The sequence below is a fragment of the Sciurus vulgaris genome (assembly GCF_902686455.1).
Source record: "Sciurus vulgaris genome assembly, chromosome: 6".
In the NCBI taxonomy this organism is placed as follows: domain Eukaryota; kingdom Metazoa; phylum Chordata; class Mammalia; order Rodentia; family Sciuridae; genus Sciurus; species Sciurus vulgaris.
This window is the reverse complement of record NC_136466.1, coordinates 14,000,162-14,144,340: the sequence shown is the minus strand read 5'-3', so window position 1 is coordinate 14,144,340 and position 144,179 is coordinate 14,000,162.

The window sequence follows — 144,179 nt, the reverse complement described above, 5'->3', positions numbered from 1 at the left end:
AATGAAAATACCTAACATACAAAATAAAGACAGAATTTTAAAGGCTGTGAGAGAAAAGAACCAAATTACATTCAGGGGGAAACCAATACGGATATCAGCAGACTTTTCAATCCAGACCCTAAAAGCTAGAAGGGCCTGGAACAACATTTTTCAAGCCCTGAAAGAAAATGGATGCCAACCAAGAATCTTATACCCAGCAAAACTTACCTTCAAATTTGACGATGAAATAAAATCCTTCCATGATAAACAAAAGCTAAAAGAATTTACAAAAAGAAAGCCAGCATTACAGAACAATCTCAGCAAAATATTCCATGAGGAAGAGATGAAAAACAAAGAAGCAAATCAGCAAAGGGAGGAATTATCCTAAAGGAATTGTCAAATAAAGGAGGAAACAAGTTGTGTCAAACAAATAAATAAATTAAATTTTAAAAATGAACCAAATGACCGGGAAACCAAATCATATCTCTATAATAACCCAAATATTAATGGCCTGAATTCATCAATCAAAAGACATAGACTGGCAGACTGGATTAAAAAGAAAGATCCAACAATATGTTGCCTGCAAGAGACTCACCTCATAGAAAAAGAAACCCATAGACTAAAGGTGAAAGGATGGGGAAAAACATACCATGCGCATGGACTCAGCAAAAAAACTGGAGTATCCATCCTCATTTCTGATAATGTGGACCTCAAGCCAAAGTTAGTCAGAAGGGATAAAGAAGGTCATTTCATACTGCTTAAGGGAAGCTTAAATCAGCAAGATATAACAATCATAAACATCTATGCCCCAAACAGTGGCTCATCCATGTATGTCAAACAAATCCTTCTCAATTTCAGAAACCAAATAGACCATAACACAATAATACTAGGTGATAGGTGATTTTAACACGCCTCTCTCACCACTGGACAGATCTTCCAGACAAAAATTGAACAAAGAAACCATAGATCTCAATAACACAATCAATAATTTAGACTTAACGGACATTTATAGAATATACCATCCAACCAAGAGCGAATACACTTTCTTCTCAGCAGCACATGGATCCTTCTCTAAAATAGACCATATATTATGCCACAAAGCTAATGTTAGCAAATACAAGAAGATAGAGACACTACCATGTATTCTATCAGATCATAATGGATTGAAGTTAGAAATAAATGAAAGAGTGAAACACAGAAACTATTCCAACATCTGGAGATTAAACAATATGCTATTATATGATGAATGGATAACAGAAGATATTAGGAAGGAAATTTAAAAATTCTTAGAGGTAAATGAGAACAATGAAACATCATATCAAAATCTCTGGGACACTATGAAAGCAGTACTTAGAGGGAAATTTATTTCATGGAGTGCATTTAATAAAAGAAGTAAAACTCAACAAATAAACGACCTAACACTACAGCTCAAAGCCCTAGAAAAAGAAGAACAGAACAGCACCAAAAGTAGTAGAAGACAGGAAATAGTTAAACTCAGAGCTGAAATAAATGAAATTGAAACAAAAGAAACAATACAAAAAATTGACAAAATAAATAGTTGGTTCTTCGAAAAAATAAACAAAATTGATAACCCTTTAGCCACACTAACAAAGAGAAGACGAGAGAAAACCCAAATCACTAAAATTCGGAATGAACAAGGAAATATCACAACAGACAGGATTGAAATACAAAACATAATTAGAAGCTATTTTGAAAATCTATACTCCAACAAAATAGAAAATTTCGAAGACATCAACAGGTTTCTAGAGACATATGAATTGCCTAAACTGAACGAGGAGGACATAAACAATTTAAATAGACCAATTTCAAGTACTGAAATAGAAGAAGTCATCAAAAGCCTACCAACAAAGAAAAGTCCGGGACCAGATGGGTTCTCAGCCGAGTTCTACAAAACCTTTAAAGAAGAGCTCATTCCAATACTTCTCAAAGTATTCCATAAAACAGAACAGGAGGGAACCCTCCCAAACTCATTCTATGAAGCCAATATCACACTGATACCTAAACCAGACAGAGACTCATCAAGGAAAGAAAATTTCAGACCAATATCCTTAATGAACATCGACGCAAAAATTCTCAACAAAATTTTAGCAAATCACATACAAAAACATATTAAAAAGATAGTGCACCATGATCAAGTTGGTTTCATCCCAGGGATGCAAGGTTGGTTCAACATCAGGAAATCAATAAACGTAATTCACCATATTAATAGACTTAAAGTCAAGAATCACATGATTATTTCAATAGATGCAGAAAAAGCATTTGATAAAATACAGCACCCCTTCATGCTCAAAACACTAGAAAAAATAGGGATAGTGGGAACATTCCTTAACATTGTAAAGGCCATTTATGCTAAGCCCATGGCTAATATCATTCTAAATGGTGAAAAACTGAAAGCATTCCCCCTAAAAACTGGAACAAGGCAGGGATGCCCTCTTTCACCACTTCTATTCAACATCGTTCTTGAGACTCTAGCCAGAGCAATTAGACAAACCAAGGAAATTAAAGGGATACGAATTGGAAAAGAAGAACTCAAACTATCCCTGTTCGCTGATGACATGATTATATATTTAGAGGAACCTGGAAATTCCACCAGAAAACTCTTAGAACTCATAAGTGAATTCAGTAAAGTAGCAGGTTACAAGATCAATGCCCATAAATCCAACGCATTTGTATACATAAGTGATGAATCTTCAGAAAGAGAAATTAGGAAAACTACCCCATTCAAAATAGCCTCGAAAAAAATAAAATACTTGGGAATCAATCTCACAAAAGAGGTGAAAGACCTCTACAATGAGAACTATACAACACTAAAGAAAGAAATTAAAGAACACCTTAGAAGATGGAAAGATCTTCCATGTTCTTGGATAGGAAGAATTAATATTGTCAAAATGGCCATACTACCTAAAGTGCTATACAAATTCAATGCAATTCCAATTAAAATCCCAATGATGTACCCTACAGAAATAGAGCAAGCAATTATGAAATTCATCTGGAAGAATAAGAAACCCAGAATAGCTAAAGCAATCCTTAGCAGGAAGAGTGAAGCAGGGGGTATCGCAATACCAGATCTTCAACTGTACTACAAAGCAATAGTCACAAAATAGAAAGGTAGATCAATGGTACAGAATAGAAGACACGGACACAAACCCAAATAAATACAATTTTCTCATACTAGACAAAGGGGCCAAAAATATGCAATGGAGAAAAGATAGCCTCTTCAACAAATGGTGCTGGGAGAATTGGAAATCCATATGCAACAGAATGAAACTAAACCCATATCTCTCACCATGCACAAAACTAAACTCAAAATGGATTAAGGACCTCGGAATCAGACCAGAGACCCTGCAGATTATAGAAGAAAAAGTAGGTCCAAATCTTCACCTTGTTGGTCTAGGATTAGACTTCCTTAACAGGACTCCCATAGCACAAGAAATAAAAGCTAGAATCAACCACTGGGATAGATTCAAACTAAAAAGCTTTCTCTCAGCAAAGGAAACTATCAGCAATGCGAAGAAAGAGCCTACAGAGTGGGAGAATATCTTTGCCAATCATACCTCAGATAGAGCGCTAATCTCCAGAATCTATAAAGAACTCAAAAAACTCTACTCCAAGAATTCAAATAATCCAGTCCACAAATAGGCTAAGGAAATGAATAGACACTTCACAGAAGAAGATCTACAAGCAATCAACAAACATATGGAAAAATGTTCAACATCTCTAGTAATAAGAGAAATGCAAATCAAAACCACCCTAAGATTCCATCTCACCCCAATTAGAATGGCGATTATCAAGAATACGAGCAACAACAGGTGTTAGCGAGGATGTGGGGAGAAAGGTACACTCATACATTGCTGGTGGGGCTGCAAATTAGTGCAGCCACTCTGGAAAGCAGTGTGGAGATTCCTTAGAAAACTTGGAATGGACCCTCCATTTGACCCAGCTATCCCACTCCTTGGCCTATACCCAAAGGACTTAAAATCAGCATACTACAGAGATACAGCCACATCATTGTTCATAGCTGCTCAATTTACAATAGCCAGACTGTGGAACCAACCTAGATGCCCTGCAATTGATGAGTGGATAAAGAAACTGTGGTATATATATACAATGGAATATTACTCAGCCATAAAGAATGATAAAATTATGACATTTATAGGCAGATGGATGAAATTGGAGAATATCATGCTAAGTGAGATAAGCCAATCTCAAAAAGCCAAAGGATGAATGATATCGCTAATAAGTGGAGGATGACACATAATGGGGGGGAGGGAAGTGTTAGTGTTAGGATTAGAGTTAGGGTTAGGGAGGGGGGCAAGTATGGAGGAAGGAAGTACTGTATAGAGAGTAAAGAGGGGTGGGAGGGGTGGGGGGAAGGGAAAAAATAACAGAATGAATCAAACAACATTACTCTATGTAAATTTATGATTACACAAATGGAATGCCTCTATGCCATGTACAAACAGAGAAACAACATGTATCCCATTTGTTTACAATAAAAAAATAAATAAATAAATAAATAAAAACCCATGTTGTGAAAACATGGTTTCTCTCTCTCTCTCTCTCTCTCTCTCTCTCTCTCTCTCTCTCTCTCTCTCTCTCTCTCTCTCTCTCTCTCTCTCTCTTTTAACAGTTAACTCCCCTGGTGCCTTTAAAATTTTATTACAAACACTTAACCACTTTCCAAGAAGGACAGGGACCTGCGGTCCTGAAGAAAAAGCTGAAAGCTGTTGCCAGTAGTCATTCAAGCATCAGTGAAGATCAATCTTCTCAGGGACAGTATTGTGAGTCAACAGTTCAACAGAATTCTATTTAGCCAGACAGTAATTTAAAACCACCAAAATAAGAAAGAAAAGAAAGAAAGAAAGGAAGAAAGAAAGAGAGAAAGAAAGAAAGAAAGAAAGAAAGAAAGAAAGAAAGAAAGAAAGAAATAAAGAAAGAAAGAAAAGAAATGAGTGTGGTACTTTATGCCAGTGCTTTTGTCCCCTAGATTCAAATGATGTAACCAAAATAAGGTAGTAGTCCTCTCCACAACAAAGAAAATGATGTAGAAAACTAAGAAATTCTGGACACTTTAGGATCAGATGAAGTGATTGATGTCACTGCCCTGTTTTCCTCCTCCTTGGACTGTTTTCCACATGGACAGCCTCATAGCCTATGCTCCATCTTCCCTAGAGAAAGAAGAAGAAAGCAAAGTAAATGAAGACAGCCAGCCAGTGTCAGTGACTGGCATCTTCTGTGGCTGCCTCATTAGGGCAACTCAAAGGTGGAGAGGAGGAACTGTATCTAGAATTGTGGGGAAGACATTTGACATGAGCCAGGACTCCTCTTAGCAAATTGTGTTAAAGAAGATACCTTAAGAGGTCATTTAAGTAGCGGTCAAGACTTCTCCAAGAATTGGTTAGTGAGACACAAACTAGCAAAGCACAAACTACACGCTGTGCTTGTCTAAGTGCCAAAGGAAAGGTGAGGTGGGGAAAGGGCATGGCTGAGAGATACAACTGAAGACAGGATGAAAAATCGGTGGTCTACCTCCAGTTGTTGCTTTTGCTAAATGGGAAATCCCTCTGCCCCTCTTCTCAGACAATAAAGCTGCTATATGGAGAAGCCTGTGTAAGGATTGGTATATAGAGAGCATTTCATCAGGCAGGTGATGTTCACACCTGTCAGCGTTATAAGACAAAGGTGACATGGACTTGGCATTGGGTTGACTCAAACCACAACTGGGGGAAGCAGGAACTGTTGAAAAATAGCAGGTTGTGAATGTGTGGATTGGGGTTGGGGCTCTCTATTCTGATCCATTGGTCCATGCATCTGTTTTTTGACATTACTGTACTGTTTTAATGACTACAGCTTTGTAAATGTATTTCAGAATCAGATGGTATGATGTCTTTATCTTTTTTCTTTTTGTTTAAAATTTTTTCATTGTATTGGGTCTTCTGTGGTTCCATAAAATATTTAGGATTATGTTTCATATTTTCTTTTAATTGTTATTTATTTTTCCATATTTTTGGGGTGCATTATTGTTGTACATAATGGTGGGATTTGTTGGTGCATATTTATACATGCACATACCACAGCAATACAGTTTGGCCAATAGCATTGCCCAGTTGTTCCCCTCTCCTCCTCCTCCTCCTCCACAGTCTCTTTATTCTACTCTACTGATCTCTATTTGATGTTCATGAGATCTCCCACCACCTACCTTTCTTTTCCTTTTTCTTCTTTAGCTTTCACATATGAGAGAAAACATATGACCCTTGACTTTCTGAATCTGACATTTTTTGCTTAATATAATGTTGTCAGGTTCCATCCACTTTCCTGAATATGCCGTAGGTCCATTCTTCTTTATAAAACTCCTTTGTGGATATATACCACATTTTCTTTATACTTTCGCCTACTGCCAGATGCCTAGGTTGGTTCCAGTTTGGCTTTTGGGAATTATGCTGCTATAAACAGGGCTATGCCTGCGTTGCTGTAGTATGCGGACTTCAGCTTTTAAGGAGAAATATGAAGGAGTGGTATAGCTGGGCATTGTGGTGATTCCAAGCCTCGTCTTCAGAAGAACTCCAAGTTAGAATGGCAGCCATCAAGAATACAAACAATAATAAATGCTAGTGAGGATGTAGAAAAAGGATCACTCTCACTCTATTGTAGGGACTATTTTGTATTTCAATGAAGAATGTCATCGGTAGTTTGAAAAGGATTGCACTGAATCTGAAGTATGGGTAGTTTACCCTTAATTCTTGTTGTCTATAAACAAAGGATAGTTTTCCAATTATTTATGCTTTCAGTTCTTTCCCCAGTGTTTCATAGTTTTATTGTAAAGATGTTTGATCTCATTGCTTGAATTCAATCCTATTTTATCTTTATTCTTTGAAGATAGTGTATATGAGATTATTTTCTTGATTTCTTTTTTCAGAGCACTGTTCAATGTATTGGGTTGCTTCAACTTCAAAATGAAAGTTCTGGGCTTCTTTTTCCTTAATGACTTATTAATCACAAGGTTTGTGTTCAATTACTTAAATATGTTATTTTATATTATTAGGACCCTGTGCCCCATTAGATGAATCTGATAAATAAAACTATCATGGAACTATATATAGAGAGAAAAATTCAATTTAAATTGAAGAGCTTAGGGAATAAAAGAAGACAAATTTCAAAATTAACAACCAAATAAGCAAACAAACCAAACAAAATCAGTGAAGCAAGTATATGTTGGATTTCACTCCCTCAGGGGTGACAAGTTTTTCTCAAAACACAGAGCTGCATTTGAGTGTCTAAGGACAGTCACAAACTCTTCAAGCTCTGGAGGGATGTGCATTGAGATGAATGTATGAGCAATGGAAACCAACAGAGGCTCTGAATCAGAGCCAAAGTCAGTGACTAGAGCTCTGTCATGTTTCAGAGAACTTGAGACCCCTCATCATCCTAGAGCAGAAGAGGGTGCCTGAAAAACTATTTTATTCAGAAGTGTAAATTAAATTATTATTTTTAAATGCATATATATATATATATATATATACATATACATATATATATATTCTTTTTGTGTATTGGAATGGCAGCCAGGACTCCAGTTGCAGGAAATGTCATACAGTATAAACTGCAACTTACATTAGGGAAAGTAGCTATGTTCTGTAAAGTTGGTGATTAGTAAACATTATCATTTTACATGCACTTTCTCTTTTAATCATCATCTCTTGTGGGACCATGGATGCTCCGTAAGGACAGAAATTTCACTCAAAACAAAGAGATTGGGTAAGGATACAATAGGCATTTGACAGCACTGGGCTGACTGGACAATGTCTCCGTCATTATATACTTCTCAAAGATTCTGAGCTGCACCAAGGGAAAGTGGGCATTTGGCAGAGAAAGTTTTCGGGCCCCCCTTTTCCTCACACTCTCTCTGAATTGGAGGTCATTAGGTTACAGGCAAGAATAAGAAAGAATGCTTTGGAACTAGATAGCAACACACATTTGGGAGATCCAGACTTTGGCAACCGGTGGTGGTAATGGTTAGGAATTGTGGGGAACTCGGAGGTTGTAAAATTGCCTAAGGTTACCTTGCTGGGAACACTTGGACATTGTGGAGCAGGAAGCCAGGGATGCCACTCCAGGGTCTTTCTCCTATATTCTACAGCCAAGGTGTCATGAAATATTTCAATGCAGCCCTACCAGGGCTCCAGGATGTGACCCTCATCTTTCTCTTCCCTCTGTATCTTGTGTACGGAGCAGGTAGAGAGAATGGTATTTGGAATCAATTGTTGCTAGTCTTAAGAAAAACCAATTCTAAAAATAGGAATAAACATTTTTTCTACTGTAAAATTTTGAAAGCAATAGTGCTTATCACACTCTGTTTGATAAGCAATGCAAATTCAAGTGGCTCTCATTTTATCCACTTTTTCCCTGCAATTTAGAGAGTCTCAATATCGAATATGTGAGAGCTATATTGTATATTTAAGAGAACGTGATATTTAAATTGACTTGAATACATTTTTAAAATCCATTATCATCACTATGTATTTTAGTTTGGAATATTGAAAATCTCTCTCCTTTCCCTTTATTTCTCAGTGAGCGTTTTTTTTTTTTCAGCTCACTCTAGCAAGGGTAATGCAGTTCTGTTGAGTGCCACCAAAATCACACATGGCAACTGGGGACTACCCTGTTGTCTAGATTGCACAGTGAAAGCAGATACTGAGTTCAGGCAGCAGCACATTATCTTTGGAAATCTTCACAGAACCTGACCATGCTACATATAGTTTGGCATTTAGACATGAATTTTGATGGAATGATAGAGTAGTACAAAGCAAAGCTGGACATATGGAACAATGAGCTTTCTCCCTTTTCCCAACTGAGTTCCTTTTATCCTCTGTGAATATTAAAATTTTCTTTGGATTATCAGGAAAATTCTCTCCATGCAACTATGCATCCTAAATCAGTGGAGATATGAGCATGTCTGATGTTTTGAGCAAGGTCATGGGATCATCAAATACTCTGATCCCATTTTACTTGCTCCATTTGCCTAGATTTCTCTGGCTCACTAAATAATTGAGACAGGTCCTGGACCAGGTTCCTTGATGGAATATGCATTTCCCACCTGTAGATTTGGGATTTGGCCTTTTCACCCAACTTTAAGGAAAGTATAAGCATTTACCAGGATGATCCTTTGAAGGGTATTTTTCCTTGGGGTACTTTTTATATTTTAACTACATGTATTATTCTTTTCTGGTTTTCCTCACAAGGAAAAAAAAAAAAAAAAAACAGTGTGTTAGCATTTTTAAAAGCTGTCTCTTTGCATTTTATTGTATAAATCAGTTTTCTTGCTGGAGTCAAAGGTCACACCTTCTGCTGCATTACAATACTCTTCAGACTAATATGAAAAGCTGGCCTCATTTTACTTTGTAATATAGAGCTTCACTTTGGCATTAATATCATTCAAAAGGCAGCTGCCCACATAATAAGTTCCTTTTAAGCAAAATGGGAAAACACACATTTATCAAATAATTTTCAGTTGTGGAGGCTGCAGTTTCGATTGCATCAAAAAACCCCAGCCAATCAGGGTATCATTCCTGAGAGATGATAGATCCATGAGCTGGACAGGATATTGAATAGCCAATGAGTTTATTTCTGCATATCATATTTATAGAATCTTTTATAATGTGGAGAAGAGGGAAGGAATGTGGCTTTTAAAAATGTTTTCTAAGTCAATGTTAAAGAGACCATGTCAACATTGAGAAATGCCTTTGTAAAGAAAATACAGCACTTTCCTGGATATTCCAACATGATGAATGGCAAAGGCAAAATAGAATTTATGTCTCCCTGTTTGTGCCACTTTCCTGCTTGGACTCTGTGTCTGTGGTGACACTAGAAATGGCAGCTTCCTGTTTTTTCCTTTTGTGAAATTGTGTAAAATCCATGTCACTTGTACACAGCTCAACTTTCGTCCAGCCAGGACGCGAAATATCCCACCAGAGCTGACATGATATTTAGGCATCAAAATACAGATCTTTCCGGAGTTTTGTGTGTCCCTTTGTGCGAAAAAGTGTTAGAGTGCAGTTTGACTTACCAAGCTATAAGAAGCTTTATTTGAGTATCTGTACCAGAATGTTTTTTTCCTTTGCAATTCTGAGGCATTTCTGAGGTATACACTACATTCTCTTATCTATCATTCTGGAGAGCATCCTTATCAAATAATTTCTAAGAGCACAAAATTAATATGGTGATAGATCTAACTACATGCCCGATTGCAATTTCTTTTTCCTATTGTATGTGAGGTTTAATTGCAAATACCAAGATGAAATTGACCTGGGGAAATCTTGCCAAACAAGCCAATCAACAAAAGCCATGGTCAATTCTATCTGTCACTGTGATGGATAAGGAAACCAGTGCTTTAATATCTCAGGTGATTTTCCTCTCATCCTGATGACCCTGCCAGTCAAGCTCAGGAGACAGGGAAGAGAAGACACAGTGCAAACAGAGGAGCCACAGGTGATGGCCTTGAGTCTTCGTGCTTTTCTTTCTCCTGTTTTTTTTTTTTTTTTGCATTTATTCTTCTCTCTTCCTTTTCTTATTCTCCTTCCCTTCTTCTCCCTTTTCCCATGTCTTCACTTCCTGTGAATTTCCAATATGTGGCCAAACAACATCTGTCATTTACAAGCCACAGCTCTCATATGGTTAGGTATCAATATGGTTCCTGTAACTTTCTTATGCAGGACCCTCTTAGGCACACATCCTGTCATGACCCACGGGCTGCTGAAGTTGTGGGACCTCTCAAGCCTCACATCCCAGAATGGTGCTCCAGAAACATCTGCCTTGTTGCATCACAAGCACAGAGGAAGCTCAAACATGACATGCATTCATAGAGAGCCTTATCACTCGTGATTTTTTTCTCTTAAGACCTATCCACGTGTACATGCAAACCCACATATGCACATGCACAAAAAAATTGTAGATGGAATTCAGTAGACATCGCAGTGGGAACAGCTTGTTTCTCAGAAATTTCTAAGAGCTAGGACTGTGTCCTCCCCTACAATCCAACTCTTAATCATCCTCCAATGGAGAAAAAAAAAAAAAAGAAAAAAAAACAAAGTGGTGGCCATTGTCAGAGACAGGCTGATCTAATTGATCCCAGCCCCTCAGGGAGGATCTGCCTCACTTAATTAAGAGCATAACCACCTGCTTGGTGTATTGGCGTCTAGCAACTCATTTGAACAGGTCCACCCGAGGATTAGGGCACCAGCTTTTACTGATGCATGGTACTGAAACACTAGCACATTAAGCTCTAAAGCTGGTTTTAAACTGTCATAATGCTGGCCGAATTATAGCTGATTGGAATACTGAGCTTGAGAATGCTGATTGGCTGAAAGCAAATCAAATATGAGCAGAACCACACTATACTAATAGAATACTAAGACCAAATGTTTGAGAGAAATTATTTATACATTGCTTCATAAAGGTTCTGATCATTCATTTAGTTTATGTTCTCTAAGCACCGATCCCCTCTAAGATATTTAATCAAAACCAACTTTAGCAGTTTTATTTACTGTGAAGAGATATTAGGATGCTCAAGGGCAACAAAAAATTCACATTGGAAGAATAATAACTTTTTCACAACATACGTGCTAATTCGTGCAGGTGCAGCTGTTTATGAGAGCAGGTAAAATTTGGCAGATGCAGATTTCTAGAGATCTATAAAGTAGTCAACTTCTAACCAAAATTTTAAGGATTCATTGAATATTTGGTTCAGGTGAACAGTTGATCATTTTTAATTTCTTTTAAAAACTAAATTTTCTAACCATTGTTACAGTGAAGTTCAGAATTCAGTAGCATACTAATTATAACGGCTTTTCATATTGAGTGAGAGGGTACCAACCAACAGGTGTAAACCAATCTTGTATTTGTTTTGCATGATTCAACAGTTTCTTCCCTTGCTGTTTATTTCTGCTTTGCTTTATAAAGCAATGCCAGTAGGTTATAAATCCAGCAGTTAATAGTCTGCTAAAGGTAGATAAAGATGTATGACTCTCTTTAGATGTTTAAAAACATAAATTTTGATCAAATGTGTGAAGTACACTTTAAATTCTAAAAGATAGTCTATGTAATTGCTCATTACCTCCAAAAGTATCACACTTTCTCAAATTAAAGGGACTATAGTCCTGGTTACTTAATCACCCATATTTGTGTAGCAATATTGATATAGTAAATATTTTCTAAATAGTCCTTGTGTTAAATAGAATGGTCCAATACAAAGAAGGTCACTGGTTTCATATTTTCAGATAGGGTCATTTTTCATTATTTTAATGAAAATTAATACATAGATTTTTATACTACATTTTAAATTTCGAGAAATTTAAAAAAGTAAAAGTCTGCCCTTGTTCCCCCACTCAGTCCTATCTATAGAAATGATCATTTCTATCAATTTTTATAAACATCCAGAACTTTGTCTAAATTATTACATAGAGAGGAAAAACAGAGTTTGTGTGTTTTGTAAATGCTTAACATGAATAAAATCAACTCCTGGGTACTTTCCTTTTTTTTTTTTTTTTTTCTTTTTGGTTTTTTTTTTTTTGGTACTTTTCTGTAATGCATCTTTTCACAAAGATTTTTGTATTTTTGAAGATCTTCAGGTCAGTGCATATAGACATGTATTTAAGTGTTGCAGGTTTTCATAGGGTGGACAAATGGAATTGGACTTTGTTTAAACCCTCTTGTGTAGATGGAAATTGTTTTCAACATTGATTCTTTAATTGCTCCAATGACACTTAAGGCAGGTGCAAGTATTTTCCCATATCAGATCTCAATGTAGAACAGCAGTGTCCCAAGGGTAGCACATCATTCATTGTTTGGAGGTGTTGATCCTAAAATGGAGGTAAAGCCACACATTCGTCCAGCAAGATTTCCACTTCCTGGTGACCTCTGACCCCCAAATATTTCTGTAGCTTCTTTCTCCCTCCATTAAAATTTCTGGAACTTTCTCTCACCTAACATTTATTTTCTTTTTTCTCTGAAGACCTACCTGATCTGTAATGTATTTTTCTTTAATCATTCATTGTCTAGATTTATCTGTTTGGTTCCTGCTCTGTCTTAGATGCTTCGATAAGCACTGAGAGGTTTGTAATATCTGTTATATAAGTAGAAAAAATAAATAGATGAACTCTTATTTCACCTCTACCAACTACCAGTCTTGGTATTTGACTTTTCTTCTTGAAAGTAGATACCTGGAAAATCAACATGTAAAAATAAAATGTGATATTTTAATCATGGTTAAAGTTTTTAGTAAAGTTTTTATTAAAAAAAAAAAAATTGACTTGTGGGCTGGGGTTGTAGCTCAGTGGTAGAGCACTTGCCTAGCATGTGTGAGGCACTGAGTTCAACCCTCAGCACCATATAAAAATAAATAAATAAAATAAATGTATAAAAAAGAACATATTTTTAGAAAATGTACTATTTTTTGGCTGGGAATGTCAAGGAAAAAAGCATGTAAGAAGAAAGTAGTAACTTATGAACCTCACCAAGTGAAAAAGAAATAGGGACAGAGGTTTTGTGATCATTTGAAATATTATGCACATTAGGCATTGGAGATTGTTAAGACAAAATCAAACATTTTTACTTTAAAGATTCTAATTGACTTTTACTTGGGTTGCTGGAATCAGGTAACACTGTCCCAATGGGTTGAACAGAGGAGGTTGGTCTTATAGATAGGAAGAATTGAAGAAAACAGGAATATCCCACAAAAAGATGACCAGTTAATTGCCTCATTGGTATTTTCCTTATAAAATTTAAAGCCCAGGGGACTTCCTTATCATGCTGGCTAAAACTGGCTTGTCTGAGAATTTGGCCAGTGTCCCTCATGCTCCTGATATCTCAGTTGAGATCAACAGCATGATTTTGGCTTGATGACACAGGACTTCATAGGAGGCATCCCATTTTGTTTGGTCTGTTGATCTTGGGAGAAGAGATCAGTCCAAACTTCCTATGATTTTATTCAAAAATGATTTACTACAGGATAGCTTCTTTATTTTATTGATTGATTGATTGATTGCTCTTGGTGCAGACTGGACTAATCCTTGAGCACCCTTAGAATTTGCTGGGTGAACACCAGGAGGTACTGACAGTAATCAGGTTTGAGCTATCAGGACCTACTCCCTACCTCTCCCCTTCAGCCTTGAGATACTTACTTGTGTTCAACACTGCACCCTCTTTTTGTCTTTTTCCCTTGTTTTTCTGAGTCTTCAAGTATGATGCTTATACAACTGTACTATACCTTACCCTTATGACCAAATAGAAAATAGGAATTTATAGTTGTCAAGCTCTCCCCCCTCTTTTAATTAAATTCTATGCCGTTCGTACCTCAGATCAGAAGGTTTGCAGGATTTAATTCTCTAAAGGTAATATTCTTTTTTGGATCATTTTTAATACCTTAAGTCCCTGACCAGAATTTCACAGACTGAACAATTAATCGACTCAAAGATGCTTCAAATAAAAGTGATTTAAAAATTTCAATATATAACCCAAAGGATATAAAATTAGATAGTAACATCTAGCTTAGGAAAAGCAAAAGCAAATTCGGGTTTCATTTCATTTATTATCTTATATCATGAACCTGCAGGACAATTGAAATTTTCACAGAAAAATTAAAAAAATAATATTCCAGTTAAATACTTCTTTGTTCATCCTCTGCATCTGAAAGAAGCTGGATAAAAACCAACGGAAGCTACAGCTAGAGCAGCTGATGATAGATTAAATGTTTTGTTCTTTCTTTTTCTCCTTTCTAATAGAATATGATTTTCATTGGTATCACTGTTGATAGCAAAATATAAGTGAAAAATTTCAGGCAAGGATCATTGTGGCTACAGGTAACTAGGGTTAAATAAAGCTTCAATCTCCATGGTTAGAAAACATTCTAAAAAATTAAAAGAGTAATAAATCATCATACCTTAGAATGCAGAAAATGCTGTGCATTCCAAATGCTTAGGTTGTCACTAGCGAGTAGGGGAAAAAACATTTTTGCCAACTTCATGAATATTAAACAGGCACATGCCATGTGGCCAAATTTTTTTTTTTTTTAAAGAAAAAAATGGTTGGAATGTAAAAGTAACTTTTTTAAAGGCTTCTCCTGTATGTCTACTTTTCCTTTTAATCTCTTTGGCATTTTATAGTTGGCATCACTCACTGGGCTTTAAAAAATCAATGCTTTCCTCTGAATAAGAATGAATCACCAAGTATTTCCATGTTTACCAAGGGTAGCTCAGAAGTCCATGTCACTTTTCTTGGTGGCTGTAGCTTCAAAGGACACTCTCCCATTAAAGTCATTATGCTGTAATATGCGAATTAGTTTAGTTAGGTTCAGTCAAAGAAGTTAATTGGTTGCTCAGTCCACTCTGCAAAAGAATCTTATCTATATTATAACTGCTTGATTCTGTATTTTTGAGTTAGGGGAAAAAAGGAAATTTATGATTGAGTTCAGGGGGAAAATGAAAAGACTCAAGCCAGAGAAACATCTTTCTAAACTCTGAATTTGAGTCATTTTTCTTGACTCAAACGTCCAGTCTATTTTGAGGATTACTTTTAAATTTGACCCTGAGACAAATTTGCCTCTAATTGCTATGTGGATAATACTAATGTCAGAACTTGCAAATCTTACAGGTCTTGTATCTTTTTTAAAAGTACTATTGCTATCTTTTAAATATTTTAAAAATTTTATTCATTCCCATTTGTTCATTCACATATTCAGCAGATATTTACTGAGTGACTACTGTGTGCTCAGCCTCGGGCCACATCCCTGGGGACATAATTGTAGAAAAACCTTTTTTCCTGAGCTTCAAACATCCTGTATCATTGCTTTGGGCAGAGAGGGGATGATTCCATGAGAAGGGTATTTTCTCATCTGTAGTCCTAGAGGAAACTATGAAGCAGTCTGTAGAGATACTGGAAAGTTAATTACAGGAGCTGTTCCTTAATCCCATCCAGGTATGCCCAAGAAGTAGAGAAGGCGCAATTGTATATGAGGTGATAGGATGCTGTCAGTCACAGATGAGACCAGAATTCCCAGTAAAGTCTGAAACAAAATTCCAGTTTAAGAACAAGGAGCTGGCAGAAGTTCACAGCAGAAATTCTGCCCATTAAAACCTCAGTTTTGCTACTAGAAGAATTTGACCATAAGGACTGCCAGTTATTTCATAAAGGGAAATATATAGAAAAGTAAGGGGGGGGTGAAATATCAAGGTATACCCAACGTCATATTAACAATCAAGTGACCACAAGGTGAAATCAGGTCATCCTTTTAATTATGAGAGTCTGAGAATGTTGACATGATACGAAGAGGGGAACTTTCACATGAAAACAGAATTCCAGCTCAGACATGGTTGAAAGAAGAACATTCTTTCAATTAAAAAAGGGTGTGGATATTTTGGGTAGTAAATATGTAATCAAGTTATTTTATAACATGCAAAATAATCTGAGATGAAACAGATCTGTATCTTTCTATTTTTTCTTTTCCTGCTCAGCTTCATATTTAAAGTTTAAATGAACCAAAGCATCAAAGCACCCAAATAAATTGCTGAATCCACCACAATCATCCAAGGTTACTGTTTTCTCCTTTGAGGTAGGCACAAGTGGCCTATCCAAATAGGGGAGAAAAATCAGGGTTGATAAAAAGGTTAGAGAGGAATTGTTTAATCCTCTCTGCTCTTGGCTTTCCCAGGAACGATTATGCACTCCTTATGAATGTGACATTGAAAATCTGTACTTTTTATAGTACGCAGTGGGAAAAAATGTAAGCTGTAAAATGTTGCTTTAAAAACGTGTTTAAAAACAGTGTTCTGACACTTTATTGCACAATGAGCGCTTACATTAAGCATTTATGGCAGCTACAAATTCACAGCATGGTTTTGATGCAGTAATAAAAAGCACCAAAATGGGTCCAACTGACATTTTACAGCCAGGACAAAGGGTTGAAAGTTTACAGCTTATCTATGGCTGCTACATGTTACATATTAACTACATTATCTATAATAGGATTACATGTTACTCTCCCAAAAATATTTTTAGCAGTAAACAATTAGTAAATTGAGTATTTCAGATCTTTTCAAGGTAAAATAACATTAAATGATATGAGCAAACAAACTTAAGGTAATTAGGAGCAACTCCAATGTTTGTGACCACTGAGTGCATACAGAGTCCATCCAAAATTCATCCTTGCCCAAAGGAATGGACCAGTCTCAGTGTCACTCTATCCAGGAGTTCTAGCCAATCCTTAGTCTTTCTGCAACCATTAATGACATTGGGTCAAAAATGTTTTGAGAGGTCTTGAACATTTCCTTCTTGGATCTTGGCAAAATGTTGAGGATGTCTTTCAATGCTCTCAAGTAGCCAACACAATCACAAACATATAGTTGGGTTCCATATTCCTCTGCTCACATTCCCCCCTACCACACCGCAACTATGGCTGATTATTGATATCAGATTGGTGCAGTGGCCAAGAGAGATTTTTCCTGGAGCTTATTCAAGATACATGACAATCTTTGAGCTGATACTTTGTCATCTTAAGAGACTGGGTATTTGAAAACAGGTTCTGAATAATTCTGGCAGTTCATGTGAACTGCTAGGTTATTTCAGAGTTAAAAAACACATAGTTAAAGAGAGAGAGCATTTTCAAAGGGAGCAAATAATATGAAGCTTAATTTGGTTCATGAATTTGTCGATGGAAAAGAACTGGTATTATTTTCCTAAGCCAATTTTTAATTTTTTGTACAATTGTCACTGCCAAAAAGCTCAGGACTTGGACATAGCATAGTCCAGTTTCTCAGCACTTCAACAGGAGCCAAGGTTTGTTCTTCCCCCAGGGCTGGTTACATTTGTCTGAATGACAAGTGCATCATTTTTAATGTTGGACAGATATTTGGGGATTTTCAGTTGTACAAAGATACCTACCAGCCAATCTATTCTCAATAACCCAGACAAATCAATTGTATGCCATCAGTAATCAAACTATTTAAAGTGATTTAATTCGATGGATCAAAAAAGTAATCATAGTAATTGGTAAATATTTTATCAGGTGTTATTCTTTTTTATGAAATGTTAACATACAGCATTTCATTTGACTTATGTTTATTCTCTTTGAGAGTACAGGTATTCACATGTGAGCATATTTCTAGAATTTCTTGGGGAAAAAGCCTTCAATTGACACAGTAATGTCAGTGCAACTACAGTTCCTTAATTTGAAATCTTGGGGGAAATTCTCAAGTTTCTTTTGTGTCTTCGTGAGCAAGTTTGGAATCCTTTAATCGCATATGATCTGTAACTCTAACTTGGACATGTAGTATTGTTGAGGAGTCTGTATAGTTGGCAAACTAGAAGACGTGGCTTTCCTCTGGCTTAAAAGTATCTCAGTATTCTCAATTAATCATATTATTCCTCTCATGATCTCATGATGACAAGGCATGCTTCTCATCCTCATGTGCAGCATTGTATTGAGAGCTAAAATATACCTTGCAATCTTTCATTCCTTTGTATAATGAAAAAAAAAGTGTAGCTATGATGTAAAAATCTGATAACTTCTACTCATTGATTAGGAGTAGAAGTTATCAGATTTTTCAAATGGCAAGTGTTATTTTTGCTATTACAAAAAAATTAGACCATGTAAGAGTGTGTGTCATATTTTAAATGTCTACCCAACTCCTTTGTCAGGCCCTGTCTTTTTAAATATTTTTTTGGCAAGGTTGTTGATTGAACTTGGGGCCTTGTACATGTAAGGCAAGTGCTCTACCATAGAGCTATACCCCAAGCAGGCCATATCTCATCCTTAGTAAATCATTACTTTTTCCATATGCCTTTCTAATATTTCTTGAACACATGTATATATTTGAGTTTCACATGAGACTATACAACTTGCTTTTCACCATTACCAATATAAATTAGATTCCAAGTTGGGAAAGATCTTTCTCTGGTTTCCTCCATCTCAAGGACTATTTAAAACCCTTTTATTTTATGGTTTTTATTTTCAGTTTAGATTTTTAAGTCCTCTGCACTTTGGGATAGCTATGTTGTGATGTCATAACAAATTTATTTCTATATCAGCATGCTTAGTAGTCACAGTGGCATATCATGTTACTATAAATTTTTAACCCTGAGTTCCAAATAATAGGAGAATGCCGTAAGAAAGATAGGGACAGAGGTTTATGAAAGGAATCTTTGCCAAAAACTAGTCTTAGGCAGGTTGTTTGTTTTAAACAGGAATATAATAGAAGTAGTAATGTACAAATGTTTACTAAAATTCTTAGTGAATTTCCCAAATTCCATTTTAAAAAGCTATCAAAACACTTATTTCATCAATATAGCATGTGTCTGAGCCCAGTAATGCTTTAAGAAATCAGTTATTGGGAGGACAAGCAGCATATCAGAGCAGCACCTGTAGGGCCATTTGATCCCACTCCTTGGCCTATACCCAAAGGACTTAAAATCAGCATACTACAGAGATACAGCCACATCAATGTTCATAGCTGCTCAATTCACTATAGCCAGATTGTGGAACCAACCTAGATGCCCTTCAGTTGAGGAATGGATAAAGAAACTGTGGCATATATGTACAATGGAATATTACTCCGCCATAAAGAATGATAAAATTATGGCATTTGCAGGCAAATGGATGAAATTGGAGGATATCATGCTAAGTGAGATAAGCCAATCTCAAAAAACTAAAGGATGAATGATCTCGCTGAGAAGCGGATGAGGACATATAAGGGGGGGTAGGAGGGGTAGCGTTAGGGTTAGGTTTAGGATTAGGGATAAGGAGGGTGGTAAGAATGGAGGAAGGAAGGACTGTATAGAGGGAAAAGAGGGGTGGGAGGGGTGGGGGGAAGGGGAAAAAATAACAGAATGAATCAAACAACTTGCCCTATGTAAATTTATGATTTTTAATTAAAATAAATAAATAAATAAAAAGAAACACGGGAACAGAAACAAAGATATTTTAGTGTACACTCTGACACTCAAGTTTTATTGTGGTAATCACCAAAAAGAAGTATTATCCAGGTATGTAATCATAGATAAGAATGGAAAATACAGTTTGAATTATTACATTGTTAAATCAACTAATTCTAGTTAGTTCTAACTTGAGAAATTTATTTTAAAATGCTCACAGATTACAGTCATGGTGTTGATGATGATAACAGTTTTAAAAAAGTTTTATCCATGTCAGGAAGTTCATATAGAAATATGAAATAAATATTGACATTAAACATTGACAGTCTAAACTTAAATTTGGTAATTTAGATGCAGCGAATTTTAAAAATCGCATCATTTGAATTGAAGGAATAATAAAAAGGGAAAATAAAATTGGCACATCATCAGTTACCTGAGATAGAAGAGGGGGGTAATGAGTTATGACCCATGTTTGCCTGTCTGAGATTCTCCTAAAAATGACAATAAGAATTCCTTATATTATAGTTATCCCAGAGTTCTTAAATTAGGGTCTTTGGAATCCCTGGCTATTTGGAGGGGTCCACAAGTCCACTGAAATTCTATACAATGTTCTGTGGCTGCTTATGGTGGCCATATGTACTTCTGTGCATACTTTTGTTGTAAATAAACCCTGATTTTCATCACTGTCACCAGGGAACTCCTGCCCCCGGGATTAACAATCAGTGATATAGACCTCTGAGGGTATGGGGTGCTTTCACAGTTATTAACCAGTTCTCTCTTTACAGTATAGTAGAAAACCTGGCACCAAGCCCAGGACACTTCTGTTTCCATGTCTGTGTGATCCAAAGAAGAGTCATCTGGAAGAATTCATCCTTAAAGCATGGTTAATACATAGGGAGGCCTCTCTTATATTATTTGCCTTTGAGACTGAAGGAAAAAGATGTACAGATATTCTAGATTTGGGGTAAGGATCAATATTTTCTATGGAGAAGAATGATGGAAGCCTTCAGTTTTTCTTACCCTGTACCAGTTAGCAAAGTTCCTCAGCGTGAGTGAGGAATGTGTAAACCCTGCATTGGCGGACACTCCATTTTCATGGAGTTATTTAAGAGAAAATAAAATCTTCCATTATATAGTGGAAGTGACAGCATTGTTTTGAATCCCAACAGTTGAATGCCAAGATAGTTGAGTCTAGAAACGCATTACTATGAAATTCTAGTTCAACTACTGTTTCTTCAAATTATTTTTCTTTTTTTTTTTTAATTGGTTTACAGAGTAGTTGGGTTTATCCTGACATACTCAGACATGAATGGAAACTGATTTCAGTTCCTGATCTCACCTTTTCCCAAACCCTTTTTCCTCGGGTCCTTGCTCTCATCCCTTTATCAGTCACATAGGAAGAAAGACTCAAGATTTCTTTGTTGTTGTTTTGTTTTGTTTTGTTTTGTTTTTAAAGGAAGTAGAACATATGAAGTTGTATCTTTCTAACTATTCACTCTTAGATGTGTGTTTTAATTCAATTGCCCATTCTGCAGCTAGATATCCCATTTTCTGAACATTAGTCAAGCTACAGAAAGATAAATAGAAGTCAGTGTATCACAAATGTCTGAATTGTAGCTCTTCAGAATCTTGATTCTCTCATTATCCAGATCTACTGGTTGCTAGGACCACCTAAAAGAACTCCTTCATTATGCTGCTTGTAACAAGGTAGGCTTCATTAGCCTTCATTAACTTCATGGAAGAGACACCAAATCAATTCAGTAAATGTGCACTGCTTATGTCTGATTTTATTTATATTTTACTATAATTTACTAATTTTAGTAAATTTAATTTTATAATTTATTTCACTATAGTAAAGTATAATTTTATTATAATTTTATTTTATTTGCATAAATATATGGCATTATTAAAGTTTCTTTTACACAGGAAATAAATGTCATCTTATGGTATTGTAATTGAGTGAGTATACCATTGAACCAGACAGACTGATTTGATTTCCATCACTGCCACTTAGAATGTAATTTTTCAGGAAGCTGCCTAAATCTTCTTGAAGTTGTTTTCTCATCTGTAAAATGGGATACTGAATACCCACGTAACTGGGAATACTTGTGATGATAAATCAATACACAAAAACTTAGACCAGTGAATGACACTTACATATAAGAATATATTAGCTATTTTCATTGTCATTATTATTACTGTCATTATTGTTAACATTATTATATACACATATGTTGTGGCAATTCAGGAAGTATTTATAAATGGATGAATCTTAGTTTCTATATCCTATAATATTTTAACCAAAGGAGACCTTGCAGTTACTGATTTTTATGAACCTAAATCTTATTGTCATTGTTGTTGTTCTATTTATTCAGTGAATATTTTAAGAACATAATTTCCCAAACAAAAACAGAACAAAATTTTAATAGTTTCTGAGCTTTTAATCATAAAGTATTGAGGTAGTATAGATGAGAAAATTAAGTCACTGAGATCTTCATTTATACATAGCAAAAATTTCTCTCTCTCTCTCTCTCTCTCTTTCTCATACACACACCCACATACAAATACACATGGATCTAATTTCCATTGCAGTTCATTTTTCTTCAGAACTTAATGCTTCACTCCCTAGGTAAACTGTGTATAATTCTTGATGTGCTTCTTATCTATTTGCTCCAGTAAGTCATATGAAATGCCAAATCATTAGCTCACTCTCTATATTGCCTTAGCTAAACTATAAGACAGTCCTTGACTTCTTACTCTTGGTTACCACATGAGCTATCAATGCTATATTAAGAAGAACACCCATCTTTAATTATGTCCATGGACCTATATCCAAATGCCCCTTCCTCATGATGGGTAGCTCTGAGACCTTACCTAAATTTTTGAACCTCTTTGAGCACTGAGAGTGGCAGGCACTCACAAATTCAACACATAGCTCCATAATTCCTTTTTGTCTTTCCATGTTAGGAGAAGTCACACTGACAGGATCTCAAGTCTCAAGAAAAATGAAAAAGAACTTATTTCCTCATAGAAATTACTTTTCCTCCTAAGCAAAATTAGTGCCATAGTGCCTGACATGCTGCACATAGGACATTATTAAGCATAAGCAATTTAGCTTAGTTGCTTATATTTTATATTAGCTATTCTGCACTCATGGATGTGCAAATTAAAAAGATCAAAGAGTTCAGTTTAAAAAATGTCAATTCTTTCTCCTTCTCTTCCTCTATAAATTATATTATAAATATGTACACACATATACACACACACGCAGCTGATGGGATAATACACCTGAATGTATGATGGAGGGACAGATAGACAGACAGACAGATAGGTATTGTCCATAGTTGCTTTACTTTTGGAAGTTCTTTTTTACTAAACCCAGGTTTTACAAACTCCCTAGTAGTTAGCTTATATTATTCTATGATCTTTTTAGATTGTGGATGAGTTATATCTTAATTTTTTTTGTATTTTGAAAATACAAGATATTTTCAGTGACCATAGAAATATTTGTTTTCTACCTCTTATTTCAGTTGTGGCAAGTTGTGTTTTGTGAGAAACTTGTCTATTTTATTAGGTTATCACATTAGTTGGCATAAAGAAATCATCCTTTTGATATCTATAGGACATGTATGATATCATTTTTTTAATTCCTAATATGACTAATTTTTGTTTTTTCCTTTTTTCTTGATCAATAGTGCTAGGTATTATCAATGTTATTAAATATTTGAAAGAACTAAATTTTGCTTTCTTTGTTCTCTCTATTTTTTTTTTGATTTATTTTATAAATTTGCCTTCAAGGACTGCTTTACCTTCATGCTACTTGGTATTTTATTGTCAGTCAGTTTGGTTTTTGTTTAAACAATGCTTTGTGTTTTCTCCTTTGACCCATGGATAATTTCAAAGTATATTCCTTAATTTGCAAATTATTCCTAAAACATCATAAGATAACTTTTTATCATGTCTCATTTAGCACTATTGTTCTCAGCAAAATAATTCTGTATGTTTGTGCTCCTTCAATAGATACTAAGCTTTTTTTAAGGCCCAGAATATAGTCTATGTTAGTAAATGTTCTGTGTGTAACCCAGAGGATTCATGTGCTGTTGATGGTAGGTAGAGTGATGATGTAATAATATTTTGTTAAAATTGTATTCCTGCTGATATTTTTGTCCTTTGATTCTTCATTTAAAGGGAAAGTAGTGTTAAATTTTAAAACCCTGAGTAGGTTTCTCTTGACCATCTTTCAGTTTTATATATGTGTGCTTCTTGTGTTTGGAAGCGGTGGCATTTGACACACACACATTTAAGATTCTTTGTTGCTACAAAGATTTTGTTGCTACGCATTTAAGATTTTTTGTTGCTTTGTTAAGTCTTCTTGCTTATGTGACTATCATGATTGGAAATACTGCTTCTTACCTGGTAATACTCTTCTCCCTGAAGTTGAGTTTTTAATATGACCCCAACAGTTTTCTTTTTATTAAATAAATTTGCATGATATAACGTTTCCCTCTCTTTTAGTTTCAACATTATCTGTATCTTTATAGTGAAATTGGATTTCCTTTAAATACAGGCTGTTTGGACTTGCTTCTTCATCCAGAAACATAAAGTTTCTTTATATTTATTGATGTAATTCCTGTTGTCCTTGATTTTTTCTGCCAGTTTGCATTTCTATCTCATGATCTGATCTTATATTCCTTCATACTAAAAAATGTTTTTGTCAATGTTGTTATTTTTATAAAAAATTCTTAAAAGATAGGTCTTTTGGAGACAAACAATCCCATAGTTTGCTTGGATGAGACACCTTTATTTCTCCTCATCTTTAAAATAACATTTTTGATGGGTAAGGGATACTATATTTGCACTCTTTTTGAAGGTTTGCTGTTTGTGATGAGGAGACAGCTGCCAGTCTCCCTATTTTCCTATATTTATCTTCTTCCAGTTGCTTTCAGGATTTTATATTCATGTTAGTCTTTAGCAGTTTTACTGTGGCACACTTTGTTTTTTTTTTTTTTTGTTTTGTTTTGTTTTTTTAATCCTGTTGGTATTTGATTGAACTTCTTCAATCCGGAGTATGATTTCTTTCAAAAGCATCAGAGAAATTCATAGTCATCTTTTTGAAAATTTCTTCTATCCTGCGTCCCTGCCTGTGTCTGTCTATCGCACCAATTGCACACATTGTACATCTTTTTGTGGTGTCCTTCAGACATGTACACTCTGTTCTGCTGGTCATTTTTGTTTTTATTCATCTGTCTTCACATTAACTGATCCTAATCAATGCTTACTTTTGTCTGCTATTAAACCCATCAAAGAAAATTTTGTTTTACAATGATCAATTTCCTCTTTCATTTCTAGTGTTGCTGTTCAGATCTAATTTATAGTTTCTCTCCCTCTGCTGAATTTCCTATCCATTCATGCATGTTGTGAGGTTTTTTTGGCTATACTATCACATATTTATCATACTTACTTTAAAGAAGCCCTGTAAAAATTTCAACATCTGGGCTACATCTTGTCAAATCCTATTGACAATTCCCTCTTTTGTTGCAGGCTCACCTTCTCTTGCTTCTTTGTTATGTCCCATGATTTTTCACTGAAGTTCCAACATAAAGACTAAAGTAAATAAGGTTTAGGTTTTCCCTCTTCTGTCTGACCATTAATGTTTGTGTTGTATCAATTTATGTCAGTTTAACCTATATTTGAAATGAGTCTGTGCTTTTTTCTGGCTTCAGTTAGATTGATTTGACCATAATCAAAATTATTTGGCCTGGAACCTGAATGTCTGGAGTGTTTGTCTCTCTTCTGTGTAGTGGGTAGGACATTGCAGACAGTGAGGCCCAACTTCCTATAGGATTTCTCTGGAACTTCTTGCTTCCTACTTTGCTGTCAGGCTTCTCCATGTCCCGGTGTCTTGGGATTATCTTTATCTTTTTTATCATATTTTTTTATTTAGTTTTTAATTTCTTACAGACTGCATTTTGAGTTACTACAAATGGGGTACACAATGTAGATTTATACCATCTTTGTAATCATACATGTACATAGGGTGAAGCTGTCTGTCTCATTCCACCATTTTTCATATCCCCCTCCCTCTCATTTCCTTCTACATAATCTGAAGTTCCCCCATTCTTCTCTCATTCCTCACCCCCCCCACCCCATTATACATAATTCTCCACTTAGCAGGGAAAACATTTGGCCTTTTGTTATTTGGGCTTGGCTTATTTCACTTAGCATGATATTCTCCAATTCCATCCATTTATTTGCAAATGCCATAATATTATTCTTCTTTATGGCTGAATAATATTCGATATATATATATATTCCATTATATATTATATAGTAATATAATATACACACACACACACACACCAGAGTTTCTTTAGTTTCTTTCCCTTCTCAGAAAACTTGGAATGGACCCACCATTTGACCCAGTTATCCCACACCTCAGTTTATACCCAAAGGGATTATCTTTTCTTATTCTTCTGTTCCACCTCCAGCTCCAGACTGGCCACTGCTCCATGTTCATTCAGTGGGTGGAAATAGAGTGTCCATGAGGTTACCTGATTCCTAAGTGTATACCATCAGATCCTGTGAGTCTGTTCCATGGGTGACTGGGCAGTCAGAGGGACAGTCTCAGCAATCCTACCCGTCTCCAGTGGAGGGCTACAACCTGCATTCTCAGAGCTCAGTGCAAACAGAATTTTCTGAGTTCTTCCTTAAGTTCCTCCTGCACCCTGATACAGTAGGAAGCTGCATATGTTACCACTGCCCCCCAAAAGCAGCTCACTCAGCTGTCCTGGGTTGTCACCCGTCTTTCTCAAAAACTAGTTATTTATTTATTTATTTAGGGGTTGGGTACTGGAGATTGAACTCAGAGGCACTCAACCACCAAGTCAATCCCAGCCCTATTTTGTATTTTATTAGTCCAGCTGGGATTACAGGCATGCATGCCCATGCCTAGCTCAAAAGCATTTATTTTTAGTTTATTATTGCATTTAATTCTTTGTAACTTCTGCTTTATTAAGATTATTTAGTCTAAACATATTGTTTGGGTGGGAGTGATATTTCCTCTGACTTTCTATATCCTACATGGAAAGATGACACTGTCATATAAGAATTTCCATAAAACTTCACTTTAGCTACTGTTTTCTTACTATGTATGTCTTGCAAAATACAATTATAACTGGCATGTTTAGTGATAATACAAATTAGCTCTTAATGTATGCCACACACTGTCTTAAGCACTTAAAATCTATTAACTCATATATTCTTCATGCAAACGCCATCAAATCCTAATACTCTTTTAATTTTAATGAAAGAGACCAAGCTTCTAGAAGTTTGAGTACATTATCTAATACATAAAGAACTCAAATGATTCAATAAGTTGAAGAGAAGCAGCCCAATAGAAAAATGGGGACAGTAGGACAATAATGGAAAGAAAGAAAGAAATACAAATGATTCTTAAAAATCTAAAAAGATGTTTAGTTATATTATTAGCATTATATTAAAACTGTGATACTGTCATTCTTGCAAATGAGCACATGTAATTGTCAGTCAATGCAAAGTCAAGAGTTGTCTAAAATCCAGGACAATGGGTGTCTCATGCAATGGTGGTTTGCATGTCTACCAATATGACCACCTTGGAAGCTAGTGTAATAGCTTCCGTCAGTCAAGCTGAACCTTGCTTCAGCTGAGAAGTGCTCCTATTTGGTGTCTACTTTTCATGCTTCAGTGCCACAGGAGTTTGCATAGAAAGACATTTTCAGAAGCAGGATTCAGACCTAGACACATTAATATCCCGAATACTTGCCCATAGTTATTACCTTATGCCAAAATAACCAAAAGCTTGCTCATAAGTAAAATTCCATGCACAAATAAGACAGCTACAATGCACTGCACAGAATCAAGTCCCGGAGGGGCTTTGGGAGGGCAGAATGTAGAGTACAGATGGTGGCCCTGGAGGCACTGAGGCGTCTAAGTGGACAACTGTCTCCAGGTTATACAAGTCACTGCCCAGGTGGGTATGGTGTGAATTCCAGTGGCAGAGCACTCCTGTTAAGAAATGAATACCTGTAATGATCATGAATGGATTTATATAAGGTTCTAATTGGACCAAAATGGCCCCCTCTTTGCATAAAGAGCTACTTTTAAATGGTAACAGACTCTTTCTCCCTTAAAGGTATATGCTGCATCTAGGAATTGGAGAGTAATTTTAGTGTTTCATCTAGCTAAACTATACACCAATGCAATTCTCATTACTTAAGCATGGAAATCATTCCTGTTTGCCTAGACTTACAACCAGCAGTCTTCACATCTGCAGTTAATGGATTATTCAGTGAGAAATACTTTCTTATAACTTATTAAACTCAAAATATTTGAATATTCAAACATTCCAAACAATGAACTATTCAAAATATTACCTCAAAACAATTCAAATACAGTTATTAAGCTTATTAATTGGTTCTATAACTCATTTGGGAAAGTTCTAGTACTATTTTCCATCTGAAGATTTCTTTAAAAAGTATTTCCCAGTAATGTTCCAGGACACTAAAGTTCCTTTCAAATATTTTGTTTAATTATAAGAACTGTATGGCCTACGAAATAAAACAATGTTGTTACAAAATTTCAAAAACAAAGAATATGGTTTTCTTTTCCTAAAATGTTGATAAACTCGCCGAAAATAAATGGCAATAAAGTAATTTTTAACACCAGAGAAAACACTGTAAGCTGAATTTTGGATAAAGAATTTTGTTGAAATATATTTAGATATATATAGCATGGCACCAGCATTTATAGAAACCAGTCATTGTAATTAAGAACAGCTCTGATACAGTGCTTATCTGTGTTGCAAAACTAAGTGTGTTAAAGTGAAACAGGTGATTGTGTCTTGTCAGAACCACCATCTTCAATGTTAGCACTAATCATCAAAACTCCTTCATTAGGAGCCAACTGAAGTACAGGTGGGAAAACCTTTAGTTGTGTTCTGCTCTGCTGGGCCCATTCAAAATGGCTTTTCTGTCTCACTCCAATGGTCTCATGGAGATGGGAATTGATCTGAGAATCTCTTGCATGAAATGTTTGAAATTTCTTCATGAGTGCGAAGTGTCAGATGATGTCAAACTCTCTCATTACCAAGCAGCAGAGGGAGGCTCAGTTGACAAGGAGTTATTTTCAGACAATATGGCTCTCTTTTGATTTTTATGGACAGAATGTTCTGTGCTTTGTTGCATAGTCAAGTCAAAGAAGCCATTGTTGAGAACTTGATTTAAATACTCTGAATAGTAAATAAAAGCTAACTCTATTACCTACCAATGCTGCTAAAAGCACTCAGTTCATTGAACCTTCCTTGATTTCTTTCCTTTTTCAAGTTTTCTACTCAACCTTTCAGAATCCACTCTCCTTGGTGAAACATAAAGGCAGCAGCTATCCAATTGTCTTTTTAACGTGCTTCATCCTTTTCTCACCACTAGCAAAGTCATTCTGTTCTACTCCAGCACTCAAGTACACACTCCAAGCAGTGGTAATCCATGAGCCAGGAGTAAAAGCAGTGCCCTACCAGACCTGCATGCATGGGGATACATTTATAAGTCTCTTTCTCTTAACTTTACTAATGCCACCAATTACTTAGCAGAAAATAGAGCACCAAGTGAAATCAGACACATCGATTTTCAAGACTTTTCTCTATTTACACTTGCCATTGTCACAGTCCATTTGGTGAGAGTCTACACTGATGCTGCTAAGCACATGGATTTCCATATTTTGTTAAACTGGAGCTTGATGGAGACATTTTTCTATTGCAGAATCTCCTCTGCTTTGTGCTTCTTAAATGTTTTCATTGTCTGAAGCTCACATCTTGTAACTATGGAAATAGGAATGTTATCTTTAGGTCAAATTACTGTGTGGTGAAGCGTGGACCAATTCTTGGTTTAATGCAAATTCTATTTTTGGGTTCTGCATGAAGTACCCATAGCTTTGAGGTGATTATTTCCATTTTATTAAAGAAATGCTGATTGTGAGTTATGACATGTTATGAAATTGAAACAGCTTTATTGAAAAGCATTTCCACTCGTATAATGATACGCTGTAGTTGGAGTTCCAATTGTGGGGTTTGATAGAGGTAATATGAAATATTCTCATATTACAACTTCCTTACCTTGTCCAACGTAAAATGTACTGTTACTTTATGTTAAAATTATTTTTAATTTTCTATAGTATCATAAAATAAGTAACTATAGCATCATAAAAACATTATTCCTATTTGTCAAATATCATCTAAGAATTCTTGCCTCCATTATGGTAATATAAATTATCATCTGAGGATGAGTTTGGAAAGTATCTTTCCACTGATTCATGATTTTAATTTGTCGACTTAATCAAACAATAGGTAGCTTATATTCCCTCCATAACCTCCAAGTTCATTTGGAGTTATTATCTCCGACGACACTTTACTAACTTTTCAAAAGTTACTGTAGATAAAACCAGACAGGTTATAATTAAAAATCTGATCCAGAGATTCATAGGGAAGTTGTCTAAATCTGTTGAATAATATTTCCATCCAGAGTGGCAAAAAACTCATCTTGGTGTTGGGGAAACCACCTCATATTTTATTACTGATCTTTCTTTTATTGCAAAAATGGCTAATTTCTTTTCTATGAAAAATTAGTGTTTATCTTTTTTACTTGTTCCCAAAGCATACGGATCTCTCCCCCGGTTTTGCTCTGTTATATTATACATATTGAATGATATTTTAGGACTATTTCCCAAATCCATATATTTAGATGCCCACAAAAACAGAAAAAAAAAAATTGAAAAAGGTTTGAAGAAAAATTTGTCTTTAAACAGTAATCTTTCTCCTACAATATTAGTGTGAATAAAAAGTATAAATCAGAAAGCAGTGGAGTGCTTGGAGCATTTAAGAGAATATTCATTTTTAAGCTCCTTAAAGCACTTCAGGAGCACCTACTTACATACGAATAATTGATGTGCTAATTACAAATTGTTTCTGTCTAGTTTCTTTCCTCCTTTTTCAACCCCTAAGCCTCATTAGTGAAGTTCTACCACAGATTGTGATGTTATTACAGCTTCAGAAAACCCCAACCAAATGTCATGTGTCTTTTTCAAAAGAAACGCAGCATGCATCATAGTGAATTGGACTCCTTCTGATTTCCTATGATTTCTGTGGTGGAATTTTTATTTATGTCAAGATCAAGGTCAGCAACAAATGATTTTGCTGCATAATCACACTTGTGTGCAAAGAAAAGTTTACCAGCTTATTTATGTTTGATCTATCCTGCAAAAAGTGAACTTAAAATTATAAAAAGGTGGCATTTTAAAATTGGAAAGGTCCTTAGAGATTCTCAAGCCCATCTCCTTTGTTTTTAAAAAGATTTAATCTAGAAGAAATAGAACCCTGTAGAAATTAAGTAACCTATGGAAGCAACACATATTATTAAATGTTGGTTATAGATAGTCACTGAATTTTCTGTAACTATCAGTCTGGGTCTGTGGCCACTGAGATTTAAGTCTATTCCTTTTCTCTCTTCTGACTTTGCTTTGATTTTATTTCTATTAGCTTAATATTTCAACCAATTGGTTATGCTCTCTAATAGGAAATGTATGTCCATCTCTGTGTAAAATGTTCTAAAAATTAGGCAAAGGAAAATACAATGTTGTAACAGGGAATCCAGGGTAAATATGCATACATATTTGTGTGGATAGATTTTATAAAACAGGGTACTAGGGTAAAATGCATATACGTGTATGTATTTTACCTTAGATTTTCTGTATATATGTAGTATAAACACACGTACATACAGGCATACACACATGATATAAGCAATAAAAATGTATGCATATGCAATAAAATGCTTAACTGGACTAGTTTAAAAAATTATAATCAGTTAATTACTATCAGTATTTGTAGTAGATCAAATTTATGTAGATAACACCTTTTTAAATTTGTAGATACTCAGTTGCATTCTAAAATTGTCTCATATCTTTGCATTGTTTTTTTTTTTCTATTTTATTTTGCAAAAATATCATTTATCATTATTCTTCTTTAGATTGTAATGTTGATCCCTGAATTCTGGGTTGGAAAATGTCTCACACTTATTTCCTGCTGCTGTGTGTCAGACACCCTAACCCTAACTCCAAATATTCTCATTTAAATCACTCCAGATCACAATGAAGTAGGTTTTGCTATAACCATTTGTCAGAAGAGAAACTTGAGACTTTGAAATGTTAAGTTTTTCGTCCAGGGTGACAAAAAGAGTTAAAACAGAGTTGCAAACTTAGACAGTCTAGCAATAGAACCTTTGATATCATGTTTAAAATATGATCTTCTATATGAACTCAAAAGTCAATTTCTCTCTCAAGGAAAGTTATTTCAGTAAATGATGCTCTCTTATGTGTTCCTCCATATTCTTACATTGGAGAACCTACCAGTAATCACCAGGTCACTGGAGGGGTTTAAAGAGAGATGAAAGTCATCATTCAAAGAGTTATGCAAGTGCTAAATATTATGGATATAGCTCCTCAGATTCTATGGATTTTAAGTTCTTTGTGAAATGAATTTCACTGCGATAGAGTGTTGAGAATAATTCTTGTAGGGTTTTTAGTTTGAACCAAGACTATAATGCCAATAAATACAGTTTTTAAACTGTGGTGGGTCTTCTTGCTTTTCAAATAGTGCTTCAAATACACATATTTCTTCTATGATTTTTTACCTCTTTTGTTTAGTTTTAATCACAGGAGGACAGAGTACTTATAAGAATGTTGTCATTTGAAAACTGGATATCAGAACATCAGGATATTGATATGATTTCTAAAGAAAAAAAAATTACTGGTAATACTCTTTAGCCTGTGTTCTCCCTGCCTTCCAAGGCAGAAAACAAAGCAAAAGTTTATATGTAGGAAGGTTATTTGGAAGAACAAAGGAGTGATAGACAAGGTGGAAGAACACAGAAGAACCAAACAAAATAAAAAATAACAACAAAGACAACAACATCAACAGCACTAGGGTGATCATCAAACTGACCACCAAGCTTCATATCCATGAAGATAGAATTTCACATTCTTGTTGGCTTTCTGCAGAGCCCTGAGAAATGCCTCCCAGAAATATTAACCTGGGGCAAGATGGGTGCTTTTGTCTACAAACCTTTATCTCCTTTATGTTTTCTGAGCCACAAGACCTTCCAATCAGGGAGATTAATGAGACCACTAGAGGATGAGAGGCCAATCAGTGCACCTGCTGCAGAGGAGGGTCATTGGAAAAGGGAGATATTACTGATGCTTCCAAGGGAAGCCACCTCATCAAGGAGACCCTACCTGATGGTTCTAAAGGAGCTAAGAAGCTGCTCTCAAGTTCCCCATGAGTGACCCCTGTGGGAACTCAGCTGACTCTTAACACCAGATAGGAACAAGGTCAATTTGACCAGCTTGCTCTTGAACACCTAGCAAAACAGCTAAAACTAAAACATAGCCATTCCTGGGCATGTAAAAGAAGAAACAATAGTTAAATGTAACTTAGGATGTACACTTGTGTTAGCCCCAAGAATAAGACAGATTGGAGGCTACCAAAGAGATTCCTATGCAGGAGTGCCTGGTAACCATCAAGAGAAACTGCCAGAGTCAGAAATTTTTGGTCATTTTAAGGTCTACAGATCTTCCTAAACAGGACCATGCCTGCTAAATTGCCTACAGAAGTTCCTACAAGATCAGATACACAAGTTCCAGAGCTAGTGGACACACACAAGTTCACCAACCAATTGGCCAATCAACCACTTCTCCTTCAAGACTACCAGCCCTTGACACCCAAAGCCGAGTCCTGCAACTCACTATTGACACCTCTGGCTCCAAAAACTCTGCTCCCACCCAAAGCCCTCCCTAATTCCCTTTTTCTATAGGAATGAGACTCTTCACCCCTAACTAGAAGGAAGAAGCTACAGAAGAAAGACCATCATTCCACCCCCAGTATCTATAAAAACAAAAGGGAGGAATGTTGGCATCAGATCTGCCATTTTGCTGTTGCAAGTATTCAGCAGACCCCCATTTTACTACCCAGATCGTTAGTCTGCGAACCTCCCAGTCAGTCATTGGTCCAATTGTTATTAGCCTACGAAATTCCACTTCTTAGAATGGCTCCTCCACCATCCTTTCTCTCCCTCTCTCTCTCTTTCTCGCTCTCTCTCTCCCTCTCATTTTCGCTCCCTCTCACTCTGCAGCAGACACTCTGCTTGTCTGCTTAATAAAATCTCTTGCATGAAAAAAAAAAAAAAGACAATGAGACAGTGCCCTCAGACTCCACACTTTGCAAAGAAGAAGCCCCCAAACAACATGGATACCAATGTGAGCTCAGAGCAAAGTCCTCTTACACTGGACACAGGGTGCTTAGAACTGGCCACTATGGAGCAAGATGGGGTCAAGAAGATATGCAGTAGAATATGAGAGAAGTCCACATCAAGGACTGACTATCCCTTACAATTTTATTCCTCATATCATATTTCTGAAAAGATAGAACAGCCCATGCCACAGGAAGAGACTACATTGCGAGAACACCAGGTTCCTCCAATTTAGAGAATGAATTGCTTACCTAAATTCAGAACTTAGTAGTTAAATTAGATGAAAATATCAGAGAGAAAGAAGACAGCCTTATAGACTCAAAGGATCATAGAAATAGAAGGGATCATGAAATGTCATTGAGTCCATATGCTGCCCCGAAGCATTAATTCACAACATATTTTATTATCTTGACATTTAAATATAGTCAATTGGCACAATTGCTTTTCAGAGAAAAGTTTTACTTACTTTCTTGGATAGGCTATCAGTTCTGGCTGCTGGAGCCACAGAAGGAATTCAGAAAGTTGTTCTTATTCCTATAAAGGTAATTGAGTAGCTCTGGGCCCACCAAGCTCTTACAGAGAAGGTTACTATGTGACTAAGACTCAGAGAATAAGAAGCAGGTGGAAAAACAGAAACATACTTATTTTCCAACAAAAAAATTCTGTAATCTTTTGTTTAAATGTAAGCTCATGAGAAAATTGGTTCTTTGAATTTTTTAAATCTCCGACTTCTAGACACAAATGAACCAAACACCTTCACTTGTCCTTTCTGTGGGTTATGATCATTTCAGCTAAAACCTCTTCCAGAAAAATGTTTCTGCCTTCAATTTGGGCTCATGTACTTGAATTGTTGTTTGTGTTTCATGAGTACCAATCCAAACATCTCCACATACTTTTATGTATACTTGTGTTTTGTTTGATGTTGGCTTCCCTAACTAGCAAAACCTGCAGAATTTCTGACTTTAATTATCTAGAATGACATGTTCAAGAGATATTCCTAGGTTTCTCTCCAACTCTGGACTCTTTTATCTCCAGAGTGGTTTAATTTCCAAACGTGAGCACCAAGAATTTCTCCTTTATGTTCCATCAGCTGAAGAGACTTGGCAAGCTATAGGAAAAAATCCCAGGAAGCATTCTGATTGGTTATTAAGAAGCTTCATCATTCTCTGTGCCATTCTGTTCTGTGACTCTATTGGCCAGGACACATGCTGATTTTTGGCACAAGTGCATAGAGTCATTTCCTCCCAAACTATCTAGATGGACATTGGAAGAGCCAGTGAATTCTTGGAAGAAAATCCATGTGTTATTACCACAAAAAAAAAAAAAAAAAAAAAAAAAAAAAAATTGAGACTGCAGAAATAGCAAGTGTCCTAATGACATTTGTGTGTTCGTAAAATCTTTCATTATGGGTCCAGAAGTTTCCCAAGGGAAGATGATGTTTTTTGTTCATTTTCTTAAAACTATTTTCTATCAGAGTGCCTGGTACTCTATATTGATTAAAAATTGAACTAGTCTTAGGTCTTCTCTTTAAGGATGTTACAACAGTTCCCCTCAGAACTGTTTGTTTATAGAAAGAAACCAAACATATATATATGAAAAAATATATATGAAATATATAAATATATATATATGAAATATATAAAAATATATATATATGAAAAATAGTATCATCTCATTCATATTGCACCATGGAGGATAGATGTCTTCCCAGTAGAGAACAAATAAATGTCTTAAGATAAATAGTAGTAGTATTAGTATTGAAAACTGCTTCCATTTTTATCCTCATAGCATTTGGTTATCCATAGTACTTCTGCATATTTTTGTGCATGTAAATAAAGTAAATGTGCAAATTAATAAAATTCTATTGTGCTTCATCATGAATAATGAATAGCTATGAGGTCTTCAATGGGAAAACTAGAGTTGCTGCACTGTAAGCATTCCAGCAAAAACAGAAGTGGAGATCCATTAATATGTAGTCTACGTGTTTTTCCTTTATGTTTGATCTGTTCTAGAAAACAAACTGTAATATTATTAAATAAAATGAATGCAATTGAGTGCATGCAAGTTTGGACATTTTCTTACCATCACATCTTATCTGTCATTCACATGGGGATAAAATAATATCTCTTGCTTTAAAAGAAAAATTTCCAAAGTGCTGAAACAATTTTACACAATTCTTGGTGAATGTAAAAATAACCTACAATAGGGTCTTATGCCAAATTAGGCAGCACTTTAGAGAAGCAGGGAATAAAGGCTCAAAGTGAGAGGGAGCCAGGAAAGGAGCTTTCTCCTCCTTGTCAGAATAATTGGTTCATTAAATGGAAGGAGAGAAGGGGAAGAGATAAAATGGGAGGAGAGTTCCCACTATTAAATATGTATTGCACAAGGTCTTTCTCAACTTGCTTTGCAGCATCACGGCTGATGTACACAGACCCTAATAAGCAGCACAGTGAATAGGAAGCTGAACTCCCAATTGTTCGATTCTGGTTTTCTCCCCCTAGTGATAAAGAGGAGGGTGCACTGGTTCTCCTAATCCCAGAGATCAGGCCCTGAGCTCAGCAAAAGGAAGACAGGGCTGATTAAAGCCACAGCATTCAAGGTCTTTGTGCAGTTGCGGTATGTGGGTGTATATAGACACATGCCCGAATAAAGAGCACGTATGTGGTCAGTGGAGTGCTGCGAGCGAGCTTCTGGGATGAATAGTGCCATTATAAACATAAGTCATTATTAGCAGCCAGCATAAATAGGTTGGCCTGTCATGGGGTTAAGATCTGTGATCTGCTGGGACTTGCTACTCTTCAGAGCAAGGGGATGCAGCCACTGTATAACAGCAAAATCTGTCTTGAGAATACATCCAAGGGCCCATGGAAAAGTGGTTGCTATAGACATGCTCTTTAATTAAAGTGGTTGTTGTAGAGAGAAGGTCATCAATTGGAGGTGACCCTTGGATCGAGTTTTGATCTCCAACTAACTGTTCAGTTTTATTCAAGGGACAAAGAGTCAGGAGGGGACCGGTGGGAATAATATCAAGGCAGGAGACACATATACTTGTGATGTGCAAAACCATAAAAGGTTCAAAGTTTGGGTTTTGGTTCAAATAAAATCCTAAGAGTTCAGATGGTTTTGTAAACCCTCTGAACCTCCTGAACGTAAAGAACCTGCTAAAAGAAATCTCACAAGAGCACAGAATGTTTGGCCAATTCACTAACAAACGTCGCCAGAAAAATGGCCATCAGCTATATAGACAGGTTCCACCAGTTGACAAAGAAAATGTCGTATAGACCCCACAGGCATTTCCCCCAAATTTAGTTACTAAACACAAAAAACAAGACTAGAAACATACATGGTGAAGACAACATTAAAAATAAGTCTGGTCAAAAAATGAAACACAAGAAGTCCTTAAAGACGAATGGTTGGTTGAGATTAAAAACAAACCATGGAATCCCAGTACAATCGCAATCTCATGTAATGACATCGTCCCCCACAGCATACTTATTATCTTCCATGTGTTTCCAGACTTTTCCACTAGTGTGGAAGCTTGGAAAGAGTGATGCTAGAAACGCCCTGTTATAAAGGGAAGTCTGATTACTCCTGTTACAAACCTGCGCCTCATTCCCATTCCCTCTAAGAGTAGCACTGGCCAAGGACAGATATGAGAAGCTTGAGTTTCTGCTCTGCTTCAGCATCCTCTAGTCATGATTGGCTCTTTTAGAGGGCTGGCACCTTTCTCCTCTATGATGACCAGCCGGGCTTCTCAACCAGAGATTTCTTTCACCATGTCCTGGCTTTCCTCCTTATTCACCCATAATAGTCTCAGCCTTATGACTGAATTTCACCTTGTCATTGAAATGGATATGATAAAGTAATTCATATTCTGGCTTAAATTTTAGGGAAGACTTCATGTGTTTTCTGAGGTAAAGACCTTTCAGTGAGAATAATGTATTAATACAACAGAAGTAATATGTCAAACTGGTAAAGGGGGATTCCTGAGGGATGGCATGTCCTTAAATTCCATCCTATATGCAAGTGAACTGGACAGTGTTGTACTCCACCTGGGGCCTCTCCCCTATTCCCTGGCTGCTGGGACTGTGCATGTGCTAAGGTCTCATAGCTGCATGTCTGTTTTAATCAGCTTTTTCATCACTAACTAAAAGATCTGACCAGAACAATTGTAGAGGAGCAAAAGTTTATTTGGAGGCTTATGGTTTCAGAGGTCTCAGACCGTAGAAGGCCAGCTCCATTTTTCTCAGGGCTTGAGGTGAAGCAGTACATCATGGCCAAAGAGTATGGCAGAGGGAAACAGCTCACATGGTGATCAGGATGCAGAGAGAGAGAGAGAGAGAGAGAGAGACTCCCCTCTCCAGATACAATCTCCCATAGCCACACCCCTAATTAATCACTTCCTTCATCCACACCCCACCTGCTTCCAGTTACCACTCAGTTAATCCCATCAGGGATAAATTCACTAATTAAGTTAAGGATATAACCCAATAATTTCTCCTCCAGCTTTCTTGTCTCACACATGAGTTGGGGGACACCACATCTAAGCCATAGCAGTGTCTCACTGGAGATACCCTTGACCTCAGAGATCCCACTCCATCCAAGAACGACCTTTCAGGGGCAGTTGTTACCTAAGACTGGCAGACACAGCAAACACACGCAAACTTCTGCACCCCTGCCCCTCCTACATACAGACATAGGTGTCAGATTATGACACCTATAAAGAGCCACCACAACATCAAACTGACCCCTTCTTTGTTTAAGGATCAACTGAGGATTCAGAAAGGAGAATGCTGTCTTGTTTGCTGCCCATCCCTGCCTCCCTTGAGGGTTTGTAAATGTAAGTTCTGAGATGCTCCCCAGTAGACCTTTGGCCCAGACCTCTGTGTCTACAATAAACTCAGAGTAACACAAGATTTCTTCTTGCACCCTCTAGAAGTCCACTTGGCTTCTCCTTTTTGGCAGGACTCTGGTGCAGAGAGCAGAGTAGCTGACACTTTGCATGTAGAAAAGGAGGGCGTTGCAGGGGGGCTGGAATTCAGAATTCAAGAGTGAATAGAGGTCAGTGAAGGCCCCGGCAATTATGGGTGCATAATAATGGGTCTTAGCATACCAGAGGAACATCCTCACCTCTGTCAGACAAGCTATCATTCCATTTTCACCTCCAACCTGCAAATTTCAAAATCGATCCTTATTTTATGTATCTGCCCTCCATGTTGCAGGTACAAAAACATTTCAGAACAAATGTGATCTGATCATTTCCCTATAAATAGAGATCTTAATTATCACATTTATCCATTTTATTTCCTTTGAAAGGTTTTTAGAGGTTATATATCAATGACATCTCTTCCGAAGGATTTGCATTTGAAAGGCTGTTGTTCAAATTTAATTCACATTTGACACAATGTTTTCTCTTGGAGAGCATTACCAGGCATGTGAAAATCAGTTTTCAGCAGTCTCTATTCTACATCCCTCTGATCATTTCTCTTTTTATTACGGGGATATTCTAAGTGAATTTCATGTGTGTTGTGGAAATGAAAAAAATATCAGAAAACGTTCACATCCTTTATTCAGTCCCATTTTGATTTTTAAACTGCACTTCCTGTATTGTCTTCCCCGTGGGGAGTGCTGCCAACAGGGGCCTGCAGGACAGTGTCTCTGGGCTTCCTGGGGCTTCAGGGGCCAGAGCAAGCATTAACCTGAAGGGAACACAGTGCCTGGTTGATGGAGAGTCACGATTAATTTCTGTCTCTGATTCTCTGCTCTTCTCCTGTGAGAGCAAGTCTGTATGAAATCGCTCCACATGCCCTGATGGTTTGTTTTGCACGTCAAGCTCCAACAGTTCTCAGTGAAAACTAAGGTTACATCCTTCAAACCCGGGCTGGAGAGAAGCCTCTCTTTAAGTGTGGCAGAATGTACAGATTTGCTCCTGGCTAATCCTGTTATCTTAGAGGGGAAAAAGAAAATTAATGTTGGGTGTTGATAGAAGAGGCCCCTTCTTAAGGAGTACTGTCCAGCAAAGAGATGAGAGGCAGGGGGAATTAGTGGCTGCTTGTTTTGTATGCTCTTCTGATATTAGGAAATCTTTTGTCTACACAGTTCGATTGTTCACCTCTATGAGAGAAACAACCAATCAGATGCAAATTTGCAGGATACAAACTAAACTGCAGAATGGTGCGCTGTCATCTTATCATTGCTCGTTTTATAGGTTTTGTCAGTTTCTGAAAAACGGTGGAGGATAATTGGCCTGAGATGTAAAGCCACATTCTCCTGTTCCAAGGAACAAAGAAAGACAGCTTTAGCCCACAAGGCCATATTTTGTGAAACATACCCTTCCTTTTTTAATAATGAGCCCATACACAGTGCTTCTTCTCAGCCCTGAAAAATCTGTAGATTTCCCCTGCAATGTCGTACAAGGCATTTAAACGGGTGCCATTTGTAAGGCTGTGGTCGGGCTCGTTGAACAAGGGGCCTCCACTTATCTGAAGGAAAGGCGCATCAGGGCTCTGCTCGCTCGGCTGTGGGAGAGCCGCAATATCCTTGCCGCACGTTTGACCTGCACACGATAGCATCGCCCCAGTGATAGCGCATCATCAGGACCCAGAAGCGACCATCCCAGCCTCGGTCCGGATCTGCCGGGTGTATTCAAAGTTTCCGGTTTAGAAGTGTGCAAATATTTGTCAAGAAATAGAAATATTAAAAACTGAATCAGGAATTCAGGTCCTGCAGAGAAGGCAGAATAAGTAGCCTGTACTCCCCAGGGGACTCGTGAGCATGTTGTAAAGGAAACATATCGCCGTTCAAACTTGGTTGTCTCCCAGGCTGTAGGCACTGTGGCACTGCCGCAGGCTGCTCTCTGAATGCCTTGGTCTTTTGCACTGATCACTATTTTAACTTTTCTTTAAATCCCACCACTGCTACTTGTCATTTTCTTTGTAATTTACATGCCCCACCGCCAGTCTGCTCTAGATACAGCAGTCAGACTGATCTTCTTGAAAGGAAATTTGATTAAGTTATCTTTGTTGAAATGCTGTGATGCCTCTTTAAGAACTTACAATAATATCAAAACTCATCACCATAACCCCAGGACTCAGCATGAGGTATGCCTGCCTCTGTGTGGCCCAGATCCCCTCCTACTTCTCTTCTCCTGGTTCTCTCTGCTCCAGGAACACCAACTTGACTTACCGTTCTTCTCCTTGTGCATGTCAACTCCTCTGCACCTGGCCCTTCCAAGTTAGCGCCTCCTGACTTTTACCTTAAATGAATCTATCCCAGACTGCTTCTCAGCCTTCAGGGCTCACTTTAAATGTCCCTGCACAGTTGGAGTCTTAAGTAACCACTTTATCAATCATGGTTACCTCTCAGTGGCTTTTTCTATATCTAACCTTTGCGATCATTTCTTAGATGCCAGATACAAGCATTAATAATTATTTCCTATATTCATCTTTCTACCTCCTCTAAATTATAAGCTTCCCAAAGTCAAAGATGAATCCTTTTTTTCTCCCATTCCCTTTTTTCATCTCGTCTCCAGAGCTGACCGCAGTATTTGGCACACATCAAGAATTTAGTAAATGTTTACTGAATAACAAATGAGTTTCTATGTGGCTTTTGCATTTTAGACCTTGTTGATTCCCCCCACGCCCCCACATTTGGTTTCCTAAAGAGTGAACTGGGTCAGCAGCCCTGTATAGTCTTATCCTCAACACTTCTGTGGACTCCTAAAGTCCCTTACCCCTCCCTTTCCATTATCTGGTGCATTTCAGTAGAGAAGGGCAAAGTCACAGCAATATCATTGAGCATAGGAGAGGGCACTGCAGACTGGAAAGGAAGATAGCACGTGACGGAGGGCACCGGCATGGCTCAGTGTCTTCTCAAAAGGCTCCTGGCAAAAGGAGAGCAGAAACGAGCCGAGCAGATGGTGGGAGTCATTTGCTTTTGCAGTACACTTCTTTATGTGTTTCCTGCTAGCCTGTCAATTTCAGCTCTTGAGCCCTTATAGATAGGGTCTTGTCCCCACTTCTTACTGAGATGTCATCCAAGGAAGGTTGGCTATTTTGTCAACACTGACTGCTTCGTACTAAATTTCATTGGTGCCAGGACCTTCAGGAATGACATACAATGAACTCGACTTGAACCAACGTTTCAAATTAGTTAGATGACCTTGAATAGAATTGGCCAGAGTTTCCTATGTACATTTTCTCAAACAGATTTTCAGTGCTAATTACCCTTGTGATATCAGGTAGACTCACCATCTGAATGTGAAAACCCAAGCCATTTTTTTTGTATGTGTTGTTGTAATTGAATAGTAGTACATGGCAACAGTAGGTATTTTTAACATGTGCTGTCCATCACTTCAATGAACAAGTGTTACAGTGGACACTGCTTTATTGGTAGTACAGAACACAAGGAGGAATTGACCTTGCTTCTCATTTATTCTATTGAAACTAAAAAGATGAACAAAAAGGAGAAAACATTAGACATCTACAAGAGCTTCTCGCTACCATAGCACAACGACATCTGCTTATTAGAAAGTATGTCTGATCCCACCTTGGCATTGTCGGTGGTTTTATTAAGACCGCAGCATCTATTGGAATAGGGCACAAGCTGCTGATAAAAGTGTGTTACTCTTGTATTTTGGCCAACAGAAAAGAAAAACTTCAAATCTGATAATAGGAAGGACAACAAATCTGGCAAGATGCTATTGGTAAAGCATTCGTGCCTTAAACACAGTTTGGGGGTTTTCCTGTGTTCTTATTTTTTGTTTTCTGTAATAAAATATGAGAGTGTACCTTTAAACTGCAGTTTTTAATATGCTAAAATTAAATCCTTTTTAAAGAAATGGAAAACATATTAGAAAACACCATGATTTATAAATGAACGTGTAAAATAGTGACAGAGACTAGAATGTACATTAAATTATACGGATCTATCATTATAATTATCATAGAAGTTAGGTATGTTGATTTGGCAATGTATTTTTATCAATATTTGCATATTATGTTAACTATCCACATTGTGTAAGTCTATGTTTAGAATCCTGTATCTGTCGAGAACCAAGAAGAGGCTGAGATTCTACCCTACTTTCAAAGTAGCAAGGTATCTTATCGCAGATTCATAAATGCTCAGGGAGTCACGAATCTTAGGGTCAGGGACACAGGGACACAGCACCACAGGTAGCAGAATATCCAGCTTGCATTGGTGCTATTGTTCCCAAAGCCTTCTGGGATGATGAGAAAAGGGACCCAGGTGGATGCTATATGTACACAGTAGGTCTGTACCATTTTGCAAAACAGCTACAGGAATTCCTCTATTAAAGCAGTTGCTAACTAACCTACCCAGTCTTTGTCCCAGGAGTACACATTTAGTTTTTTATGTTGTTCAGGAAAATTCTGCCCTTTGCCCCAAAAAGAGAACAATTTCTGTCTTCGAGAGTTTTTCGGCTGAACGTTCTCGAAAGGATATTCCAGGAACGCAGGTCCCAGGACAGACAAATACTGGGAACAACAGCCCTGCAACATTTTACTTTTATTTGTTCCTTCATATAAAAAATATATGTTGTGGTTCTGGTATCAAACCCAAGGCCTCGTACGTGCTAGGCAAGTCCTCTGATCTCTCAGCTATTCCCCCAGCCCTATCACTTACTTTAGAATGGTGATACTAAAAACATTTTCAATTTTAAATAAAATATTTTAACCAATGACTAAAAGACAAACAGGAAGGGTTTATTTTACAATTTGAATGAAGATTTTGCATGAAAAATTAATATTATTTAAACTTCAAGGATGAGAAATCACATTCTGACATTCTTTAAAAGAATGTAATCTCAGTTTTTCCATACAAAATGTGATCATTCTTGTGCTACAAAGAGAATAAAACTGTGATTAGAATGTTTATTTTTGAAATTCTGTAATAAAATATTTAATTTTTGAGAAAGACAAAAATTACTCCTGTTAGCAAAAATGTTAAGATTTAAGAATGTTAAAAACTTAAGATTCTTCTTGAAATTTTGTCATGTCAGAATTTTTGTCCCATTATTTAGCAGGATTTGACTTAAACATCCCTCATGTACTACATAGTTATTTTTAATTTCAACACACAGATTCTGCCCCAAAGAAGATTCAAAACCACAGTCCATGTGTTGCTATGGCCTATGGTGTTGCAATGTTCTATTCAAAGTGGTGAATGTGGAGAAAATAAGCATTGCCAACAAGCTTCAATAACTGAAAAATACCCATGTGACATTTCAGTCTTCATTCCTCACATTTCTATCAAATATCCACTCTTACAATAGCATTAAAGGAGTTGAGAAATGAGCACATATAAGAAATTGCCTATGCTCTCTGGAAATGCACATCCTTGGAGAGATGTATAAGAGAAAGGACATTGGTCTCGCCTCAGTTCCCATTTCCTAGATTGTAATAAGTCATTAGTGTATACTTAAGATTAACTAGGAGGAAGAAAAATAGCAGGATGCTTTCAGCACCCAAGCAGAATTTCCTTATCCTTAGAAACACCAAAGTCAAATTCCTTAATAAAAAATGAGTGGATACAAATGTATGATAAGTTCAATTCAGTCTTTTCTAGCTTTTATCTGTCAAACTGACCAAGCTGTTAACCTCTGTCTGCCTCAAATTTTTCATCTCAGAATGAAGATGACATCTACAAAATTGTACAAAATAATAATAATAATAATAATAATAATAATGAAGAAGGATAGCAAGTACTTCCAGCAGTACCAGTCACAAAGCCAGCATTCAAGAAAATGTAGATACCATGTTGTGTTGGCTCATTCTAAGAACTAGTGAGTCTACCTGGAAGTTTTGAAAATGATACACCTGACCGTATTACGGCAATTTATACACTGGAGTTCATTTTCATTATACATATATTAAACAAACTGTTTTAGTTAAATATTTTCTACTTTTTCTTTTCATCTGCTTTATTGAAATGTAATTCATATACCAGAAATCCACCCCTACAGTGTGAATATTGATGTAAAGTTGTATAAAAACACCTCGATGGCTGTAACCCAAACACATTGATTTGCGTAGCCATACCACAACAATTTCAAAACACTTTATCATTCCCCAAAGAAACTGTGCCAGTTGTTGGTGACTTTCCATTTTCCCTATTTTCCTTTCTTTCTACCACTCCACAGCCAGTCAGTTTTTTGTCTCTATAAATTTGCCTAATCTGGATAGTTCCTATAAGTGGAGGCATAGGATCTGAAGTTTTGTGACTGCCTTTTTATAGTTAGTTAATATTTCCAAGTTTGATCCTGGTAACAGCATTTTTACAATATACTGTTTTACTGAAAATGATAATTCATTATATGATATATCACATTTTTTCATCTGTACCTCAGTTAGTGGGCATTGGGGCTGTTGTTGCTTTTTGTCTGTGACAAATAATATCACTATGCAGGTCTCTGCCCAGGTTGCTTTTTGTGTGTGTGTGTGTGTGTGTGTGTGTGTGTGTGTGTGTTTATGTGCATAACCAGGAACAGATTGCTGGGTTCCAATGTTACTCTGTTTATCCTCCTGAAGAACTTCCAGGCTGTTTCCCAAAGTGACTGGTTTCTCACTAGCAACATGTGAAGATAGCAATTTCTCCACATGCTCACCAACACTCTTTATTTACCCCTCTTTTTTATTAGTTATCCCAGTGGGTATAATGCTTTATCTCCTTGTTGTTTAATTTGTGGATAGTGGATAATAAAAAATGAGTGGATACAAATGTATCAGTCTTTTCTAGCTTTTATCTGTCAAACTGAATAAATTTTTGTGTCTTTATTCATCATTTATACATGCTCTCTTGAATAAATGTCTGTTCAGGTCCTTGACCCATGTTTCAATTGTTTATATATATTTTTTTTATTGTAAACAAATGGGATACATGTTGTTTCTCTGCTTCTACATGGCGTAAAGGCATACCATTTGTGCAATCATAAATTTACACAGAGTAATGTTGTTTGATTCATTCTGTTATTTTTCCCTTCCCCCCACCCCTCCCACCCCTCTTTACCCTCTATACAGTACTTCCTTCCTCCATACTTGCCCCCCTCCCTAACCCTAACTCTAACCCTAACACTAACCCTTCCCACCCCCACATTATGTGTCATCCTCCACTTATTAGCGATATCATTCATCCTTTGGCTTTTTGAGATTGGCTTATCTCACTTAGCATGATATTCTCCAATTTCATCCATTTGCCTGCAAATGCCATAATTTTATCATTCTTTATGGCTGAGTAATATTCCATTGTATATATATACCACAGTTTCTTTATCCACTCATCAATTGCAGGGCATCTAGGTTGGTTCCACAGTCTGGCTATTGTGAATTGAGCAGCTATGAACATTGATGTGGCTGTATCTCTGTAGTATGCTGATTTTAAGTCCTTTGGGTATAGGCCAAGGAGTGGGATAGCTGGGTCAAATGGAGGGTCCATTCCGAGTTTTCTAAGGAATCTCCACACTGCTTTCCAGAGTGGCTGCACTAATTTGCAGCCCCACCAGCAGTGTATGAGTGTACCTTTCTCCCCACATCCTCTCCAACACCTGTTGTTGCTTGTATTCTTGATAATCACTATTCTAATTGGGGTGAGATGGAATCTTAGGGTGGTTTTGATTTGCATTTCTCTTATTACTGGAGATGTTGAACATTTTTCCATATGTTTGTTGATTGCTTGTAGATCTTCTTCTGTGAAGTGTCTATTCATTTCCTTAGCCCATTTGTCGACTGGATTATTTGAATTCTTGGAGTAGAGTTTCTTGACTTCTTTATAGATTCTGGAGATTAGTGCTCTATCTGAGGTATGATTGGCAAAGATATTCTCCCACTCTGTAGGCTCTTTCTTCGCATTGCTGATAGTTTCCTTTGCTGAGAGAAAGCTTTTTAGTTTGAATTTATCCCAGTGGTTGATTCTAGCTTTTATTTCTTGTGCTATGGGAGTCCTGTTAAGGAAGTCTGATCCTAGACCAACAAGGTGAAGATTTGGACCTACTTTTTCTTCTATAATCTGCAGGGTCTCTGGTCTGATTCCGAGGTCCTTAATCCATTTTGAGTTTAGTTTTGTGCATGGTGAGAGATATGGGTTTAGTTTCATTCTGTTGCATATGGATTTCCAATTCTCCCAGCACCATTTGTTGAAGAGGCTATCTTTTCCCCATTGCATATTTTTGGCACCTTTGTCTAGTATGAGAAAATTGTATTTATTTGGGTTTGTGTCCGTGTCCTCTATTCTGTACCATTGATCTACCTTTCTATTTTGGTACCAATACCATGCCGTTTTTGTTACTATTGCTTTGTAGTAGAGTTGAAGATCTGATATTGCAATACCCCCTGTTTCACTCTTCCTGCTAAGGATTGCTTAGCTATTCTGGGTTTCTTATTCTTCCAGATGAATTTCATAATTGCCTGCTCTATTTCTGTAAGGTATGTCATTGGGATTTTAATTGGAATTGCATTGAATTTGTATAGCACTTTAGGTAGTATGGCCATTTTGACAATATTAATTCTTCCTATCCAAGAACATGGAAGATCTTTCCATCTTCTAAGGTGTTCTTTAATTTCTTTCTTTAGTGTTGTATAGTTCTCATTGTAGAGGTCTTTCACCTCTTTTGTGAGATTGATTCCCAAGTATTTTATTTTTTTCGAGGCTATTGTGAATGGGGTAGTTTTCCTAATTTCGCTTTCTGAAGACTCATCACTTATGTATACAAATGCATTGGAATTATGGGCATTGATCTTGTAACCTGCTACTTTACTGAATTCACTTATGAGTTCTAAGAGTTTTCTGGTGGAATTTCCAGGTTCCTCTAAATATATAATCATGTCATCAGCGAACAGGTATAGTTTGAGTTCTTCTTTTCCAATTCGTATCCCTTTAATTTCTTTGGTTTGTCTAATTGCTCTGGCTAGAGTCTCAAGAACGATGTTGAATAGAAGTGGTGAAAGAGGGCATCCCTGCCTTGTTCCAGTTTTTAGGGGGAATGCTTTCAGTTTTTCACCATTTAGAATGATATTAGCCATGGGCTTAGCATAAATGGCCTTTACAATGTTAAGGAATGTTCCCACTATCCCTATTTTTACTAGTGTTTTGAGCATGAAGGGGTGCTGTATTTTATCAAATGCTTTTTCTGCATCTATTGAAATAATCATGTGATTCTTGACTTTAAGTCTATTGATATGGTGAATTACGTTTATTGATTTCCTGATGTTGAACCAACCTTGCATTCCTGGGATGAAACCCACTTGATCATGGTGCACTATCTTTTTAATATGTTTTTGTATGTGATTTGCTAAAATTTTGTTGAGAATTTTTGCGTCGATGTTCATTAAGGATATTGGTCTGAAATTTTCTTTCCTTGATGAGTCTCTGTCTGGTTTAGGTATCAGTGTGATATTGGCTTCATAGAATGAGTTTGGGAGGGTTCCCTCCTCTTCTATTTTATGGAATACTTTGAGAAGTATTGGAATGAGCTCTTCTTTAAAGGTTTTGTAGAACTCGGCTGAGAACCCATCTGGTCCCGGACTTTTCTTTGTTGGTAGGCTTTTGATGACTTCTTCTATTTCAGTACTTGAAATTGGTCTATTTAAATTGTTTATGTCCTCCTCGTTCAGTTTAGGCAATTCATATGTCTCTAGAAACCTGTTGATGTCTTCGAAATTTTCTATTTTGTTGGAGTATAGATTTTCAAAATAGCTTCTAATTATGTTTTGTATTTCAATCCTGTCTGTTGTGATATTTCCTTGTTCATTCCGAATTTTAGTGATTTGGGTTTTCTCTCGTCTTCTCTTTGTTAGTGTGGCTAAAGGGTTATCAATTTTGTTTATTTTTTCGAAGAACCAACTATTTATTTTGTCAATTTTTTGTATTGTTTCTTTTGTGTCAATTTCATTGATTTCAGCTCTGAGTTTAACTATTTCCTGTCTTCTACTACTTTTGGTGCTGTTCTGTTCTTCTTTTTCTAGGGCTTTGAGCTGTAGTGTTAGGTCGTTTATTTGTTGAGTTTTACTTCTTTTATGAAATGCGCTCCATGAAATAAATTTCCCTCTAAGTACTGCTTTCATAGTGTCCCAGAGATTTTGGTATGATGTTTCTTTGTTCTCATTTACCTCTAAGAATTTTTAAATTTCCTTCCTAATATCTTCTGTTATCCATTCATCATATAATAGCATATTGTTTAATCTCCAGATGTTGGAATAGTTTCTGTGTTTTACTCTTTCATTTATTTCTAACTTCAATCCATTATGATCTGATAGAATACATGCTAGTGTCTCTATCTTCTTGTATTTGCTAACATTACCTTTGTGGCATAATATATGGTCTATTTTAGAGAAGGATCCATGTGCTGTTGAGAAGAAAGTGTATTCACTCTTGGTTGGATGGTATATTCTATAAATGTCCGTTAGTCTAAATTATTGATTGTGTTATTGAGATCTATGGTTTCTTTGTTCAATTTTTGTCTGGAAGATCTGTCCAGTGGTGAGAGAGGCGTGTTAAAATCACCTATCACCTAGTATTATTGTGTTATGGTCTATTTGGTTTCTGAAATTGAGAAGGATTTGTTTGACATACATAGATGAGCCACTGTTTGGGGCATAGATGTTTATGATTGTTATATCTTGCTGATTTATGCTTCCCTTAAGCAGTATGAAATGACCTTCTTTATCCCTTCTGACTAACTTTGGCTTGAAGTCCACATTATCGGAAATGAGGATGGATACTCCAGTTTTTTTGCTGAGTCCATGTGCATGGTATGTTTTTCCCCATCCTTTCACCTTTAGTCTATGGGTATCTTTTTCTATGAGGTGAGTCTCTTGCAGGCAACATATTGTTGGATCTTTCTTTTTAATCCAGTCTTCCAGTCTATGTCTTTTGATTGATGAATTCAGGCCATTAACATTCAGGGTTCTTATAGAGAAATGATTTGGTTTCCCGGTCATTTGGTTCATTTTTTAAATTTTATTTATTTATTTGTTTGACACAACTTGTTTCCTCCTTTATTTGACAATTCCTTTAGGATAATTCCTCCCTTTGCTGATTTGCTTCTTTGTTTTTCATCTCTTCCTCATGGAATATTTTGCTGAGAATGTTCTGTAATGCTGGCTTTCTTTTTGTAAATTCTTTTAGCTTTTGTTTATCATGGAAGGACTTTATTTCATCGTCAAATTTGAAGGTAAGTTTTGCTGGGTATAAGATTCTTGGTTGGCATTCATTTTCTTTCAGGGCTTGAAAAATGTTGTTCCAGGCCCTTCTAGCTTTTAGGGTCTGGATTGAAAAATCTGCTGATATCCATATTGGTTTCCCCCTGAATGTAATTTGGTTCTTTTTTCTCACAGCCTTTAAAATTCTGTCTTTATTTTGTATGTTAGGTATTTTCATTATAATGTGCATTGGTGTGGGTCTGTGGTAATTTTGTGTATTTGGAGTCCTATAAGCCTCTTGAACTTGATTTTCGATTTCATTCTTCAGATTTGGGAAATTTTCTGATATTATTTCATTGAATAAATTGTTCATTCCTTTGGCTTGTTTCTCTAGGCCTTTCTCAATCCCAATAATTCTTAAATTTGGCCTTTTCATGATATCCCATAGTTCTTGTAGATTCTGTTCATTATTTCTTACCATCTTCTCTGTTTGTTCAACTTTGTTTTCAAGGTTAAATATTTTGTCTTCAATGTCTGAGGTTCTGTCTTCAAGGTGTTCTATCCTATTGGATATGCTTTCTATGGAGTTCTTAATTTGGTTTATTGTTTCCTTCATGTCAAGGATTTCTGTTTGGTTTTTTTTCAATATCTCTAACTCTTTATTGAAATGATCTTTTGCTTCCTGTATTTGCTCTTTTAACTGTCGATTGGTGCGATCAATCAATGCTTGCATTTGCTCTTTCATCTCATCATTCAGTGCGTGCATTTGCTCTTTCATCTCATCGTTTGCTTCTCTGATCATTTTAATTATGTACATTCTGAACTACTTTTCTGTCATTTCTTCTGCCATGCTGTCATTGGGTTTTATTGATGTAACATCTAGATTTGCTTGCAGCATTTTCTTTCCTTGTTTTCTTATATTGTTCAGGTATCAGTGGACCGCTGAGATAGTGCAGATTTCCTCTACTGACTTACAATGTCCCTGAAGATTTCTATATATATCCCCCTTTAGCCTTCAGTAGGCTGAAGTCTTGGAGGAAGTTGATAATGCGGTGCTCCACAAGGAAGCTGCCTCTCTAGGAGTGGTGGCCTTCAGGTGGGGTATAATCCCTGCTAGTGGGCAGAGGTGTCTCCACTTGTTGACCAATGGTCATCCAAAGGGGACCTAGGCTGCGGGCTGAGGCAAGGCCTGTTTGGGCCTGAGTCTCTGGTTTTACCGTCCTTGTGGTGAAACCTCCCCCAGCAGGGAAGACTCACCCGGTGGGGAGGTCTCACTGGTCAGTTGCCTCCTGGAAGTTCCCCTCAATTTACAGCTACCACCTGGGCTGGGCTGCCTTCCTCTGCAAAGTTCCCAGGGGCCCGGCCCTACCTCCTGGGCCTGGGAGCCTCACCCTTCGCAGATGAATCTCCTTAGGCTGCCCCTCCTCAGAGAATCTGCCCACAGTCCTGGAACCTTCGCTCCACCCTAAGCCATTCTCTGTGCAGCTCTTCCACCCAGAAGCCTCCTAGATCCTGGGACCCTGCTCTGCACCTAATTGCCTGGCTATGCGGCCCCTCCACTGAGCAGCCACCTGGGGCCCTGTACAATCGCTCTGAGTCCCAGAGACCCGCCACATGCCTCTTCCTCCAGACAGCCGCCCAGTATTCCGGTGCGGTCACTAGGAGTCCAAGAAACTCACTGCGTGCCTCCACCTCCCACCAGCCACCCGTAGCCCTGGGCAATCAATCACTCCGAGTCGAAGTGACCCTCCCCGTTCTTCCTCCTTCTCTAGATAACCCCCCGGGTGTTCAGGAGTGGTCGCTCTGAGTGGCTCTGAATCCACGTGACCCGCTGCACGGGTCCTCTGGGCAACCGCCCAGAGCTCTGGTGCGGCCACTCAAGACCAAGCGACCCACCGCACTTCTCCTCCAGGCAGCCCCCCTGTGTTCAGGAGCTGTCACTTTAAGTCCAAACAACTCACCACTCGCCTTCTCCCCTGAGCAGCCGCCTGGAGCGCTAATGCAGTCACTGCGAGTCCACATGACCCGCCGCGCTCCTCCTTCTCCTCCTCCTCCTCCTCCTCCGGGCAGGCCCCGGGGTTCAGAAGTGGTCTGAGTCCAAACAGCTCGCCACGCAGCCCCTCCTCTGGCAACCGCCTGTAGCTCTGGTGTAGTCACTCTGAATCCAAGTGGCCGCGCTCCTCTTCCTCCTCCTCGTCCTCAGGGCAGGCCCCGGGGTTCAGAAGCGTCGTTCTGAGTCCAAACAGCTCGCCGCGCGGCTTGTCCTCTGGCAACCGCCTGTAGCTCTGGTGCAGTCACTCCGAATCCAAGCGGCCACGCTCCTCCTCCTCCTCCTCAGGGCAGGCCCCGGTGTCCTGAGTCCACACAGCTCTCCTCGCCACTCCTCCCCTGGGCAGCCGCCGGAGCCCCAGTGGTTGCTCCATGTCCCAGCGCTGTGCCCAGCGGCCTCCTTTACGGCGTTCCCAGTTGTCCGAGTTCACTGCTCTAGCGGGGGGAGGGACGTCTCGCCGGCAGCTCTACTTCACAAAGTTCCCTGCATTCCGGGACCACCGTCCCATCCGGGACGCCTTCCCAACGGCTGCTTTGAGTTGGTCCCAAGTGTCTCAATATCTCCTCTTTTGAATCCTGAGTCCTGGAGCAACATGAAATGCAGCCACCCTCTAGGCCGCCATCTTGAAACTCCTCTGTTTATATTATTAAGGTGTAAAATTCTTTATATAATCTGTTGTGAAGTCTCTTATACATGATTTAAAAATATTTTTTCCCATTTTGTGGGTCTTCAATTTCTTCATGATATCCTTTGAAGCACAGAAGATTTTAATTTTAATGAAATATATTTTATTTCTTTTTAATTTCGTGCTTCTGGTTTTTGGTGTCATTTCTAGAGACTTGGCCCATCCTAAGATAATTAAACTATATTCCAATATTTCCTTCTAAGAAAGTTTTAGGAATTACATTCACGTCTTTGATCCATTTTGAGTTAACTCTCTGTTTAGAGTATGAAAGTTCCCAATGAATGTATGTTTTGCATGTGACTATCCAATTATAACATCATCATTTGAAAAAACTTTATTTTCCCCATTGTACTTTCTTGGCGAAAATTAATCGGCCATGAATATGATTTTGTCTGGATTCCCAATTCTATTCCATTGATCTATACATGTCATTTCTACTACAATATCACATCCTCTTGACCCCTTTAGCTTTACACTAAGTTTTAAAGTTTTTCATTATTGTTTTGACTGCTCTTGGTTCCTCATATTTTGATAAGAATTCTAAGATCAGTCTTGCAACATCTTTAGACAATGCCACCTGAGATTTTGACATGGATTGCTCTGAAATTGTAGTTCAATTTAAAGAATCTTGCTTGCTAAAAATATAATTTTCTCATTCACCCACGAGATGACTTCTAATATTTTAATAAATATATGCACACATATACTATACATGCCTTGATTTCTTTATATATTATCTTGTACTTTTCACTTATTTAAATTTATTCTTAGTCACTTCATTAATTCTGATGCGACTATAAATGGAATTGCATAAAATTGCAGCAAAAAAGCTAACTAAAACAGGTGTACAGCATGTTGTCAAATGTGCTTTTGAATCTATTGTGGTCACCATGTATTTTATATCATTGATTTTATTGGTGTATTAGGTTGTACTCACTGATTTTCAGAAATCAGACTGTCATCCTTGGCTTCATGGAGTAAACTCACGTGGTCATGTCATGCTGTATACTTATTTTTATATGTTGTTAGATTGCGAGAGTTTTGTTGAAGAGTTTTGAAACTATATTCTCATGATATTGGATTGGTCTATATATTTTTTTGTGCCGTGTAGATCATTTTGGCGTGAAGATAATAGTAGTTTTATAAAGTAAGCTTGGGAGTGTTACTTGTCATGTTTTGTGGAAGTTTACAAAAACTGGTGTCAAATCTTTTGAGTATTTGTTAGAATTCACCAGTAAAGCCATTTAGGGCTTGCTTTACATTTTGTGGAAATGTTTAATTACTTAACTAATGTGTTTACTTTTCATTTATTTATTTGAACTTCCTACCCTCCCTTCAGTTCAATTTCAGTGGTTTTCATCTTTCTATAGGAAGGTGTACATTTTGATCCCTTTTACTTCTGGAAGTCCAGTAGTGATGTCCCTCATTTTATTCTTGATTTCATTAATTTCAGCATTCTTTTGCTTGCTCCTTGCTTTATTCTTTTTTTTTTTTTTTTTTTTTTTTTTGAGTGTGGTTAAAAGCTTTTTGATTTGTTGACATTTTCAAAGAAATCAGATTTGTTTTCTTGATCTTCTTTTTTCCGATTTGTTTCCTAGTTCATTTCTTTATACTTAATCTTCATTTCCTCAGTTGTCTTCTTGATTTGTATGTAGTATCCTTGCCATTTTCCAATGCCTTAAGGTTGAAGGTAGAGTTCCACCTTGAAATCTTACTTCTTTTATGAATACAGGTATTCATAGCTGCACGTTCCACTCTGAACACTGCCGTAGCTCCATTGTGAAAGTTTTTGGTATATTGTGTCCTTGTTTTAAATCATGGCAAAGTATTTTCTAACTTCCATTTTATGTCTTCTTTGGCCTATTGACTCTGTTGGTTTGTATTGTAAAATTTCAAAATATTTGTGAATTTTCCGATTTTATTCCTGTTATTGATGTCCTGTTTCATTCCAGGTGGTTGGAAATATACTTTGAATTATTTAATGTATTTGATTGTTTTTTGTTTCTGGTTTTGTTTTGAGATGGAGTCTCACTAATTTGCCCAGGCTGGCCCAAGCAACCTTGGATTCTCAAGTGCTGGGATTACAGATGAGTATCACTATGCTGGCCTTAAATTATTTTAAATATATTGAGGCTTGTTTTATAGTGTAGCATTTGTTATATCCCAGAAAATTTTTCATGTGTATTTGGGAGAATATTTACTCTGCTGTAGGAGGGAGAGTGTTCTGTAGATGTTGGTTAGGGTTAACTTGTTTACAGTGTTGTTCAAGCCTCTGCTCTTGTTATATTCTGCTCAATTGTCCTAGCCATTATGAAAATGGGGTATCAATGTATCCAGGTATTATTGCTGAGTTCCTATTCCCCCCTTAAGTTCTCTCATTTTGTTTTCATGTAATTTGGGACTCAGTGTGCTTCTGTACTTAGAGTATATGTTTACAATTACAATATCATTCTGGTGAATTGGTCCACTTACATAATACAATGCCCTTCTTTATCTTTTGTAACTTTAAAAATGTATTTTAAGGTCTTTTTTGGCCAATATGATTGCAGCCACTACACTGTTCTTCTTGTTACTGTTTGCATATTTTCTTTCAACTTATTTTTATCTTTGAAAGTACATTATGGGTTACATATATTTAGATATGTCTAACTTAAGAGATTATACTTTGGGTTTATACTGTTAATTCTACTGAGAAATAGAAATGTTATTTCTACATAGTCCCCATCCCATTTTTGCTATTATTACATACATATCTATGTATTACAACAGCAATAGCAAATTATTGTCATTTTGACTTCATATAATTAGAAGTCTCAGATGCACAGGGAAGGAAAGAGATTAATTTAATATCAACAGAGTCTGTTCTATTTATTTTCCTATTCAGCATATCTAGTTATCTTCCTTTGTTCCCATGAATTGAAGTATCCATCTGGTATCATTTCCGGCTTTCATGAACTTAAACTGTCTTTTATAATTACATGATAGTCATTGGAGCTATCAGGTAGACTTGCATCACTTCCTTAGTAATGCCTAAATTTCATTTCAGTCTAAAGAAGTTCTTTTAGTTCTTGCTGTGAATCAGATGTGCTGTTCACAAACTTAATTTTTGTTCTTTGGAGAGTATCTTTATTTCATTTTCATTTTTAAAAGATCATTTTTCTGTGTGTATTTCACTTGACTGACAGTTCATCTCTTTCAGTGATTAAAATACCTCATCCCATTTCCTTTTGGTCTTCATTGCCTCTGGTGCAAAGTCAACTGTAAATCTTATTCAGATTTTCTTACATAAGAGTCATTTTCCTCTAAGAGATAAAAGATTTACTCTTTGAGTTTCATCTTGACTATTTTGATTATGACATGTCTTAGTTTAAATCCCTTAACAGTTATTCATTTGGAATTTTGGAAGCTTTTTGGGTGTGTGGATACGTGGATAACTATTTTTCCTTAAATTTGGGAAGTTATCAGCTATTATTTCTTCAGCTTCTTTTCTGCCTCTGTGTATATCTCATCTCCTTTTGGTATTGTTTTTAAACATAGTTGGTGTGTTTAATAGTGTCTTAAAAGTCTCTGCTGTTCTATTCATTTTTCTTCATGTTTTTCCTCTTTGACCTTCAAGTTGCATAATCTTTATCTTCCAGTTTATGATCCTTTTTTCTGCCAACTCAAATATAGCATTGAGACTTGCTAATCATAAGTTCTTTTTAGTTTCTGTATTTAAAGATTTAAGATTCCAAAATTCTGTTTTGCTCCTTTGTAGAATTTCTTTAACTTTATTGATATTTTACATTTAAGGAGGATTGCTCTCATAGCTTCATTTACTAACTCAGGACTGGCTTTCCTTGGTTATAAGTCCACAGTTTGAGGTGCACTGATGGCATTTCTATAGTCTTGGATTTTCATTTATTTATCACATGTATAAATCACACTTTCCCATTTCTTTGTGTATACAGCAATATTTTGTTAAAAACTGTACATTTTAGAAAATATACTGTAGAAATGTGACATACTAATTTCACCTTTGGATTATTGAATTTGTTGTTTATTTTTTAACTTCCTTAGTGACTTGGTCAAAACATTTTTGCAAAGTGTGTTTCCCCTTTGGCATGCATCCTGCAATGACACTCCTCAGAGTTCAGTCTTGGCATGGATACAGTCTCTAGGATGGTGTTGGTTTTACCAGGACTCTTTTTGATTGCTTCTTCCCTGATCTCTCTATTAAGATTTCTGATTTTGTTGACATCACATCCAGCTGTGAATCTCCATTAATTGCCAACTGATTGCTCTAGTGTTTTCAAGCTCCCTCATGGAGTAAATTGCTTCAGTGTCTAATCCAATTAAAGGAGATCACAATCTTTGGGTCAGTTTTTGAGGCTAATTTCAACCCTAGGAGGACTCTTCTTAGAATCCTGTCCCTAATTTTTCCTGGTAAATTTCTAGTTCATCTGCTATTTAACTTGTTACTATCTGGAGTTACCAGCCTCCTATTAAACACCACCACCAAAATCTTGGCTATTTTCAAGTGTGTTCTTAGGTTTGAACTTCACAAGACATTTTTCCAAATAAAGTAAATTTCTCTGGTGAATGTTTTGAAGCTGTCTGGTTTTATAACCTACTCTCTCTGCAGGCAAAATCCCAGCACCATTGCCCCATAGCAGTGGAATTAATATCTTTGTTATGCCTTGTACAAATAAGATCAATTATACATTCATGTTGGCTACTGAATTTTTCTTTGGGGGGATAATCTTTTTTCTTAAATAGTGAAACCCAAGCATTAGGAACAGCAGTCACTGGTACTCTTAGCTAACTACTCCTGCCATAGCATCTCCACTCTGCTAGTGAGCTGTTCTTTGAGTACCTGTTTCCTAGTATTCACAATCTTCCGTTTTTTTCCAATAGAGCATCTCTCCTATAAATGGGAACTGGTTGATGGGCTTTTGAGCTGCTACTGATTGAAGTAGAATTTCTGCAGCACAGAACTGGGGAGGATGAAAAATGCTCATGACATGATTCTCCCACAGGGAAACCTTAGTCCTAGACTGGGAGCAGAGAGTAAGGGATACTCTGTGTTCTTGGCTGTAACTATCCTGAGTAGGGCTAGGGAGTAGAATAATTGATTCAAATGACACAGGCACTTACTTTTTTTAGAAAGATTGAATAGGTATTTAATTAGATATTTTATCATTTGTCACATACTGTTAGACCAATTTTGAAGATTTTATACTGTAGTAGTTGTTGTTTTTAATAGTTTTCACTAGTTATGGCTATTTTGCTTTGGAAAGAATCCATAGAGCTCCTTGATCTTCCATTCTTGAAGTTATTCTATACTTTGCACAAAAAAATGGTTCAAAATAACCTTTGTGCTATACATTTTGGAAGAAATCAACCAGCTATTGTCCAATCTGCCTCACTCACTATTGCAGAAAAGAATATCACTGTTATGCCTTCTACAAATAAGAGCAATGAGATATCCTTACTGGTTTTTGAAGTTTCAGTAAAGCAGCAAGCATTTCAACTTGACCTAGAATGAACATTGGACTTTCATGGAAACAACAGTAAGACATGGATTGTTCTTTAAGGTCATTTTTTATAAAAGACACTTGAATGTTCTTGTAACTATTCCCTAAATACTATTTCTAGGAAAAGTTCTTTAGTTATGGGATGTCTATTCTGTCCTATCCTGCAATTTCATGTTTACTTTCAGTTCAATAGGAAGGGCAATCAGAAAGTGCCTTTTTTGATCCAAGTAGCCAAAAATATTAGAAGGCTTAGAGAGCAGGCATTCAATTTTTGAAGTCTGGCCTCACATAACATTTTGTTTTCATTTTCATCTTAATGAGTTCCTTACTCTGTATTTTCAATTGAATTAGAGAAAATTACTTTTTTTTTAACAAGTACTGACTTTTGAGCATATGGGTTAATTACAAGATTTCACCCTAGCCAAATTTTAATTTGGCAAATCCCTAACCAAAAGTTTTAAAGAAAAGTCTAGACAAAAATGTTTAGAGCAGTAGTTCTTGACCAGAATTGATATTTCCTCTTCTCCCTCTCTCCACTTTTTTCCACCATGGGGACATTTTGTAATTCAGGGTCATGTTTGCTTGTATCAGTGGGAGAAAGGTGCTAATGAAATCTAGAAGGTAGAGACAAGGGATAGTGTTCTACAAAACACAGCAGATCCCCTCAGTGACAATAACAACAAAATTATGCAGCCCAAATTTCAGTAACACCAAGGTTAAGGAACCTTGGTTTTGAGAAAATCAAGGAGTTGTATCACACAACTTTGTTCTCCTAGCCAATTCTCAATTCCTACAACTTCAGTGTGCCTTAGAAATACACATATTCTAGGGTCATTAATCTGTTGAAACAGTTGATTTTATAACTGTCCCTTGGATGCTTTCCCTTACCTTTTCCAAGAGATGGTATAAATTAACAATCTCAATGTGATCTAACAAGTTGTGCCAGTGACTTGCCCTGGAGAAATAGTAGTTGTCATGTATACATGTTAACCAATACCCAGCAGGAAAGTGCAAATGCAAACCTCTTCTAAGCAAAGGAAATGATACTGTCAAAAACCAGACTCTTGAGTTTCATGCTTGATTTTCTCATTCTTTCTTATATCTTATAAATAAATGTTTTTGCTTTTTCCTCTACTGTATCCGCCTACTCTATAGCACCCCAATGAGTTGGCACTCTGGTGTGCATACCTCTATGTAGTCTGCTCTGTTATTGAATACGGTAGCTTCAATGACTCCTTGGATATTATAGAAATGATGGTTTGTGACTTCCACAAGGTTCCCTTTTCTGTCTTGGATTACTTGCTCTGGGGGAAGTAAATACAGTCTACTGAATATATTCAAATAACATATAATTGAGAACCGAGGCCTCCTGCTGACAACCAGCACCAAATCGCACCAATGAACCATTGCATAAACAAATTCCCCAGTCCTGTTCAAGCTTGGGCACATCATTTGTAAACTTTTCATACAATGAAGAGCAACAGAATTTTTTCTCTAGAATCAATCTGCCTTTTTAAGGATAAAGAAAATGTTCCATTCGTGTGCCTCTGACACAAAGAAACATTCTACTCCACACTGGGCTTAGGGTCAGTCTATGATGGAAACCTCAGTTTTACCGCTGTCCCCACTCTGGGCTCTTACTTCACACTCCTGGCAAGGATTAGACATCATATCCTATGCAGAGTCTTGGATCCTGCCTAGAAGCTCTTAGAACAGAATATCTTTATATTTTATATATACATATATATATAATATACACATGAAATGTCTTACACATATATGTATATAATATTCATAAATTTAAGCCAGTGATTTTTAGAAATTATCTTCAAGTTTCTTCGAGTAGTGATCCTGTTCTTCCTCTATTCTGAGACACTAGAGTACCTTAGTTAGAATTAAAACTGTTGAATGATCAATTAGCTTCCTTCTGTCAATCTAGTAGAGTTAATTGACTAATTGTCCTATCTCCTTCATAGAAAATTGATTCTTTCAGTTTCCTTCACTGTTGGATCCTCTAAAAAAAAAACAAAAAAAGAAATCTCAATACTAGTCAGGTTGCCATAATTCACTTCAGGTGAACAAAGCCAGAGTGAATTTTACAATGAGTGTATCGTATTCTCATGGAAGGGAAAATAGGATGGCTATGTTCTCACACAGAGAAGAAGCTGCTTGAGGAGCCATGTGCTTTACAAGGCTGGGTACATGTTCCAAATAAATGGATGAATGAATAAGCATTAAAACAATTGACTTCTCTTTAGATGTTTATTCCTAGGCCTTAAGGTTATTTGGTCTGATTCCTAGGTATTCAGAAATAAAAGGTGATAGTTGGCTTATTAAAAAACATGGATTAACTTTCAATACTTTGGTCCTAAATTATCTAACGAAGATATAAGAACAAAAGGTGATGTTGGTGGGTCTCATTGACCTTCTCTATACCTGTTGATGTGAAGGAGATGTTGTCCAACCAACTTCATCTGTGTCTGGGATTACCCACGGTGGAAATCTGGACGTGTCCTTCCCTTCCCTGAGCTATCAGTTTATTTATTAAGCATGGATAATTACACCTAATTAGAGTTATCGTGAGAGTTAATTCTAATTTCATTAAATAATGTATTCATATAACTGGTAGGAAGCCTACCCCATGCTGAGTTTTCCCTTATTAACTCATATTTATTATTTTTTTATCAATAACATGAAGTTTAAGTAATTTCACTTAGTATTAATTTTAGGTAGTAAAGTATTTACTATCTGCCATGCTTTTAATAAAGAATGGGACTTTTCAAAATGTTCTTTTTTCTCTGAATGAGTACCAGTTACAATGGATTTATGGACTTGCGTGTGTGGCTTGCCTGATTTGCCTTGGCTCTGCTGATTGACTCCATTCTGGGTTAGTGTCTTTTATTCTGACCAGGGGAATTAGTGAAATGGATTGGGTACCTGCTGAGTGGTGGTTTGTCCTGTGTCCATCAATATTGTGTTAAGGACTTGTGTATGTTTTCCATAAAGAATGCTTTCGACTAGTAATTCAGCCAATAGTCCTTTCTACTCTGGTACTTTCTGTTTGTGACTCAAATTACCTGCATCCAAACATTGACATAAGTATGATGCCTATCTAAACATCACTGCCTAGTCCAGTCTCCTCCCAACAGAGCAAAGGAGAAACTCAGTGTGGAAATTTCCCCTTTACTTTCTGAGTCCATCTCTCATCAGTAGTTCACTGCATTGGACCCTTCCGTGCGAGTTGCATGGTGAAGGTAAAAGATTCTTCCACATGAGTTGCAGTTTGAAAGACCTGAGAGAAGACTGGTCAGAAGAGAAACATGAATCTACTGGGTAGTTTACCAAATTCATGAATGAGAAGTCAGCTCCTTGTTCTCAAGAATCTTCTAAATGGACTTAAGATAATACCAGTATGTGTAGCCAGTGGTTCAATTAAGTCTTAGTTCTCAGGCTGTGTGGGAAGTCCAAAGGTCAAGAACATTTAAGGATGGAGTTGTGAGATTCAGCAAAGTCTCAGACACCAGGAATGGAATCTTTCAACTACAAACAGAAGATAATAATGCCCATATCATCATGTTTTCGTTAGTAGGAAAATTATATAACCACATTCCTCCCTAATGTTGTAATATTTTGAAATATATAAGCATATAATAACATACATATATATGTGTGTGTGTGTGTGTGTGTGTGTAACTGGTGAGGGTGACTGCGTATTTCCCATTTCCACATAACTTAAACTTCAGTTAGGTAAGGTGATATGATTACCTTGCTCCAGTCCTTGAGATGAGACATCCTTGTATTTTAATATGCTATTTCTCTAGATCTAGATCCTTCTTTTCTCTGTATAGCCCCAGATGGAAAGTAAAATGTCAAATTCCTCACACTTAGGGTGAGTTGAACACAGAATGATGTACCTAGAATCAGTCTTCTTTCCCTGTTGGAAGAATCATTTGACATTTGGTGAGGTGAATACCCTTGCTAGAAAGACACTAATGACTTGCATTTTCCATCTTTGTCTTTTACATTTTTTGTACTGGGAATTGAACCCAGGGTCACTTTATCATCAAGCCACATCCCCAGTCCTTTTTATTCTGATTTGTTTTATTTATTTCCTTTTATTTCATTTTGAGACAGGGTCTTGCTAAGTTGCTTATGGTTTTACTAGTTTGCTGAGGCTGGCCTCAAACTTGTAATTCTCCTGCTTCAGCCTCCCAAGTCATTGGGGTTGCAGGCATGTACCACTATGCCTGATTTACCCCTCATTTTTATGCTTTCCCTGACAAGTTTTTCCAAAGGAGTCTATTTCAGTTACCAAACTGGAGTACTACACTGGTCCTCTAGGGACAACTCAGTCCCACATTTTTCTTAATAGATAGAACTTCACTTATTTCACTCCTAGCCATGAAAAAACTCAAATGGTACTTTTCAAAGGAATAATTGCTGAAGATGTAAGGAAGGGTTTTGAAAACGTTTACCATCTGCTAAAAGGACTCTGTTTCCTTGAACTTGACTCCTCTCTCTCATTTATTAAAAGTGTTGTAATCAGCTACTTTGCTTGGTACCATTTATGGTATTTCTAAATTTTTAATTACTTTTTATCATTTCATCCTTATGTAAAATGATTTGCTAAAAGAAGATATTGGTGCCACCTTTGAGTCCTGGTTAGCCTGTAGATACCTTCCCTCACGGACTTTGAGGAACCATGTCTGGTACTGGACTCTGGAATAGTTCCTCTGAGTCAGCCCACATTTCCAATCTCTTGGTGAAGCACCTGATCCTTCTGTAGAGAAGCATCCTGGATGAGTACTGACTACCACGAGAGACTCATTCACTTTTTTAGATTCCTGACATTAGCACCAGGCCATGCACCTCTTTCCTTTCATGGATGACACTTCTAGCCAACTATGTAACAAGGAATGTCAAACACAATTAGTAGTCTTCTAGAGCAAGCCCTATACTGCATTTCTCTATGAAAGCCTGTTCTACTCTAGTTCCAATTTTTCACTAAGGAGAAAAGTGCATTTTTTTCAAAGAATTTCTTGTGTTTACCACCCTCATAACAACTTGTTCTGGGATGGTGGGTTAGGTTGCTTTTATCTCTATATTCCATGTAGGATTATTCTCCTTATTCAGGAAAAACCTGCAAGGTAAAAATTCATTCTGAGTATTGATATTACAAAACTCCTAACTGAAGTACGTAAAAGATGAATACTTCCCCACTGATGTAGTCTCTTATTTTCCACCTTTAGTCCTATTGGCTATTCATTTATTTTGGTCCTGTGTGGGTGGTATAGGGTTGGTTTTCTAAAAGTTTATTATTTGGAATATTAAAGAAAAAATCCCTAGTAATTTCAGACTTCATCTCTTAGCAGTTTTGGGGAGATATGTACAGAAATTAGAGTATCTATGCAGAACTTTAAAAGGGATACATTTGAGTGAAACCTATTAATTCCTTAAGTTGTTGCAGGGTAAAAAATCTGTCAAATTATTTTTGACATCCTATACAGTTTATTTTTTTAATTAGTGCTGGTATATTCAGGTTGCCAAATTGGGTCCATTTCTGAGTATTTTATTCTTACAGAACATGAGTGATTACCAGTGGAAACCAGCTCGGATGAAGAATTATAATTGGATAAAAATTTTAAAGGAGTGAATTAATTATTGGGTACTATAATTAATCAGGGTTATTCTTCTCAAGGTTAGCACTTTAAAATGTATTTTACAGGTAATATAAAATGCCTCACTTAGTTAAAACCTTTTATAATGATGATAATACACCTTATCACAAAGGCAGAGAGAAATCCTTTACATGAAATCCCTGTTTTGCTTAATTTTGTTACCTTTGCTCTACCATCAATCCAGTGGTCAGCCAGCAGAACAGAAGGCAGGATGATTGGGTTTGGAGTATTACCACTTGCTTCTGGAAACTTGAAGAGCGGCCACAAGTCACCTTGGTTTTGGCACCATCAAACCAATTCCTAATGGACATGTGTCCACTCTCTGAAAGCCTTTACCTTACATTGCAGGCTGTCCATCAAGCCGTTGTTCAAAAGAGACTCATGAGTGACTACAGAATTTGTTTAAAATGAATTTACATTTCACAAACTGCAATCTCTTTTGCTTGCTTGCTTGCTTTTTTTGAGAGGGGGATCTCAAGGTGGTGCCCAGACTGGCCTCAAACTCATAGGCTCAAGGGATTTTCGTGTTCCAGCTTCTCGAGTAGCTGAGACTACAGGTGTGTGCCACCACATCTAGCTCTTTTTAATTTTAATTGGAAGTGAAGGAGAATTGCAAGCATATATAAAAGTATATCGGCTGCAGTTTTTTCTTTGAGGCATGTGGGTTTTGTTTCGCACATTATAATTATGTATAATAGTGAGGTTTGTTATTAAATATTCATATACACACATAACAATATAATTTGATCAATTTAATTCCCCAAAGCTCCTCTTTCCTTTCCCTCCTCCCTACCCTGGTATCCTTCCTCTATTATACGGCTCTCCCTTCTAATTTTATGGTCTCACCCCTTTTCCTGACTTTCTGAATTTGCTTTATTGTCCTTAACATAATGATCTCAAGTTCTATCTACTTTTCTGAAAATGACATTTTATTCTTGTCTGTCTCAGTAAAACTTGATTCTCTATATATACCACTTATTTTTATCCATTCATGTGTTGATGGACATGTAGGCTGATTCCATAGTTTGTTGTGAATGGTACTGTTATAGCATAGGTATGCATGTATCACTAGAGGATGTTGACTTCAGTTGTTTTGAATAAATACCTTGGAGTGTCATAGCTGTGTCACATGGTTCTTCTAGTCCTTGTCCTTTGAGAAATCTCCATACTGATTTCCATAGTGATTGTACAAATTTTTAACCCCACTGGCCATGGGGGTCGGCCAGGGATGGCCAACATCCCTGCCAGCATTTATTATTTGTATTCTTGAAGATTGTCATTCTAACTGGAATGAAATCAAATCCGATGTAATTTTTCTTTACATTTCCCTGAGTATTAAAGATGTTGAACCTTTTTCCATACTTTGTTGGTTATTTGTATTTCTTCTAATGAGAAATGTCTATTCAGTTCATTTTCCCATTCATTGATTAGGTTATTTACTTTGGGTTGGTAAGTATTTTTTTTAGTTCTATATGTATTCTGCATATTAGAAAAGTAGCTAGCAAAGATTTTCTCCCATTCTGTCAGCTCTCTCTTCAAATTTTTTTTTAATTTTTATTTTTACAGACTGCATTTTGATCCATTGTACACGAATGGGGTACAACTTTTCATTTCCATCGTTGTACACAATGCAGACTCACTCCATTCATGTAATCATACCTATACATAGTGTAATACTGTCTGTCTCAGGCCACTATCTTTCTTGCCTCACCCCATCCCGCCCCATTTTCCTTTACACCATCCAAAGTTCTTCCATTCTTCTCTTATCCTGCTGGCCAACCCTCAGCCCATTATGTATCATCATCAATTTAGCAGAGAAAACATTCAGTGTTTGGTTTTGTTGGTTTGGCTTATTTCACTTAGCATGATATTCTCCAACTCCATCCATTTACCAGCAAATGCCATAATTTTATTCTTCTATATGGCTGAATAATATTCCATTGTGTATATATACCACAGTTTCTTTATCCATTTATCAATTGAAGGACATCTGGGTTGGTTCCACAATCTAGCTCTTGTGAAAAGAAAAAAAAAATCTAGCTATTGTGAATTGAGTAGCTATGATCATTGATATGGCTGCATCAGTGTAGTATGCTGATTTTAAGTCCTTTGGATATAAACCAAGGAGTGGGATAACTGGGTCAAATGGCGGGTCCATTCCAAGTTTTCTAAGGAATCTCCATACTGCTTTCCAGAGTGGCTGCTCCAATTGCAACTCCACCAGCAATGTATATGTGTGCCTTTTTCCACACATTCACGATAACATTTATTATTGCTTGTATTCTTGATAATAGCCATTATAATTGGAGTTAGATGAAATCATCTCTAGTATTTAGAGAAATGAAAATTAAAACCACCCCAAGATTTCATCTCTTTACATTCTTAATTGTTTCATTTGCTACACAGAAGTCTTTAAATTTCATGTTATACATTAATTCTTGGTGTTATATTCTGAACTTTTAAAGTTCTATTGAAGGATTTATAGACTGCTCCTTTAAGTTGGAATATTGTCCCTAGGTTTTCTTCTAGCAATTCTAAAGTTTCTGGTCTAGTTCTGGTCTTTGATTCATTTTAAATTGACTTTTGTACAAGGTGAAATCTAGTTTCATTCTTCTATATAAGGATATCCAGTTTTCCCAGCACAATTTCTTAAACAGTCTCTTTACTCCAATGTTTTTTGTTGTTGCTCTTCTTGTTGTTGTTGTTGTTTTTCTTTTGTACCAGGAATTGAACCCAGTGATACTTAATCAGTGAGTCACGCCCCAAGCTCTCTTTTATATTTTATTTAGAGACAGGGTCTCACTGAGTTGCTTCAGCACCTTGCTACATTGCTGAGACTGGCTTTGAACTTGTGATCTTCCTGCTTCAGCCTCCTGAGCTGCGGGGATTATAGGTGTGCTCCATTGCACCCCACACACTAATGTATTTTTTTTGTACATGTTTTGAAGAAACAGATGACTGAATCTGGGTGGCTTTGTCTCTGTGCTTTCTATTCTGTTTTACTGATCTTTGAATATGTTTTTATGACAGCACAAAACAATTTTTGTTGCGGTAGTTCTGTATAATAATTTTATGCACAGTATTGCTTTTTTTGTTTAGAATTGCTTTGGCTACTCCGTTATTCTTCCCTGTGAATTTTAGTATTTTTCTTTTTAAATCTGTGAAGAACATCATTGGTGTTTGGATGGGAATCACGTAGTATTGGTTGATTTTGGTAAAATGGCCATGTTAACAATATTAATTCTGCATATCCATGAACATAGAATGTCTTTTCATAGATATTTTTTAAAAAATATCATTTAGGTGATTGTGAATGGAATTGTCCTGATGTCCTTTTTTGTCAGATTCATTATTGGTACATAGGAACGTGATTGCAAGTAGGCTGTCAAAATGAACCACCTGTGCCCATTACACTGCCCAAATCATGTGCCCAAGTCCAGTACCCATGTACTTCTTCATCTATGTGAGTTTCAAACCAGGTTGAATAATACCAGACAGGATATATTTTAGCTACAAATAATTTGAGTGTATAACTCCAAAATATTAAAAGCCTTTTGGTTAGCATAACTACATATTCCATTAACATACCAAAACATTAATAAGACTTTAATATCAAATAAGTGGAATATATGCAATAGGGAACTATAATATCTGGTATAAAACTGATTTCCCAATGGTCAACATTTTTTAAATTAAATTTTAATTTAATTTTACTTTCTTAGTTTTATATTCAAGAAGATTCATGTGTAATGCTTTCTGTGATAACATTTTCAAAAAAGTTATATGTAGCTATACATTTCTCTCTGTATTTATATGTTTCTCTTTGCCTTTCTATTTGTATATATATATGAAAAGATGACTGAAATTGTATTTACTTAAAAGTAGTGAAAATTTTTCCTGAGTTGTGGAATTCATTTTCCTTTCTTTTTTCTAAAGTACTGTGTGTGTGTGTGTGTGTGTGTGTGTGTGTGTGTGGTTTTGGATATTGCTTGCATTTTCCATAAAGTATACAGCAAGGTGTGGTGCTGCACACCTGTAATCCCAGGGATTTGCAAGGCGGAGGCAGGAGGATCATGAATTCAAAGCCAGCCTCAGCAACAGTGAGGTGCTAAGCAACTCACTGAGACCCTATATCTAAATAAAATATAAAATAGGGCTGGGGATGTGGCTCAGGGGTCTAGTGCCCCTGAGTTCAATCCCCATTACCCCCCCAAAAAAATACACATGCATAATTTCTTTCAAAATAAACTTATGTTACAGATATAAAATGGGGTCACATGTCATTCCTGAGCTTAAGGTTATGTACTAATTTAAAATTTAAAAGATATGTAGTCCATATGGCTAAATATACTATACATAATCAGAATAGTAGAGGTTTTCCTATAGTGGCAAAAAACTCCAAATTCTCGGTGTTATACAACGGCAAATATTTGCTTCTTAATCATATTACATATTTGCTGATGGTCAGGAGGAAAATATGTCCCTTTGCACTATAGTCCTTCAGGGATTCAAGAAAACAGGGCCACCAAAATTTTGAAATGTGTAAGTCTTCATCCTGCAGAGGAGAGGGAGAAGAGGGAGAAGGTTTGGGGACAGAGCAAGAACACCCAACCTTTGAAGGATCTTGCATAGGTAACTAAATGCTCATGTTTATTGTTAATTTCTCTTAAAAATGGATAAGCACTGATATACATTACTTAATACTAAGCTGTGTAGAAATAACTTATCAGTGCAAGGGCCATATGTCTACACAGATACATTGTATACACCTGTGCAGTATTTATATGCATTAGCAATATTGGCACCAAGGTGTACATCTTAGTACATTTATTGTACTTTAATTAAGTTTGGGATACCACATTAAAAGAATCTGCCATGTCATAATACTGTTACATATCATAGTATTACACAAATATTTCTTTGTGGCTTGAACTGTGTATAGTTTTACTATAATTTACTCTTTCAATATGTTTAAGCATTAGGTTGGTCCCAATAGTCTAATATATGTAAGCAACCTTGGTCTGTACAACACTATAAGTGCATATCATACTCATCTTCAGTTATTTTCTTTTCAAATATTCTTAGATATGAAATTGATAAGTGAAATTTTATGTATATTATCAGACTCGGGAAGTTTCATGCTTATTATCTTCCATACTCTATAACAGCACCTATTCCTGTTAGAAATGTATAAGGGCATCCCCTACTACTAGAAAATTTGGTGTATTGATTAGAGAGTAAGTGTGTGTGACCACCAGTGAAAGATGGAACATTAGAGTGTTCATTTCTCTTACCCATAGCAGCAAAAATGTCATAGACTGGCAGTCAGTGATATATAGCAGACCCTTGATAGAACCTGTGATGCTTATGTCTGTCCACTAGGGTTTTTTATTTTGTTTTGAATAGACCCTCTTCCTTTGATTTTGCCTCTTACACACAATATAGGTATTGTAGTGCCAGTCATCATAACTACATCCACATCAGTGATTCTGTATGAAAGAGGAACAAAAGTAGATTTGTAAAATTGAAAAACTTGGTACCTAAATGAACTTTCTTAGAAATGTTCATTTCAGTATGCCACAACAATGGTTGTTATTTATACATTATTGGCCACTCCTGTCTGTACAGGAGGGTTGGAAATATAATTATTAGTCAGATATATTGCTGCATCTGACAATGTAGGCACTCTCTAATAAAAAAGCAGTGGAAAATAGATTTTTGAGTTGAAAGTTATTAGTTGCTGTTCTAATAGTGTGTGTGCATATCCATAAGAATATGGAAATTTAAGTCTGTAAATAGGTCAAAACTATATGTTTTTCATTGACATTTTTTATCAAGATTCACTAAGTGAATACTCAGTATCTTTATACGAAGATGAATTGTAAAGATATATCTTAAATTCAAAGACACATATACAACTACATTAATTATCAAATGCACATTTATTCTGTCTCAACAAAGTGAAGGGTCATTGTCTATTTACCAAATATTTTTAAAAATAAAGTATTTTGAAAAATCATTGGAAAAGGAAATATAAGTCCTGGTTTAAAATGATAAATGATCTTTCAAATTACTAAAGTCACTAGTGGCAGGTTCCCTGATAGTTTAATCTACTCTCATAGAACCTCTCATTAGACCTTTTAATAATAAAATATCCCTGAAGGTAATTATCTCTCCCATTTGGTTTCTTGGAGCCCTGTCTCTTATCAACTTCCTCTTTGTTGCAGTTTTTTTTTTTTTTTTTTTTTTTTTACAAATAAGCCCCATGAAAAGTGAATTAATGCTTCTTGAATATTGTTAATCTGGAGATTTTTGACATTGTTGGGTCATTACTAAATTCCACGCTGGACAGCATCCTTCCTGTGATTGTATCAATTTAGCAAACAGCAGAACAAACCAAAATTGTACTTAAGTGGAAAAGTTGTACGATATAAGTGTGATGTCAGGTTCTCTCTTAGTCTAGAGCCTTGGGTAAATTCTTGAATCCTTCTGAGTCTTAGATTCTCTACAGAAAAATGGAAGAAATATCTGATTTACAGGTTTGGGTATGAATTATGTATGATGGTAGATACAAAGGTGCTTTATACATAATAAAACTTCATTCAAACACAAAGTGGTAAGTATATTAGCAAAGCACCTGTGAAAGGAGAGGAATTTGCCATACGGTATTTATTTTCCCGGAGGCAAAGGGCAAAGCAATATAGTTTTACCTGCCACAGACTTCATAAGTAAATTTCTGGAGGGCCTCAAATATTATTGATTCTCCAATAAGTTATTGAAATGTGGAGAAGCCGTCCACCCTAAATTTCTCTCTCAGGAACTACTAGAACTTGATCATAGAAATCTATAGACAAGTTATAAAGATTTGCATAAAATTTTATATAGTTCAAGAATATGTAATTATTTTGTAAACAACAGTACAATGTTATTTAAAAAATAAAAAAAAAACTTGAAATGTAGAAATGTGTAGTAAATTAAGATTTTTTTCACCAAATAATGTCAGTGACCTTCATCTGGAGTCAGGCTCAAATAACTGTATTTATAACAGTAAATTCCAAAGGTTCTGGCTTCAATTACAAATCAGCCCATACAGTAAGTATTTCTTCTATGCTTATGGAGTTTGAAGCTTTATCTGGTAATAATGTAGTCAAGTGATGGACACTTATATCATCCTCCAACCATGTGTCAGTCTAGCTGGAGTAGGCAAACTAGAAATCACGCAAGGTATTTCTCCGGAAAGGGTTAAAAGTCAGGAATAGGTTATGCAGATGATGGAGGACAAAGGGACACAAAAGGATCACCAAAGACAGTAATAGCAGAAGGTGGTACTGCCTCCTGATCCAGAGGAATGAAGCATTCTGGGACAGACTCATGAGGACATTGGGAACACAAGGTCACAAAAATGATTCCTCAAAAGAGGCCCGCTGTGCTGACCCCCATATGGTTTCTTTTTAAGGAAGCAATTTCCCCACAGCCCTGCCTTGCCTAACTGGTCAGAATACATCATATTTCTCAGCAAATGACCTCTTACCTGCAGGAGAAATGCAGGCCCAAAGTCATGTGGATGGGAAGGACCAGGAGGCTGTTGAAACCAGATCCTGAAACTCAGGGAGACAAGGATAATTCCTTCTAACCATAATTTATAAAAAAAATATATATGGTTAAGAATCCATTTAGAATTGGTCAGCATGGGCCATGGTGACCTAGAGTTGCTGAGGCAGTAGGTCATACTAATGTCAGTCAAAAGTTCAGAGGTAGACCTGGGTTGGACTTTCTAGAAACTTCCTTGGGATCCCCAATAAAACTGGAATGTGGGGGAGGCATGTTGTCCCTCCCCTCTCTGAAAGGATCCTTTCCCTCTCAATAGTGTCCTCTTCGCCTTTCTCTGTCCCTTCATTAAACTCATTCCTGTTACTCTGAGTGAGTGACCTGTCTGAAATCTTTCTGACCTGATCACAAAAATCGAAGTTTGAAAGGGTGAATCTTGATGTTGCCTCACTTTCTCAGAAGACCTGAGCTCTTTAAAAGTTAGGAATAGCAGAACTGGGATGATCTGAAGCAGGGCTCTGCAGAACTGTGACTCAGGCATGGGAGAGGGTGTACTGCTCTCCTGATGCTATTTTGTTAGGGCCCCTTAGAGTTGAGAGTCCCCAGGTGGTGTTGGTACTTCTCAGGGAACACGGGGAGGCTGGATCAGGGAAGTCTGGAAGGAGTTGGAAGCAGGGAAACAATTGCTGGTGCAGGACCCACAGTAACTTAATGGCAGTGAGGGATGCCTGCCCTATCACTGTTGCAGTCATAGGCTGATGATTGCTGCTTGCTAGCTGTCTTTCCTTCTGTTCTTGATGTCTCCTTTCCCCTCCACCAAAGCAAAGTGTGTGTCAGCATGCTTCCAGGATCTTTCTTGATATAAAATTTGAAGAACGGTGGGGTGTGGGCTGGACTTCAGGAATGTGTACAGGGAAGAAAAGATGAATCTGGAAAGACTGATTCTTTCTACAAAAAAGAGAAAAGAGAGGAGGGAAAAAAGTACCAGCAGGTAGGGATGAGAGAAGACAGTGTGAAATTATAGACTTTAAAGAGCTTTAAAACCAGCATAGGGTTAGAAAGAATTAGAAATTGGAGGGATGGTTCATGAAAATACTGCTGGGAATCCTCAGTCTTCTCTGAGACACAGATGAAAGCTGAGGTCTCTGTTCAGTGTTGTGTCTGGCGGATACTCTGGGGCATAGGGAAATTGAGCCACGTGAGTTTCAGTGTTATTAAGTTTGTATGCAAGAGAAGCCTAGGATACTGTTAAAATTCTGTAGAAAATACCTGTTTTTGTTCTTCTCCATACAACTTTCATGATGTTTCACTTTTATGTTGAACACCAAAAGAAGAGTATCCAGATGAAACCACTCCTTCATGTTAAGGAAAGGAAGATAAAACTATGGAACAGAAAAGATGATATTCAGCAATCATACGTAAAACCTTATTAAAATTCTATCACAGTGGTGTCTGTATGTGTCCTTTAATAAAGTGTTAGCACAATTAAAAAGCATAATGACAATATCTGAATATAAGTAGATGTCATAATGATTAATTATGTTGATTATTTCCTACTGACATCTCAAAAAAGTACATTTTTCCTCCTGACATCTCAGTAAAAGAAAGAATTCAACTCCGTCATGTTAGTTAGAAATAACAAACACCTTAAAATCTTATATTTAAAAAAGCATACAGTTAACAAGCAGCTTTCAAACTTTGGAGAAGCAATTGAATAGAAAAATAGATGTTTGGGGCCAGCTTGTGTTACCACTGTAGAATCTTTTTCAAACCCCGTTTTGCTTTCGGATTGATTTTTTTAGTATATCTGTGACTGACGGGGCTTTCATCTGTGCACTCCAGCACAAATGTACATTAAGAGTAAAAGTGAACAGGCAAACAATGGTTGTAATTTACCTTCAATTAAAGAGTTTGCCTGGCTTAAAACCTTCTAGGTTTTTGGCACTTCAAATAAGATCTTCTCAGAGGAAACTTGCCATGTCTAGACAGCAAAGCATGTGACAAATTGTAGTAAATTTGGTTAAATGTTTGGATGCAGCATCAAATACCAGGTGTCAGTCAAGAGCGTTAAGTAACCCTGGCTCCACAATGACTTTGGAGAGTTACTGACCTTTGCTAAGCCTTGGTTTCTTTCCCCGACTCATGGGCCAAACTAATAGTACATCTGTCATGGAGTTGCTCAAGCAGGAGAAATAATGCTTATGTCTCGCTGAAGTATATTCGCCTATATTTAGCTTTGTTACTAGTAATGTCTGGCACTTGGTATCCAGATAAATACTGGGATTCCTGTAGATTCTGGAGTAATTTGAACCATTGATTATTCTTAAGAACTATCTTTCCCACACTGACCAGTTTATGGCAGCTCTTTCTTTTAAATGTTTAAAGTGAGTTTATACAAATGTGTTTTTATATTTAAGGATACTTTTTGAAACCCAGTTTATCCAGCCCTGATAGCAATGAGGTTAGAAATTACTTATTCATGTTACAAAACTTCTTGACCTAACTCTGTCTAATACTGTTATTATTGCAAGATAATCATATATCAAAACAACGTGAATTACGGTGCTATAAAATCTATTGCACGTGAAAGTCTTATGCAGTCCAGCTCCAGAGAAGCCTCCACTGTAATCAGGTCTTTTATCATTGCTACTTCTTATTTCATTTTTGCATATGGCAAGACTTCACTCTTTGACCTGATGAAGTCATTCACACAGTAATGATTAATCTCGATTGTCACCTTGATCAAATTGGGAGATGTCTAGAATCAAGAGACCTCTGGGTGTGTCTGTGAGAGCATTCCCAGAGATGATTGGCATGTGGAACAGCAAACAAAGGAGTACCACCCTGAATGTGGGCGCCACTGTCTAACAGACTGGGGCCCAGATAAAACAGGAGGTGGAAAAAGAAGGCAGTCTAGGAGGCAGGTGCAAGCTAGAATCTTCTAAAGCGGTGAGTGGATTGCTTCTGTCATGCCCTGAGGATAGGCAGGAAACTGCATCTTTTTCAATCTTCCCTTGTGGACTGTGGCCAGCAATTTTCCAGGGAGTTCCAAGGACTCGAGTCTCAGAGTGGGACTGCATTATGGGTCCTGCTTGTTCTGAAGCTCCAGCTTCTTGGATTGAGCAGCTACTGGTATCTCTGGCTCTCCTCTGTGCTGAGGGCTGTCGGGGATTATTGAGCATCTGATCCCATAGGCCACCCTGATAAGTCCTCTTAGTAAATCACATACACATCCTGTTGGTTCTGTTCCTCTCGAGGACCATGACTAAGACACCTACACTCACTTTTTGCCTTCAGGGTTTTGCCCCTTCTTTCTGCAATACTTTGCTCATTTTAAAAGTCCACACTCACCACTTCTTTGCATTTCATCTTTTAGAAAACACTCACACACACCTGCATGCATGCATACAACTGTGACCCTTTCGGCTCACCACCTGTGGGTAGAAGCAGAAAGTGCAGCTGAAGAGAGCTCACTGATCATCACCTTACACTTGCTTACAAAGAAGTTGAAGAGACTGAAACTACAAAGTGGTTATGCAAGTCCAAGGTCACAGACTGGCTAGGATGAAACCCGATTCACCACCTTAAGCCTGTTCCATAACTATGTCCAAGATAGCCTCTTCAACATTTGCCTCATAAATGTTGATTAACACCTTCTGTGTGCCTGACTTTATTCCAGTTCCTGGTGATATATAGTGGTGAAAAAAAACTGACAAAATGAAAAAAAAATTGACAAAACTGACAAAAATATCCACTTTCATATTGCTTAATGGTAGAGAACAGATAAGCAAGTATATATTTAATAGAGTGTCAAGGAAAGACAACTTCTAGGAGGAAAAGTAAAATATGTAAAATGATACAGAGGGTCACTTTTCTACTGTTGATCAACTGACCTTATTGTCTGTTATCAGAAGCCTGAGTATTTCTGCCAGTTCTCCTTGGTATCAGAGTCACCAAGAAAAATCCAACTGAGTCAAGCTCTGGATGGTGTAATATCTCATATGGAGAAGGGACAGAACAGTTCTGACTTGGGTTGTTGACTTCCCCAGCTGGGTCCTCCTAACAGCTGATGAAGGGCAGTTGGTCTGCTCGTTTTTCTTAGGTGCTGCAGTAAGGGAACTACTCACTCTCCACAGTGGGCAGATAAAGTAATAAGATAAGCTAGGCAGGTACCCTTGGCAACAACACTCAAGCTAACAAAGAAGTGTATGCCTTGAGTCTGAGATAGGAAAGACAGGTGCACATGGACTTCACTCCATCTTGAGCCAGGAGGACTGTCTCAGCAAGGAAGTGCCCCAGCTAAGCTCCTTCTTATGTGGGCTTGAAGAGGTTAAAATTATGCACATGCCTTCCTGAGCACAGATCCCTTTCTACCTGGTCTGCATGATTCTCAGGCTCTCTGCTCCAAAACCACTTATCACTAGAGCATTGACTGTGCTCAGTTCTGAATTCCAAACACACTCCTTTTTCTCTTCCGGTTCATAGTTTCCTCCTCTGCTTTCCTCATCAACAGGGCATTCCCCAACCTTCAGCACAGTGGTCTTCAAACCGTAGACACAAGAAGATTGTGCCGGGGCTACATGGACATGATAGCTTTAAAACAGCTCACTTCCTCCACTATTCTTCCTAAAACTGTGACATAAGAGCCCATCTCTGGTCTTCCAATGCCCCACCAGCTCCCTGTGCACAGTGCTCAGCTCTCTCTGTCCTAAAACACATAAACTCATCCTGTGAAAATCTCATTATTTTGTGTTCCCTCAGGTTGTAAAGACCTCAAGGCATAATATGAGAATATAGAGATTCAGGTAAAGAGGTATTATATTTTATCCTGACTACAAATTTATTATCTATTTATTTATCTATCATCTGTCATCTTCTTTTGATCTACTATTGACTAAATACATATGAAACACCTACTATGTGCTTACTGTTCAGAAAATATATCAATGAGCAAAAGAAAACAATTTTTACCCAAGCTTACATTCCAGTGGCACCTATTTTCCACGTTTATTTTTCAATTTAACTTAAATAAGTGAAAATTGTCACAAACATGCATGTTATCAAATTTTTTTAAATTAAAAACTGAAGTTAGACTTTTGTTTCATTGAATTAACTTTTGAGGTAAAAGACTGATTTGATACTGTTATCCTTGTTCATTACATTGTTCAGTGGGCACTCTCTCTAAATAGAATGAATTAAACCTGAAGCCATAAACTTTTGAAAAGAAATCGTATATTTAAAGTACATATGTAAAATCTATCTCACTGCTGGAGAATACATCAGTCCCAATTTTTCACACAATGATAAATCAACATAGAAATGTGTGATGAACTAGGTGATTTTTTGAAAATTCTTTTGGAGACTATGTCATCAAACTTTGTGAAGATCTCTCCATTAGGGTTCTTCTACATGAACTGGTCAGTTCCAGGGAGCTCAGGATTCCTGAGGTTTGCTTTGTTATTTGCTGAGAGATCAGCACACACTCTGTGAAATTGTTTTCTAGTAGAATAAATAAAGTAAGTAATTAAAAGTTTGTATTGAAAATGTCACAGTTTCTATTTCTATCACCCTCTCTTAATATCTGTGGTGTTCTTCCTCATGTACAGTAAGATTTCCAGCCTCAATACTGTCCACATTTGGGATCAGAGGATTGCTTGTGGGTAGTTACACATTGCAGCAGCATATTTAGCAATATTCCTCACCTCTTTCCACTGGATACCAACATACCCACTTTCTCCAATTTCTGACAGTGAAAAATGTCCCCTGATATTGAGGAATGTCACCTAGAGGACACAGTTACCCCCGGTTGAGAACCCTATGTGCTGTTGTAACCAAGTGTTTTGATTTTCTTCCTGATGCAGCACATGGGAGTCCCCTTAGACTTGTTTATCCCTGACACAAAAATCTCAGCAAACTTCTCAGTTTGCATTCAGTCGAGGAAGAACATACACACACACACACACACACACACACACACACACACACACGTACACACACGCATACGCAGCCTTTTCAGGATCCGTTCTCCTGGGGTTAGAGGCAGAGGGCCTTCACGCTGGGAGGCAACTATTTCATGGGAACTGTTCCTCTGGGAAATTTTCTTACATTCTCCAACTGGTTAGTTCATTTGTTCTTTCAGAGCTACGTGATTTTACTCAGCATGTAGCTGGAAAACAGATTAGTTGATTGAAATTTAAATCTAAACATTAAATGTATACAAGGAGGGTAAAAATAATTACTTGGTTATTCCTAAATGCTGCATGCATAATGACTATGGATTGGTTTAACTATAGAATATGATGTTTTTAAATGAGAAAATGCTATGGTATTTGGTAAAACTGCTTTGAGTGGGAGAGATTCACATCAATAGGCTGCTTAATGTGACTCTAATTTTGCCAGGCTCTGAGAAAGTAGGTACCAATTATCCAAATCCCAAAAGGAGAAGCTAGAGCATACAAGCAGGACCTGCGAAGAAGTAGCTCAAAAGTAGTTTTGTTAATATTACAAGAAGTTTGAATTTGGTCGGTGGGAAGCCAAAGGATTTCTTGAAAAACTTACTCATGGTGGAGGGGGGACTGATAGTTTCCTCTTCCCCTCACTTAGTTAGACTGCAAGAAGATCTCATGGAGATCCTAGAGATGAGTCTGCTGGGGTTGGGTGGATGTGGCCAACTGGTGTCTGATGAACTCCTGCAAAGAAGGCCACAGCAGAAGCTGCTTGAAATGTATGCAGGGCTGCCTGTGGAAGCCATGACACATTGTCTTTCCAAAGGCAGGAGAAAGATACCTACATTCCATCCCACATCGGGAACGCTGGTCTATAACTTCTTTCCTTGAGAGCATCTGCCCAGGGCAAGTGTCCCCTGCAGCAGAGGCTGGAGAACGCAGTGAGGTACAGAACTAAGGAGGAACAGTAAACAGTCAGCTGAAGGGAAGATGCCACCAATCAAGAGGAGAGTCAAGGGCATCTCCCAGGAGTGAACAGGAACACATGTGACCCCAAAATCACCTTTGAACATCTGCCATCTTTAAACCAAGTTAACCCTCTATTACATAAGGTCAGCCCAGAATGAACTTTCCTGCTAGCTTTCTCTCTTCTGTCTTGTTTCAACCCTGCAGAAGGAAGCCTAGGGGAATGAGGGAAGAAGAGCAGAAGACAAGGTAGAGAAACAAATAAGCCAAACACATGTGCTTTTTCTGCTTTAAGATACAGCCAGAAGTAGCCCTGAGCAGGTGGAGGAGGGGCCCTTGGGAGGAACTTTTAATGTTGAATGACCTTGTGCATTCTTGATCAGTACAGCATGATGGACAAGGTAATTACTAAAAGGAGATGGTTTTCCTGCCTGAGGTTGACTGAAGTATGCTTTATTAGATCAGGCTAAGGGGCTAAGCTATGAGAATTTGCCCAAGATTCCTTCTAGCTATGGAAGAAGAGGTGGTTGCAGGAAGAGAATTTGCAAAAACAAATTTGCAAAGGGTGAGGCAAGAAAGTTCTTTTCTTCATTAAAACTGACATAAAATTTTGCATATTTTTGAGGTATCATGAATTTTTTTCCAAAACATGTATACATTTTGTAAACTTCTTTTTAAAAAATTTTTACCACTTTATTTTACTTTTCATGTGGTCCTGAGGCTTGAACCCAGGGCCTCACCAGTGCTAGGTGAGCACACTACCACTGAGCCACAACCCACTGTCAACTTCTAATAACATTCAATGTATCATTTCTTTGTAGTGAAAATAATCAGAATTTTTCCTTCTGCCTCCTTTGAATACGAAGTCCATTATTGTTGTCTATAATCATGCTCCTGTGGAGTAGTATGCCAGAACTTCTTTCTCCCAACTGTAACTTAGTTCCTATCCATTGACCAAATTTCCCCATCTCTCCCAACAACCCACCATCTCCAGCCTCTGGTAACTGCTATATGACTCTCAACTGGGATGGGATCAACGAGTGAAGTTATTTTTTAATTGCCATCTGCAAGTCCTGCTCATTCAACATAGCAGTTACATGCTAGTAAAGAGTGAACCATTTATTCAGTGATAATCCAATTGATGGTTTTATGGTATAATACAATATCACATTCACTTTGCCATAAATTTTATACTGTATGCTCCTTCATCACTCAAATGAAAGTTTTCTCATTTCTCTTTCAGTATAATAGAATGACTCTTGCTGTAGTCCTGTACAGGATTTACCAGTATAAAAGAACAGGGAAAAAAGAATACCACACACTGAAATAATTCAGAAATGCTTATTTTCATTTATAAATCTCCCCCAAACATAATAAAAATAATTGATTAAGGGAGTCTTTGATGACTGGTGTTATTTCAATCTTTGGACTTTGATTATAGCAACAACCAAGTGGATTTCTTCAACAGAAATAGAGTACTCAAATCAATCTTGCCTTATTGGTATCCTTTATCATATGCAATTATGCAGCTGAGAAAAATGTCAGGTCCTACAAGCATTAATTTCTTCAATGGATAGTCAAGTGAAATGAATTCTCTAGAGAAGAAAAGTAGAAATGAATGTTGGATTGAAAGTAGATACCAGCCAAAAGAGAAACTGTCATTTCCTAAGGAGGTAGCTTGCCTATATGCAAAGTATCCTGAATTCCAGATTCTGTAGTTAAGACTTGAAAATTTGGGTGAACTACTAATGTCTTTTTGGCTGCAAAGCTTAGTTATAGAACCGGAGAAAGGAAAAGATGGGAAGGGGTGATAGGAGAGGGGCAGGAGAGGAGAGGAGAGGAGAGAGAGAGAGAGAGAGAGAGAGAGAGAGAGAGGAGAGAAAAGATGAGAGAAAGCTTGAGAAAGAGCAGAGAAAAGCAAGAGAGAAATGACAAGATAGCTAGATGGTTAGAGAGAGAGAGACAGAGACAGACACAGTGAGGGAGGGGACAGAATATACAGTCAGAGTATACTTTATTCAAAACATTTGGAACCAGAAGTGTTTCAGATTTTGGAATATTTGCATATACCTAGTGTTTTACAGATGGGATTCAAGTCTGAACATGAAGTGCACTTGTGTTTCTTATGCACAAGGCTTGGAGGTAACTTTATGCAGTGTTTTTACCTTTCAACCACGACCTGTCACATAAGGTTAGGTGTGGCTTTTTCTGCCTGTGGCATCATGATGGCATGCAAAAAGTTTTGGTGTTTGAGACATTTTAGAATTCGGATGTTCAGGCTTAGGGATGCTCAACCTGTATTTTGGAGAAATTCTGAGTTAGTTGTTTGGATATAGCTGGATCCTGGTGTTCAAGTAAGCATGACACTCTCTTGACCTTCCTTTACTTCTGGGTTGACCTACTCAACCCTATGCTGATATTCTAGGAAGGTGCTGGGAAAGCAGTTTTCCTTCATAGTCTTTCTCCTGAAATGAGCCCTGAATAAAATGGTATTTTGAACACAACATTATGACAGGAGGACAGTGTGTAGTGATTTTCCAGGTCTGGATAATTTGTCTACTACTAGTGTTGATGGTTGCAACCAGTCTCAGACCAACTATAAGAAGTTGAAATTGTATGGGGATGAGAGACTTCCAGCAAAATCTGATTGTTCTTATAAGATTAAAGGAGGAAGAAAACAGGTAGATAAAACGAACAGATTTTACTCAAGATGATTCATATGTTCTTTTGGATTTAATCTCTGCATCTGTAAAATAAGCATTAATAAAATGAGCCACATAGATTTCTTAGTCTAGTTATTACAAACCTTAAATAAAGTCATACATGTGGAAGTGCATCAAAAAGTGTTGAATTAGAATTATTATATTTTTTCAGTAGGGTAGAATATCCAGAGATTAAGAAAATTAAGTAAAACTGTCTACATGCCCAGACTAACTAAATAGTTTTTCAGGGGAGGGTTTTGTGTTACTCTTACTGTGCATATCAGTAGTTACTGGTGTTTGTTTTCAAGGACATTAGGACTGCCTTAAGATAGTAATATATTCCCAGCATCTCTTCAAATATATATGAGTAAGCAAGAATGAAATGTTGAGATTCAATAAACTTCTGGACAGTCACAAAGCAAATAGCCTCTAGAAGGTGAGGAGGTGCCTTCTTTTCTTCAAGGTGACAACTTAGCACAGCGAAAACTAACCTGAGATTTGAGCAGACTGATTCTTGTTTTGTCATCATTTAGTCGCAAGATGTTGGCCACATGACTTGACCTCTCTGACCGTAAGTTTCTCAACTGTAAGAGTAGGGAAGGACCTAGCTTGTGAGGTGTTGGCAAGTTTTAAAGGTGATGTGTGCCATGGAATTTTTCACATAGTAGACACTCAACAAATGGTGATTTTATTCACGTTTGTTATTATGTGGTTCTCAGTGCACTTTCCTAGGACTCTGAGGTAATGACATGCTTTCTAAAGTTAGGTGAGATGTGAGTCCAGGGGAAGAGGTCAAGTGCTAGCTAAGCGAGCTTCGCACTTTAGCAGACCACAGTCAGAGTCAGAGTTTGATCAGAGTAGCAGAGGCATAGTAAGTGATATAGAATAAGGAATCTGAAAACAAGACTGAGATGATACATGACAGTTGGAGCTGGTGGTGACAGCCATGGGGACAGCTGAGTGTGGGTGACAGCCAGGACAACTGAAGTCCATGACCTTCTCTCACCACCCTCAGTGGCAGCTCAAGGACAGCTAGTGTTCTAGAATGCACCTCCAAATTGGGTACACATAGGCCAAGAATTCATGCTGCCAAAGGAAAGGACATGGTAGGAGCTGGAAGATCTCTGTGTCCCAAGCCAGCAAGGTGAGCTATCCTGACAGCAGTGTGAGCTGACCTAATGCTGGATCTTGTCCTGACTGTAAGGGAAAAATAATGGTTGCCGCTCGCCTTCTGCCTTGTAAACCCTCTGTGAATTGCCTGTATCCATCACTGACTCTGAACCACACAGAAAGGGACACTTAGGAAAGGGAGTTCCAGGTTGGCTACCTGAATATAGCACAAAGCCACCACCCCAAGTAACCACTCAGAGCCCAGGTCTGGTGGACTCGGAGGCCCTGCAGGACCCAGTTGAAAGCCTCTCATCCTTTTATTTTATTCATTGTTTCTTTTTGCTTTTAAACTTTAGGTAATTAAAGATCTTAAGATTCATAGCAAAGTTTTAAGAATTGTATGAACTATTATTCTATCTTCTACTCAGATTCCTCATCTGTTTGCCTAATTTGCATTTTGCCATCATACATGCACATGCATACACACACACGTGTGTAGATGTGTATGTGCGTGCATAAATTTACATGCATAGATTTTGTGTTCATGCCCACACACATCTTTTATTTTTCATTTAGCTTTAAATTTTTTACAGACTGCATTTTGATTCATTGTACACAAACGGGGTACATCATTTTGTTTCTATGGTTGTGCACAATGTAGATTGATACCATTTGTGTAATCATACACATATCTCTTTCCCCAAACATTTAAGACCAAGTGGTATGCTTAAAACTTTATTTTCGTGTACTTAAGTGTTTTTCATTAAAAGCACCATCCTCTTTGAAAACTACATTACAATGATCAAAAATAGAAAATTGGCAGGGTGTGGTGATTCCTGTCTGTAATCCCAGCGGCTCAGGAGGCTGAGGCAGGAGGATCAAGAGTTCAGAGCTAATCTTAGTAACTTAGTGAGGCCCTAAGCAACTCATTGAGACCCTGTCTCCAAATAAAACACAAAAAGGGGATGTGGCTCAGTGGTTAAGTGTCCATGGGTTCAAAACCTGGTACCAAAAAAGAGAAAAAAGAAAGAAAAGAAAACTAACTTTGATATCATACATTTTGTATAACCTCCAAAGTTATTTAAATTTTATCATACTATTACAATAATATCCTTTATGACCCCAAAAATAAAAAAAAAAAAAGTCTGGTTTTACATACCAGTGCAGGGTCAAACATTGAATTTGGTTATTCTCTCAGCTGTCTCCTCTAATATAGTTTTCCGTCTGTCTTTATCTTTCATTACGTTATCTCTTCTGAAAATACATCTGAACACCTTTGTATTTCCTTCCTTCATTTGGGTTTGTCTGACTTTGTTCTCATAATTAAACTGAAGAATTTGGCAGCAAGAGCAAGAAGTAATGTTTTCTCTAGTGAATCATAAGACAGCATCCACTCTCCCCTCCAATTTTTAAATGGTATCCCTGCACCATGTATGTCCACGTGCTGTCCTTGCAGAGAACTAACTCATCTTTTCTCTAGGGTTGGCAAACTTCTTCTGTGAGAATCCAGAGAACAAATAGTTTTGGTTTTGCCTACCGGAAGTTCTCTGTCTCATTTTCTCCATAGGCAGAAATGGTGTGAAAGCATCTGGGGACAACTCATAAGGAATGTGTGTGACTGTTCCAGTCACACTCTTTCCTTGACGTTGAAATTTGAATTTTGGCTAATTTTCATGTGTCCTGGAATGTTATTCTTTGGATTCTTTTCCAACCATTTAAAAATGTGAAAAATAATTAACTGCTCCGGAACGATACCAAAGCAGGTGGCAAACCAGTATTGGACCTAGCATGGTTGCTCACGTCTGCTTTTCTCCTCCTTTCAGTTTTTAGGCCACATAAATAGCTCAACAGAGGAGCCATCTTGGAATTTGCTCTTTGCCTTTGAATGACCTGAGACATGGGGAAGAAGAGCTGACCTCTTTAACTTACATTTATAGGAACTGATTTTTCTTTATTACTCTCTATTTTTTTCTCTGGTTCTCTTCTTATATGTGAGTATTGTTCTTGGAACTAATTTTCCTCCATTGCACATTATACAATACTATTAGTTTGATTAATTAATGCATAATACATCGTGGAGACTAATTTGTTTACTCCTAGTGGACTCATTAAGGCTTGCCATATGAATGTGGGATTAGGTCTAAAAAGGAATCACCTCAAAATGATTGACTCGCATGCGTGAAGAGAGTAAAGAGCTGACAAATAAAAATTAAGGAATCTATACTCTTCTCCTTAGCATAAAAGGAAATACAAGGATTTCTGATGCTATATGCATCTAAGTTGACTTCCTATGGTGATATTTTAGAGTTGCGTGATTTATTTTTAAGAATTGATCATAGAAAAAAGACAATTAAAGCAGTGTGCTAATATTTCCCTCCATAGGTGAATAGAGCAATGAAGACTTGCCTCTCTACTTTAATTCTGCATGCCAGTGCATATTTTAAATTTAGTTTCTTGCCACCCATGTTAACGTTTTCTGCCCCTCATGCAGGAAGAAAGCAGACTGTAATAAACAAGACTGCTGGCAGGTGAGCCCTGGCCAGCAAACACTGTTAAGGGCAGGAGGACACATTTCTTTTTTCTTTCTTTTTTTCTCTTCTGCAGTGCTGGGGACTGAACCCAGGGCTTCACACAAGCTAGGTAAGGGCTCTACCACTCAGCTCCAACTTCACCCCTAACCCAAGAACAGGTTTCTGGATGATGAATTTTTGTACTGTGTTTTGCCCTCTAGGAATAGTTTATATATCTTGGTGAGATGAGATGGTGGCCATAGTAAATTATAATCCTCCATTTCAGTTTCTCATGCACTGTTTCTGACTGAGCTCTTCTGTATTCTTATACAGCCACCATTAGAACATCCAGAGATGCTTAGACTAAGGTGCCTCTCCTGTGCAATGTCTCTCAAACCCTTATCTGTCACTCAGTGCTTCTTCTGAGGGCTTGCCCTCCTAAATGAGCTCAAATCCAGTTATCAGTAGGAGTTTATGCTGCAGATGTGTGTGCCTGAGGGTTATTTTAGTAAGAACAGGTCTTGTAATTAGAAATCTTGGTGCTGTTAGTGTACTGCAGGGCTGAATATGCAGACACTTCCCCTTTCATTGAAAAATCTCTCTGGAAGGTTTGAGGCAGATCTTCACAGCTTAATTTGCAAGGAAGCAAATGTATTGTGTTTTTACTGCTTGTTCAGTGCCCCAGTCATCTCGGCACATTGCTGTGGTGTAGTTTATAAAGAGTTATCATTATTGCCTGGCTGTGGGTATTTAGGCTTTCAAAAATGGAGAGTAAACAGTTTGTGATAAATTTTCTGTGGGCCAAGGTTATTGGATCTCCTTCACTGGAGGTATTTTGGTACTGGTAGGAATCCAGCTGTCCTGTGTGTTTTCTATGCAATCAAGTCTGCAGGTCTGGGGTTGAAGAAGATGACCTCCATAGATAGGCTGGCCTGGGGCGAAATTGTGAGGTAGGCAGAGTTCCCAGTTCCATTTGTCATTTCACCAGAATGCCCTGAGGCTCTTCCCTGCCTCCCAAGAGTTATTCTGCCTCACACTTCAGCAGGCTCTCTCTGCTCTTCAATATCCACATTCAGAATTTACCTGGTCCTTGTCCCATTCCCCCAGGGTCTCCAGGAGCCTATGAAGTGGTTATTTAAATAAAATCATTTAAATAACCTTTTCAGCGATTGTGGTTTACTCGCTTCCTCTCCACTTTCTGCTCCCTCACTTCCATTCACTGGGAGTGCAAGGAAGGATCCCACCAGGACCTCAGAACCTCCATGTTAAGGGAAGATTCCAATAGCAGATATTTCTACCAGGGCAGAAGAGTGAGGAGAATATTTTGGAGGATGCTTCTCTCTTTTAAAATGATTTCATAAGGAAATAGCTTCTGTGAGGAGCCAAGGCCTGCCCTAATAGTATGAGCCTTCCTTCCTTGGCTGAAAAGGTTAACAAGTATTAAAGCTGACTTTCAAAATAATTGGTTGGCAGGCCTTCTTGACTCTTTGCAAATCAGTGGCCAGTAAAGGGGCAGGAATATATAAAAAATAAAAAAAAAAAATAGAGAAGCAGCTTATAACAAGACAAAGTTGGGAGGAGATAGAAGTGGCAGGAAGCACGAGACAGAATAAAATTATAACTGGATTTCGTTTGGAGAAGCTGCTTTTGCCAGACAGAAAGGAAAAGATTGGCAGATTGGTTTTGTTGTCCTAATAATTGTTTTATGTGAAACGTTTCCAATAAGCTGTAGAATGAAAAGAAGTTGTAGAATTGGAGAGCTCTAGTGTCGGAAGGGAATCTTAGATTCAGCTTTTCCAGGTCAGGTATTTTGGAGGTGAGGAATTTGAAAAACACACTATAAAATTGATTCATTCAAACTCAAGGTAAAGAAATATTGAATATGATACAGGGAATAGTAGAATCCCTTAAACACAAAAGAATTAAGTTTCAACTTCAAAGCAAGCTACTGTAACACAATAGTGCAAAGATTAGAAGCACAGCATTTGCAGTGATTTATACATTAAATCATATATAGCTAGTTTTGTGACCTTGAACAAAGAATACTATTTGCTAAACCAACTTGGTACCCTAGGCTGTAAAATTCAGATTAAGATGAATGAGGTCCAAATGATATATCTCCATACAATGCCTAATATAATGGATGCAATCAATATACCTCTTGTTAACATGGCTATTATTTAAAGAGCAATGTTTCCCTGACCACAGATAACAAGTCAGTTAGCTTTCAAGTAAAGTGAAATTATGAAAACTTGGTCAGTCTGTGAAACAGCTGTAATCTACTTATAGGTGAGTATGCTCCAACATTTTCTTGGTAGTGAAAATTTTAAATTATAAATAACTGCTTTATGGAAAGAGATTATAGGGAGAAATGTCAAAGGAGAGTGTCTCTGACAAAATTACCATTGGGTAGTTTTAGACAAAAGTCTTCAATCTGGGTACATGAATTCCTGAGTCTCCATTAAGGTTTTGCAAAAGACCCAAGAGATTGGATGGTTTAAAGGGATTTGATTCCCAAATCCTTGTCTTTTTCCTAATCCCTTCCTAAAATGGATTCACACCACATTCCTCTTATCATCAACCCCTGTCATGATAACCTTATCCTAAATTTGCAGAAGAACCGTGGGCATTGATCCAGCCCACATCCTAAAGTGTCTACTTGTGTTGCTCAGATGGAAACAAAAACCATGGTATAAAAAAGGACCTTTCCAAACACATCTGTATTTGATGTGGAGAACAAATGACACCCCCCCAGGCCATCTGCTTGGAAGATGGATTTTCAGTGAAATTTTATTATCACTGTTTTTCAGAATTCATGTGTACGTATATCTTTTGATCAAATACATACTAATGATGATGATTATGCTAACTGAATTACCCCAAATTTGTTAAACCTTAGAGCCTGTGACCCTACAAAAAAATTTTAGAGTATATATTTATTTGGGGGAGAAAATAGTAAAAGTGAAAAAAATTGTAAAATATTCCAAGATAAAATTATACTCCATTTATGTATGATTTATCAAGATGCATGAATACACTGTAGTATAATATATAACTAATTAGAATAAATAAAAAAAATTAAAAATTATATAAAATAATTTTAAAATAATTATATAAAATAATTTAAAATTTTTTTTAAATTATATAAATAGACAAGGTAATTATAAATAGAAATAACATTTAAATAATATTGATTGTGTGCATGTGTGTGTGTGTATATACATATGTATATATACATATACACACACATATACAGATGAAATTTTGTGTCAAATTACTATGAGATTTGCATTCCTTGGAATACATATAAAACTATATGTTGTCTATTTTGCAACTCTTTAAATTATAGATGAATAAGAATTCTAAGAATAATTTTCCTCTATAGATATGGTAATGAATCAATCCAGCGGATGTAGGACCCTCTTTCCTATACAGAAACCCCAATGGGACCTCTATTTGTACCCTCAATTCAACATTCATTATCTATTCAGTGAATTCCCCTTTAAACAAGTTTTAATTTAATATTCCTGAATTTCCTCTTTAATGAGTTAACTAAAGTTTGCCTTGCATGTGCTCATATTTACAACTGTATGAGAATCATGCTTTTATCTATTTTTGAAAATTACCTTCTAATAAATATAATTTTTATTTTTAAATGTTGACTTTTATAGTAGCCTTGGAGTTGTATCCTTTAAAACAACCTGTGTGGAAAAATTTTAGATGTCCTCTTAAACATATGCATGACCAAACTTAAATGCATATTACTAAGTAAAAGGAGCTATTCGAAAAGCCTACATACTGAATGATTTCCCTGGACAGCATTTTGGAAAAGATAAAACTACAGAGTCAGTAAAGAGATTGGTTGTTGCCAGGGGCCAGAAGGAGGGAGGGAGGAATAAGTATAGTGCAGAGTATCTTCTGGGCAGTAAAACTGTTCTGCATGATAATAAATGGTGGATGGTTTGTCAAATCCCTTGGCATATACAAATGCAATACTGAACCCTACTGTAAACTATGGACTTTGAGGATTGGTGTGCCACTCCAGAGTAGGAAAGAAATGTAATGCCTTTTACTCACCCATGACTGGGATTTTGGTCAAAATCCCTAAAACTAAAAGGAAGATTAGCCAGAGAAAAAATACTCAGATTTATTTAATATGAGTTTGCCATGACCCAGGAGACATTGAAAATGAAGACTCAAAGAAACAGGGAAATATGTGTTTTAAGGACAGTCATAACCATAGAAATGAAAAGTTGTACCCCTTTTGTGTACAATGAATCAAAATGCAGTCTGTAAAAATTAAAAAAAAATTTTTTAAAAAAGGTATTGAGTATCTAGTATATGCCAGGTACTATTTGGGGCTCTGGAGATAAAGTTGGCACAAAGTAGGCATATCTGCTATCTTGTGAATATCTGATAACCTTACCCTAAAATAACAAGACATATATGTGTCAAAATAGAAAGAGCATATTCCTCAAAAAAATAAAAATAAAAAAGGACAGTCATACAGACGTTTGATTAAAGAACAAAAGGGTCCAATTTATGATAATAAATTGAGGCAAACTTAGCAAAGCCTATTTGTTCAGATTCTTCTTGGCATAGGTCAGACCCTGTCTCATTAGGATTTTCAGGGGATAAAGGATAGAGGATGTCCGAGACAGACCTTGGATTTCATGATCTGCTCTGGGGAAAAAGGAGAGGAGAAGGTGAAATTGGTCTCCTTGTTTCTGCTGTTTTCTGGAATGCCTTGGGGCCACATATAGGGGGTCATGTCCTGTAATCTCATTGATTGAAGCCAATGAACCATCATGGTGTGAGAGGGTCTTATTTGGGGAAGTTGAACCTGTTTGGGGATACTGAATATATTGGAACTTACAGTATCTCCTACTCAAATCTGCTGTGAACCTTTAATTGCTCTAAAAAATAAAGTTTATTAATAAAAACTAATTAAAAATGCATGGACTTTTTCAACATTTCCATGGAATGTATAAGTAAGTTAATTTGAAAACTATTGATGAATGATCTCTGAGTTTCTACCGTATCAAAGATATTTTTTCTTTGTAATTGTTTTGACTTTATTTTCAGGGGGACTATTTGTCCCCCAAAGTTCCCAATATGGTTGTCAGTGAAGAAGGGTAAGCTGCACAGCACATAGCCTGGCACCAGTCCAATTATCTCTGGGAATTTCAATGCTAACTGAAACAGTAAAGCAGCTGAATCCAGTGCATTGCAACCAGGACGCAGGGTATTTCTACTTCTGTGACTGGTGAGGTTTCTCTGAGGCCTCATTGTTGCTTTGCCCCTCCATTACTTTATTCTAAAACTCCAGATTCTTCAGCTGATGTAAGAAAGAGGTTGACTGCTGAAGTGACAGGTCTCAGTTTGGTCTCATCAGTCCTCTGACACCTGCTACCCTAAATGTCCATGCTCTTCCATGACTTAGCAATTTAGCAATGATAATTACATTTAGGAGTTTTTCTCTTGTCCTTTTAGAGTATTAGGAGAGAAAGTCATATCTTGGAAAGGAAGATGTGACAAAACAAAATTAAATAAAAAAAGTCAAGGTTGTATTTCATTTGGTTTCTGTTTAAAAGGAAGTGGCATGAAATATTAACCATGTAAATGGACAATTTTTACACCACCTGTTGAAAGGACACCATGTTCTGCCAGAGACTCATCACAACTTTATGGGATGAAAATTTTAACACATGCTGAGAACTTGAAAGGGAGGCATGTTGGAAATGCATATCTAGTATATAAAAGTGAACATTTTGTGATATTCCTTTATCTTAGTGTTTATTTCATTATTTTTATTTTATCCTTTGAAAGCAAATTTCAGACAGTATGCCACATTTACTCTAAAAATTTTCAACATGTGCCTTCTAAGAATTAGAGGATTCTTCTGCATAACAATAATGCTATCACAGTTACCAAACCCAGAGATATCACCTTATGCAATTAGTGCTCTATATCCTTGAGTTCTATATCCACAGAGTCAGCAGACCTTAGATTGAAAATGTTAAAATCGCATCTGTTCGGAATAAGTGTAGACATTTTTTTTTGTCATTATTCCCTAAATGGTACACTTAACAACTACACAAAGGTCATCTAGAAATGATGTAAGTATATGGAAGGAGGTGTCTAACCATCTTACACGAGGGACTTGAGCATTTATGGGTTTTGGTGTCCACTCTAGGGATGAGTTCTGGACTCAGTTTTCTATCAAAGGAAAATTATAATATCTAATATATATACCACAAATTAATTTATTTGTCCCTTCCCTAATAACTTCTATAATACTATCAAGGAGTCAATCAACATTAACCTGTCCTATTTGGTTGCTTTGGTATATTAATGTTTTTAAACCTATGATAATTTATTTTCGCCCTATGACATTAATTATTTGGAGAGTCCTGACCAGTTGTCCTATAGAATGTCCCATGTTCTGGATTTGCCTTATTGTCTCACAGGGGTCATTATCCCTGTGTCTTTTGTAGTTTATATAAACCGAAAGAGCTAAAAGAGTGTATATTCAATTTAGCTTTATAAGAATGCTAACTAGATAATGTAGTTGTCTTCAAATGTATTGGATTAGAAAGCACAAAATGTCAACTTGTCACTCCCAATTAGGGATGCCCAGTTGGATCCTTTGGTAAAGTTAGGAACCGTCAGATATTGCTCCTGCAAAGATGTGCATGTACATGTTGGCCTGTGGGTGCTTGTTTGTGTAAACGTTGAAATATGCACACATGCCTCTTCTTTTTCCATCTTGGTAGTAGCGTGGCATTTATTGAATGGATGATATATTGGCATAATGCAAAAAGGATTATTAAGACTCAAATATTTTTCTTTATTCAATTGCTTTTTCTTTTAATGGTGAGATTGTTTCACATTTGGCTAGCTAACCCCTGTGTCCTTTGACTGAATTCCCATGAGTTTGCACTTGCTTCTCACAAATAATAGTCTAAGCTCTTTTCCCTTTTCTGCTGTAGACCTGATATCAGCCCTTTTCTCCAGAAATCTGGTTGTCTTAGTCAGAAATTCTTGTTAAACAGTAGATCTAGGTGTGTTTATTGCTACTAAGTTGTTAGCACTTCTGGAACATTTCAGTAAAGAGAGCGTCAAAGACATAGACCTAGAGGTAGACAAATAGAGATATAAATGTAATGTGTGATACAGGTAAGGAGATAGAGAGAAATATACATTTAACTGTATATGATATTCCCAATACCAATGTAGTATTATAAGGTTTCTTTCTTTAATTTTTATACATGATTCTTTTTTCTACTACAATGAAATATTTGGTTCCTAATACTGTTATGATATACACTTAATTTACTTATCAGACATGGCATAATCATATCAACTGTGCTACTTAAAGTAAAACATCAAGTGCATTTAAGACATTTTTGTAGCTGTTTTTGTCCCAGAAAAATCTTATAAAGAATTGTTTCACCTGGTTTTAACCTTAGGGTTTTTTTTTTTTTTTTTTTTTTCCCTTGATTTAATTATGCTTCAATAAATAAATTAAATGGTTTTCATGGTTTAAAACAGAAATATTTTAAATTCCATTCAAATAAATCTTGCATTCATTCTATTTCCTGTACTATTTTTGAGTAAACAGTTTTATTTATTTTTCTGATGGCTTTTATAGTATTTATTTTTTGTACTAATATGCAAATACATGCCTTTATATATTCATATTTCAACTTCTTTAACCACATAATTTGCTATGTCCTAGATACCATTTCCTACCAGTACATAAATCTTGATCTCCCTTCTTTACATAGCTCTGTAACACAGTCTTCAAAGGAAGTAGCATCGTTTGATAAACAGTCCCCCAACATCAAGAGTGTGGAATGCTCCCAACATTTTGCTGTTTCCAATAATTCTGCTGTGAATAACAATGGCATTGGTATTCCAAACCCGAATGCTTGGATGAAATCTTCCTAGTGGGAATGCTGAAGTCAATCAGTTGATATGTGAGCACTTTTGTCTGATCTTGCTGCAGCCTCTTCACAGAAGTTAGACCATTTTGCAGGCAACCCAGCAGTATGATAGAAGGCTTGTTTGTCTATAGAATTGTCAGCAAAACATATTCTGAAACTTTGAGATTGGTCCATTTAATCAATGAAAAATAGCATCTCTAGTTCAGTTGGTACTGTCTCACTCTGAATGAGATGAGGAATTTTTCCATATGCTGAAGGATCTTCACTTACCAATTTTTAAATTTTTTTTTTATTTTTACAGGCTGCGTTTTGATTCATTGAACACAAATGGTGTACATCTTTTCGTTTCTATGGTTGTGCACGATGTAGATTGACACTATTTGTGTATCATACACATACATAGGATAATGATATCTGTCTCATTTCATGGTTTTTATACCCATCTCCCTCTCATTTCCCTGTAAGTCATCTAAAGTGCCTCCATTCTTTGTTTACCTATTCATGGAACCCTCTTCAATTTTTTTGTCCCAGATTTTTTTTTTATTAGAATTTCTGAACTTTTCTCTTGTCATTTTTTGGAACATTTCCTGTGCTAGGATGATAAAACATTTACCTATAGTATAGTTGACAAGATTGTTTGTAATTTATTTATAATTTTTAATATTTATTTTATCTGTCATATCTTTTGTTGCTTTTGGACTTGAAATTCAAACATGGTGTTGATACTCCTTAGTTATAAAGTATAACATCTGTTTTCAAGTAGTACTTTTTAATCTATAATCTATTTGGAATTACTCTGGTGTAGAGTGTGAGAGCTAGACATAGTTTATCCTTTTGCAAATGACTGTCATTTGTCCTAGCATTATTGATTTAAAATTTGATTTTCTCCAGGGATTTCAGATATCACTGAAAGCTGTATTTCCTTATGTGCTGGGGTGTATTCTGGGCTTCCCTGTTTTGTAGTATTGCTATTTCACTATTGATGTGCCATTTTCTACACTAAAAGGAAAAAAATCAATGAGCATTTCTAATGTGTCAATTTCCAATAAGTTGATCTTGAATCTGATTTCTCGGTTTTCACAATTTTCTCCTAATCATTCTTGTTCGATATGTTTTTTAAACAAGGTTATCATAACTAATTTGTCTAACTTCAGATAATCAATAATTGTATTTCTGGTGATTATATTGTGTTTTATTAAGAAGACAATTTCCATTTTTATAATATTGATTTAATACCTCTAAGATTGTAATTTGGACTTCCATTTGTCCAATTCTACTTGTGATCTTTCTGGAAATTTGAAACTCTTCTTTACATATTGCCCTTTTTTTTTTTTTTTACATTTTATAAGTTTTTGCTACTCTTATTTTGTTAATGTTTCTTTTTTTATTTTTTGCAGACTGCATTTTGATTCATTGTACACAAATGGGATACATCATTTCATTTGTATGGTTGTGCCTGATGTAAATTCATAACATTTGTGTAATCAGACATGTACATAGCATAACGATGTCTGTCTCATTCTACCATTTTTCATACCTCCTTTATCTCATTTCCCTCTACATAATCTAAAGTTCCTCCATTCTTCTCTCACTCTCCAACCCCAATTATATATCTTCATCCACTTATCAGGGAAAACATTTGGCCTCTGATTTTTTGGAATTGGTTTATTTCACTTAGCATGATATTCTCCAGTTCCATCCATTTATCTGCAAATGCCATAATATTATTATTCTTTATGGCTGAATAATATTCCATTGGGTATATATACCACAGTTTCTCTATCCATTCATCTGTTGAATGGCATCTAGGTTAGTTCCACAATCTAGCTATTGTGAATTGAGCTTCTATAAACATTGATGTGGCTCATTTTTATTGACTTTATTAATAGTCATTTAACCTTTAAATTTGTTACTAAAAATGGGGTTTGAATAGATGTAATGCCCATTCATATTTTGTTAATCATTTATCTTGCAGTTATACTAAATTCTCATTCACTATGATATTTTAAAATCAGTTCTTTTGGATTTTTTCAAGTATATTGCTTATATTGCTTAATCAACTACACATGGAGATAATTTTATTTATGTGGCATTTTATGATTCTAATTGTTTCTTCTTATATGACTACATTAGCAATATCTTTATCAAAATATTAAATAACAGTGGAAGTTTTTTTTTTTCTAATTTTTGCTAATTTATCTCTTTAGTGGGAAATAAGTCAGTGTTGCCCTATTAATTTGGATGTTGACTTTGGACTAAAGTATTTGCTCCACATATCCACATAGAGATGATTATTTATACATTGATTGACAGATATGAATAGAGTTACATAGATATAGACATTATATAAATAAAGTATCCTTGAGTTCTTCTATTAAGTGATTTTGAGAATTTTATTTTCTGAGTATATGAAAACAATAATATGAAATTCCTTCTCATATCCCCTTGCATCTGTCTACTGGATTTGGGGTACACCCCAGTTTTTTCACATTGATGTTGGTTTGCTGTGTTACTGACTGATGATTTCCTTTACTCTTATTGCTCATCCACATGGTCTACTGAGGATTGTGGAGATTCAACATTGATTTTTATCCTGCAGTTAAGTGGAATTCTTTCTAGCTGTCTTTTGTTAAGTAATATGTTTGTAAAATTTTTGAGACATAACACATTTTAAGAGAAAAGAGATTCTGAGTTCAATCTTTGTGGGTTGATGTCATAAAGAGGTAATTTTGCTAATTTCATCTATAAGGATACCATGAAACATTTTTTCTAGAGATAAGAGAGTTCAGGTCTTCTTCCACTGGTGAAACCAGGCAGCTCAAATTTGCCCTGCAGGTAGCTCCTTCCACCTGGAATTGCTAAAGGATTGTCAACTCAAAGTCCCAAAAGGAGCAAGCTATTGCCTCCAGGAGAAACTTCTCTAAGCTCCTTAGTGAACATCACCTGAGTATTTACAGTACCTGAAACTCTTTTTTGTTTTCTTTTAGTTTTATTAGATAAATATCCTATCAGAAAGATACAATGACAAAACAAAATCATAAGATGAACTTTTTTTTCTAATGTCTGGCAGTATGCAGATAATTATATAATTATTGACCATATTTTAAAAAATAGGCAATGGCTAACTCTGCTTACTTTTAGAAGTGTTTCACAAATAAGCCTTCAAATAAATACAAAAATTTGTAAAAGATCAAGAAATTCACACTGTTGATGAAGAGAATCATTGAATACACACACATATCTTTCTATTAAAATGATTGTTTCTTCAATCAATTACTTCATAATTTTAAGCCAAATAATTCCAAGTCCCCATAAAAATCAATTTTTTACTTATACAAAGAGTTCACAAATGTATTTAAATTTTAGAACCTCTAAATTACATCCCTTATAAAAAATGCATCGCTGATTAGTATTGAAAAATTGCTGAAGAGCTACTGAGTGTTACTGGAACATTGCTTTAATCTCACTGATAGATTTTTTTCTGGAAAAGGCAACTTTGTTTTTTAATTTCTTTAAGAAGGTAACCTCTCACTGGGCAATACATGTCTGAAATCCCAGCAGCTTGGGAGGCTGAGACAGGAGAATCTCAGTTCAAAGTCAGCCTCAGCAAAAGGGAGGCACTAAGCAACTCAGTGAGACCCTGTCTCTAAATTTAAAAAAAATACAAAATAAGGCTGGGGATGTGGCTCAGTGGTCGAGTGCCCCTGAGTTCAATCCCCTATCCGCCCCCCAAAACAAAGAAGGTAACCTTCCATGACCCAGTTCCTAAATAACCATTAGAAAATTAACAGTGTTCAATTCCTATCTTTAATGAAAAATCTTAGAATTAAAAAGAGTTTGAAGTTTGTAGGCATTTTTGGTTGATAATATGAATTTTCAGATCTTCTGAGAATGAATCCTCTTTTCAAGGACTAATAGAGGTCATCTGTGGGAGAGAAAGAAGAAGCACGAGTGAGAAGAAAAGAAACCCTTTGTAGATCTGAGTCCATTATAAACCAGCTTACTGTGTTTGTTGTTTTAGCAGGAGTGGTGTAGGGAGAAGAATGGGCACTCAATTAACTATCTGCATACTGAACCTTGTCACACTGCCCTGCTTTTGAGTACTTGTATCTGCACATTAGGAAAGGCTTCTCTCTCTTTGAATTAAGAAACCCAGGAAGCACATAGGAATTAAAGTAGTTTTGTAAAGAAGACCAGCTGGTGCCTTATCTCACTCCAAAATCTGAATTTGTGGGCTTATTTTTGTAAAGTTTTTGATCTTTTAAGACAAGACTTTCCATTCACACTCTTTCCATTCACACAGTAACATCCCATGTTTGCCCATTGCTGTGAACTGCTTTGGTTAGTATTTAGCATTTTTCTCTCCTTTAAATTGGCTGAAAGTCTACTCACTCCTCTAAGTTTCCTTCACCCTAAGAAGTAATGACTATACACAGGTATGATAGACTAGTTATGGAGTGTTTCCCCCCTTTTTGTGCTATATTTTATTAAGACTGCACCATTTAAATTTTTTCTTACATTTATCCATGCATCCAGTAAAATATGGTAAGTGCTTTTGTGCTGATCACATTTCAGGAAACAATGTAGTGGAAATAAATATGCTGTCACAAAGATGGATTTCTCTTTAAATGCATTTGCAAGGGACTGATATTTCTTTGGTTTGGGGCCACCAGTCTCCCCTGGGCTCTTCTCGTCTACAGAAACTATTAAGCAGGAAAAAGTAAAAGCAGGCATTTCAGTAGTTGAGTAGAACCTCAAGAGAGCAGAGTTGCAGAGGTGAAGCTTGGGAAGGTAGACAAAGCATGCCTAAGGCAGAGCTGACTCAAGTGTGGACAGCTCCTGAGGTCCTGACAGGAGCAGAGCTGACCCCTGGCTTCCCTGCAGCCAGAGCCAACAGGTCGACTGTGTACTTGTTTCAGGTTCAAGTGAATCAGATGGTGGAGAGAACCCAAGGCTTGCTCTGGAGATCCTAAAGCAGGGTCAGCCTGGTTTTGAGCATTCCACAGATTTTAATGATCAGATCCTCCAAGGAAGAAAAATAGGAAGAAAAATAATTTAAACTGAGATGGATTTAACTCTATTCCAACCAATTTAAGCTCTGACCATTGCAGTCCTGGGAATTTGATCCAAACAGTGCTCAAAGTTAAATGATCTTTAGATATTTAAGGTTTCCACAAAGAAAAATTCAGGAAAAGAAGATAGGTTTTCATGAAACCATTGTAATCTCCTCATGTTTGCTACTACTCTGTTTTCCCATGCTGAGAAGAGTAACAAAATCCGAAAAGAAAATGAATGTACTCCTGTATTTTTCATATAGAGCCCAGTGAAATAACATGGGTGCTTGGAAGTCTTTGGAGATTGTTGATTTAGAATTTCTAAGTCCTGAGTCCTGGAAGAGAGGTGGCAAAGGAGAATAAATGTAGCCTAATGGCTGAGGGTTAAGTGGCATAAGTATATGGACAGAGACACTGCCCCCTGCCTTCCCCATCCCCAGCAAATTTTAAGATAAGGAAAGTTCCTGGGATTCCAAGCAACTTTTATGCATATATGAGACTGAGGAGATATAAAATGGATCCCAAGGGCTTAGGAGGCTGAGGTAAGAGGATCCCAAGTTCAAAGCCAGCCTCAACAATGTAGTGAGGCCCTGAACAACTTAGAAAGACTCGATCTCAAAATAAAATTAAAAAAATAAAAAGGCCTGGGGTGTGGCTCAGTGGTTAAGTGCCCTAGAGTTCAACCTCAGTACCAAAGATGATAGATAGATAGATAGATAGATAGATAGATAGATAGATAGATAGATAGATAGATAAAGGGATGGAGTCAGGTACCATGGTAGAGGACCTGGGCTCCCACTTCATCTATTAAGGGTTACATCTGAAATCCTCATTCACTAGGCTTCTGACTATGGAGAGTATAATCAGTCTTTTTAAATTCAATTTTTTCAACCTGAAAGTGGGGAAAGGTAAAGACCCCAATTCAGAGTCTTCTTTCCATGAAGTGAAGCATAAAGTGTGTAGTGGACTAATATCTCTTTAAAAGCTTTGTATTGCTGTAGATGATGCAATTCACATGGAAGAACATTGGGGAAACAACTATGTTTGGATTGCAGAGTCAAAAGGTCAGAAATGGAACATTCCTGGAAGGACTACGTATTTGTGACCCTTCATAAATATGAATATCAAGTCTCTTTGGGGATATCAGTTGTATCCCCAATAATGAACTGAAACTGAAGAAAGAAATGTAATCATTTCCAGATGGTTCTGGTTGGTTCCAAGAGTGATCAGTGTTTATGAGGACACTTTCACCCACTAACAGTAGAAAGTTAGGGACTTAATGTTTCCAGTACTGATGCTGGGTTTGTCTCCTCTGTTTCCAAGGGCAGGCAATTTCTCTGTAGCTGATCAGGGTTCAAAGTATAGTGAAAGGTTGGAGTCAATCTGTCCTTTTCAACACGCCTCTTTCTTACTGTCTGGGTTAAAAAGCACCCTTATAGTGCTGCTAGTCCTTCTTGCTGCACAGCAAATACTGCGATCAAATAGTCATTTAACGTTTCCCACCCTTGTGTAAGGGTTCATGAAGAATCAAGCAGTACTGTGGCTCCTTTTGACCTGCTTTTGTTAGTGAGGAAATAAAAATTAAGGACAGTTATTTAAGTATTGTGGCATTGGAGACTGTAGTGAAATTAATAGCTTCTCACCCAAAGTCATAGCCACCTGCAATCTCAAAACATGACCTTTTCTGATTTTCTGATTTTCAGGATCTTTGTAGTTATAATTAGTTAAGGTAAAGTCCTACTGCATCAGGCAGGGTCTCAAATCCAATGACTGGTGTCCTTATAAGAAGAAGAGAAGGCACACAGAATAATAGAGAGACACAGAGGAACTAGAGCCACAGAGAAGGCAATAAAATGAGAGATTAAAGTGGGACACCTCCAAACCAAGGAGTCACAAGGATGGCAAGGGTCCCTAAACAGATAGCGGAGAGACTTCCCAGAGCCATCAGAGGGAGCAGGCACTGCTAACACCTGGATTCTGGATTTTCAGCTTTTGGAAGGGGAAGAATGAATTTCTGGGTTTTTCTAATCCACCATATTTTTGGTAATTTGCTCTGGCAGGCCTGGGGAAAAATATAGAATTAATTGCTTCTCATTCCTGTACTTCATGGTTAAGAAATGAAAGAGACAGCAAAGAAACATAATGTGAGCATCTTCAAAGAGTTAAATGCAAAGTATTTTTTTGAAATTTTGGTCTTGTGACTTCATGTATGACATCAATTCTCGACATGTATCAAATGCATTTAACTTCCTTGAGAAGAAATGAAGTGCTTTTTTATAAGCATTTTGGCTCATTATAGTGAAATATTGCTCATATTCAAATTATGGCTCTAATTTCTATACACCTCTTATTATTATAAAAGGTTTTCTGGTCATTTTCCTATATGTGTGTGCCATTCAAGTTAGTGAAGAGAAAACTTTAAAATATTTGTTAACATTGAAATCTTTTCTGTTTCCCCAAGCTATCTCCTGTCAACCCTGATGCTCTAATATTTTGTCATTGTGCATCTGTCACAAGGACAACTTCACAAGATAAGGAGTAGTCTTGAAAGACAAGTGCTTCAATCTTAAAAGATATCTCTGCTTAAAAATTCTGTTTGATGACAAAGAGATTCTTAGAACATTATCCTTAGTAATCTCATTTTTAGAGGGCAAGGTTGGTTGTTACAGCCTTTGCAAATTAGAAATAAATTGTTTCTGATTTGCTCCACAGTTTTATTTAAGGGACAGAACAATAAATCTTAAAGTAGTAAAGGATAAATGTTAAAAAAAAATGCTGTCAGGGTAATTGAGTTATGCTAAACCATAAGTATGCATTTTGACAGTAATTTAGTGGTCTCCTTTCAGAGAGGCCCCAGGAAGAGAAGTTCAGGAAATGGTAACATATGTTATTTGGGTGATAAGAGCTTGCCTGAGGTAAGTCACCAGACACTCGGGTGACACTGATCAGGAAAATACAATGGCAGGCTGATTTCATGTGTAAATGTACATTGTCTTTGGGGAAAATGTTTTATATTTCCATAATCAGAGTGAGGAACAGTGCTAACGTATCCAAAGGATAACATTTATAAGTCTAGTGGACTTGATTTTTTTGTTGTTGTTATTTTGGGGGGATTTGATTTTTTATTTCTTTATTTTATTTTTTGGTGTATATGAGGTGTATTATTATTGTTCATGGATTCTCTGAACAATCTGCCAAAAGAACTCTAAGAAAGTTTCTGAAATCTTTTAATTTTTTGTGTTATCTGAAATATGGCCCACAAACATATCTTAGGTTTTTAAGCATTCACTCTGACATATCTTAGCATAGGAAAAGAAGGGGTAAATGAGCCAAAAGATGTGAAATGCAAGTGAGTGCAAAATCATTTATCTTTAATTGCCTAAACAGCCCATGTCTTCTATATAATAATGATATCTCTTTTTCCTAGGCTCACAGAAAGATTCCCAGAAAATATAAATTAACAGTAATTATCATTGTAGTTTCCTAGGATTGCTGTAACAAATTCCCATAAACCAGAAGACTTAAAAGAGCAGAAAGGTATTGTGGTCATTCTTTATCTGAGGGAAATATCTGTATATCCCCAGAAGGTGCCTAAAGCCACAAATAGTACTTCCCCTATATATAATCTCCCAAATCTGTACAACATTCCCTATTTAAAATAAATGGCTTGGTATCATTGTTTCAAGGGTCCTTTCCTGCAGTCTTTTCATAGATGGCCTCAATGCTTTTTGATGCAACACAGTGATGTCTTTCAGAACATGCTTTCTGTTCATGTCTTCTTACCACAGTTTTAATGACTTTTCTATCTTAATTAAGCAGTTTTAGTTGGTGGCTCCAAATTTTGCAATTTGAAGTTGTCACAGTAAAACTCAATCAAATTTATTTTTCCTTGTTCGTGATTTCATGGAAAGAATATTCATTCTTGTCATAGTTATTAATACCCTCAGCATAAAAAGCTATTTTTCTTTCCTTAATTTGAGGAATTTTACTTTTTCACTTATTGGATGTAATTTACACATCCAGTTTTGTCATATTTGAATTGCTAACATCATAAGTTTTGTCCTTTGGGCCCTTATTACATAAAATAATGACTTGAATTCAAGAACTTTGATACTACGATAGTCAATCTGCTGAAATAGTAAATGACAAAGGGGCAGGTAGTGTATATAGTATGGATACCCTGGATAAGGTCTTGGATGGGATGCGGTAGGACAGCACAAGATTTCATCTTTCACTTCAGTCCAGAATTTAGAACTTGTAACTAGTTTTGATTTCTGCATTATTCCATTTTTTATTTTAAAACCACAATTGACTGAAACTGCAGAAAACAGAACTACAGAAAAGGGGACTATTGTATTCTTTCACATTCCCAAAGATGAGAATTCCAAAATCTTCACTGGTACAGGATGCTTCTATGACCAGAGTGTTCTTACATTGAAATCCTTAATAATGTCAACACTGACCTTATTTTAAAGCAAGGTCACATTCACAAGTAACAGGGATTAGTACTCAGATAAGCATCCTGGGGGTACACTATTCAGATTCACTACAACCCCCTCGATGGCAAAGCAGCCATGTGCATGTGTAGTCAGATGTGTCTGTATTATTGGTTCATTCTAGGCCGTCACACACCTAGGTAGCTGGAGGTGCTATATTTAGTGGAACATATAAAGTAAATGAAATTTATGATACTTTGTTTAGTATAAGGTGTTATATTATTAGACACCAGAGTATGCAACTTATTAAAGTTTTATATTAAACACAGGTCCCCTGTCTCTGTGTCTTCACAGGACTTCTGAACTGAGTATCTGTCTTGCAACCTAAGAGACTCAAGAGTTGATGTAGTAGTGCCTGACATTGAAAGATGTATATGGGTTCCCAACTGGAAGTTCACCTTCTTTCTGCCTAGAGAACTCTGACAGATAATAATATTTAAACCTCAGCTGTTCATTTGGTTGTTAGAAATAAATGGCTCTTGTAAAGAATATTAATTACAATAAACTTTTCCATTTTATAAAACCCAACCTTTCCTAATGGGACTGTGGGTGGAATTGGAGAGCAGAGGTGAAGGACTTATCAGAGTGAGCAGCCTGTAACTCAAATGCTTCATTGAGAGCAGATGGTGTTCAGAATCAGTCCACTTGCGATCACTCCATAATAAAGATTAAAGTTGCACGTCCCCTTATGGAGGTGTGCTCGGCTGGCTGCCAAGGTTCCGAAGCTAGTTCTTGGCCCACCTTGTTCTATAGGAGATTTTTTTCCTCTCCATTTATCTAAATCATTTCATACTTCTAATAATAAATCTGTCCATTAAATAGTTAAGACTTAAGAAAAATGCTAGCTTTATATCATCATCATTTTTCTGTTCTATGAGCCCATTAACAGTGATTGGAAATTTTTTATTGTTCCAGAACTTAATCTTACAATAATATTTTGAGTTATACACATGTTAGCATACTCTGTTTTCAAGGTATGTGAAATTGATAATTAGACAATGAATACAGACTTTCATTTATTATTTTTTTCTTTTCCTGTGAAGCTGGCCTTGGAAGTAAATAAATGTGGGTGTAAAAACAAGGTAGCAGCTGTAACTGAAATGCTAATGTGTGGTGGGGGCCCTGCTCCAGGATAGTTTCATTCTTCTCCTGAGTTGGCTACAAACCTTCCCTTCCAGGGGATGAAGGAGAACATTGTTCTGATCCATGACCACTTATGAGTTTCCATGAAGGACATACACAAAACCTTGGGATAATTAGTCACACACAAGAAAATAACCAGTAGACCAATTTTGTGATGTACTTTGTGGAAGGATCAACTCCTGAAAACATGCAGGTGGTTATAAGTTCTAAAGAATATATTGTTGAGAAATCACTTAAAACCAGTGATATGATTAACCCCAGGAGAGGCTAATTTGTTTCCCTGTCTTGGTGTGTGTGATGTTTCCTGTAGCTCAGTGTAATTGGCCTCTCTGAGAGGCAGATTTGCATTTACTGAGCAATAACTCATTTCCTGCCTATAATCTTTTCTTCTAATCTTTACTAAGCATCATTTTTAAAACTTTTTTTGTTAAACTGTAATACAAATATGGAAAAGTGCATCACATAAATGTCATAATGGGACAGCTGGATGGATTTTGGCAAATGGCTCACACTCATGCAAACCCAAAGAGGTCATTAAACCCTGCCAGAACCCCACAGTTCTGTATGTCTCCTGACTACTGTCTCCTTCAAAATTAATAGCTATGCCAACTCTAATACCATAAAGTTTTGTCTACTTTTTATCACTATAACTATATATTATATAATATATACTTTTATTATTTTATTATATAATATAACTATATATTATATAATATATACTTTTTTGTCCTTAACATTTTTCATTTAGCATTTCATTGCTCTTTTATTTATGAGAGTAATCTATATTTTTTCTGTAGGCTATAATTTGCCTATTCTGATGGATGCATAGTATTCCACTGTGGGAATATAGCATATTTTACTTATCAACTTTACTGATCAGAAATGTTTTTATATAGTTTTTATTTTGAGCCAATTGTGAATAGTTTGAAAGAACATTCTAGCACATAGGTTTTTAATGTCTATTTGTGTATAGTTAGGTTGAATATACATACTAGAATTTTAGGAATAACTTTCCCAGAACTTTGTTCAGTTTTTGTAGACACCAGGTGCAGTTTTAATAGTTTCTTCTCCTGCCCCTATCTACATGGATATATGGTGCTTGTTCTTACTAAGCCCTACACTTATTTGTAGAGCTAATACTTCACATGATGAAACGTAAAACTGTCATTCATCAGCATGATTACTCCAACAGTTATGAAGTAGATGAATCTTGGTCTTTCTGTTTAATATTGATTGTTACAGTTATGAATTTTCACTCTATCTCCTTAAAGTCTGTTACATCCTGTCCATCTCTCTGATCCAGTGCCAGGCCTTCAGTTCAGACTCTTATCTCTTACCAGCATACACATCACCTCCTTAACTGGTTGTTATGGTTTGGATATGCGGTGTGTGTCTCCCAAAAGCTCATGCGTGAGAAAGTGTAAGAAATTTCATAGGTGAACTGGTCATGTTATGGAAACCTTAACCAAATCAGTGTGTTAGTCATCTTGGTGGATTTAACTGTGTGGTAACTGTAGGTAGGAGAGTGTGGCCGGAAGAGGTGGGTTGCTGGGGGTCTGACTTTGAGGTCTATATTTGTCCCTGTGGAGGAGAACATTCTCTCTGATCCTTGGTGGCTGTGTCCTGGGATGCCTACTTCCTTGTTCCCTTGGTCCCTGCTGTTTCTGCCTCATTATGGGCCCAGAGCAAAGGAGTCAGCTGTCTGTGAACTGAAACCTCTGAAACCGTGAGCTCCTACTAAGCTTTTCCTCCTTTAAATTGTTCTTGTCTGGTGCTTTGGTCACAGCAATGGAAAAGCTGACACTGGTTCAATTGCTCTTAGACCTGGGTACATCCAACAAATGCCCACTAACCTCCCAATCTTGAGTTAAGTGGTTAACACCAAACAAAATGTCCCCCTTCTGTTAAGGGTTTATCTCAGTCTATTAGCAGTTTCATTGTTTCACTGATAGATCACAAGACATGCTTTACATTCAGCTCCTCTTTTCATATGTAGTCTGTAATCTATTTATTTCCCTGTCTCAGCATAGTCATGCTTTCCTGGAATTTTTGTTTATAACTTTTGCTTTTAATTCTGTTTCTTATCCTGTGGGTGTTGAGTACAAAAGACATTCATCAGCCCATTCTTTTGATGGTTCTAAAAATGTATGCATTTCCATAATACTATGAATAATATCATAAAATTGTTTTGTTTTTCCTTTTAAACCAAAACATACATTTTGGTCTAGGACTGTCTTCATTTAAGACACAATACCTTGCATAGACTTTAACAGATGGTACATACTAATGGATAAAGCTTAAAAAAAGTTGACTATTACTTGCATTTTTGGGGGACTGCTCTTATTTATTTGGAGCTTGAGTTGATCATTTTTAAATTTTTTTCATACTATAAATATCACATTTATCACACTCATTTGCCAATATTCCAAGTAAAATTCTTAGCTAGGATTGATGCTCAATGATTTCTCTTGCTGCTTGCATTAAGTATGCTGTGCTTTTGCTCTTGTGACCAACTAAACTGGACATGTTGTCCTCACCTGAAGAATAAGGCATCAGCCAGCTTTTCAGAGGGCACAGAGTTATGCTTATGCAATATTCTAATCCTCAACATGTCAGAATTTAGTAAAGGTAGGAAATACCAGCTTCATATTCCTGATCAAAATCTTTACAAAAATGCAAGGTCTCCCTCCTACAAGCTGGTCAGTGACCTCACCTCCCTCCAGGCTTATTGCCAATGCATGACACCTTTGCTGACTCTGCAGAGAGGCCTCCAGAATGCTCATGTAACTGCAAGATAAATTATGTTTCCTTCCTAGACGTGCATTTTCAAAATGCTTAGCATTGAGTCTTATGCCATGTTCATTTCCTTCAGCTTTCTTTTTACTTTTCAAAAACTGAACAGCACATGTATCAAATGTGTTAAATTGATGATTTCACTTGCTGTTATAAAGTACCTGTAGTGCTTATCCCATCAAGCCTGAGGGCCTGAATTTACTTCACAGGATTGTAAGTGCTGGAGGTTTAACTGGTGCATGTGCAAAGTGTTTGTCTTAAACTTGAAAAATCCTGAACTCTCATTCTTTTTTGTAGCTATCAATCCTAAATTACAACTTTGGTTTTCTGACACCAAGAAGGGGCTGTTGTAAAACACAATCGTTGTACAGGTTTTATCCTTTCTACAATGAAAAGGAAAAATGTGTGTACTAACCTTCAATAAACATTTAGAAGATTATATTGAAGGCTCTCCAGATATGGGAGAAATCTGTCAGAAGTATTGCTGAGTCCACAACCTGCAGGAGAGAACCAATATGACTAGCACACTTTGTTTCTTAGTTTCTGAATTCAAGTAGAGATTTCTTGCAAAGATAAATATACTACTACAAATGTAAAGGAAGCACAAACAGATTTCTAACCCATGGTACAACAATATAAGTAAGTATTACTGTCACATTACAATTCAGAAAATATATATCCTCTCTACTCATGCACATGAAGTTCAGAGCTTCACAAAGCGTTTTTTGACTCTGGTCTATAGTACTGTGAGGTTTTCATTGGCCAAGACTACAATTCATATGTGCTTTGCGGTTTCATTAAAGTGCTTTTGCTGTGTATTTGAAAGTCTTACATTCTACTTTAGAACGATGTAAACAACCCCCACTAGCAAGTAAAGAAGAAACTTGGTCCAGTCCAAATGGATAACTACTAATTTTGAGTATGAATCCTGCAGTATACCCTGGGTGGGCTTATTATAGTAAATTACAGCCATTCCAGGTCCAGGGCAGGGCAGCTATGGTTTGCTGTCCATGGTCCTGAACTCTTATCTTAAAAAAAAGTATATAGCTGTTTTTTTTTTTTTAAATTGTAAACAAATGGGATACATGTTGTTTCTCTGTTTGTACATGGCGTAAAGGCATACCATTTGTGTAATCACAAATTTACATAGGGTATTGTTGTTTGATTCATTCTGTTATTTTTTATATAGCTGTTTTTATTCTCTTAACTTGGGCCCATAAAAGCCTTACGCTAAACATCTCCAGAATCCTGAACTAAATGATTGATAAAGTGGTAAAATTATGGACTAGGTAAGTAAAAATAAAAGACAAACATATAGAGCCATTAGAAATGCAAGACTTCAGACAAGTAAAAAGCAGAACGGCTTTCTGTTTAAAGTGATATTTGAACATTGCAAAGACGAGCTACCACTGACTTTGGCCAAACCTGTGGATGACTGCAGAAGAGGATGATATGAGCAACAGCATTGAAAATATCATTAGGAAAGATAGTTCTGAAATGTAGAAAAGCGACATTTTTTTCTAGGTGTAAAGATATCCTTATTGAAGTGTCAGTTAAATACTTCTAGGTCTTTTTATCTTTTAAATATTATTGAAAACATAATTTTCATTGTCATAGTGTAGTAAAAATGATATATATATTCCAAAATTGGTATAATTAATTTCACGTACCTTTGACAGTTTTATCATATGTCTGATCGTTACAGGTGTTCTCTCTCTGCTACTTTAAGGAACATACGCCCCTCTATTGACAATGTATTTAGGCTTGCAGAACATTAAAAATGCAACTAATATTCAGAATTATTATTACAACTCAATCAAGAATGGATTAAATAAAGATATTTCTTTCTGCTGTTTTGTAAAATAGATGTAGTGAAACGATAATAAAATGTTTGTAATTGAAATTTTCTGGGGACTTTAGATTTTTCGGCATATGGTTTAGATGACCAGATGTATGTTTGACATGGGCTCCTTATTTTTGAAGTCAATTAATCTATCCCTTTCTCTGTAAATCTAGTCTCTTGATTTCCATGTGGAGCACATTATGTGATTTAGAATCATGAAAAAAAAATAGAAGTGCTTCACTGTTCTAAGCAACTCTTTCTGAAGGAACTTTGGCTTTATCTGTTGAAAGACAAATGTGGTGAAGGTCTTGGTTTGGGGTTGCATTTCATAGTCATTAGTCTTACCACTTGTATTTCACATATATTGTCTCTCCAAGTACTCCCAACTAGCTTGCACATTAATTAATTAAATTTACTTTCCATTGAACAGATAAAGAAAATAATATTCAGAAAGAGCAAGTGATTTGCTCATGGTTACTAAGCTGATTCTTGACAGATCTGAAATTAAAACTTAGCTAGTTGAAACCAGTGTTTACTTAACAGTTACAACAGATCTCCATATATGGAGGTGGGCTGGACTCTCATTTCTCTCTTTTATTGGATGGAGATTAACAACTTTTAGGTTTAAAACTACGCTAATTCACATTAATTGTTTGTGGGGTAACTGGGAAGAATCCAGTTACTTTATATGTGGTAGAGGCAAGTGAAGGGAGGGAAAAGGATATGAGGGAAGGAATGATAGTAGAGTGAAAAATACATTATTACCTCATGTACATGTACGACTGCATGATCAATGTGATCCTGCAATATGTATAATCAGAAAAATGAGAGAATACATTCTGTTTCTGTAGGATCTATCAAAATGTATACATGCATTCTACTGTCATGTACAACTAATTCGAACAAATAAAATTTAAAAGTTAAAAAAGAAATTCCATTCTAGTCACCTGATTTTCTTGCATGAAGATTTTAGGAAGCAATCTCCTCAGTTGTTAGGGCTTAGCACCCTTTGATCTGTAACATCTGATAATTTTCATGAAACAAGCAAATTCCTTAAAATGACTTCTGTTCTCTGATTGTCATTTTCCTTTTACCTTTACATCTTTTCACAAACAAGTAATAATGATGTTCCTTAATATTGTATAGCACTTATTCATGTCCAAAACACTGTTTATTTTATTTTTTATTTTTTTGATTCATTGTACACATATGGGGTATAATTTTTTATTTCTCTGGTTGTACATGAAGTATAGTCACACCATCTATGTAATTGTATATGTACGTAGGGTCATGATGTTTGTCTCATTCTATTGTCTTTCCTCCCCCTCCCCCCTCCCCACCATTCATTTTCCTCTACAAAATCTATCCCTCCTCCATTCTTCCCTTACCTCCTTCCTATTATGTATCACCATCCACTTATCAGAGAAAACATTCAGCCTTTGGATTGAGGGATTGGCTTATTTCACTTAGCGTGATATCCTCCAACTCCATCCATTTACTTGCAAATGCCATAATTTTATTCTTCTTTATGTCTGAATAATATTTCATTGTGTATATATACCAGTTTCTTTATCCATTCATCTATTGAAGGGCATTTATGTTGGTTCCACAATCTAGCTATTGTGAATTGAGCTTCTATGAACATTGATGTGGCTGTGTCACTGTAGCATACTGATTTTAAGTCCTTTGGGTATAGGCTAAGTAGTGGGATAGCTGGGTCAAAGGGTGGTTCCATTCCAAGTTTTCTAAAGAATTCCCAGACTGCTTTCCAGAGTGACTACACCAACCTGAATCCCAGCAATGTATGAGTGTACCTTTTTCCCCACATCCTTGCCAACACCTGTTTTTGCTTGTATTCTAGGTTATAGCCATTCTAATTAAATGTAATTCACCACATCAATAGAATTAAAGTTAAGAATCATATGATTATTTCAGTAGATACAGAAAAAGATTTGATGAAATACAGCACCCCTTCATGCTTAAAACACTAGAAAAAATAGGGCTAGTGGGAACATACCTCAAAATTGTGAAGGCTGTCTATGCTAAGCCTACAGGCAACATCATTCTAAATGGACAAAACACTTTTCTATCAAGCCTCACATTTATTTGCAGGCCTTTTAGTTATGACATTAATTAAGTAATGTTATCAGCATGTTCTCAGTTTTTATATAGATAAGGTCTTAGAATCTTAGAACACTTTGAGAATTTTTGAAGATGCCAGAGGTTACAAATAAGTGAATCCTGGTGGCAGTCTAGGAGTCTTATCCAGCCCAGGGCTTTACCCCTGCCCTTCCACAGAGCAGTGGGTGTCCAAGTGGGAGGAGGAGTCTCACAAGGACATTTGGCAATGTCTAGAGACTTTGGTGGTCACTTGCAACTGGGACTGCAGTGCCATGGGTACTATCTGTCAGAAGCCATGTAAGTTAGTAAACATGCTGTAACACCTAGGGTAGTCCTTCAAGCAAAAAAAAAAAAAACAGATAAGCAAAGTGGAAAACACTCAGAACACTGTTTATGAATTCTAATCTTCTACTAAATAATATGCTCCATTTGGATTCATGTCTCTCTGTCTCATTTTCCTCAGGTATAAAACAGGTAATGATTCTTATCTTAGAGAGTTTCTTATAGGACTTTCCTTCTCTTCTCTCTGGATTTCTCTCTCTCTTTCATAGCAGAAAGTCCTTAAGGTGTTTTGAAATACCTCATTCTGTGGGTCTATGAGTTTAGCCCATTCTCAGGACTTTGGTATCATTACCATGATTTGTGTGTCACCTTTCACTGACAGATACACACACAGTAAGAACCTGCCTCCTTCAGTCGGTGAATGATTTTTGTGCTTCATGAGGATCCCCTTGCATGAGTAGCATAATTGACAGCAATTATGATTTAGTGATTCACTTCACCCTTGTCTTCCTCAGAATTAGAATGAGCTCAGGTTGGTATTGCAATCTCTACCAACGCCCCAAAAGGAGAGAGCAAAAGCATACAGGGGAGAGAATGTATCTTCTAATTACCTAAACATGGAGTTCTGTTCCATTCACATCATTTTTAGCTGTTTATTGCTATACCTCACTTGATATTTCTGAGTTTCGATTACCTTTTCCATAAAATACTGCTGTCTTAGGAATTAAAACAAACTACACATATAAAATGCTCCTAGTTAGATATTTAACAAATGGTAGCATTTAATTGGAATTTGTAAGTACATCTTAGAAGCATACATTCAAGGACTCCCCTCACCCCCAATGGAAGACTGAAACTGGAGATAGTTGAACTGTATACATGAAGTAATATGTGTTATTCCATACATACCTACAATAAAATTTAATATATCAGATACAGTAAGATATAAAAGTCCTCTAAGAATATAATAAAATGTTTATAAACATATCTTGTGATAAAATTGCCAGCATCTTTACTCTTGCATTTTAGAGTCATTTTTTTTAAAGCAAGAATCTCAAGCACTGATATATCAGGACAGTCCATCTGATAATTGACAATCTAGTAAGTGACTAATGCGAGGGTATCATATACAGCATGGATATGCTGCACAAAGGTATATCTCATATCCTGAGCAGGATGGAAAGAACAGACTGGGGAAGTACAAGATTTCTCCATGTTATTCAGAATAGTGTACAATTTAAAATATTATTTTTTGTTCGAGGATTGAACTCAGGGGCATTGGACCACTGAGCAATACCCCCAACCCTATTTTGTTTTTTTATTTAGACAGGGTCTCACTGAGTTGCTTAGCACTTGCTTTTGCTGAGACTGGTTTTGAACTTGCAATCCTTCTGTCTCCGCCTCTTGAGCCACTGAGATTATAGGTGTGAACCACTGTGCCCAGCTAAAACTTATTTATTTGTGGAATTTTTGATCTGCCACTTTTGGAGCACAGTTGACCTTGAATAACTAAGCCATAGAAAACAAATTCTCAAATAAGGGGTAACTATAGCATTTTGTACACACATTATGCCTCAGTCATAAATTCTAACTATACAACATGAAATTCAATATCACTTGTCTTATATTAAAGGGGAAAAAGTCTTAAAAGTGCAATTTCCACAGAATATCTTTGTGCTTAGCTTTATATATGCAATTTTTTTGGGTTAAAAATTCCAAGTTAACATATTGTTCTTATTTGATGGAGTCTTTGTTTTATGGATATCTTAACTTACATCTGGCTACTACAAGCTAAAACTCACTGTTTTACTTTGATGCTGTTGCAACAATTTTCATTTTAGTAGTTCTGATACTTTGGGGTTTTGAAGTGACAAACATTTAGCATATTGAGTGATGTGACCATTAGAAAAACCTAGTCCCATACTAAAAAAAAAAAAAAAAATAACGATACAAGAAATAAAAAGCAGTTCTTATCTCACTTCAGATAGTCTTTCTAGTTAAGTCTTCTCCCAAGTTAATCAACATCTGCTTTCTTTGAGAAAGTGTGAAGAAACGGTCTGTGAGTGTAAATGGGAGAATTAAGCTGGCCTCTCTGGTCTTGACTCTGAACACTTTCATCCTCTGCAAGCCTGTGTTTTCCAGTACCTTGAGTATTTATATGAGCAATGTTGCACTTGAATCTAGCCTGGGGAAATCTGATGGCCAGGGCAATGAAACAGACATTACATGTTCTAGAAGATAAAAAGGAGTCAACATATCCCAGTATGAAGACCTTCCAAGATATTCGATGCAGTTCCTGAAAATAAGTAAACACCAAAATCTAAAAGGGCCTTAGAAAGAATTATTAAACAAAACAGCTCAAATTCACACACTGACTGCTTTACTGGTGGGAACAGAAGGCACTGTAGGTTCTAGTTCATTATTTTAAATGGCCAAAACTCTGTGTCATTGGGAATACTTGAGTTATTAGCTCTCCTACTTATATTTCTGCTCATCTGTCGATCCATCCATTGACATTGATTCAACAAAGATCAGATACCTATCTGGTCACAAGGATGAAATGTTTAAATAGTTGTGTGGGTATGAAGTTCAAAATTTAGTGCAGGAGTCATAACAAGTAAGTGAGCCAGCCACAGTGGTACACATCTGTAATTGCAATGACTTGGGACACTGAGGCAGGAGAATCTCAAGTTGAAGGCCAGTCTCAGCATTAGTGAATCCCTAAACAACTTATCAAGAGCCTGTCTCTAAATGAAAAAAAAATTTAAAAAGGTTAGAGGTGCGACTCAGTGGTAAAGCACCCCTTGGTTAGATTCCCCAGAACCAAAATCGAAAAGAAAACAGAAAAACCAAGTAAGTCAAATAGATAATAAATGGCTTTATTGTTGAGAAGGACACAGAGTATGAAATAGAATAATACAAACATACTTTAAATAGAGAGGTTGAAGGCATGTGTGGATGTGTTTGTGTGTGCCCTGTGCATTAAGAGAAGTTACATGAAAAAGAAAGTGGGAGATTATGCCATATGAAGCAATACGATTTGAAAATTTCAAGTGTTTTCCAAGACCATACTATGCCCCATGCCCCCCAAAACTTACTAGATGCCTTGGGGTCAATATAGTGAGCTGTGAGACTCATTCATAACACATCCATGCTGCAGTTAACATATCCAACAAAGGCCTGTCTTCTAATGTTATTGCTCCATGCGGTGATTCTGGGTTTATGGTAGATCAGTTGGCAACTGGGTGGGAAGCCTTGCCTGAATCAGGTCTTTGTCTGAGTAATGACCTCCCACATTCCTTCAAAGAACCCTACAGATGCAGTTGCCAAATGCATTTAGAGTAGCCTAAGTGTCTCACTTGTGCAATAATCACTTATTTTAAAGCAAATGAGTATGTTCTTAGTCTGACACATTGTTCTTGCTTTAAGGAACAAAAGGAAACATCTGTGGATTTCTCCCTTCTCAGTTCATCTCTTCACTAGGGACCCACATGCCCCTTCTGCTCTTATTACTTCTACCCACTTCTCTCCTTGCTTTGTACATGACTGATGAAAGAACTGCTATTATCTGGACTTTCGAGTTCCTTGCAAACAGTCATTGTGTCAACTGTGTATCTCCCACACCCAGCATGGTGGCCACATCAGAAAGGGACTCATTAAATGTTTATTTGATAAATGGACATGTGAGTAAATGAGTAAATGCTGAGGTAGTAGACTTTGGAAATTCTTGGAAGAAACTACTAGAAATATCTAGATCTTGAAATATTCTGTAAACCAAATCCATGCAGATATCCATACAAAAATCATGACATAACAGGGGAAGGGTGAGGGGTTAGAGAAGACTGAAGGAACTTTGGATTATTTAGAGGGAAATGAGTGGAGGAGAGGGCAGGAGAAGGAAAGATGGTGGAATGAGACAGACAGCATTACCGTACATATGGGTATGATTACATGGGTGGTGTGAATCTACACTGTGTTCAACTATAGAAATGAAAATTTGTATCCCATTTGTGTGCAATGAATCAAAATGCAGTCTGTAAAAATAAAATTTAAAGTAACAGTAAAAAAATGACATTTAAATTGGAAAATGTACACAATGAACCTAGTTTTATTTAAAAAAAAAAAAAAAAAGGAAAGAAAGCAAAGAGGGCAAAGACCTTTCAGACTTGAATTAAAAATCTTTCTCTCTAACTTCCCTTTCAATTCTCCTAAATCTCTCTTTGATTTTATGATTTGTATCTGTGGACCCAAAGCCTGTAACAGCAGATGATCTATTATTTCCCCAACTGAGAATGAAGGACAGTGGAAAGAACTACAGAAGTACCTTAATAGTATTTATCAGTTTCTCTTATAAAATGCCCCTAAAGGCAAAGAAGAATGGAAAGGAAGATAGAATGGGGCTCAGACAGAAGAGATGGAGGAACATGGTCTGCTGCAAGTTCATCATTTCTTCCAGAGTACCCCTTTTTTCATATAGAAATGTTTATGTACTTCATAATGCAACCATTAAAAAAAAACTTGTTTTCAAAATAAGTTTCAACTTTCAAGTAAAAATTTACTTTCTAGGTATGTGCAATTGTTTTTTTCCACTGTTTCACACACCCTCTGAAAATGACTCAGTCAACCTCCTTCCCACATCTTGGAGAAACTTATGCATAAGCATTCAGGTGTGTGTGTGTGTGGTATTTTTGCTAGAAAGTTGTTATATTAGAATCTCAAAAATGTCTTTTCTGGAGAATGCAATGTGGGAAAAAATACTTATACATGGAGAAGGCATGAACTAATGAAAGGTGCAAATATAGGGGCAAAAGAACTGAAAATAACTACATCTTTAATAGGCTCTCCCTTCTCTCCAAACATTTCAGGTATTTCCAGGTGTTTGCAGTTCGATGAAATATTTTCTGCAAGTACCAGAATGTAGACATTAAAAGTATTATCAATGAAGGCTATTTTTCATTGTTTTTGATTGCTGCAGGAAAATACACAGGCCTATAGCAGAGATTCATTGAAACACCGTTCCCTTCCTGAGGGAGTTGTTATTTCAATAAAAACAATGGAATCAGTTAGCATAGGTAATAAAATAATTATAGTAATTTATTTTGGCTATTAAATGTTGCATCCCCTTAGCTAATCATCCACTTCAAGCTATTATTCAAAGTGTTCTGCTCTTTTTGCCTTTAAGTTAAACATCATGAATTTCTATGCACTGATAAATCCAAATCTAATAAATTCCTGATGTGTTTCCTTGCGCTGTGACTACTGACAACTCTCTCTATCATGTTAATTCAATGTTACTCAACACCAGTAAAAGATGTTTTCTTGTACAATATAAAAGCAAAGAATTACTTGTTTCCTAACTTTGTACCAAGTTACAAGTGTATTTAGCCTTCATTTCTTTATGACTACAGAACACTCTGTGTTTCTAAACAAAGGCAGTATTTGAGAAGATTCTAATCATGGGCCCTCAGAGAGCTGTAGTTTCTAAAACGACCCCAACCATCTCTTGCCAACATGAAGTACATGAAAGGATACCTTTCAGGATTCAGAAAGTCTTATGCATGTTTTGCCATCCGTCTGAGTCAAGTTTAATTAATTTCAGTTCTATTCAGTTTCATATCCGTTTCATTTTGATATGGTCTAAACCAGCATATCAAATCATTGGAAAGGTACAGAGCTGTTTTCCTGTTCCACAAGCATGTTGTGTGAACTGTTCAGAGAGAAACCATAGTGGATTCCTGACTCATTTCAGACCCCAAATCATTAAACAAAATAAGCAAAAGAAATAACATCAGATGCTTCCGGTGGCTATTATACATTCATAGTTCAAAACTAGATACATCTTTGTTCTAATATCAGTGCACTTTAAAGGAAACTTTTCAATTGTTAGCTTTCTCCGTCATTCTCACTTTTCTGAACTCACCAAGTAAGTCAATACAAGTTGTCTTAATTTTTTAAAAATATTTTCTTTTAAAAAAATTTTTAGTTGTTATTGGACATTTACTTTATTTATTTATATGTGGAACTAAGAATTGAACCCAGTGCCTCACACATGCTAGGCAAGTGTTCTACCACTGAGCCACAACCCCAGCCCAAATTTAATTATAATTATCTTTTAAAAAGATAAATGATAAAAAACCTTGTTCTTTAGCATGAGTTCTGAGAGTAATTTCCAAAATGAAAACAAAACATACCTCAAAATTTTATTTACTAATAATATTTGGTCTTAAACATTATTTTGAGTTTGTAATGAGTTTCAGGGCACAAAACACCAAATAGTATCTCAAATTCTAATAACATTATTGATCCTAAAAAGGCAATTTCTGGAAATTTTTCCCAAGTAGATTTTTCTTCATCAATATTGTACTAGGAAAAAAATCTAATGAAATGGATCTAAAACTTTTTGTTGCAAAATACGGTTTTCTAATTTAAATTCAAAACATATTTAGAGGTTTTTGAGTGCCGTGAAGATCTCAGTTTTAGACTATCTACTTAATATCTGAATAATATTTAAGTAAGAGAGAAACTGCGACCAGGAAGTAATTTTTTTTTAAACAAGTTTGGCACAGTGTTCTAGGCAAAATGGCATTTTTCAATAAATATACTTACATTACATATGTGTTGAAATGGGTTGATTCTGTTTCCTCAACTTTACGGGTGGTAAAGGAGTTGGGATTATCGGTAATTCACTACAGTAGGAAGAAAGTATCTTTTAGGTTTTGGATAGCCATACTTGTTCAAACTGATCTCAGAGTCACCATGCCCTGTGTCCTTCTGAACAAAAGGATTTCTTTACTAGAACATCATCAGTTCATGGTGATAGAAACCAGACCTTGAACAATGTTAGTTACTGGGCCTTCTGAAAGTTATCCTCATTATGGTTTTATTTTAGATCATATTTAATCAAATTCTTTCTTAAAAATAGATGGCTTTACATGGTAATTAATCCTGTCTTTGCAGAATGATTTTTTCAGGTTTACAACTGTGCAATAAAATAACTAAGCATTCAATCAGAAGGGACACTGGCAGAAAGAATGAGGTGAAACAGGTCATCATGCCAGTCATGATGGGGGTGGATGGTTCCACTGGGTGGCAGGCAAGAGATCACATACATCTATCTTCCCATTAGACATAAAACCAGTCCTCCGAGTTGGCACCAGAGCTCAGAGTGAGACTTTCTTCTGAATACAACTAAGTTTATTGCCTTCCTTCCTCTTTAAAAGTATCTTGTCAGTTTCCTTTGCCTCTGGTCCCTTTTGGATAGGTTTGATGATAGTTATTAACCATACCAGAAAGTATTATAATCCACTGATAGTGATTTCAAAATAATGATTTTTTTCCAGTCTGTGGAACTATTCTACAAGAAAAGTTTTTTTTCTTCTTCTTCTTCTGCAGATTTTATGGACTCAGTTGCTGAATTAGAATTGGTTTATTGGAAAACCATTTAAATTAGTTTCTTTTGTTTAAAAAGTTATGTGTTGAATAGCTGGGAGTCAGGAAGTGATTTCACAAAGAAAATAAAATGTATTGTGATGAATTTAAGTAGTACAAAGAATACAAAAAGCTTTGCATGTAAATTGACTTTATAAATTAGATACCATAAGCTGGTAATAGAACGTAGTAATACCCATGGATAAATTCCAGTCAACATAAAATTTGAGCTCTTTGAAGATATGGCCAAATCTGTTCTCTTAGAAGTAATAGAAATTTTCTGCCAGTGACGGACTTAACACAGTGGATAACCTTTTTATTAGACAATTATGTGTTTCAGTCCACAGGATATTCACTATATATATTTGCTGTACTTTTTCTTATGTCAGTGACCCCCATTTCATAAACTTTAAGTCACACTGAGGTTTTAAACATCCAAAGAAAACCAATAGATGAGACATTGAAAAGTATTACATACCCACTGAAAAAAAATTTTTTTATTCTCTTTTAAAAAGAAACTCATTGCTCAAAGTTCCATCTAAACATGAAAAAAAAAATCATTGAAAAACCTGGGTGATAATTACCGGTGTCTTGACTGTTTTCAATAAAGCGCTTTTGTATCTTCGTAGCATTTGAAGTTCTAATCCACTTGGTACAATACCCCAGGAAAAGAGACAAGGAATGTAAAACTACACTAATCCATTGAGCAATGTTAAAAAAAAAAAAAAGAAAAGAAAAAAGAAGAAAAAGGTATTACTCTAAGTTGGGCTTTATTACCATCACAATCAATAGAAACAAATTTGTAGTCACAGTTCACCTTAAGTGACACTAATTAAAAAGAAAATGGTGTGTAATTAATGTGTAATTAAATTGCAATTCCTAATTAGTTTATTTGGGCTATTAGCAACTTACTATTTAGGCTTTCAAGTGAATCTAGTAGACTTTGTGAGAGTTTGGCGTAAAATATGTTGAAATAACATAGAGAGTTACATGTTCCTTTAGAGAATTGATCCAATATTACTGAGTAAAAAATGTAAAGAAGGGGCTGGAGTTATGGCTCACTGGTGGAGCGCTTGCCTAGCACACGTAAGGCCCTGGGTTCGATTCTCAGAAATAAAATAGTGTGTCCACCTACAACTAAAAATATTTTTTAAAAAATTTAAGGGGATGGATTATAACTTAAACTAAAACATTAAGGAAACAGATCCAAACAAAGGTAAAATTGCAGGCTATAGTAGATGAATCACCCCCACCTTTGTATAGAAGCAAAGACAGGTGGGATGATTTATATACTGACCATTCCATAGACAGGCTTTAGAATGCATAGGTGGGAATTTGGACTAAGAGATTTTAAGGCTGCCTCAATCATAAGCTGTGCCGATTGTATGCTTCTGATGTCTATCAGAGGGATACAGATACTGTACTGAGAGCTCCTAGGAAGTTGCTAAAGTTATAAATGGACGTTTTTCTCCATCTCTAACGTAAAGCAAACATGTATCTCTTTCTACTCTCTTTATTGAAAAGAGGTATGAAACAGCAGACAGAGAAGAGTTCCAACATAACCACCTGTCTTTCATTTCACAAACAGGTCCGTATCTTATTCTCATGGTTGGGAAACAGAACAGCAGATGAGCCGGCTTTGTCCATATAAAGGATTGCCTAAGCAAGACTCTCTGAGCAGGCACTGGGTCTTGGAACAGGGTGTAGCAGCTTCTCAATAAGATGCTGTAACCCTCCAGTCACAGAGAGCCCCACAGTGTTAACACATTGAGGACCAGCATTTCCTTTGATTAGTTTATCGGTATGTCTGCATGAAAGGTGAGACATGGGCACTGGGTAGCAGAGAAGTTAATGGAGAGACATTAGAGGGAAAGACCAGCAAACTCCAACTCTTCTGGTGAAGAAGAGCTGTAATCTTGGGAAGGCTGAGAGTAAAAGGGCTTCCCGGGTGAGGGAAGTGCATGTCAGACTTTGGCCTGAGTAGGTGGACCTGTCTGCAGGACATTTCAGTTCCTCTTTACATGTGTACCTGTTAAACTTCCTTTGTTGCCAGAAACTTGAGAGAAAAAAATAAAAGACGCATTTTTTTGTTTTGGTTGGGTTTTAGTTCTGTTTCAGTCTTGAGCTTTATTTTATCCAGTTGATAACTCCAGGGTAGCAAAAAGGAGCTGGAAAGTGCCACCCAACAGGACACTGGACAAGGCAGGAGACTCTGAAGAATCTAGAAAAACAGGACTGAATAGATTGTTACCACACAGCAACAGCACAGAAAGCAATCAGCCCAACAATTCCCCACTTTTCTTGGACTCCATTTAGAATTCACATGTCCTAGAGATGCAGCACACTTGGTCTTGGGTCCTGTGATTGTCTCCTGACCTGGGGAGGTCAAAGCCATGGTTATCACAACCCACACTACCACCTGCAGAGGCTCTGGGGCAATTCCCTTAGAAAATGTGCACATTCTTTTTAAAGAGGGGAAATGGATGTTGGGCAGGAAAAACAACTAGCATATAAACAGGAAACAAAATAAAAACAAGTACCCTTGTCTACCAGGAGAAGCAGAAAAACAGGCTTTCAGCATTCATTCCACAATTATTGATTGAGTGTCCGCAGAGTGCCTCACACTCTGCTTGCATTAAACAAGCTTTCTTCCACACAGCTGCCCGTCAATGACGAATACATTATGAAAAGAGACCCTTGGCTTTTAATGGTCATTTCACATTAAGACAAAATATCTGAATCTTCATTTACAGTGCTACTTTCCTGCAGTTGAAGATGTAGCTTCCCTCATTTGACAAATTTTTTGTTTGTTTGTTCTTGGTAAATAAGTTTTCACTTTGAGATAATTGTAAATCACAAAAGGCAGAAGACTTCCATTTCAGGCTCAGCCATAGCAAGTTTTCTGAGTCATCACTGTAAGATGCACAATATATTCACACACACGTATCATGAGGATAGTATTATGGCAGATACTGGAATACCCATAACCCTATGTTCCTTGGTCTTCATCAGTGTTCTTCATTTGCAGTAAATAAAAGGACAGGCTAGGCTATGGTTCTAGAAATAAAATTCATTCAAATTAAATGAAGCACAAAGAGGGAAATTGTTGGAAGGCCACAAAGGTATCTCATGGCAACTAAGGTTAAAAGCTCAGCTGAGTCTCATGATGGACAAACAGTAGACTAGGGGGAAATGCAAATTACTGCCATCTAACATCTAAATGTGCTTCTTCCTTGACTTTACTTGGGTCTTAGATCACAGGATACCTCAGTGAGAGTACCTCTGATTTCTCTATTAAAACCTCCCCTACACCACCGTAGCTCTCCCTATTGGTCTTCTCTATTTTTCTTCTGAAGCCCTGAACATCTTCATGGGTTGTGATGAACTAGGACATGAACTGAAATATCTGAATGGCCTGTAACAACAAGCTTGTTTCTTACACCATACATTTATCACAGCTCACTGTGCCTCTATTCCATGTAGACATACATGTTTTGGTATGTACATGTCTGTGCTTGTGCATACAGTCAAATTCACGATCGCAACTTTGGTGACTGAATGTTGACTAGAACTCTCTTCCTAATTCAGGAGTTGTGGCTCAGGAGAGAACCTGAATGGAAATCAAAGATCTGTGCCTTTCATGTATTAAAAAGGGCAGCAAAGAAGCCTCCAATCTCTAGAGTCAGAAAACCCAAGGTTAGACAAGCATAAGTTTTCCATCTGTCAATTGTCCCCTCTGTCCTCAACCTCTTTCCTACCCTTAGTAAGTGTAGAAAATGGATAACACAGAGGGAGGAGAGAATCCAGATCACAGGTCTGCTGGAGCACAGGACTTGTGGTAAGATCTTTCCTCTCTTGTCCACAGGAAGTTTCTTCCCTAAAAAGCCAAGTAGATATGAGTTTGAGGGAAGGGAATAGTGACTCCAGGTGAATTGCTCTTAAAGATGGGATGTGCCAATGAGAAGCAGCAGCCAGGTCCCTGTTGAGACAATTTGCCAGCTGGTCTATGTCCAAAACACTCTGAGTGAAGAATGGGGAAGCTATTTCAGGTGAGGAGCTGTTAAACAGTCTGCCTACTATCTTAGCAAGATTGTGAGGGTCTGGTTGGTCAAATAGGCACCAGGGGAGTAGCAGGTTGATTCCCCATCCTGGAGGGCGATGGCAACTCTCCTGGTGGAATAGGGAGTGATGGAAGGATGATAGGAGCTGAAGCTTCCCTGTCAAGGGACCATGGAGATGGGGTACCTCCCTGGGGTGAAGAATCTCTATGCAAGTACTTGTGAGAGTTGGGTTAGGGATACCAGTCACACAGAAGTACCAATGGTCAGAACTGGCTGATAAAACAAGGGGCTTCAGTCACAGGAATGAAGACAAAAGTTTAATTTTCTCCTCTTGTTTCTCTCACCCTAACCCATGGAAAACATTTGAACTTTCAGAAAGGAGGAGTGGTTACTGAGCATTGATTCAGATTAGAGGTTAGAACTTTGAAGGACCCAAAAAATTAAATTTAAAAATTTTTCCAGAATGTTTCAGGATGTGTCCCAGATAAGGAACCAGAAAGAGGGCCTTGGTTAGTGTTGAAATCAACAATATGATAAAACATAAAAGCCCAATTATTTAATTTTGCACACCTAAAAGTTGCATATTTCTCAATAAGATTGTTGCATAGAAAACCAAATGATTTCCACTGTTGTAATTAAACCATTGTTTATGAAACAGTGTTTTTCTGGTTGTTTTGCATAAGTGGGCATACTATGAGAAAATGTTAAAACAAGTCCATGCATACCCAGCCCCAGTCCCAAACACATGGTTTTTGAAAACCCATGGAAATTCCTGTAATTAAAACATCTATTGATTTTGCTCACTCTCACCTTTCTCCAATTGATCACATGATCTATTTTTATAATATTGCAAAAACACTTCTTCAGGAACACCAGCTATTTTAGGAAAATAATTTAGTATTTATTGCCTGCTAGATGTTTGTCCACCATCTGGTCAGTTACTAAATTTGTAGCCTTATTCATATTCCCATGCCCTGCTCAGACCAACCCTTCATTCTTCCATGGACAAATGCTTCATTTCTATGACTTTATGTCCACCCCCACCCCTTACATTTCCATCATGCATGTTACTTATTTCTATTCAAACCCTTCCTTTCTATTAGACCTGTTTTCAATGCTACCTTCTAATCCATAAAGACTCCACCAATATAATTGAGTCTCTCTTCTCTTCATGCACAGCACTTTACAATGCCTTCATTTAGTCTAGTTAACGCAGACCACCTTCTGATATTATAACTGATGTTATTTCTAGAAGCATTAGCAAAAGTTTACAGAGTGATTATTATGAACAGAGCTTATGCTCAGTCATTGTCACAACAACCCTGCAAGCAAGTCATATTATTATTGCCATGTTCCAGACAAGGAACCTGAAACTTAAACTGAATAAAACCTTAATTACAGTCTCATAGTGAGTAAAGGGATGCTGCTCCAACTCCACAATCCAAACCCATGCTTGGAAGCAGTACATAGTAAGTACTCTGCCCCTGTGTGTGCATGCTTTCCCTCTCCACGTGATCATCAGCCCTCAGAGGGCAAGGACCATTTTGAGTTCATTCTTATAGACACCCTGTGTTTCATAAAGTATCTTCCAGGTGTCCAGCAAATATGCATAGAATGAAATCGGAGCAGGTTGGCCACCTTAACTTGAGCTAAGGAGCAGGCATCTCATGAGAGTCATTTCAAGGTGCCAGATACTTTGAAATCTAAATATCTGTCATTTCCTCCTTGTAGCTCATTATTATGTCACCTAAGATCCTCTTAGCTACAGCACCTAACAGGACATGACTAGCGCAACCTGAACACATAAGCCCTGGAGAATTGAAGAGCAGTAAGGTTATTTTCTCCACACTGTGGCTTTAAGTGAACTTATAAAAGTATATGTTAAAGGTCAGCAGTGAACCTTCGAGCTGAGAGCCTTGCTTTAGAAAGGTTCCATCTTTCTTCACAGTGCACCAAACCACTGAATTCCCATGGAAATAAAGTTGAATAAGCCGTGCATGCAGCCCCATTTATTTTTCCAAGAAAATTACCTTATTAATGTGCATTATGGAAATAGTGCACCATGACAGATCTAACAAGAAGAATCCGGACTTCATGTCCACACAGAAAATTGTCTCCTGTGCTTTTCATCCCAGTGGATCTCAGGGAAATTTCTGAAATGCATTTTCAGGTTCTACCTGCTTCTTCAGCTTTTCTCTCCTCTGAAAACAATCCCTTTTGAAATAGCCTACCTCCAAAATTCCCTAAAAGTCAACCAGGTGTGTCAACCTGCTCAGCAGTTCAGTGACCCCCCAAATAAATATTTCATGAGGATGAGGTCCTCAGGCCAAAAAGAAATCAACCTAAAATAACAGCAGAGTCAGTACAATGTTGTGTTTAGTGTGCAACATGAATTGTTGCACAGGGCTCTGCAGACCTAGGCTTATATTCTGACTCTGTCCCTAAGTAACTGTTAAATGGAGATTAACAGTTGTATAACCCTCACCACGCAGATGGTATAAAAGTTCATTGTAAAATTCTTCCCCTCCTTAGAGTTATTGTGAAATTAAATGAGATAATATATGTAAAGTTTTAGTACTGTATATGTCTAGCACAAAATTAGCCTCAGTAAACCATAGCACATCGATTTTGTAGTCATACTCAGATTTTATACTACAGCTTATGATACTTAATGTATCCTCTGCAGAGTATCTCCTTTAAAAAGAGACAATATGGGATGTTAGAAGAAGTGGAACAGATGACTCTCCATGGAGGAGACTACTTCGAGAGTAGGGGAAAAAGGGATTTTTCAGGTTCAGAGAACAGATAGCGAGCTACCTACTGGCTCACTCTACATTTCTTTCTTACCTTGTCAGTCTCTAAGGCTACAGTGGTTCAGAGTTAAAGACTGATGTGCTACTGAGAAGTGGAGACACTTTTCCAGTAGAGTATTGGAGTCGCTGGTCACCTTGGGGCAGGCCTGCAGAAGCACCTGTAAGTTTCAAATTCTAGTGGTTATAGATTTTTACTCACTTTCTTGGCAAATCTTCTTTGCCTGTTTCCCATATGAAAACAAGAAAGTCATTAATCACACTTTTATTTAAAAGGCACTATCATAAGCATCTTTCAAATATCCCAGTGGCTCAGGTCCTTATGTCTGTAAACATGGACCTCCTCCAGATAGTCAAGCTGTGCGATGTACGTTGTTTTCGTTGTTATATTCACTGATGTGCTATGAATTGTGAAACTATGATAATCTTCACATTAGTGGCAATTTATTGTTCCACCTAGTCCAGCTGATGAGTAAATCTTAAAGCCTTATGTTGGAAGTGATATAATTCAGGATAATGTCAAAATTCTTTATGTCATTCACGGCCCTTCTCTATGTCTCCCATTTTCCAATCAATTTACCACTGGAGAAGAAAAATGAAAGACAAGACTTATCAATAAATGAAAGTGATAGGGAACGGACAGATATGAGTGTGGGAACTTGAGGGTGAGGGAATGATTCTATAGAATGGCCCCACGGTGCTGACCCCCACATGCTTTCTTTTCCAAGAAGCAGTTTGCCTGCAGCCGCCTGGTTTACATGGACAGGCTGTGTCACATTCCTCAGCAAATTACCTGCACTCTGCAGGCCCAAAATAATGTCAGGAAGAAGCACCCATTTTACCCAGAAGGGAGGGATTTTCTGGATCCTTTTTAAAGACCAAATCCCAGAACTCAGAGAGATGAGGATAATTCCTCCTAACCATAAAATCTGTAAGAATTTGTGGTTAAAAATTCAATTAGAACAAGTCAACATGGGCCAAAATGACCTAGAGTTGTCATGGCAGGGGGAACTTGAAAGACTGATGTCACCCTACTTTCAGTCAAAAGTCAAGGTTAGGACCTGGGCAAGACTTTCTGGAAACTTCTTTGGGATCTCCAACAAAACTGGCATGAAGGAAAGACTAACTCCCTCTCCTCTCTAAGAGAACCCACTCTCTCCCTTGAGGTTATCCCCTTTTCTTTTTCCTATCCCTTCAATAAAATCGTGCCTGTTATTCTTTGCAACCTGTTTGAAATCTTTCAACTTCATTGCAAGAATCAGGGTTTGAAGGGAGGGTCTTTGTCCTGCTTCAGTTTCCCTGAATGCCCCGGCCCTGTACCAAAAGGACATAACAAAAAACAGAGTCCAAAGTGTGGGGAAAAGTCAAAGATTTAAGAGAGAAAGATAAATATACTGCACTGATATATGCAGGACACATAAGAGAAAAAGACATCAAGCAAAATTTGAAAAGTTAATTGCGCTAAACAGATTGCCAATCAAATTTCTGGTTCCAGGTATAAGGAGCCAGTCTGTGTAGTCCAGGGGGCAAGTTTCTTAAGTCCCCTTTCCTCAAAGATTTTGCATGTGCTTATTCAATGAATCTCTCAAAATAAGGATGTTTTGGGGCTACTGATTGGTGCAAATGGGACTTAATAGCAGAATCATTACTTTTTTAATCTTAGAACTGCCAGTCCCTATGATTTGCACCTGAACTCCAGGTTGTCTGATTACAGGCTGCTGTGACTAATTAATTATTTCTAAATTTTGTGTCACATATCTAACTTGAGAAATTTTATTCTTCAACAATGTATTTTTTTTTTCTTAAGGTCTTAGTTTTTAGAACTTTATCTGCTCAAACTTCTGGTCCTGTCTTTTGGAATGTCTTAATCCAGAAATAGGAAGTCAGAACTTGGTTGATTGCTTAGAAAAATGAAGTCCTTTTGACTCCTGAATGAAATATAATTCGGGTCACCATCCCCATTTGCTCAGTAGCATTAAAATGATGCATTCCTGTAGGTTTACGTGGGCTGGTATCCCTGTCTGTCCTACAGTTCTTTACTGGAAATGAGCAGAAAAGGTCAAATGGGGGGTAATATGTCAAAAGGCTGTAATTAAGATTTAGAAAGATTAATACCGATGGTATTTAATGAAATTGGCTTTTAGAGGAATGCTCATCTATTACTTTGATATTTAACATTTTTTCTTATTAAAATGTTAGTGCTGAATAGAAACACCCAATCAGTGGCAGAAATACGAGTTTATACAGATATCAATGAAGGAGTCACAACTAATAAACAATAAGAGATTTCTTCTTGTGGAACTATGGTAAAATTATTTCACTTTTCCACTTGAGATATAATTTTGGGTCTCCCCCGCCACCGCCCAGCACTTGTGATTTTTTTCTTCATTGCAGTAAGAAGAAAACTGACAGCTGTATCACTTTATTAAACTGATACAGTTTTTTTTTTTTTTTAATTAGTCCTTTCAGAAGTTTGTAACAATCTTCAATACACATAGAAAAAATCCATCAGTTTTTTACAGGCAGGGGTAAATTTTGCCTCTGAAGGGAATACTCTGGTTAAATCCAGCATATCACATTGAAAAAACACTCTGTAGTCCAAAGTAAGAGGCTGATGTCTCTTGGTGTTTTGAAGAAGGAGCTATTTCAAATTGTAAGGAAATTTCCATTTCAAAAATAGCTACTGAACTATCACAATGACTGCTTTGCATATATTTTTGGTCACAAAAATACCATTGTTATTTTTTACTATGGCTATGCAAATGAGATGTTGATAGGATTAAGTTCTGTCACCTTCTGAGACAGTCTTATGCTTGCGCTATTGAAGTTTTCCTATTCCTCCCACTGTTTCCTTTACATCTAATTAAAGCCATCAAACTCATTTGCTTTCCATTCTGCATGAGGTTTCCCTTTCTCTTCTCTTTCTGGTTTTTTCCTGAGTGATTTTTTTCCCCCTGAATCCTATTCATCTCTCTTCATATTTGCTGCAGTGTATGACTTGCTTCATGTCCTGGCATCTTCTTCTATTTTCACTGAAGAAAAAAAATATTTTTTCCACCATATATTTAAAACACAAGAACAGTTTGATAACTTATCATCATAGGCCCATTTGCCTGATGAGTTTCCCATTATATTTGGCAGGTGCATTGATGTCAAGGGGGCTGCCTTTGCTTATGAACTAAAATATGCATTTTGGGGAAGCTCCTGATGATATTAACTGCACATGTGGTTTTGGAAGGCTGATGGGACTAAATAAACACAAAGATAGTAAACCAATTTTAAGAATCAATTGTTTTTCTCACACACATACATCCAATAATCAATGTTTAGATTGTAAGAGTGCTGTCAATTATGTTCCATTCTCATGTGCATGCGTGTGTGTGTGTTTTGTAGGTGGACTCAATACCTTTATTTTTATGTGGTGCTGAGGATTGAACCAAGGTCTTCAAGCATGCTAGGCAAGAGTTCTACCACTGAGCCACAACTATGTTCCATTTTCTAAGCTGGAAATACATATATATTCAGAAAAAAGGCTTGAACACTCAGAATTTTCAAAAAAGGAATTAGTTATTTTTGTTTTTTAAGAAAACCAACTGAACATGAATGGAATAATATAAACTTATGGGAAAACTGTGGGTAACTCATGTCTACTTTATCTTGGTTCCTTGCTTTCTGTACCTTACGTGGCATAGCTTTATATACATGCATACAAACATACTCAAAGGTGTAACTGTAGTCAAATAAAAATATTTTTTTTCAGATCAATTTCACCTTTTTTGTAGCCAGAGCATAAACATCTCTACTCTGTATTTTTTCTTAATCCAAATTAATAAAAATTATCATCAAAGTAGTCCCTCAAACTCAAATTTTATATTAATACATATTTTAATCAAATCATTAAGTGTTTACGTTTCACTACTCTTGCAAACTGTTTTGTATGCATTCCTTTTCCATATTACTTCTTTGTAAATAAACTTAGGTAAAAATATCTAAAATTAATTTGTTTTGATACATCTTTTTTGTTCTAAGCATTGTTATCTATAAATTATTTTTAGAATGAAAATATCATGCGCATCATATTTAATTATCAAAATACCTGCATTTAACTAGGAGACTGTGACCAATTGAGATAAGTGTTCTTAAACCAAAGAATGAGTAAGAATTCTTGTAAAAACTGGCCAAATCACGTGAATGTTCAGTTTGAAAATGAAGAAATTGTCAGTACTCATTCTCAATTAACATTTTTTCTCAGTTTGAATATGCATGGGATTGTCAATGATCTTCTATTTATGCAAAGTAGAGTTCAAATAGGTTGACAGAAGTATTCTTTTCACCCAGTATTTTTAGTGCCTGAGACAGAGGAAGCTTTGTATTGTGAGATCTACAATCTTCTTCGAATTTCTTTCCTTGACTCTTCAATATCTATTTTTTCTTTTTGTACTTGTGGAGAAAACAAAAGGATGATTCTCTCTTTGGATTTAGTTCTCCTTGAAGATCAATGAATTATGCTATATAAAAGGCATAATATCAAAGCATTGCTACACAATGTAAGAAAATGATTTAAAAAATAGGAATTAGTCAAAGGAGCTATTTTTGAGGATTACTGATTTTTAATAATTTTTTTATAGTTTGCATGGATTACCTTTCTTCTCTTTTTCCCTTCCTTCTCTCCCTCCCTCTCGCCTTTCTCTGCTTCCTTCCTCCCTATTTTTCCCTTTTTGTCTTTGTTCGCTCTCATGTTCTCTGAAATGCGGGTACAGCACACAGGATGATAGTCTCATTTGGAGCAGACAGTAGGCAGTTTAAGCTGATTTAAAAATGCTGCGAATTTGAAATCAAGCTCATAAATTATTATTTATATATGATTATATGAAAATTAGGTCACAGAATAGTATGCATGGCATAATTACTTTTTATTATAAAACATACTATTATAACTTCAGTTATAGAGGATACATGTGCATGCCTGTGTGTGCACAAATGTGTCTACAAAAGATTAAAAGAGATGATGGAAAAACATTTATACAAATTCTCTATAAGTGGTTATGTCACTACTGATTTTCTTTCTACTCTTTGCTTAGTTTTTTTTTTTTTTTAATTATCCAAACTTCAGTGAATTTGTGCAGTTTTTTAATTAAGGGGATAATATATGCTGAAGGAAGGCAAGAAGGAGGGAAGGATCAAGGGGGAAGAAGAAAGCTTTAGAAATGTAGCAGGAAATTCTTTGTGAAGCTGAGGATGGCACTACTGATTTCCCCTCTTATAAACTATGCTCTTCTTTATGTGGATTTTGTAAACAACCTGAAATTTCTCATGACGTAACCGTCTGTGCAAACCAAGAGAAGCAATTTCACAGATCTACTAAAATAAAGAACAATTAATTGCAAGAGTGTGTGTATTCACATATGGTTCCATGACATGCCTTTCTCTCAATTTGCTAAAGTCTAGTAACAATTGTAGTTTGTGTTCTTGAGTTCTATAAGTAACTCTGACTGCAAGAAAGAAAATAGAGCTGCACACCTGGAAAGATGACATGTGACTATTAGGCCTCAGTTGCGACAAGTAAATAGTTAAAACTCAAATAAAATGATCTGAAAGATTTCCTTGGTGCATTCATAGGTGTAGGGATCATGTATGATACACATTCTATGTGTCATACTTACAAAGAATGCTTGGCACATAAGAGACTTGCACTGCATTGTTAATATAATTGTGCATTTTATCTAAACTGATTCTTTCTAATCTATTAGAAACTTTTCAGCTTTCATCACTTGATTTAGAAGTATCAACAGCACAGACATTGTTATAAAACAACTAAAGGAAGATGCAGACTTCCACATTTATGTGGAGAGCCATGTGTAACAGGATTACATAGATGCGAAGTATAACCAACCTTTCAGTGACAAGTGTCTCATGTCTTTGGGTCAGAGTGCCTGGATTATCCACATTGATGAATCATTTCTTCACATTTATTCAGTTTTTTTGGAAGTGGGACCTATACCTACATTACCTGCATCAGAATTATTTTAAGTGTTTATAACTGTGCGGATTCATGGAACTCATCCCAAGCCTATTATTTACACTAAAGTTTGATAAAGTTGGGTAATGATACTATTCTCAAATTGACTCAAGGCAAAATTTGAAATTAAGGATTGTATTAACAATCACCCATTATTCTTGACCTCCATTATCTCACAAAATCTCTGGCCTGAGTAGGTTTGCACTCAACAACAAAAGGTAGGCTGAAACAGCTAAGGGTTGACTTCTGGGGAAAAAATAAACTTAGAAAAGTTATTGGTCCATCAGTAAAATTACATGGAAAGTTTTTCTCTTTTTTATTTTTTTAAGTTTTACATGTGTATAGAAAAAAATACAAATCTGAAGTGCACAGCTTGATTAATTTTCACAAAGCAAACCTATTGGCATCATTGGCAATATAATCCAGCAATATGTTTCATTCATTTATGTTGTTGATAGAGTTATTTTCTGATTTTTATTGAAATATGCTCATTCTTTTTGTCTTAATATGTCACAATTTATTTGTCCATTGGTGAGTATGAATGGATATTTTAGTACTTTCACATTTTATGTGATTAAGAAGAATGCAAGATCAATGCCCATAAATCCAACGCATTTTTATACATAAGTGATGAATCTTCAGAAAGAGAAATTAGGAAAACTACCCCATTCAAAATAGCCTCGAAAAAAATAAAATACTTGGGAATCAATCTCACAAAAGAGGTGAAAGACCTCTACAATGAGAACTATACAACACTAAAGAAAGAAATTAAAGAACACCTTAGAAGATGGAAAGATCTTCCATGTTCTTGGATAGGAAGAATTAATATTGTCAAAATGGCCATACTACCTAAAGTGCTATACAAATTCAATGCAATTCCAATTAAAATCCCAATGATGTACCTTACAGAAATAGAGCAAGCAATTATGAAATTGATCTGGAAGAATAAGAAACCCAGAATAGCTAAAGCAATCCTTAGCAGGAAGAGTGAAGCAGGGGGTATCGCAATACCAGATCTTCAACTGTACTACAAAGCAATAGTCACAAAATAGAAAGGTAGATCAATGGTACAGAATAGAAGACACGGACACAAACCCAAATAAATACAATTTTCTCATACTAGACAAAGGTGCCAAAAATATGCAATGGAGAAAAGATAGCCTCTTCAACAAATGGTGCTGGGAGAATTGGAAATCCATATGCAACAGAATGAAACTAAACCCATATCTCTCACCATGCACAAAACTAAACTCAAAATGGATTAAGGACCTCGGACTCAGACCAGAGACCCTGCAGATTATAGAAGAAAAAGTAGGTCCAAATCTTCACCTTGTTGGTCTAGGATTAGACTTCCTTAACAGGACTCCCATAGCACAAGAAATAAAAGCTAGAATCAACCACTGGGATAGATTCAAACTAAAAAGCTTTCTCTCAGCAAAGGAAACTATCAGCAATGGGAAGAAAGAGCCTACAGAGTGGGAGAATATCTTTGCCAATCATACCTCAGATAGAGCGCTAATCTCCAGAATCTATAAAGAACTCAAAAAACTCTACTCCAAGAATTCAAATAATCCAGTCGACAAATGGGCTAAGGAAATGAATAGACACTTCACAGAAGAAGATCTACAAGCAATCAACAAACATATGGAAAAATGTTCAACATCTCTAGTAATAAGAGAAATGCAAATCAAAACCACCCTAAGATTCCATCTCACCCCAATTAGAATGGCGATTATCAAGAATACGAGCAACAACAGATGTTGGCGAGGATGTGGGGAGAAAGGTACACTCATACATTGCTGGTGGGGCTGCAAATTAGTGCAGCCACTCTGGAAAGCAGTGTGGAAATTCCTTAGAAAACTTGGAATGGACCCTCCATTTGACCCAGCTATCCCACTCCTTGGCCTATACCCAAAGGACTTAAAATCAGCATACTACAGAGATACAGCCACATCAATGTTCATAGCTGCTCAATTCACAATAGCCAGACTGTGGAACCAACCTAGATGCCCTTCAATTGATGAGTGGATAAAGAAATTGTGGTATATATATACAATGGAATATTACTCAGCCATAAAGAATGATAAAATTATGGCATTTGCAGGCAAATGGATGAAATTGGATAATATCATGCTAAGTGAGATAAGCCAATCTCAAAAAGCCAAAGGACGAATGATATCGCTAATAAGTGGAGGATGACACATAATGGGGGGGAGGGAAGGGTTAGTGTTAGGGTTAGAGTTAGGGTTAGGGAGGGGGGCAAGTATGGAGGAAGGAAGTACTGTATAGAGGGTAAAGAGGGGTGGGAGGGGTGGGGGGAAGGGAAAAAATAACAGAATGAATCAAACAACATTACTCTATGTAAATTTATGATTACACAAATGGTATGCCTTTATGCCATGTACAAGCAGAGAAACAACATGTATTCCATTTGTTTACAATAAAAAAAAAAAATTGGGGTATACAAAAAAAAAAAAAAAAAAGAAGAATGCAACTGTGGACATTCTGGGACATGTCGTTTAGTAAACGTGTACACATTTATGTTGAGTTATGGACCCAGGAGCAGAATTCTGGGTTTCAGGTTATACATGGGATCAGTTTTACAGGCAGTTCAACCTTTTTCCAGAGTGTTTCCACCTTGCTCTTTCCTCACCCCAGCATTCCTCGGGAGCACCAGCCATTTTTCTAATGTCTCCAATTTAGACATCCTGGTGGGCGTATAAATATCACATAGTACCCTTTATTTCTTTTTCATGTGGGAAGTTACTGCTACTGTCATTTGCTTAGTTATTTTAAATACCTATTTACTAGACTTTCACCTCAGAGATTTGGATTTTACAGGATTGGAACGGGCGTTGGAACTCAATTTATTTTAAAGTCCTCAGAAGTGATGCTGATGCCTTTAGGCATTTGAGCTGAGGCAGAAATGTAGAGTTAAGTTCCATTCAGTGACTATTGAAAGAAAAAAACTGCATGCTCTATGCTAATGATAAAAGGTGGGAGGACCTTCCAACTATATCCAGGTTCCACGCTCAAAACAGCAACAGGAGATCATTCAACTGGTTCAGGCAGATCTGACACAACTGGTTGCCCAAAATAACCAAGACCTATACTTAAATGCATTTACATGTTAAAGACAAACAAACACACACCCAGGGGCACAGCTCAGACAACCTTAGGCACATATTTGACCCCATGCAAAATGGCACAGATCCAATGAGAGATTGCCAGGTAGTTTATGAATATGTTCATTTCTAGTGGTCCCCTGCCTTGCACAATGTATGTATATTGTTGTTTCCGTCAATATTTTTGCTACCGCGACTCACAGATCTGGTGAGTAATTTCAGAGGAGGAAAAAGTTTATTGGGGGCTCACACTTTCAGAGATCTCAGTCCATAGATGACTGACTCCATTCCTCAGGGCGAGAGGTGAGGCAAGAAATCATGGCAGAAGAGTGAAATGGAAGGAAGCGACTCAGGACATGGCCACCAAGAAGCAGAGACAGAAAGACTGCAGGGGAGGACAAAATATATCCCCCAAAGGCATGCCCCCCCATGCCCACTTCCTGCAGCCACACCCTGTCTTCAGTTACCATTGTTATTCCATGCTAGTGGATCAATGCACTGAGTAGGTTAAGGTTCTCATAATTTAACCATCTCACCTCTGACATTTCTTGCATTGTCTCACATATGAGCCTTTGGGAACACCTCATCTCTAAACCATAATGGCTATTTACCCCTTGTCCTCTCCTATGTAGCCTGTGGTCAAGCCACCTTTAGGAGGCACTCTGCCTGTGGGATACTCACATTACTGTGTGGATCAATGCAACAAGTAATTCTTAGTAACCCTTTCTTTGTTAGCCATGTTTATATCTATTCTGAATGAACTAAAAGATCCTCAGATCCAGTGACAAAACCGCAGGCTGAGGAAACTGATTTCAAGACAGAGAAAGGAATAGGTTCATTAATGGATGCATTCAAAAATATTTCCACTGAGATATAAACATAAGCAACTACCCTTAAGGAGAGAAGGTTGTTTCTACATCTGTGTCAACCATTTAAATGATCAGAAATGTTTGCATATTTTACTAAGACATCCATCCATCCAGGAAGGTTTCTGTCCAAAATGTTCATTTAAATATTATCAACATAATTTAAAATGTGGCATACAGCTCTCAGTATAAAACCAAATTTCACAATTGGAAATCTGAGGACGTAATCATAATGACAGGGCCTTACAGAAATGAAATCTCGTCTGGGTTCCTGTGTTCACCAAGACTAAGCCGCCAAAGGCAGGGGAGAGACCCACAGAATTCTGGGGAAGGGACAATATTTATGTATTAATAACACATGCACTGGTAGAGATTAGGTGATAAGAGTCTAGGCATAGACATCAGAAACTACCATTATGTTCTGAATAAGCCACAGGTAAGTTTAGAGCTTGGATGTTAGAATTCAAGAGAGCAGTGTTCATGATAGCACAGTCCTTCATGTGTGTCATCAGACATGACACATTATCTGACCAAGGATCAATTTAAATCCCATCCAGAGTGAAAGGCAGAGAATTGCAGGTAGTTTCAGTTTCCTGCATACCAGTCCTGGATCACATGCCAAAGAACACAACACAAGTGGGCCTTACTGGGAATGTTTACTTTAGCATGGGTTTAAGGCATTAAATGTATATTTCTTCTATTAAAGCCCACCACGGTTGCCTGAGTGTGGTAATACGGCAGATGTTGGCACCATTCATCTTCAGTTATGGATTGCCGAAGTATGCTGGAGAATGGGCTTCTAAGTAGTACATACTGGTGCTGCCAAATATTGACTTTGCTTGCTAACTCCATCACATAAAACTTCTGACGACAACCTAAGTAAAGTTCAGTTGAAGATAAAATATTGCAAAATAAATGCCAAAAATGGAAACCATTTTTCAAAACACTAAATTAGGAAGTTAAGGAATCGGAGCAATTAATCAATATTTCAAAATGATGAATATATTTTACAAAACACCAGTTAAAAGGAAAAGCTCAAAAGGGAGGTTTTTGTGTATGCTCAAAACACAATGTTTATTTTAGGCTTCTGTGGCCGATTTCAGATGAGGCTTTAGAAAATCACTTTACCTGAAATTTTTGCTACAATTCATCAGATTATCTGAAAAATGTAAATTGATTAATATTCAATGCTAATAATGTGTTTGTCGCTTACTGAAAACCTATGTTCCAGGTGTTTTAACTACATTGATCCAATTCTCTTCACAAGCCTGTTGTTGCTATCCTGATTTCAGAAAATATGCAAATGGTAAAGCAACGTTGATGTCATTCCATAAATGTTCTGTTTGCCTTTGGAACTAAATATTTTCAGAATTTAACAGGACAGTTAAATCCCCCAAGCTCATGCACTCTCATTCCTATAGATTAGGGGAGCTGGTTAGAAGGCAAATCAACAAATAAAGAAATAAAGAAAATGTGTTACCATGAACAGAAAAGGAATTTGCTTGCCTGGCAAATAGCAGGAGGTGGAAAAGGAAGGTAGGGTAGGAAAGGGAGGAATTACATGTGGAGATACACATGCAAACTTGGAATATCTAAAATGCCAAAAGGAAGCATACAGAAAACAAGACAGTGTGCCCAGAGCCTGATTAAAAATGTAGTTAGGGAAAGAGACTAATATAAAATATTTAGAAACAACATAGGGGGTCAATAGGACTTTAAAGGTCATCTTTTACTGATGAGTTCAATATTCTATCCTGTGCCCAGTCTGATCCCTAGACTTACATATCTGAATGCCATCTTAATGTGATTAGGTTCAACCTAGTATTTTCAACCTTCAGCTTGCTCATTTATATATCAACATCTTGTCATTTTAGTTAATATGAGTCATTTCCACTTGATTCTGATTAATTATGGAGAGAAAACCAAATATGCAGACCTACTAAAGGACAAAGCTTGACCTTCTGATATGATCATCTTAAACAATTGGTGCCAGTAGTTGTTAGGAAACTATTTATGGAATATCCTGATTTCCTCCCTAAAACAAATCATTAGCACCAGTCCTGAGACTCTAGTGGGGAAATAAACCAAATTCCTTTCTTCAAGGAGCTTATGTTCTTATGTGGAACTGGGAAGCAGTTGAGAGGGTGAAGAGGAGGGGCCAAAGGGGAGGAACCCTTCCAGGTCATGCTCCCAGTGACCACTTCCTCCAGCCTCCAGCCCACCGGTGACACCCATTCAGTCTGTACAAACCAGGATGGACTGATAGGTCACAGCTCTCACAGTCCCCTCATTTCCTCTCTTCTATTCCTGTATCAACAGGAGCTTTTGAGGGACACCTCACCTCCAAGCCAAAATGACTATTTTCCATGCTTTCTGCCATAGCAAGCTCCTTTCACCCACCTCCTTTTCTGTCCTGTGGAATTTTGTGTTGCACTTGAAGGTCTAGCGAACTCCTAATGCATTCGCTTTAAAATTTCATTCATTGCCTTAATTGGCCAAGAGTAAAGCAGTTAAGATAACAACTAATTTAGATATTAAGCTCATCAGTGTCGTTGCAGTCTTCTCTTTCCAATAACCATCCATGTATTTTTAAATGATAATTAGCCAACTTTTATTATTTAGCAGTTTGTAATTACAAAAATACCTTGCAGCCATCATTTAGTTATTCCTATCAGCATTCCAAGAAGTTATTGGAAATCTGTGCCTTGTATGCTATTTGGGAAAAGGTTACATTTTTTCCACAATCTTTTTTTTTTTTTTAAGAATCTACTTAACTGGAGCTCCCATTCTTTGCTTTATTCTAAACATCTCTTTATTTGAATGTGCAAATCTTATTGCTGCAAAACTACCATCTTGTAGGTTGATCTCTGCTTAGAGAACTTTTTGGAATATTGAAAGAATTTGGTTTGGTAGAATTCAATATTTAGTCACTAATATAATTACATATACTTGTTTTATGGCCCAAAGTTTATGAAAAAGAGCAGTTTTGTTTTCACTTCTAGTTCACCATTTCATAATACACAGTGTATTATGATATAGCTGAAATTCTTTTAAAAAAATCTAGTCTACAAAGCAAAATCAGTGGATGCCTTTTAAGTTCATGTATAATAATTCTAATTAACAAGTTGACTAAAATTAACTTTGAACTTAATCAAATGAGTCGAGACTATTTTATTACCCAGAATCATGTTCAACTAAGTTCTCATGATTTAGAATGTGCTTGCTTGAATCTTACTGTTACCAGGTTCCAGTGACTTGAAAGCTTTGTCCCTTCTAGGGCTCAGTCTTGAGGTTGTGATCAGCACAGTGGAATTAAGTAGTTAATGCACAGGACTACCACAAAGGTATTCATGCCCACTTGCAATATCCTTTATGCTTTCATGAGCAAAATCTCCAGGAATAAAGGAAGGCCTTTTCCCTAATATTAGATTATATATGTAGAATATATCTTAGTAATGTGTGCTCATGATGAGCTTGTTATTTGCAGAAGGAGCAGATAATACCTATACACCATGAGATCAGCAGCCTGTGCGCTACCCTCAAAAGTCCACACATTTCTGTGTTGCTTACTGTAGAGGAGAAAGACTTCAGAGCGGAATCTACCAGTCCTTTGGATCAGTTCAGTCTTTATTGTATCCGTAGACCCTTAAAGCTGTCTTTGTAATCAGCCACTTCTATCCCTCAACAGCCTGGTTTTGTGTTTTGGCAGCAGACCCCAAGTGAATCAGCCTATCTGGGGATGAGAAGAAAGGAAGCCACCCAAAGACCCTTTTTTGCTTTGCAAACTGATGGTTTCCAAGCAGTTTTCTGGTGTTTGGAAACACTGTGTAGTAACTGGGGGAAGAGGCAGCTGTGCTTTGGCCCACATGAGGTAATTTGCAGACACATTTTAATTGCCTTTTAGGGAGCATGAAGGAGTTCCAAATAGTCTAATGAGTTCCAGCAAACACCTGTGAAATGCTTTTAGACGGCCATGTAATACTGAAATTAAGAATGTAATGCAGCAATTGGAGGCATGGTTGTTTTTTATTTTTTTATTTTTTTTTTAATTTTCCTCCACTGGAAGGGATATAGAGAGAGATCTTAAAGAGGTCTTGTCCATACTTGGTTTTTCACTCACCAAATTAGACTTTATCTTTGACCTCTTGGCTTCATGTAGTGCATTCAGGGATGTTGAATCGAATTTTCATGTCAAAGTTTATACTTTAAAAATGGAGATCCTTGATCAGACAGTAAATTAAAATGAAACAGATTATCAGACAGTTATCAATCTAAAACGGTAAACATTTAGCCAATAAAAAGTATTGAATGGATAGATCTGAAACACAAAATAAATCTTAATAATATAATAATAGATGGAGACTGTGGAATATAGTTTATTTTCTCTCCCTTCTGTCCCTACCTTCTTTCCTTTGGTCCCTTTTTACTGCTTCCCTTTCTGCCTTCTCTCTTCTCCTTTCCTTCCCTCCTTTCTTTCTTCCTTCCTTCTTTCCAGTGGTTCCTTGTCAAATTAAATAAACATATTTCCTAGAGATGAAGAGCATTCTAATCTTTCTAGTATGCACATGGGAAGAAATGATCTGCAACCAAGGGTGGATTAGTATAAAGTTCCAGATAGAAAGAAGAAGATAAACATTCAGAACTTATATCCTTATTCCAATTTCAGACCAGTATTATTTTGTATGCGTATGTATGGATTTACTACTATCTAACTGCACCCATCACGCTTCTGAGAAGTAGTAAGTACCCCTGAAGCCTGTGTTCATCATTACACAAAGTATCACCATCCTTTTAACTTGTGTCCCATAATATTGCACACCCCCCCACATACCTCAACAAAATTAAATGTTAGACATTGAAATCATAAGCTTCTACTTCTGCAGGGCTCTCTTTTCTTAGCATAGTTTTAGGATGCAGCGATGATAATCCATAAGGTTAACGTTTTTTACTTTCATGCCTATATAATGTGTCAGTCTAAGAACAGGTACACTTCATTTTGCTGTAGACATTTCGGGGGTTCTACTTTCTCACCATTGTAGTCAATACTTGTATCATTAACAGCCGTAAACCTGTTTCTGTAGACTGCTTGTAATGGATTTTCTAGGGAACAAACTAATGCACTTTCAACTTGACTGGATTTGCTGTAGTTCCCTCCAAAGTGGTTACACCAGTCGGCTTTCCTTCCATTTGGGTATAAGAATTCTTACTGATGAAGTTCAATGCCAATTCTTGGGGCTGTCAATTATTTTCAAGTTTGGTGGGCAGGAAGTCTCAGTTTGTTTTACTGAAACCAGTGAGTTTCTCCCTCTTCTCACCTGTGTGATCACACTTCATGTGGACTGTTCTGTAAGCTGCCTCTCTTCATATTCTTGCTCAGTTTTTTGTGGGTTTTAACATTTTTAATGGATTTTTAGAAGTCTTTATCTGTTTGGGACACAAAGTCTTTATTAGTTAAACACATTACAAATACCATCTCTCTGTCTAGAGTTTATAGTTTTCATTTTGCTTATGATTATATTCGACACACAGAAGATTTAAAATTGGATTCTTCATCGTTTTTCTGCTTGTGTCTTTTGGAAAGCATTTTCTACTAGGGGAAACAGGAAAGTTACTCTTATAATTTCTTCTTAATATTATTAGCTATTAATTTTTGTATTTTAGAATTTTAATCCACTTGCAGTTTTAGAGTAGGTACGTTGTGAAGTGGAAACCATATCTGTCCACATGGCTAACCCATCCTGTTTAATCTGCGCTCACCTCTGTTAAATTTTGTGGCCATATATGGATGAACTAATGTGAGAATACCATGGTCACTGTAGCTAAATACATTTAAATTCAATTAGAATTAAGAAAAATAGAAATAAAGTTTCTTTTTTCTGTTCTTTTTTGATGTACATGACAGTAGAGTGCATTTTGACATAATACACAGACATGGTGTATAACTTATTCTAATTAGTATCCCTTTCTTGCCGTTGTTCATGATGTGAAGTTTCACTGGTCATGTATTCATGTGTGAACATAGGAAAGTCATGCCTGGCTCATTCTACCGTCTTTCCTATTCCCACCCCACTCCCTTCCCTTGATTCTCCTCTGTGTAATCCAATAAACATCTGTTCTCTCCCCCTTCTCTCTGTTAGCATCCACATATCAGAGAAATCAATCAGCCTTTGGTTTTTTGTTTTTAGTGAGTCTAGCAACATTCCACAAGCTCACTGTCCATGTCACTCATAACTACCCTAAATCCACAGCACTGACAATGAATATTTCCATCCTCACAGAAAGGTCTGGTGGTCAGCACTATTAGAGGTTTATGTTGTTACCTTTAATTTACCCTTTTATCTACTGCCTCACTACTGCTCTGGTGCCAAAGTCTAGATCAGTGTATTGTTTCAATTATCTTAATATCCCATAGAACAAATCCTTCTTCCCTTCTTATTTTTCAGAGGTGTCGTCTCTATCCTTGACTTTTCATTTCCCAATATAATATTTAGTATCACTGTTAGGGAATTTGGTTGGAGCTTCATAGCATTTACATAGACATTTCAAGATAATTTTGTCAGTATTGTTACATTTCCAGTGTTTGGTCATTTTATTCCTTTTCATGACCTTAGATTTCATTTTTGAACATTTTTTAGTTTTCTCCATTAACATGTAAACTTCGAAGAGCTTTAATTACAAGCACCTTGTGGTTTTTGTTGCCATTACAAATTTTATTTTTGTTTCACCATTTTATTGCTGTTGTATAATATTTAATTTTTATATATTGATCCTATCCAGTGATTTCATTGGACTCTTAATAAATTTCATGTTTTTTAACTATTAATGCCTTTAGTTTTGGGATGTAGAAAACTTAGTATTATGAATAAGGTCAGTTTTTTATCTTACATTAAAATTTTTATAAAATTCCTTTTTCTTTTTACTTTAGCAGGATTTCTAGTACATTTGTAATGGATTATTTGTGAATGATGGCTATAAATTTCAACATAGCATGTTTTTGTTTTTAAGATGATAATTTTTTATCATGTTTAGATTTTTTTCCTATTCCCAGATTTTCCTGATTTTTATTTAAATTTCAAATTGCTATTAAATTCTGTCAAAATACATTGAGTATTAGAGCTAAAACTGTTTTCTAATTATATCAATGAACATGATTAAATATATTAATATTGCATATCCTGATATTTTATTATTAGATGCATACCTAGAAAACACCAATTTGATTATCAACAGTAATGATTATTATATTGATGGATTGCTTTTCCTAACACTTTTTGAAATCTTATCCATCAAATAAATTTTGAAATCTGTACCATCAAAATATGATTGTCCTGTTTTTGTACTTCATCAAATCACCCTTCTTTATCTTGTCCTTATAAGTTTTGTTAAATTGCATGCATTTACTGAGTATGTGACAGACTGAGAAAGCTTTTTCAGAAATTCCCTACAAAAATGCGGGTTCTAATTATTCACTCTTCCTGGAGTATTGTTAGAAACTATTATATAGGTTTTGTTGTGTATCCTGGGTGTGTTTTTAATGGGGTAATTAGTACTCTTTAATTGTTAAAGGTCTTTTGATGTATTCCATTCCCTTGGTCACTTTTGGAAAATTAATTTACTTTACAGAAACTTTCTTCTTATTTGTTTCCTAAAAGATTCTGTTACTCTATTGGTGGGGGGCAGGGGTGGTAATAGGGATTGAACTCAGGGACACTTGACCACTGAGTTCCATCTCCAGCCCTATTTTGTAATTTACTTAGAGACAGGGTCTCACTGAGTTGCTTAACCCCTTGATTTTGCTGAGGCTGGCTTTGATCTCAGTATCCTCCTGTCTGAGCCTCCTGAGTCACTGAGATTACAGGACTTCGCCACCCTGCCTGGCTCTGTTACTATTTTTAAAATGTCTCCTATATTGACTGCTTTTTCTAATAATATTTACTTTTTACTTTTTCTTACCAACTTTACTGACCTTGTCAGCAGTATGTTTATTAGACTTTATAACAAACCAACTTTTAGGTTAGTTGGTCATTGCCAGTGTGCCTTTCTTTTCTTTCATTTGACTTTGGATTTGTCCTCTGGTTTGTTTGCTGGTTTCTGGAGTGGACTAAGTGCTTGGGTAGTCATGTTCAGCCTTTCTTCTTCCTTGATGTAGACATTAAACCTCTGAATTTTTCTCATTTCTCCCTGACCTCATCCTGTGATCATTTACACCATTGCCCGTCTCTAAGTACATTATAATTCTGTTTGGATTTCTCACACTACCTTATGATACATTTACTATAATGTGTTGAAATTCCAAAATGTTTTTGAAGATTTAGTTTTCTCTCAATTTTAGCTGATTATTGAATGGATTGTTGTAATGTTGAAGCTTCTACATGAGCTAAGGTATTTTTCATGACTTTGTGTATGGTTTTCTAAATACAGATTTCACATATGCTCAACATCTGTTGCATAACTTTTGATAATATTTGATCATACATCAATTAGATTTAGCTTGGTAAATAAGCTGCTGAAATCTTATGTTTTTAATAGTTTTGTTTCATTTATTTTGTTCTGTCTGATAAATAAATTAATGATAGAAATGTGTTAATATCTCCAAGTATGACTGTGAATTTTTCAAATTATATACATAATATACATATATATATTTATGTTTTGAAGCTGTTATTGTATCCATATAATTTGGAATTCTATTACCTTCTGGTAAATTGACTTTTTATCATTAGACAGTAATAGTCTTTATTTCTATTGTTTTTAACTTTGTAGTTTATTGTTTCAATATTAAAACAGATACAGAATTTCTTTTGGCTATATTTATGTTTTAAATCTTTACTAATTTTTCTATAATTAGTCCTTTAACATTGTATTGAGCCTACACACACTGGATGCTACCAAGAATTCATGTGTATTTGTTTTAGTTCCTTTTGATAATCTCTGTATTTTAGCTATTAAATTAAGATCCATTTATAGTTATTGTGATTGCTTACAGATATGTGATTTCTAACCATTACATTTTATATTATTCATCTTAGAATTCTCTTTTTCTCTTTGTCAATGAACTAACTCATCCTCTCTTTCATTCCT